A 144,179-nucleotide genomic window follows, 5' to 3' on the forward strand; every position below is an offset into this window, starting at 1 on the left:
TGAATGTTTGTGCATAAAAGTGCAAAAATACTAGCGCATTTATAAGGAGAAACTGAAAATGAACTCAGTTCAAATTGATTTCCTTCTTTGGAATACGGTGGAAGGCATTTCAAGTTTCATTTGGCGATATTTGATTCTTTTGACTGCCAAGGAATAAGGCATAAGACATGTGCAATATTTTCAACCAATATTTGGTCCTTAAAAACATGGATGTGTGAGTATCTGCACAAGTAATTTTGTTGTTTAATTAAGACTACTGATGTTTCTGTCTCCAAGTGTGAAGACGTTCAACAGAAAATTCAACGACTTCTGCCCTACAGAATTGACTTAATAACTACAATGGGACCGCGTTGTGCTAAATGAATCCTGTTATTTCATTTGAAACAATTGAGCTCAACTGGATCGTGTTGTGCTGAATGAATTCTGCAATTCCATTTGAAACAGTTGAGCTCAATGGGATCGTGTTGTACTGAATGAATCCAGTAATTTCATTTGAAACAATTGAACTCAACGGGATCGTGCTGTGCTGAATGAAATCTTTTATTTCGTTTGAACCAATTGAGCTCAACTGAGACTATTCAACGTAAAAAGGATGCATTTCAACTTCCGTGATTTAGTTTTAGCTCTTCTATGCGCTTTTCTTGGAAGTATAAAAGGCCTACTTGTGAACGAAGTAAACTCTTTAGGTGCAATAGAAATTTTTGGATTGCGAAGCATAGGAGCAACTTGTTTTCTGTTACCAATCATAATTTTCTCCGACAGTCAACTGTGGTATGACGCCAAGTGTAACTTAATTCTATTCTTGCGATCAGTTATCGGAAATATTGCTGTTTGTGGTTACTATTACGGATTCGTGTATTTGCCAATCTCCGAAGCATCTCTGCTGTTCTATTCCACCCCCATCTTTACCATAATAATAGGACGACTCTTCCTGAAAGAAAGATGTGGTGTCGCAGAATTGACATCCACAACTCTGTCTGTGCTTGGTTTAGCTCTTGTGTGTGTGCCGAACTTCAGTATGAATTATTCCCAGAGTAGCATCAAAGGTGTGTCTGGCTGTTTGATTGGTGCCTTTGCTCAAGCGATTGCTTTAGCCATTATCAGGAAAATAACTCATGTTCCGCCTGTCGTCGTGAGCTTCTGGTGGGCGGTGATGGGGGTTGTGTTTTCGTCGGTTCTGTGCAGTGTGTTTAACGAAATGTCGCTTTGGAAGTGTGGATGGGAAGCCGTTTGCGTAATCCTCATCTCAGTGGTTGGTTTCATCAGCGAGCTGTGTCTGGTGTCATCTTTGAAGTCAACGGGGGCTGTCATCGTTTCGGTGGCCCTCACTTCTGAAATCATATGGGCTTTCGTGCTGCAAATGTGCGTCCAGCAGCAGTACCCGAGTTTGATGACTTCGCTAGGGGGAGTCGCTATTTTAATATCGGTTTCTGTGCCACCTGTAATGAAATTGACATGTAAGCAAGACTTAAATGAGTAGGTAAGCACGAACAGACAATTCCGATGATAATTCAGTGATAGCATTGAAACATCATGATTCAAAAGAATGACAGTTTTTGCAAAGGAATTTCCTTTCCTTTTTGGTTCAATGGTAATTTTGAGTTTATTTTCCTATTTAATGCTAACAAAGCTTTTCATTGAAACTTGGAACAGGAACAAAAATAATTTTTTCACTCATTTGGTTTTTCATTGAATATTTAATCTTTATATTTTTTGTTGCAACAATTGAGGGTTACGTTTTAAATTGTTTTTAAGTTTGTTTTTCGTGGATGAAGTAACTTTACTGTTGGTGTTTTTTGTTTAACTTCGCTGTGCTGAAATTGCACTAAAAAAGAGTTTGTGTAAATAAATACGAGCGTAATGCACCAGCATGAAAATATGATGGCTAAAATAGAAACGTAAGCTTCGCATGCAATCAAAATCCAAACATTTTGAAACTTTGTGTTACATAGCATTTTCAACAGGAAGTTTAGTCATTGAAAAATAGATTTTTTCAACTTCAATAAATTTTCTTGTAAAAATGAGAAGTGCGTTATATATTAACATAATAATAACGATGGAAAAAATATAAATGCACAATTTTCTTGTTTTTGAAATCACAAACTGCATTCGTAATCAAAATTAATTTTTTTCCAACTATGTATTATGTAAGTTTAACAGGAAAGTTTGTAATACAAAAAAAATTAATATTCTAAACTTGCATAAATGAGGTAAAAATGGGACATAAATTACATAAATGCATAGTCGCGTTATACATGAGCATTAAAATGTAATGAACAGAATATAGATGGTATATTATTCCTGTTCACAAAACTTACGAATTGTGGATGTAATCAAGATCCATTATTTTGCAACTTGGTGTTATATAAATATTTCAACGCGGATGCTTAGAGTCATTAAAATTTAATCCTTTGAACTTTTTGACGAGGATTTTTTTGTCATAAATATTTAATTAAAAAAAATCATCATACTAATGCGACTTACATACTTCATACATGTATGCATATCATTTACTTCACAATAATTACACTTTTTTATTTCTCGTGTGTTTAACACTTTAGTTGTAAAATTGTGTTCAAAAGTAAGAAAAGTTCAACTAGTCTAAGGATTATTGAGTAATTATTTCTTACCTTGCAAGTTTTTCAAACTGTAGACAAATTTAGTTGATTAACCTTCATCTGCCAGATGAAATTTACCGTGTTTGTTAATAAAAAAAAATCTATATCATGTGAAATAAAATATTGATGTTTAAGCAAGATTGTGTTAGAAATTTATTTGAGTTTAGCTATCATTTTTTCTCTGTTAATTAACAAACTGTCGTACATTAGTTTTATTTATTTTTATTAATTGAAGGAAAAAGGCTTCTAATGTAATTTACAAATATAGATTTTCAATTTTTTGAAACGTTTTTTGCTATTTGTTGCTCATTTTCTTTCTGTCACACTATTTGTTAATAATTATTTTGCCCCATTAAATTATATTGCCCCAAAAGGTCAAGAGAAAAAACACAAAATGATTTTTACATGTTGCATAGCAAACTCCATAAGATTTTATACAGTGGGAACAACGCGAGAACTCTACCGCGAATGCTTTTCTATTGATTCATTTTAATTGTAATTTCACACACGAATTACTTGCAATTTTATTAAGATAGTTTTAAAAATATTTATCGTTAGTGCAGTTTTTTTTCTTTCGCTCACTTGTGCAGTTTTTAGTGTTTTACAACATACCAAAGATTTTTCCATCGGGCTTCAGTGATCAGTGTCCACACAATTTGTTCGTGTAGTTAAGTATGCAAATTGATTTAGTGTACACTGTGATTATAACTCATTCTTGAATATCACCGTAAAATAGTTTTAAGTTTAAATTAAAAAAAAAATCCTATTTATGTTCACTGTAAAATAAATGCAAATTCAGCATTTATTATTATTAATTTAAATTCAGTGAATGACATCGTAACCGTATCAATGAAAGTAGTAAAAACTTTTAAAAAGACAAACAATTAAAAACTTTAAGTATTTTCATTGTCATGAAAGTATCAAAATTAATATTTTAGTAATTTTACAAATATGTGTTAAAAAAAAATCTCATTCGTGTCTAATCAACTTAATGTAAATTTCGTACTTTGAACGAAGTTCTACCCATTGTTGAATTTCAAGAATCAACAAACTGCATTAAATCCACAATAACTTTATTAAACAGTCAACAAACAAATGTTATTTTGATTTATCAATAAATATATTTCGTTGTTAAACTTTGAAATTCTTTGTTACATTATTTGAAATTTTTTTGGAAGAGATGCAGGGAAATACAAATAATGAAAACGAACGAATATTTGACGGGAAACGTGTATTTAGAGAAAGCTGAAAGATTGAAATTAATCCTTTCTAATTATAACCCAAAGAAATCATAGATCAAGCGATATCTTTACAAAATATTGAAATCTTTATTGTGGTTCAACTTTTGAAAATCTAAGAAAAATTATATTCTAAGTAATTTTTCTGTGGAAGAAAATAAGGTCTTTAGCATTAACTTTAAGCGCCAATTTACTGTTCTCGGAACCACAGCAACGTCATTTAAAGTTTCAAGTTTTAATCCCTTTGAAGTTACACGAGAACAGACTTGTTTCTGCATGCGAAACGATCTTTGTTTCGGGATACGTTGATTTAAAATTTAACAATTGCTTGTGTCTAAAGCTTTAGTCGGTTCAGTCAAAGGTTTCATGCGTCTCGTTACTCAAAGATTAAAGATTCGGTAAATATTGATCTAAATATAGATATACGAATAAGCTCTCTAATTTCGGTACATGATACTTAAAAGCCCAGAGAAAAATAGTTAAACATTTGTGAACGTTTAATCTTTAAATTTATCATCTGTGTCGGAAAGATTTACGTTATTCTTAGTATTTTTGTCCCAAAATTTGTATTCGTTTTTTAAATACATTTTCAATTGGAAAAAAAAAAACAAAACAAACTTTCAGTGAATATTTGTGTATTTCTTTAATCTATCGCACATCGGCAAGGAAAACGACACAACTTAAAAATGCAGCATTGGAGAAAATCAAGGTTTTACGCAATAGTAGTAGTTTTTAGTGATTTAGGCTCAAATGTTACAATTCGCTCAAAACCCTTATGATGGGGTGATTAGTTTTTGTTGGCAAAATTAATAACACTTACTTAAATTTCGAAATTTTTCTTTTAATTTATGAAATTTTAATGATTGCCACTATTGATTATATCGTTTTTATGCCACAATGTAACGCGAAAGTAAGTTACCTTTGTACGAAATTTGTAACAAGAAAGCTCATTAAATTTGGATTTTAGATTAATAGTTATTTTTCCAAACTTTTGAGCTGTGTCACTTTCTTTTTGCCGGGGTTGCGATATGTATGGCTCATGGACATAGGCCGCTGCTACACCAAAAACGTGGGGGGTCAAAATAAGTGTGTGGGGTTAGAGGGCGTGGCCCCGAAGCTGCTTATTAATTTATTTGTATTGTAAAATTCAGCTGTGTTAAAGGCTTTTAACATCATTGGTTCTATAACTTCTAAAATATGTGAAATATACCTCAAAAATCGGGACGGATAGCCATCTTAGACTTTCCGTCCCTTTCAATTTAAAGTTTTCATTATTATGAAGTAAAATGAAAAAAAGTCTATGTATTTGAAATGTTTAGTTTTTACTTTCGTGAAATAAATCAATTCATCCTATAAGAAAGCATTTTTCAACCGATCATAGATTTGTAACTCTGAAATGTCAGGGGGTAAAGCCCCTTTACTTTTGAAGGTGAGGAGGCAGGTTCCCCCCTCACGCTCCCCCCCATACGACCCACCTATGCTCATGGAAAAAATTAATTATATCCTTGCAAATGGATTTTCCTATGCCTTCTATATAAAGCTTTTTTGCGAATTTTTCCTTATGAAAAAACTTACTAGTGTTCAGTTTGTCATTAGATATTTTTCTGTGGCAAAGTATTTTACATTTAAAGACATAACGATGCTATTTAGCAAATGAATACGCATTTTAAAAAGATGGACATAACCAACTTTTCCAATGAACAGCACATATTTTTTCTTTTCTGCCTCACTTATACATTTTTAGCACATAGCTTTCAAATTCGTTTCATTGAAAGAAATTGTTCAGTAACTAGGGGAGCATCGAACTTAAATTTTTGGGAGGGCGGAAAATCTCAATTTGCCGAATGGAACTCGAAATTCTGCCCAATGGAACTCCAAATGTTGCCGAACAATGATATTTTTCGAAGGTCACAGTAACATCCCAACTGGGCACCCCTGTCAATAACCTGAAACGACACTCGTCGAAACTTGATGTCTTTTCCATTGCAAATTATTATACTTTGAAGCGACGCGTTCCTATTAAAATCCTTTAATGTTTAACATTTTAATGTGTGTATATTTATATAAAACGTTAGTACCATTCCTTTTTACTTTAAAAAACAACTCCATTCGCAGTAAAGGTTTGCGTTATAATGATTTGCAAATGAAATCTCATAGGCTTAAACAAAAAATGCTTCCTTATATGCATTGCACAATTCTGGTTTGAGCAAAGTAAACTTGATCAAAGATAATTAAAATTTTCCGTCTTGATTAAATTCCTACCGTTATGATAGATTGGAATTGCTAAAACGTTCATTAACGTGTTGCAAGCTGCCGCTGCAATAATTTTAAATGGCCCCTAGCAGTAATATTTGAAAGGGCATTTAAGGACTGCCATGTTAGTAAATATCGGGGAATACATTATTGCAAGGTATTTCTCTGTATTTCAGACTAATTAAATTCTTGTACTGGAATGATTACATAATTGAATCGGTTTTCTAGGATTATTTGAACACGTATGTGTAATTTGATGAAAGATTTCAGACCAACTGTAAAACACAGTTGTAATATTGTAGTTTGCGTACAGAAAAAGTCGCTGCTGCTTATCTTATTTATTTTTTTATTGTGTTTTATTGGTAAAATTTTGAATATTTGGTAAAAAAAATCTTTTTTTTTTTTTGCGTTTGAGTGTCTTCATATAATACGTTTTAATAGGAAAATATAGTTTCATTTCCCATAGGTATTGACAGTTTTCGTATTATGCATAATTATTTATTAATGCTGTGTTGGAAAAATCTTGTTTCGATTCTATAATATCGCATGTCTTTGCACTTTGTGTTTTACTTTTGAGTGACAGAGTGACAGTAAAAAAAAAAAAAAAAAAAAATTGAGTTTTCAGATTTTGAGTTTAAATGTATGTGTTGAATGGTAAAGGATTTTTACCGGATGTCTTTACATCCAAAAAGTTCACTATTTTACACTGAGAAAAGGGTTAACTGTAACCCCGAAACACGTAATTTGCTAATTTTGTGCTTTAAAACGCTGTTCATTACCATTTACTTAATAATTTTAGGAATTTGATTTTTACTATTTAGAAATACATTAAAAAACATTTAATTGGACTGCTAAATCAATTCCATATTCTTTGGGAGGGGCATGGCCCTGTGCGCCCCTTACATTTTTCCTTTCAGTTTTGTGTTCTAGTGAGAAAAATTTGGTGCTGAAACACATTGCTTAGGAACTTGGAGGTCGCTGGGCAAAGGGCTTGGCTAAGGGGTCCTTATTATTACATAGGCAAAGCTTCAATCTGCCTATGTACTAATTAGGCTATGAAAAAATCTGGATAATAGAATTATGGAAACTTTGTATTAATACTTACGGTAACAAAATATTTCTCTCATCATTACATAACCTATTTTTTTAAAGCGTAGAGATGGTGTCGCAGTTCCAGTTCCTCACCGAGTCTCTTGCAACCGGGGCTGATGCGAACTGGACGGTGGTTTAGAGTCCCTGCTTTTTATTGACCCCCAAAGAGCTAAAATTGTTTTAGCCAATGTCTAAGCTAAAGTTGTATGTTTCAATTCGGGGAGGGGGGAGGGGGGATGTTTGGCCTCTGGGCCTTCTGATATTTTAATCAGGCCCTGTTAGCAACCATCGAACAAAACTTTATTTATCCTAAACTTTGAATATTTTTTTTTCATATCGTAGAAAAGTGCTGCTGATGGAATCAAAACTAAAATGGGAATTTTCATCTGTTTTATTGGTGTGTATTGTGCATGTGTTTGATGGGGGGGGGGGGGGGGGGCAGGGCTTACTGACCCGCGGGCCGATGCGCCCTCGAACACTCTTTGTGCGCCTTTTTTGCACCCTTAAACCTGTTCTGTTTTTTTTAATAGCCTGTGTGACTACCAGTACGACTTCGTTTTTTATTCTTTCTTTATTTAATTTTTTTTAGCGTCTTTGAACTTGTGTGATTCCGTTTTTTTTTCTGCGCGCCATCTTTTCTTTTATGCCCTCAAACCTACGTGCTCTCAGTTATTTTTGCGTCCTTGATATCCTGAGCGCCTTCGTTCTTTTGCGCCGTCGATCCTGTGCGCTTTTTTTTTTTGTGTCTTCAAATCTATGCGGACTTTCTTTTTTTTTTCATTTTTTTCAATGGATTTTTTTAAAGCCCTCAATCCTGTGCGCCTTTGTTTCTTTTTTGCATCCTCAAGCCCTTGCACTCTCGGTTATTTTTGCGCCCTTGATATAGTGAGCGCCTTCATTTTTTTAATTTTTTTTGCGACTTCAAGCCGGTGAACTTCTAAACTTTGAAAAAACGCGCTTTTTTCTTTTTTTTTTTTCCCTTTTTCTTCTTTTTTTTTTTACATAATAGCGGTGGGAGAAAATAAAATCCAAGTCAACTTCAAATTTTAAATATATGTTTCTCCTACTTAATATTTTCCTTAACAATAACTTATCTTACATCTTGAAGTATACGTTTGATGTTTGAATTGAAAAAAGGTTAACTTGTCTTTTTTTCTTTCTTTTTTTTTTTTTTTTTTTGAAATTTGGGGTCCTCTTATAAACTAGGGAACTGTGCTAACAGATGTGTTTTCCATCGATCCCAAACTCCTCACGTGCTCGACAAGAGTTCTAAGAAGTTGGTGCTGCCATCTGTGATCAATGCTGTGTCTTAACGCTTTTTTGAAGCGAAATAAAGCAAAAATTTCAGTTGTTATTTTTACCAACGTTTACTTTTCACTTTCACGTTTTTTGGAATCGTTTTGACGTTTTCCAGGTTCAATGAACTGAAATACGGAATCATCAAGAACAGCAGTTACTTTATCAAAGTCTTAAAAAATAGGGGGAGGGGAGTGTGATTTTTTTTTAACATGAAATTTTTGGAAGACATTTTTTTTTGGACTTGTCTCACAAGAAATCGATGCAAAATTTATCCTTTTTCCGTACTCCTACCAAAATCACGTAGTCAGGTCTCTTTTTCAATAAAGATACCTCAAAACTAAGACAGGATAGAGTCAGTGTCAGTTGCAAAAATGGTTCAGAGATTTATTTTTAATTAATTGTGAATTTTCTGGAAGTACGGCACAATTCTGTGTAATGAATACGAGTGATAGCGATCAGGGGGGGGGGGGGTGGCAGCTAAAATAAAAGTTTACTTTTTATTTTCTTTTTCTTAATTTATTATTTGAAAAAAGCAACTATGCTCTTGCCTTTCAGAGATTTATTTGTCTCAACGAAATCGTTACTAACTGATTTTGAAGTCTGCCAATCATATATTTTTTAGCCTTCACACATCAATTAATATATTTTCTTTATAAAATAGCTTTTGTTTGTGTATAAATTTTCATTTAACTTTATTTTGCCATCTTATCTTTCACTTTTAAATTGACTTTAGAAGATTTGTATCAAACTTCAATGATGCCGGATTCTGTTAATGGCAGTAGAACAGTCTGTTCTTAAAGCACTTTAATTATTTTTCTTGAATCATTTTTACTTTCTTCTATATAAATATCTGTCTCCGTATCTGTGTGTGTGACCCATTTTTTGTGGCTTTAATTTTTAAAAAATTCCAGAGAACATCCTACATGAAACACCCTCCCCCCCGAAAACCCCCCCTTCCTATTATTAAGAGTCTTTTATAAAACTGCGTTTTGAATGCTACAATTTTGAAAAAGTTACACCCTCTCATTAATAAACACAGTCGAAGATAATCATCTACAATTGTGTTTTTTGAGCTTTAATTTCGAAAAATTGTCGGAGGAGGGCCACTGAACCTCTCCTTCCTCTAAATAACTAAAAAGCTGCAAGTTAGAAAAATTTCAGAAGCTTCTCCCACTTTTCTGATGATCTTAAACTTGGTTTTCAATGCTATAATTTCGGAAAATCTTCGGGGAAGAAGTTCCGAAAATTTCGTTCCCCTAACATTATTGAAGGTAGGTCAGCCAGCCTCTCCTTGCCCATACATTACCAACGGTCGTCGATAACTTCGATTTCAAAACTACTATTTCGAAAAATTTCCGGGGTCCTTCTCGGAGTGAATATTCTACTCAGGACAAGGGTCATATTGCTTAGATCTTGATCTAGTAATGACTCCCTCTTTGACCTGATAATAAATCCACTCTCTCTCTGTTTATTTATTCATACACTTAAGAAATATAAATAAGGTGTCACAAAACTCAGGGGTTTCGTATCTTTTTCACTCAAGGGCCACATTGTAAATTTTGAGGGGCGAAATGGGGTAATAATCCAACAATATTTTTTCAGATAGCTTATTTAGCGCTCCCCCCCCCCCCATGTACCTACGTTTTTTTATGTTTTTTTTTTTCCTGAGTGGTGGTTTTTGAGATTTTTTTGTGTTTACTTTTCTTGAAAAATGCCTAAAAGGAAATAACAAATTTTTATTTTTAGTTTGTTTGCTTCCCGCCGGCCGAAATTTGGATCAGCGGTAGGTGGTTTTATCGCTACACTTCAGCTTACTGCCCTGAGTCAGAAGTTGCTACCCCACGCCACATAGCTCAACTCCCAGGGCCGTTGCGAAATCAAAATTTAGAGGGAGAGGGGGGGGGAGTGTATTAAATTGACGGCCCCCCCCCCCTTTTTTTATATAAAATGCATCTCCAAAACAAAGGTTTTTCCCTATTAAAGTTTTGGAACTTGTCTCAAAAAGTACATTTTTGACGATCGTTGGTAATGTTAAAGGGAGAAGAAGTTCGGTTGCGCTCTCCTGATCATTTTTCGAAATTGCAGCTTTAAAAACTCAATTTTAACGTTCTTAGAAAATGTTAAGGAAAAGAAAGACTCGGGGGCCAAACCCCAGAAAGTTTTCTAATTTATAGTCTTAAAAATGCATTCTATACGATCTATGCAGATGTTCGTGGGAATAGAGATTCAAGGGCTCATCCCCCGACATTTCTCGAAATTGAAATCTTGAAAACGTGATTGTAGAATATCTAGGTAACATTAAGAGGTACCTGCAACTTTTACCAATTGAAGCCCCAAAAACTTAATTTTAGTTGACTTTCAATGTTTTTAGGAGGAGGAATTTTCGGAGAGAGCATTAGATATTTTTAGTTTCTTTTTAAGTCAAATAGACTAAAGAGTATAAAATGTTGCAAAGTTAACCTACCTGATTCAAAGCAACTTCCAAAGGCTCCCGACAGGAGGTCACAGTGACCTCCCAAAAGATTCCTTATTTGGCAAATTTTTCTTTTAAGTTCGAAAAATTTGGAGACAGTGTATTACAATTACAATTCAAACTATATACATGGTCCGATCCAAAATTAATGAGCCTCACGTCATACTGACGCATGCACACCCTGCAGCTCGCTCCGCTTGACAGCGACGCTGGTGGGGGTTGTTGGCTTTACAGCGCAACGCAGCTCAATTGCCTCCCAGCTTTCCGAGCGGTACTATCAGCTTTAACAGTAACCCCTATACGGTGGTGCGTGACACAGCGATATGAAAAGTTCGTCAGAGCAACGCAAAGAGATCAAATTTTGCTTTCGGTTTCCTTCTCAAACGTTCGCAATGCTTCAACTGGCGTTTGGGACTGAGTGTCTTTCTAATTCACAAGTAGAAAAGTCGCACTAAGCCTTTCTTAAGGCCGGTAAGTGGTGACTGACGAACCCCAGTCAGGACGCCCGTCCTCGGTCCGTACTGACGTGAATGTGCAACGAGTGTGTGAATTTTTTAACATGGACGGGTGTTTGAGTCTTTAACAAGTAGCAAACGTCCTCTGGACTTAGCGGAATCAACGGTGCAACGCATTGTTACGGAGAAGTTGCACATGCGGAAAGTCTGCGCGAAACTTGTGCCTGGAGTTCTGACTGAAGAAATTTCCAAGTCAACTCTCCCGTGGTGCCCTAGCCCTTCTACAGTCTTGACTTGTGGCCTCTTAACTTATTCTTGTTTCCAGTACTAAAATCAGCCCTGAAAGGGAAACGTTTCGACTCCATCAAGGAAATCCAAGTACATGTCAAGGCAGCCCTTGCAGATACCTCGAAGCAGGACTTCAGGGATGCCTTTGAGTTATGGAAAAGTCGCCTACAGAAGTACAATGTTGCAGAGAAGGTGCTAATTTTTAAGACTTTTAGGCAGTTGTACTGATCAACTCAATAAATCTGTCTTTTTAAACCAAGACTCATTACTTTTGGATCGTACCATGTATATGTAACAATGTTTTATGTATCTTCTCATTTAGAATACCTCCCAAAAATGTAACTTCGGAGCGCCCCTGGTTATCCTGAATGCGTAATCTCCAGAAAGCGCGACTATAGTTTCCATTTACAATATCACACATACATATTCGACATCAAATCCTTTCTTACTCCGTTATTTGAAACTAGGGATTGACACACAGGTCTTCCGACTTTTTCACATACTGTCTAGTCCGGACAAGAATTTGACTGGGTGTAAATACTAGACTCTCGCATACACCAAATAACAGAAACTGTCTGGAATACGCGAGACAAAATCTGTGATATTTTGGAAAAATAGTTAAAACAAAGATGAAGATGACGAAAAACGATGAGAAAGTGTATTCTCCCCGATATTTCAAAATGTCTGTCGTCAAAAAAATTCGGCTGCGTAACATCAACATAGTCTCCATGTCTGCGTGAAAAACGTTTCATAAATATCTCTTCAACGAAAATCACTCTTTCAAATACAGTTTAAAAAGTTTATTCAAATTTCCAGTTACTAATACTTATTTTTAACTGTACAAAACTTCTTAAGGGGTCTAAGAACCTTTAACCTTCAAAATTTCCGACTTTCTGGAAAAAATACATATTATGCATATTTTAATTCCGAACAATTCGATACCTTATTTATTACCATATACAAAAAACTTTTCAAGCTATCGTAAAAATGCGTAACCTCTCCCCATAGAAATTAATGAAAACAGCAGCTCTTTAAGCCTCTTTTTCTCAGGTGCCGGTTTCTTCGGTTTTCTCGTTTTGCGCGCATTATATGTCAGAAAGTTTCTTATATATTTCCGTAAAACTTTTAATGTATGTTTATTGGGTTTATTGGGGGACCTAAACCTAAATTTAGTTTTTTAAAAAAAATTATTTATTTATTTTTTTGAAATTTTAAAAGTTAATATCAAAAATTTCCAAAATTTTGGGCAAAAAAATTTTTTTTTAATATTAACTTTCATTTTTAGTTAAAACTTAGGTTCAAATTTTAAAAATATACCAGACAAACATGCATGAAAAGTTTTACGGAAATATGTAAGAAACTTTCTGAGAAATCATGCGCGCAAAACGAGAAAACCGAAGAACCGGCACCTGAGAAAAAGAGGTTTATACAGCTGCTGTTAACATAAATCTCTATGGGGAAAGTTTACACATTTTTACGGTAACTGAAAAAGTTTTTGGCGTATGGTAATAAATAAGGTATCAAATTGTTCAGAATTAATATATGCATAACATATATTCTTTCCAGAAAATCGAAAATTTTGAAGGTTAAAGGTCCTTAGATCCCTAGTTCGGTTAGTTATTTTATAGTTACGTATTGTTTAGAGCAGTGATTCCCAAACGCTTCCAATTCACGACACCCTAATTTATCTCTTATATATCACACTCTGGCAAAGGAAGTAACATTTCGTGAAAATTAAGGTTTTACGCAATAGTAGATTTTAGTGATTTTGTCTCAAATATTCGAAAATTTATAAAACATTATGATGCGATGTTGACTGGTTAGTTTTTCTTGCCTAAACTAAAAATGCACACTTAAATGTCGAAAACTTATACGCTAAGTTAAGAAAATTCAATGATATTTTAGTACTGTTAATATCGTTTTTACGCCACAACGCAAGCTAGCTTTCGAATAGTATTAAATTTCGCTTTTAAATCAGTAGCTAGTACGTTTTTCTCAAGTTTTGAGTTGTGTCACTTTCCTTGCCTTCGTGCGATATGTTACCGTGAAAGATCGAAATCGGAAGATGTCGACTTTCTCCGGTGATTCACTGGAAATATTCAGTCCATGTTTTTGACACGTGAAATTATACACAGTCTAATGTCTCACTGGATTATGTTCTCTGCAGCATAGCACCCAGTTTGGAAACCCCTAGTTTTGAGTAAATTACTTAGTTTCTTGTTTATTCTCTGCAAAATTCCGAAAACGTGTTTTCAGAACGTTTTTACTTCCTTTTATCAAAAAGGAAATATTGTATTCGCGAAAAAAATTTCCATTTTGCTCGCCCCCGAATGAATATTGAGTTTTTTTTTCAACCCGACCACACGTGGATATATGCCTAAGAACGGTTAGACACCCGAAGTATCCATTTTGACGATCCCCGAGTTAATTACGACGAGTTTTCTCGTGGCGTCCGTATGTACGTGTGTATGTACGTATGTGTCTCGCATAACTCAAAAACGGTATGTCTTAGAAAGTTGAAATTTAGTACGTAGACTCTTAGTGGGGTCTAGTTGTGCATCTCCCCTTTTGGTTGCATTCGGATATTCCAAAGGTGGTCTTTTACACCTTTTTGGGGTGAAATCATTGTTAATTCCTATGCAAACTCAAGTGGTGGTATAATTTGGCGAACACATGGCAAAATATCGCCAAGCTTTTGCTTGGCGAGTTTTGTTGCCATTTTGCTGACAAATTTGGCCCTTTTTTTCTGATTTTAAAATCTGGTTTCAATTTGGCCATATTTCGAGAGTTAACCATTGAATCACATTAAAGCTGCCAATATTGGGAAAATTTAGGTATCTGAATGAAAATATTTTAAGTGTTTCTTTGCTTATTCCGTGACACTATTATCATTAAATTGGAGTAAAAGGAAGTCATGTGATGCACACATCAGCTCGTTTACGAACATTTTACGAATCGAAATCCCTACCTTTCTGTCTGTATATATTAAGACTAACTCCGCTAAGGATAATTATCCTATACTGACTGTCAAATTCAATTTATATTCGTCTACCTGCTCAATGCATTGGGCCAAATCTTGTAAAATAATTTTCGTGAAACTTAGAAAAAAATGGAAATTACTTCTAATTTGGAAAAGATTTCTGCATTATATGATTCAAAATATTAGCTACACGTAAGGAAACTATTGTTTAAAGGGGTCTAAGGACCTTTAAACTTCAAAATTTTCGATTTTCTGGAAAAAATATATGTTATGCACAGTGTAATTCTGAACAATTTGATACCTTATTTATTACTATACGCCAAAAACTTTTCGAGTTATTGTAAAAATGCCTAAACTTTCCCCATAGAGATTTATGTTAACAGTAGCTGTTTAAGCCTCTTTTTCTCAGGTGTCGGTTTCTTAGGTTTTCTCGTTTTGCGCGCATGATATCTCAGAAAGTTTCTTATATATGTCCGTAAAACTTTTAATGTATGTTTATCTGGTTTATATTTATGACTTGAACCTAAATTTATTTATTTTTTTAAAATTATTTATGCATTTTTTTTGAAATTTGGTAAGTTAATATCGAAAACTTCCAAAATTTTGGGTAAAAAAATATTTATTTTTAAATATTAACTTTAATTTTTTCGTTGAAATTTAGGTTCAGATCGTTAAGATGTATCAGACAAACATGCATGAAAAGTTTTACGGAAATATATAAGAAACTTTTTAAAATAACATGCGCGCAAAACGAGAAAACCGAAGAAATCGGCACCTGAGAAAAAGAGGCTTAAACAGCTGCTGTTAACATAAATCTCTACGGGGAAAGTTTACGCATTTTTACAATAACTCGAAAAGTTTTTGCCGTATGGTAATAAATAAGGTATCAAATTGTTCAGAATAAAATTATGCATAACATATATTTTTTCCAGAAAATCGAAAATTCTGAAGATTAAAGGTCCTTAGACCCCTTGTTTTAAGCCACTTGCGGTTCAGAGTCATAGAGAAAAAGTCAAACAATGAGCATCTTTTTGTACGCATTCCTTATTGATATTTTACCTTATAATTTTTAAAAATTAATTAGACACACCAATAAAGTGTTACACCTTTTGCGTAGTTGGGGGTCAGTGCAAAAAATAAAGATCAAGACATAAGATGCATGAAGTAAAAATATTTAACCCCGTTTTAGTACACAAGACACGTCGAAAATGGGGGGGGGGGGGCGAGTCATTTGACCCACTCGGAATCTTATTGTAAGCCGTAGTGTAGCTCATTAAAAATAGTTCAAGCACCACGCCGTACATTTTGAGTGGTACGTGCGAATACACCGGCAGTAGGAAGTAACACACCGGGAAAGAGTATTTTAGGATAAAAAGATTTTGTACGGCATTTAGTTAATTTTAAAGGTGATCAATTAAGAGGTATTTTTAACTTTTTGCCGTACAAAAAAAAAAAAAAAAAAAAAAAAAAAAAAAAAAAAAAACGTGAGAAAATGCCCAAAAGTTTTGGTTTTCCAGTTATTTTACGGATTTTTTCAGTGATTTTAATATGTACGGCATTAATTTCTTTTCTTTTCTTTTTACATATAATTTCATTTTTTAGCCTACTTTCCCAGTAAAAGTCAGAAAAAGAAGAAAAAAGCATGAAAGAAGGCTTAATGCATCTTAAAAATATCGCGAAAAACAAAAAAAAAAAAAAAAAAAAGTCAAAAATAAATAAAATAATTAAATAAATATCAAAAAATTAAAAATTGGAAAGTAGGGTATTGAGATGGGGAAAAATGTCTGTCGGTCTGTCTGTCTGTCCCCCCTAATAACTTTTGAATGAATAGTCCGATTCGAACAAACTTTTTTTTGTTCGAAAGATCTCGACGAGGGCACCTCATTCCCATATTTCACTTTTTGATTTGAACTATTTTTGTTCAATTTTGAACAGTTCAAAAAAACTTAACATTAGCGCCTACGGGGAAATTGAAGGCAATTCTGAACTATGAGGCGAACTTGCTTCAAACAAACTTTGTAGGAAAAAGCTTTTGATAAAAAACTTGTATATAAATATATATATTTGATTTGAACAATTTTCCGTTCAATTTTGAACAGTTCAAATCCCTCAACATTAGTGCCTCCAGGGAAACTGAAAGTCAATGTAGATTCCGTACTTGAAGGCGGATTTACTTCAAACAAATTTTGTTGGAGATAGCTCATGACGCTAAACTCCAGACTCCGATTCCGAGAATTTAGGGGCACCTGACTCCGACTCCTACTCCTGTGCCGATAATTAATCGGACTCCGACTCCCCGACTTCGACCCTGACTTCGTAGCTTTGGCAAAAATTTATACACGGAGGACAAATGACTGAGTCCGATTCTCGGGTACTCGACTCCGACTCCTTTATCTCAAAATGAGATTGACTCCGACTCCACAGATATGGTTTTAACTGCGAAATAATTATTGTTGATATGACTTTTTTTATTTTCACGCTGAAGTTTTAATTTAGGTATTTAGTTTTCGGGGAATAAACTTGAAGTCATTTATGTTTCTACATAAAGATATGCGCAGACGATTATTATTATTATTATTATTTTTTTTTGACAATGAAAAGTATTTCTTTAAATTGACATTTTACTGTTTTTATTTATTTTGGTAAGTGCATTAATTCATTTAAGAAATTATTTTTTGCAACAGGGGAAAAAGAAACGATTTTTTTTTGATCGATGTATTTATTTTAATAAGCTTATTAATTTTAATTATTATTTTTTTGTTTTGAAAGCTGTTAAAGATTTTTTTTAATGGAAAAAAGTGTATTAGCTGCTTTGTTTAAAAGCTGCTGCTATTTTATTTGTTCGTTTTTTTTAAAATTTAATTTAATTTTTATTTTTTTACGCGTTTATTTTTTTTAGATGAGTGAGGAATATTTTATTCCTAGAAATTAGCTTAAAATATTAAAAAAAATATGTTTGAAACAGTTTGCGACTTTAGCTATTTTTGAGAATATTGATCAGGTACTAGAAAGTAGTATGGGTATACGGGAAAGTAGGCTCGTATAGTTCTAGACAGAACTTCTTGTTTTTCACTGCCGTACTAACTTATTTGTACGATAGTGAAAATATGGGGGTGCCAACCCCTTCTTTCAGACCGAGAGTTGCAGGTCATTTGGTTCATCAAAATTTTTTAAGATTCTATAAATTCTTTAAATAACTATGGTTTGTGATATAATGCCGTACATTTTGGGTGGTACATAGCAGGAAGCGACGCATCGGGAAAGGGTATTTTAGGATAAAAAGATTTTGTACGGCATAAAGTTCATTTCAAAGATAATCAATTAAAAATCGTTTTTTACTTGTTGCCGTAAAAAAAAAAAAAGGTCAGGAAAGGCCCAAAATTTTTGGTTTTCTAATTATTTTACGGACTTTTTAAGTGGTTTTACCATGTATGGCATTAGCATATTTTCTTTTTTTTTAATATTGCATTTTTTTTTCAATGCCGTGCCAATTTATTGGCACGGCATTCAAAAAAACAATTTATTGGTACGGGGATGAAAATATGAGTATCAACCCTTCCATTCAGATCGAGGGTTGCAGGTCATTTGATCTTTCATAATTTTTTAAGATTCTAAAACTTCTTTAAATAATATGACTTAATATAATGCCGTACATTTTTCATGGAACATATGACCAAACAAAAAAAAGTGCTCTCCAGGATGGGGAAATACGGTAAAATATTTTTTTACGGCATATACATACTTTTTTTAGTGATGATAATAAAATTCTGTAAAAACTAAATGTCGCTTGAAAAAAAAGTACCTACTCGAAAATTTTTTTTTCTACCTCATTTATTAACTATATAAATCAATCACTTAATAGATTGCTGCTAGATAAGTTGATACAGTACGGTGTTTGTGAAGTTCAATTCGAATGCTTGCATTATTTAATTTTTTAGTCATGTCGTATATACGAGTATTTACAGGTACAAGAATGCAAACAATACTTTACATCGGTATTTTTATTCAACATTTATTGAAGCATCTGAATCTGCTTTTGAATTAAATTGTCCTAAAAAGCTGCAAGTGTGGGGAGTGGGGTTCTATTCAATGACGTTCCCATCAATTTTTCTGAGGGTATACTCCCAGAAATCCATTATACACAATATGTGTATGCATCATATACATATGTTTAAAAAATGTTTGATAGCATACGGCGTATCTAGAGTTTACCCTCTGATTCTTTTTGTCTGTTAATGTTTTCCAAAATTTTAGTATTTGTGATTCCCCCTCACCCCCTCCCATTTATGAGCCTCAGTCACTTTTGATCTTTGGAAGCGTTTGTTTTGATTATTACTCTTACGTACCAGCTTTTTTGTTATTTTCGTTTTTTTTTTCAAATTTTAAAAACAGTTTTGAAAAAAAAAAAAAATGTGATCCCATTGAGATCACATTTTTTTTTTGAAAATTGTTGAAATTTTCAAGTTGAAATTTTGTACAAATGTAGATAAAATACACAAAATTGTTTGGAAATTAAAAAAAAAATCATTCTATGTTTTCTAAGAAATTTAAATTTTAAATTTAATTTTGAATTTTTAAAAATGAAACTTTTTACAAAATTAGTCATGCTGCATATCATATTAAACAGCAACTAATGTACTTTAAAATGCTTTTTACTAAATCTTTCTATCTATATTTGATACTGAGTTATCGTCCATTTTATGTTCAAGTATTCATGAAAAAAAGAGGGTTTTTCCAAAAATCAAAGTCTGATAAATAAAAAAATAAAAGCGATAAAAATCTAAAAAATTGGACTTTTAATTACTTTGAAGGGTACAATCGATGAGCCAAATTTCAAAGAAATCCAAAAATGTGATGAAAAAAATTTAGATTATTGTGCAATTATTACAATTTCAGTTTTAAACACATTACTTTGATGTTTCTATTCAATTTCCACCTTATCTATAATTGCAATATTTAGAAAAAATTAGAATATATTTTTGTGCCATTAAAACCAAGTTTTACGATAAAGTTGACGAAAAAAGTTAGGGGCACTTGATTCCTTACAAATTGCAAAGTTGAATAAAAAGTCAATTTTTCCATTTCTTTTCTTAAAATGTAGTTTGAAACTTTTAGTATAGCTCAAAAAAGTTTAGAAACAATTTGATCAGTATTAACTAGATCTTCTAAATATTTCAACTACACTGCTTCTCAATGATTTTGGGTTCTTTAATCGCTGGTTTTTTGGTAGGAGTTTTTTTTTACAAAATTTCAACTAAAGTAATAATAGTAACTAAAGTAATAATAGTAACTAAAGTATAACCCTAGAATTTTAAGCGTATTATTTTTAGTGTACAAAATATTTTAGTAGAAAAGTATTGTTTATTGAAAAAAAAGAAGAATTTTTAAATTAAAAAAAAAGAGAAAAAAATCAAGCTTTATTTTTTTTACTTTTGTTTTGTTTCTTCCCTTTAAAATCATGCTTTTTTAATACTTAAATAGTAACTTCGTTAATAATTAAAAGTCTTTTACAATATAAACATAAGTAAAGATCTTTAAATTATAAAAACAGTATCTAAAACCTATTATTAATCCCCCTTAAAGGTATATTTTTCATACTTTAAATAACTCTAGTTTTTATTGATTGGGAAATTTTAAAATCTCTTCAAGTTTTCCCCTAAGGACGCGTCATTGATTTTTTTTTTCAGATCATCATTATGCAGAAAGAAAAGGGAAGAAAAACGAAAGAGAAAGACCACGCAATCACACAAAATAATCACACTTTTACTAATCATTATTTATTTTATTTATATCTCCTTTAACAACTTTTAAGTTGATACACGTGTCAAAACCAGAAAGGTTTTTAGTATTTTTTCTATAAATTTCACACGCAGGACATCATTTTTCCCTTCCAAAGAAGGGCTTCTGTAGTCACGGTGACTTCCTAAGATTCGGTCCCGCATTGTTGTTTGGGCTCGTCTGTAGCAAGCCTTCGACTAACTGAAATGAAATAACGCTTGTCTCCGTCTACACCTGTGCTGGGGATACGCACACATCAACATACCTGGTTCATTGCTAAAAGCTGGTTCGATTTATCTGTGTGTGAATGTGTTATTTATTCATTCCAATCGAGCTATAGTTTTACGAATCTTAATAAAGTTTCTAAAGTAACCTTTTATAATTATTGATGTGAATAACTATCTACTAAGATGACCCATAAAATCGTTCAATATTGTTTAATATTAAAGGGCGATATCAATAAATGTATTTTCAAAGTAACCTTCTGTGCTTATTGATGAGAACTAGTTACTACACTGTTCAGCGATATTGCTCAATCTTGAAAGTTTAATATTGGTTTGATAGCAAAGAAAGGCATCAGTTCAAAGTAACTTTTTATGCTTTTTGAAATGAAGATTTATCTGCTAAAATGCCTTATGATATCGGTAAATCTTGGAAAGTAATATATCGGTTAATATTGGTTCAACTAACGAAGAACGGTAATGATAAACTTAACATGTTAAACAGGAAACAATACAGATCTTCAGTATACATTATTGTGCGTACATAAAATATAAATACATAAATTTTCTTTAAGCATATGAGATTAGGAATGTAAATGTATTTTCATTGTTCCTACAATAAAACTAATTTGAAAGCATAGGATCCGCCAAGAAATACGTGTAGACCACGCAACAAATATATGCTTGCCGCATTTTCTAAAATTAAATAAAGTTTGATAAATATTTAAATGAAGAAAATCATTTGTACTAATCATAATTAGATGACATGATTGAGCTGAGAATATTTTTGATTTTGCTGCTCTGTCTGCGTTAAAGAACTATTTACTGACTAAAACTTCTATGTTTTTCAACCAAATAGGGATATTAAGTCAAAAGGAAAACAAAGATGCAATGCCTATATATAAAAAGTTTTAGCAAAAAAAAACTTTTTTGGGAAAAAAATGCAGTTCGAAGCTTTATTTCACAACAGAGTTGTATACTACCAAGCAGTTTTTTTCAGCTATTACAACAATGAATTTCTTTCATTTTACTCAATACAGTAAAACCTGTGAAGTTGACCACATTTGTAAGTTGACCACCTGTCTAAGTTGACCGTTTTTTTTTCAGGCACGGAATTAGCCTTTATCACGTAAATCAACCTTTGTAAGTTGACCACCTGTTTAAGTTGACCACTAAAGTAGTGCACCGCAAGTGGTCAACTTACACAGGTTTCACTGTAATACAATAAATTTTGCTTTAATTTGATTTCAAAAAGCACAAGTAAAGTTATAACTTTTAGTATAATATGCTGGTAACTCTACCAGCATATTAGTCATCATTACAATTTCTTTATAGTATGCTTTACATCTGTAGATGGAAAAAAAACTGCAAGTTTAGTGCGCACTAATATTCTTGCTCAGTTGAAGGAGCTGCTGTAGCATTTAGTTGTTATTAATTAGTGAACATACATAAGATGAAAATATATACAAAATGAAAAATGTAAATAAATAAAACTATATAATTTTAAAAAAGTATATACATCGTATCATACGTGTATGCTAATAGGAATGTGAATATATACAAGATATATTAGCATCGAAATTAATGTTAGTATAAATATACATTTTGCCTGTGAATAAACCAATAATATATTAATTTTATATAATTTTTTTTGTTAATATATGTATGTTTATATATATATATTTATAAATATATATGATTAATTAGGCATTATATTGAACCATACTTTCAATGAACCAGGTAGCTAAACAATGACGACTGGAAATTTTCTCATCATGAGCAGTTTTTACTCCCGATAAAATAAAACGAAAATTCGTTCTATGTAAATAAAATTATTTCACAAGAGAGTGGGAGTAAAAAAAAACGATGGTAAGGGTTGGGGAACATGAACGAGGGGAATTTCCGACGACTTATCTCGCGACTTCTTTCGAATTTGGAGGCGTTTCGAATTCTTCTTCAGGGCGCACTTCGCGTTTACCGAATCTTATGAAGGTATCGTTAACGTTTTCCCTTTTGACTTTGGGATAGCCACGTAAGCATTCGTTTTCGTTCATCAGAGCCTGGAGCAGTTCCCGGCTGTTGCCGATGCGACATCTGAAGAGGAGACGCGGTGGCTGCATCCTGAGCAGACTCGACAGTTCGGGAGATGGCTTGACCTGCTGATCGGGGATCATCACTTGAGGGAAAGGTGGCTTCTCCAGGGAGCCCTCAGCGGATGAGTCCTGCTTCGCGGAAGAACTCCGGCCGAAGCGAATGAAAGTGGAATCGACAGCCTTCTTTCTCTGACTTTGAGTTCCCCCTAAGAAAAAAGGAGGAAAAAAATCAGTAATTACCTCCTTTTACAAAGTAAAGGAAGTATTGTATTCGCGCAAAAAAAATTTCTCCCGAAAATCGGCCTTAATTTCCATTTTGCTCTGTAAATTTCCGAAAACGTGTTTCCAGAACGATTTTACAAAAAAGGAAGTATTGTATTCGCGAAATAATTTGCACTCAAAAATCGGCCTTAACTTCCATTTTGCTTGCCCCCAAATGAATATTGAGTTTTTTTTTCAACCCGACCACACGTGGATATATGCCTAAGAACGTATAGACACACGAAATATCCATTTTGACATTCGACGAGTTAATTACAACGACTTTTCTCGTGACGTCCGTATGTATGTATGTCGCGTAACTCGAAAAAGGTATGTCCTAGAAAGTTGAAATTTGGTACGTAGACTCCTGGTGGGTTTTAGTTGTGCTCCTCCTCTTTTGGTTGCGTTCTGATGGTCCAAAGCGGGTCTTTTACACCTTTTTTGGGGGGGAAATCATTGTTAATTTCAATGCAAACTCAAGTGGTGTTATAACTTGGCAAACACTTGGCGATATACCGCCATGCTTTTAGTTACCAAGTTTTCCACCAACTTGGCGACAAGTTTGGCGGTTTTTTTAAAAATCTTGTTTCATTTTGGCCACTATTGGCGATATTTAGAGAGTTAATCATTGAATCACATTAAAATATCCAATATTGGGAAAATTAATTTGTATAAAACGTTTCTTAACCATTTTATTTTGCGTTTCCCTGGTTACGCATTTCAAATATATCTTTCTCATTTAAATTTCATAAAAGTATTTTAATGTCTGTCGTCATTGTTTGGAAGGGAAATTTTGCATCATGTTTTTTTTTCTTTTATTTAAGCCTGATTGTTGAATATACGTCACTTGACACAATTTTTATTTTCAAGGTAAACATGGACAACGCAACTAGTATGGTATAAATAGCTTAAAGAAACCAATGTGTTCTTTCAGTTTTAATTGTATCACCAGCTCGTTCTTCACCTTTGATCCACACAAAAGTGTCCCACAGTCTCCTTCGGCCAATCTTCAACATTTATTACATGTTTGGACATTTGTCTTAAAAGTAATTTAAATAAAGGATATGATTTTGGGTGACTCATTTTTGAACGTAGTAAAGAAATAAAACCATAGTTTAAAATTTATATCACATAGAATGCAAAAAAAAAAAAAAAAAATCATATTGGAACAGTCTGTTTAATTTTCGAAATTCCAAAGCACCAATTGTAGTAAATAAATTTAATAACTAATTTTCAGGAAGTAGTGACACATTCACTAGTTACCGAGTTTTTCCCGGAATACTATGTTTTCTTAAAAAATTGTTAATAAGCACCAACTTACTTAAAGAACTTAATGTGTAACCTATATAAAAAGCAGCAGCATTCTGCATCATTTGAAAAACAATAATTTTCAAATAAATAACAAATAAGTACCATCGGTAAAACTACTCGTAGAAACTAAACATCAATAAAACATATATTTATGAATCATATGAATATGGTGACTTAAAAGCTTTAACTTCGAATTTTAAAGTAGTCGCGCTCTTGTAAAATCTTGCTTGATTAATAATTCAGTATTCAAAAGTGTTTCAATAAATAATAGCTAAAAATCATTCATAAAAATAGATTATTAGAATAAAGATTGCAAGCAATAAATTCTCTGTTCAATTTTTAATCATTTTTTTTTTACCAGAAAAGAAATGTCTGTTCCAATTACTTGCATACTTTTAGAACATTCGAATAATTTATTTAAATCTTTATTTAATGAATTTCACTACTTGACAATATACAATTAATCTACAGAAATGAAAAGAACTGGTTTAAATTTAACAAAAGTACTTCGAGATTTTAAAGTTCTCATAATTTATAATGCGTTGCAAAGAAAATCAAGCTATTTGATATTAAAATGTTCCTTTGATGTGAAAAAATAAATAAATAAATAAATGAGTATCATTTTGTTCAAAAAAAAAAAAATATTTTTTCATTTCTTACATTACAGAGGAAACGACATTTGACTTTTAAAGCCATATCCTTTACATAGCTTAGAGCTTTGTTTACATATGAAATTCCTAAATAACTAAAAGGAAAATGGCAGTAATGTCGTTCGAGTATAGTGGTAAATTAAAATTACTTATATATAACATATTATTTATTATTTACATATATTACATATATTTCATGAATGAGAGAAAAAGTTATGTGCACAACTTGTGTCTTATTTACCTGTAGTAAATATTAAATGTTTATGAGAAGGAAATATTTGAAGAGTTATTAAAAATAAATAAGTAGTTAAGAGAGTTAATATTCAGCACCAAATTTAAATTCACACGCTAAACTATTCCAACCTTATACAAACTTATTTAATAGCTAAATAGAAGATCACATTTTTTTTTTCATTTTACAGCTTTTATATGCTTTTGTTTTTCTTTTCTTTTTACCTCCCGACGAAAAAAGGTCTGTGGCATCGCAGCCCCTAAACGAATGAACCGGTATTGATAATGCTTTTTTTTTTGTTTGTTCAAAGGGTGACTTGATGGGAAGTGTGCTTAGCTACATACCAAGTTTAATCTAAAAGCCAAATAAACATTCTTTCGCAGTTTTGTTAGTGAAAACTATCTTGCATGCTTAAAATATTGGTACCAATTAAAAGCAACACTTTATTGAACATGATGAAATTTTTATAGAACTTCTAAGTTGTAAATTTGAAATAAGTTTTAGGTTCTTTTTGCCATTGATACCAATTTGCTTGTTGGCACATAATCGGAGAGAGCACAATGATTTCAAATGCTTATCTGTGGTAATTTTCTATTTGGTAACAAATAAAATACTTGTGATAAATTTTGAGGCAGAGCAAAGCTTTTGAAAAGAATTTTAAGTTTTCCTCTTCATTTTGCTTTTGCGACTAGCTTTGCTATTATCTTTTTCTTTTCGTGAACCTTCGTGGTTTCCTATGTTATCTAAAACAAAAATGGCAAAAGAGATTCTCCTTAATTTGAGATGGGCTCTTAGAGTCGTTTTCCTTTTCTTTTAATTTTTAGTTGAACATTAGATTTTGGTATTAAGATGCACTGATTCCTTTTTTCGAATCTTTCTGGTCAAAAGGCATAGTAATTGATTTAGACGTGTGACTAGACGTTTTGTCCACGCGAAGATGAAGCAAGACACTACGAGTGATCGCCAATTTATGACGATGTTTTCACTTCATTATTTCGTTTCATGCAGAACTTTTACCTTCATATCGACAGAAAAAGTCTAACTTCAGAGAAGAGGTTGGTATTACGTACTACAAAATGTAGGAAATTTTCCAAAAAAATCGTGGAGTGAAAGCTACAAGTTGTAACTACAATTCAATCTTTTTCATACTGTTTCGAAGAAAACTCAATATACTAACGTTTTTCCGAGATTTTTTGGAAATGTGAAGATTTGATTTAAATATTATTGAACTACCAATCCTAAATGTTGTTCAATTAGAAGCCAGGGGCTCCCTGAACTCAAATTTTTGGGAAGGGGGAGTTCTCAATTAGCCAAATAGATCTTCAAATTTTGCCGAATGATGATAATTTTGTCGAGTGGTACTCCAAGTTTCGCCGAATGATGATAATTTTGCTGAATCGTCTGACAAAATTTGCCGAATAATAAAATTTTTGGTTGGTCACAGTGACCTTCCGTGACCTCCTATCGGGGCACCTCTGTTAGAAGCATTTGTCTTTTTTCCAACAAAAATTTTCAACAAAAGTGAAACATTTTATTTTTTACAAATTTGTAGTTGCCTAGTTGTAGTTTTCCGCCGAAGAAACTATTTAAGAAGCATTTAAATTTCTTGTCGAAATATTGCATATTTAAGACAATCAAATATCCATTTATTCCTATATTCTTCTTATTGGTCATTTTTCTATCGATAATCAAAAACTTGATTATTCAATTATCGAATATCTTGCAAAACGAAGAAGACAATGAAAAGGAAAAGCAAACATTTACTTTAACTGGTTATTCTTTTGCTGTAATATTGAAGATTTTTTTCCCTAGATAAATGATATTTGTCATCCCATTTTCACCGTTATCATTTGTGCTCCAGAATGTGGTTATTTAAAGGAAAAATTGTAAAACGTACTTCGAAGGCTTGGAGAAATTTCTCGGAATATTAAAGAATCGGATAATTATGTTCAGATGAGTCTCATGGTATCGTCGGACAACAAAACGTTCTTTTTTTGGAACGTGCTTAAGTGGTTTTAAGAGATGATGTTATCACCCTTCGTCATTAATATTTAAAAGTTGATAAAGTTCGTTGCAATAGTGCGCGATTTTGTGATAGGTGGCATTTACTAACAGTTTGATACGTAAAGAAAATAGTTAAATTAAACAGTAAGACGTAAGAGAGTTTTTAAGCAGTTTCGTTATGTACTAATGTGATTGTTCATGCAGCTGTTTGGTATTGATTTTAAAGAAAATTCGAAACAAGGGGGTTTCTTCCAATTTAGAACATACGCTATTCATGTTGATAAGGAATAGCAAAGTAATAGTTAAGGAGACTGAAACGAGTGCTAAATATTATTTTCGAAAAAAGAATTCTTAGCTACAAATGAGGGATTTTTTAAAAACCTGGCAGCTATTTTAGTTAGAAAATGTTTATCAAGAAGAAAGTTTTCCTCAAAAGTGTCATTTACATGATTGTGTAACATTTATTTGTAAAAGAAGTTTCTGAGTTAACGAACACTTAACAAATACAATAGAAACTACAAAAGTAGTTTTTAAATCATTAGAGTAATCATAAAGGACATACACGTTGTTTGTTGTTGATTTGTGATAAAAGTCAGAGAGTTTACAGCACAAAAGAGATTATCATTATTATTTAATACATAATAATATACTAAATTGACCACGTAATCCTCTCGCACATGAGCTGTATTTTAATACTTAATTTTTTTTGTACCATTATTTGAGATTTTACATGAACTTCCTTTAGGCATTATAGTGTCACTGAAAGATACTAAATGGGCTTTTACAATTCCGTTTAAGTAATATTTGTGAACTTATCCAATGTTTTAGCTTGCGAAGTAAGTTTAACGAGTCTATGGACCGCATTCCCGAAAAAAGCGGTTGCAGTCCGCTTCGATTTAACGTCATAACTCGCTCCACAAACCATCTTCTTTTGCAGAATTTCTGTGCTACGACAATTGAGGGAAGATTTACGAAGTCAATCCGAAGCAGAAGGATTCCATGTGGGTGCCGGAATAAGCCCCTCGATTTGTTAGTCAACTTTGTGTTGGTTGTTGCATTCCAGTTCATGCGGTGTTTAGTTTCTTCTACTATTACAAGATAATGCATTCATAAATAAAAGTTTGTTTTATGTATAAAAATGCATAAAAATATACTTATGAAGTTAAACTAATTAAGTAGTCATGCATATACAAGCATTCTTGCTCCTTTTTAAAAATTATTTTACTTCTTAAAGCGATCAACTGAAAATAATTAATCACATCCAAGTAGTCTGGAGAATAAATTTAAATCTTTTACAAGACCCCACTTAATGATCGTTTGATCCAGAGTTGATTCACTTTTAGAGAAATTTATTCAAATTTCAAACATTTATGCAGACTTAAAAAGTTTTTGTGTAATCTTTATTTTACACAAACTACACCGTCTAAGAAAACGACTCCGCACAAAATAAAGTTTTTATTCAAAAGAGTTTTTATTTCTCGAAATGAACTGTTTACGTATGTGTGTGTGAAATACTAAACTTTCAGCAGCATGCATTTGATTAATTGTGAAAAGCTTATGACATTTCAATTGCACCGTTGAAAATTCAAAACTTTATATATCCTGATTTCAATTTTGTAATTTCTTTAATTATAGGGTTTTGAATTTATCATCACGGCAATGCCTGGTTAGGAAAAGTTAGACAGGGTTCTTCTCTCAGGGACTGGACTGCAGCTAGACAGGGTAAACTTCTTTAATATAATAAAATAAGCTTGCTTCTTTTGTGACTACGTCGCGTCTCAAGCTCAGAACTTTTTCTGCTTTTCTTAAACTCAATTGCAAAAAAATTAAAAACCCAAGGTTTACAATTCTGGGAACAAAACGCATTTATACAAGTAAAAACTCATTTACGCAAATGGATTAAGTACTTTATAAACTAATCAATTTGAGATTTGATGATAGAAAATATCTTTAATGAGAAAATTATACTCATTTCAAGGGTTCATTTTATAAGAAAAACCTTTAAAAATTGTGTGAGTAAGAGAACTCGATATGAAAGGGAAAAACATACACTCTTAGCAAAGAAAACGTTACTTCAAAATTTTATTTCAAATGCAACAAAGGATATTTCTAAAAGGCACGGAAAATCAATTACTTCGTTGTTTGCAGTCTAAATATGTGCCAAATAATTTTATTGAAACTTTTTGTGTACTAAATTCTAAGAGGATCGTTACTTCACGATGTTTCTTGCAAAAATAAATGAGTAATAAACTAAAAAGGTCGAATTTTTTTAAAAAAAATTATTTTAGAATGTTTTGGAAAGAGAAAAAGTCAATAATTTTTACTTTTAACCTGGAAAACTGCTGGAATTATACCACACTTTCGTTTTTACTTTTTTTTCCCTTTAAAGTTAAAAGATAATTGCATTTCATTCCCGAAATTTTAAATTTTGGCGTTTAGTTTTGGTATATTTGATTACAAGAAACCATTCTGCACCATATGTAAAGTAGCACCTTTATATAAAAACAAATTGAACTTAAAATGTTTTTTTTTTTTGAAAGTTGATACTTTACATTATGTTACATTATGATACATACTATTTCCTTATATTCAAACATGTAAGAAATAGAAGCTATAGTTTTTAATTTCTAGAAGGAAATTTTCACTACGCAAAATATCCCACGCGTGAAGTTTATAAGCAAATGCTAATAAATATTGTTGCTAAATTGATTACTTACTGTTATTGATTTGCAGGTTGGCGGGAAAGTAGGTATTAAAAAAATATTAAATGTTGTTTTGAATTACAAGAAATTACTTCATCAGTGAATAGGCAATGTGAAACATATGCTACATGTAAGATATGAGTCAAACATGCAATCGCAAACTGATAAAATTATCGAAAAAAGATTTGCAGACAATTCCGTTTTCCTTTCTTTTTTTTTGTGGAAAATATGATGTATACAAAATAAGTTGTATGTAATAAGTGATGTATAAAATACGTACTTACATCCTTGTCATGTAACAACTCTAATGTTACATAACAAGAATGTAATTGATTTAAAAAGTCCTAGTATCTTATATAATCTTTCACAAGGAAGAAGAAAAAAGCTTTATTCGATAAATATTAAAACATGATAAATTTTAAAAAAGTTTACAAGAGAGACGGCAAAAATGTGTGTAGTTTAATATGTCGGTCTTTTTGTCTTCCTCAATAACTTTTGATCCAAAAATTATACAAATCTTCTTTCGCTTGATAATTCAGCTTTAAAACTTTCCAATGATCTCCAATAATCAGTTTTCTGTTACAATCGAGTTTCATTCTATTTTGAACTGCAAAAGCATTTTAATACCAGGTTCTGCGGAGACATTCAAACCTTCTACAAATCCAGATTTAATCGGTTTCTTTCGACTAACTTTATCAGAAAGGTTAGATTTATAGAACAGGGGTCTCTAACTCTTTTTCCTCAAGGACTACATTGTAAATATTTGGAGGTGAGGTGGACCAACAATTCAACAATATTTCAATTTGGATGGTCCAGTTAACGCTCCCCCTCCCCCTTTTCGCACTTAAGGTTTTTTTTAATTTTTCTTTTTAATTAAGTTTTCAGTGATGGGTTTTGAGGTTCTTTGGGGTTTATTTTCTCAAAAAAATGATTAAAAGGAAATACGTATTAATTAAAAAAAAAAAATTGTAAGCTTTCCATGAGCCGGGCAAATTGTTTTCGTGAGTCGGATGTGGCATGCGGCCCGTAGGTTGGGAACCCTCGGTGTAAAAGTAGAATGAAAGAAGTTCTCCCGTAACTAAAGGAACCTAATTTATCATATGAGAACTCTGACTTCGTAAGATTAGCTGTCTTTCTCTCATTTTCAGTTGGCTTGGGCTCCAAATTACTCGCATTTCAACTATCAAAAATACAGCTTAAAAAAAATCTGAAAACCAAATATGTCTCTTTCATGTATAAAGAAAATTTATTATGAAAACGATATCATGATCATTCTTTCAAACTGTAAGTTGTTAAATTTTAAAGAAAATTCTGTCTCTCCAATGTTTTTTTGATGAAAGCTTTCGAACTGAAGCTGTTTTTCGATACCTATCATTGGGAAAATAAAATATGAAACAACTACATTACGATAAAAATGCCTTTTAATATCAAATTTCAAAATTGAGTAGGTATAATGTACATAAAGTAAGAAATATTTTAATTTAATATTTTACATAGTCACTTAGTTTTAAGCACATATTAAAACTTAAATCGTTTATTCATCAGAAAAGAAATTGGTGTATACTTTTTATCTAAATTGTCTCTTTATTCAATTACTATATAGTGTAATATAAAAGATAATTTTAATGCTCAATTTAAATTTTAATAAATACTTTTAATTAGTCTAATCTGCTTAATTAAAACTTCCCACGCGTCTCAAAATTATCTGTTAAGTTTCATCCGATTTTAAAAAGTGCAAAACCTTAAGTAGCAAAATGGATTCTATGCAAATTTACTTAAGTTTACTTTCATAGTCAAACGTATATGTCTGAAAAAGTTTTCGAGAGATCTTTACCATATGTCTGCAGTTACATAAAATGGGTTTTATCTTTTTACGGATATTAAAAGTGCATAAAATGATTTGAACAAATGGAGATGCAGAATTATTTGTTTTCTTAGAAAACAATACGCTACAAATCCTTCTTTCAGAAAAGAAAAAAAAATGTATTTTAACAAAATACATATTGCTGATCTAAAAACTGAATAAACACTTATTTATGAAATTATGTTTTAGTCAAGAAAGTAGAATTTGTAACAATTAAACCTTATCATTGATTTTTAATTATATTCTCAAGAACCTTTGTTACTAGAGAATTGCTGAACGTTATGAGAGGATTATTGCTTTATGGAGTACCAAAAATAGACATGATTTATACTTTAACTATTTACAATATTCAAATTTTGAAAAATCACGATTTGTCCAAATCTCAGAGCATTAAATTTGAATCGTTACATGGAATAATTGATGTACACTTGAATGTTAAATGATTCATATCGTTTCGAAGCACAGTATCGTCACTTCTAAGAACGTAATAAAACAATTTTTGAGTGGTTGGAATATTAATATTTCTTGCATTTCTTGTTAATTCGTTTGGTTATGTTTTTTGTTCGGAATAAGCAGTGGGCACCAGATGCGATTTTTTTTTTGAAATAAGAAAAAAGGGCCTAGTTTAGCAGGACTGTGGAGTCGGAGTTGTTCGAAAACATGCCGGCTCCTACTCCGACTCCGGGCTTCTTTTTTTTCTTTAATTTTCACTGGCTCTCCTTGCATTAAAAAAAATTGACTACCAATTAGTTTGATTACATGTATAAATGCCTACTAATAAGAAAATACCTGTCATTGTGGCAAGCAGCTGGCTTGATTGTTTATCGAACTTTCTGGAACAGCTACGTGCGCCGTCCCCAAGTTAGCTTGTTTAACTTTATTTAACTGGATAGCAACTGTCAGAAAACAGTTTTGTAGCCTAATATTTTCTAGGTAATCACTTTCAAATAAAAAAAATGTATTTTTTACCTCGATCTCAGTTATAAAATAGTAAAAGGAATGTATGTATCGCTTGAGCAAGTCGGGAAACTTCTGAGGGTACTTTGTAAATTCAAATAAGTGTTGGTACAAAAGCGGGAATCCAAAAAATCCGTTAAAATATAGACGTTTTTTTAAATCTAAAGACTAATCTATAAGATTGGATGTCACTAAAAAGTATAAAATAAAATCAGTATGTAGTTAATTGGTTACTACAACACTCAATAATTGCAGTTAATTTTAAAATCTTCACATTTTAAGATTAATTCTAAAGTTGCCAATAAAACTGAAATTAAAAATTGAGCAAAGAAATGTAGGTATACGCAGTAAAAGCTATTCGTACGAAGCTATATACCGTCACATTTTGCATAAAGTTTGCTCCAGACGTACATGTACCCGACATCTACCCGTAATATAGTGAAATATTTTCGTTGAAATTTTTGAGATGAAATTTAAGATTTATTATTCGGGACATTTTTTAGAATTAAAGTATTTATATTTTTATAAACTCTGAAATTAAGTTGAGGTGTCACCCACCATATGGGTAGTACCCTAGAGGGGATGGGGGAGAACGCCCCCTTTCAAATTTTTTTTTCATCCAAGTTACAGATTTAAAAGAAAATGAAAGCACAGGATTAGATCAACATCTATTTGCTTCACATTACAGGGGAGCAAATTAATCCTTTTTATTTAAAAAAAAAATGGGATTCTTAAGTAATCTCACTTTTCAAAGTGCAACTATTGGATAATTTGAATTTCAAATTGAATTTCTAGCTTGTATGCGTCTTAGGTTTACAGTAAAATACTACGCGAAAATTTCACAAAAAGGAATTAATATTTCAATATTTGTTCAAGGGTTTTCCCCCTTCCCATGAGGGAGGAATTTTAGAGAAAAAAAAACAGAGTTGGAGTTGGAGTCGGAGTCGAAGTCGAACGTTTCAAAATCCAGGAGTCGGAGTCGGAGTAGAACGTTTCAAAATCCAGGCGTCGGAGTCGACCATTTTTCTTCCAACTCCGCAGCCCTGTAGTTTAGTTATAAACTAGGGAGTGTATTCGCTTTTAACTCCTGTCTTTCTCTTATAAGCAACAAGGAATAAATCATAATGTAATAAACTTTGTCCCAGATATTTTAAAAATTATGACATCCCTTGTAAATGCAAGAGTTAAACGTTAGCCTTATTTAGTTATTCGATGAAATAATAACTACTTGACTATTTGTTATTCCTTTTAAAGGATACGTTTCTTATGTTTTTAAACCATTGCACATGCATCATTCGTAAATTCTTTTTCTTATCTTAAATAATAGAAATTAAAAAAAAAAAAAGTTTTGCAACTTTAAAACATTTTTCTTTTTTTTTAATGGTGTTGCCTAGGACTTTTTAGCCTTTTTCAAATCTTGTGCGATCCCCGAATATTACCTCCAGTCATTCATGTGCATACATTAAGGCAAGGATGTCAATGGCAAAGATAGTTTTGACGCCCAGTTTCCACCAGATGAAGGTGAAACCTGGGCTTTCTTTGATGCAAAACTTCAATAGGGATTTAATTTTGCAGAAGGCACTCAAAGCCAAACGAATACCCAAGAGATATTTTACATGCCGCATAATCATACGACATGGGGACCAGTGATTTTGTGCAAAACTCTAAGACAAAGGCTGCGCATTTTAAATCTTTTTATTGACTTATAATGAGCCCATGTATCTGATCAAAAAGCCTGCTTATTGCAGGTATGTACAAGCCACGACAAGAAAAATATGCATAGAGAGAGAAATAAGCGTCTCATTGCAAGCATAATTTCTGACCTACCCCTTACCAGATGGTTTGGAATTCATGTAGTTCAACTGCTGGCTGCAATGTAAACGAATGTTATCAAAACTCCATTAACCCAGAATTGAGCAGATTCATCGCATTCCCTTCGTAACCGCGCCAAATGAATATAATAGAATTCTTAGGCTGCAACCGGAGTTACTTCGTAGCTGCAAGGTCGCGCTCTAGTTCAAAAGGAAATGAACAGAGGTAATAAAAAATTTTGGAGTCAATTTTCATTTAGGAAATCTGCAGGCATTTCAGCATCGAACTCTGTACCAAATAAATGGATGTAACCAACATTATATATCCAAATATGAAAAAAAAATACTTCTAAAATATTTATTTATCCGATTTGAAAATTTAAAGAGGTTTTTTAAGCTGCTGACAAACTTTACTAACTGTAACACAGATCTTTTAATGTGTATTTTGTGGCGGAAAATACTCTTAAATTATCATTATCCGTTCAGTTACCTCTAGTATGGGTCAAGGTTATGTACAGATAGCAAAGAACTTTCACCCGTGTAAAATAAATGTACAGGTCAAGCACTAATATCTTCAAGATAAGTGTGGTAATTTTGTTACATATTTAGAAGATTCTTATCAGCTTGCGATAGGAAACTTTGAAATAACCGATATCTTTTTTTCCCGCAATTTTTAACTTTCTTCCAAAATCAAGTAAACTGCTTGGAAAAAGCAAGATTGAAACTTCTAAAGGTACAATGGTCATAAAAGTAGAAGTTTATTAGAATGTGGCGTAGTTTATTGAAATTATTTGCAATTCATCAAAACTATGAAGTAGTTTTTTTGTGTTGGTGAAAATTGCGAACATTGGCACGAACAGTTAACAATTGTTCAAAAACTAAAGTGTAGATGTAAAATCATGGTGCATTACTGCTGCATTCATGGCTTACGACAACTAGAGATTTGTGTGTTTCGCTTAATATATTTAAGATCAAAATTTGTACTTGCGACACATTTACTCAGCACACAGCACGTCTCATGTACAGAATAAAGGTTTGTATGCGTTCTCAATTTTTAAAATTAGTATAGGTGCTGTCCAAAAATTATGTCTCACTATTTGCAGTAAATTTGAATCCCCTTCCATGTGTGTCACGAATTGCCACACTTCACCTAACCCCCTATCCTCCCGTTGTCATACATCACGCTGTTTTTCTTACGCATATTCTTATTAAAACAATGTATGATGGCACACTTCATGTTACCCCCTCACTTCCCCTTGTCACAAACACACAATTTCAAGAAATCACTTCCCCCTACAAATTTGACATTATTTGTAAACGTTCCCTTACGAGGTCACTGCAACTTGAAACAAAATATTTTTCCGTTTTCAGTTTTCAAAACTAGTATGGAGGCTTTCCACAAATGATGTCACACTTTTTTTTCACCACTTTTGACACCCTTCTCCGCTTTGTGACGAAGTGTCACACTTCACCGTACCTCTCGACCCCTGTCACATTCATGCTATTTGTCATATACATATTCATATTAAAAGAATGCGGGATGTCACACTTCTTGTAACCCCCTTGTCACGATGAATAAACCCACCCTCCTCAATGCGTGACAGCATTTGTGGACGACACCATATGAGGCAGTGAGAAGCAAAAGGATGTAAGTGGACATTTTCAAGTTTAGAGTAAAACGCGTTTAAAGTTGCGGCCCTAGGTAGACTTTCATTGAAAAGTATTTCTAAATCATGCTGTATAGCAACATCTACCAGGGCTACAAGCACTATCTCTTCCCAAAACAGAGGAGAGGTTCTCCTACCACTTGTACTTGTTATATCCAAATTCTTAATGTCTGTACTTACATCTCTCTATTTCTCACTGCCTCATATAACCACGCTGGATTAATGAAAAGAAGCAAAGAAGCTCACCTTTTGGGTTTTCAAAGAGGCCCAGAGACGATAGTATTGATTCTTTGAATGGGTAGAAAGGGTCTTTCTTTGCCAAGCTCATCTTGTCGCTGAACAGGCTGCCGACATCGTCCTGCAATGGATACAAGTACGCTACGTGCATGCATGCCATGCAGCATATCAGCCGAACCAGGAACCCCATGTTGGATGGAAAGATGGCAATGAAGTCTGTGAGCGCGAAAGTAGTCTTGACAGTGGTGAAATTTCGGTAGGACGGCTGATGTACCTTCAACAGATAATCCTGAAACGATAGTAGACGGCATTTAAATCTAGAACATGCTTAGAATGTGAGATTACACAATAATTTTAAAAATATTTTTTTCTCTCTTTAAATCACAGTGTTTCAGAAAATATTCAATTGAATAGAACTGAAGTCATCGGTAAGACTTCGTTTCAAAAATGAAGCCAAGTATGGCGCATCCTTTTAAGATGCAATATCGTTAGTTTTTGCGAGTGCTATTAAATAGTATCTTTTGTGAAAAGTGCTGTAAATATTTCAAAAGCTATTATCTTAATAAAAAGTTTTTCTCACCCTATTTGAGTTTTATTGACAAAAATTCCTTTTCGTTTGTGTGTGTATATGGCCATTGGACACGGTCTGGAGTTATAATGGTATATCTCGACATTTTTCCTGTATTGAAAATGAGGTTCTTAGCAACTCTGAAACACGTATGCAATATCTTTGCCTTTTTCTTCTCGTTGCTTTATTAAGGTTGACTTTATTGTTGTTTTCATGCACGGAACTAAACGTTTTATTTCTGCAGTGTGTAGTTGCGTAGAAAAATAATCAACGCGCAATACAGATGCTGAGGAACTGGGATGAGGGATGTTTTCATTAACTCTAGTAAATTTGTTAAAAAAATTATAATCTGCATTTAGTAATGTATTTAAATTATTTCTTTGTTTGTTAGTGGTTTTCAAAAAGTTCTTTCAGCATTAATTCTGCAACTTTTTTTAGATATTATAGGTCTTATAGCACTCTTCTTTCTTGAATATAGAAAATGGATTGTTTAAACTAACTAACTCATGAAAATAACGATATCATGTTACTGTAAAGAACATCTAAAATTCATTTTTCCATAGAACGAAAAATTTTAAAAGAAAATGCATTACAGTCAAGTAATACGCATTTTAAAAGCCGTACCAATCCTTCTTTCAAGCAAAGTAAATATTAAAATTTATAACCCGAAAACATCATATTTTATTTTTGCGTTTACATCACTCACTGGCTTTAGTGAGCATTTGGAACTCGCCAATTCCCACTGTAAATAAAACGAACTTAAAAGCAAAGTAACGTGAAATTCTCCGACTTCAATTGAATGAATATTTGATCATATCTAAAGAATCTTTCCATCCGTTTGAATGTGTACTTTATCTCGCGATTAAGAATTAGAAATGTTTTAGCTACATTTTAACCTGCCGAAGTCATCACAACTTACTTATTGCCAGTTACTACTTTGAAATATTATTGGATGTTTGAACTGTGTAATTTGTTTGGAAATTAAACTTTAACAAGAGTTTCAATAATTCCGCTCATTTGTTAGAAATTCTCTGGAGCTCCGAATTAAACAGATCGAAAGTTTTGTGAATGTAAAATCATTTCGAACGTGTTGCTGACTTTAGAGTTATGTTTTTAATAAAGAAGCGGGAATATCTGAAATGAAATTTTGTTTATCTAATGACTGTGGGGAATGTGAAAGTATTAATCGACTTAGGATGAAATTTTAATAATGATTCCGCCCTACAAGTTATTTGAAAATAAAAATTGAAGCTCGTGAATTATTTGAGTTAAATAATGAGATCGAGCTTAAAGTTAACCTATCTTTTAAAATACACAAATATGTTTTTCGTTGAACACGATAATATGTTTATGTTTTCGTTAGAAAGCGTGAGTTGCAGGTGAAAATTTTTTCTGAATGATAAGGAATACAGTGAAACCAATGTAAGTTGACCGCCTGCGGTGCACTAATTTAGTGGTCGACTTAAACAGGTGGTCAACTTACAGAGGTTGATTTATATGATAAGGGCTAATTCCGTGCCTGAAAAAAGAGGTCAACTTACAAGAGTGGTCAACTTCACAGGTTTTACTGTACTTAGGCTTTTAAAAATTTTTGCTCATCGATGACGAAATTTCGTGAACAAAATTGCTGACAAGTAAAATCGCCGTGAAGGTCAATCTACGGAAAAGCATACATTTTACCCTACACGTAACAATTCTAGATTTCATTTCACAACAAGTAAGAACATTTTTTTTTTGCTTAAGAAATCAAACTAAAAACGTGATTTCTAAGGCAAGAAAAGCTTTTTATATTTTCAGAATAGTAGGGGAATGTGGGGCAAAGTGAAATGGGGAAGTTTTTACTCAATCTTTAGCCTCACTTATCAGGGAATATTTTAAGCATGTAGTAACACATGTAGTCTATTCCAGTGAGGAAAAATTTATCTCCGAAAATCAAAGCATATAAGGCAAGCAATTTTCAAAAACTAATTCTCATCCTGTAATATTTTGTTGTAAGTAAAAAATAATTTATGTTATTACATAAAGTTCTTGTTATTAGCATTTTAAATATTAGTTGAGACTTACAAATATTTGGTGCAGTTTTTATTCATTTAATAGTAAGCTTATTTTTATTTTATATGTTTTATAGAGTTTGGAATTCCTTCGAAAATACGACCGCTCAAAATTATTAAACGTCAATGGAATAGAATCTAAAAAAATGTTTTACGTATTGGCATATGAAGTCATGCACATGAATTAAAGATTCCAGGGACAAAAACACTTTCTCCTGTGGAAATCAAATTACAGACAAAGCAAACGAAAAACTGAATTGTCGTGGCTTTACCCACGAAGCGTTTGTTTTCTGGCTAATTTCATTGGTACAGATATTGTTTTGAATAGCAAGTAACTATGTATATGCTCTTCTTTTTGTAATGGAAGCAACTATTCAATTTTATGACAACTAAATGAAGTGGTTTTGTTTATTGACATTTCAATTGCTTGGATGATAACATATATGATTGCTTGCGAATGCTGATATATATTTTTCACGAAATGTTGACGAATACTATTGTAATATTTCAAAGTAGCCAGGTATTTTAAAGTTAGAAAATTGTCTTGATTTGAAGTGTCCATCTGAACATTTCCTGAGACACAAAAAAAGGAAAAAAAACTTTTGTTTTATTTTTAATTGTGTCACTTTATTTTAATGTAAGACAATAAAATACTTTCTCCTCAAAACAAGACTCTCAAAAACTTTTAGGACAAGTATGGTACTTCTAATTTTTTGGATTTCGCTTCTTTAAATTTAAATAAGGAAAAATTCATAAAAGAAGCAAACATTTCAATTGTCATGAATTTGCAGTTATAAAAGACTTGTGATTGAAAAAACATTAGCGAAATGTAACACAAATTTCTGTAATAAACAAAAAAATAGCTGAAATCCGATTTTCAGAAGGGAAACACTGAAGTATTTATTTATATGGAGTTTTTTGATCAATCTACATACTTCTAGAGAATCGTAATATGAAAAGGAGTTCAACTTTTAAAAACAAAATCAACAATATTTTTATATTTTTAAAAGTGAAAGAAAAGTTTTTCTTTATACTAGAGAAATCATTCTTAAATCGCACACATTTTACGCTTTAAAAAACGATTTAATACATTTACTTAAACAATCGAATTACGATGCTTAGGTAACTTATTTATTCTGTATTCCTATTAGTTTTACCCAAGCTGGATGTAAAGTGAATGTTTTCATTTTTAATCGTTTTGTTTGAAAACTAAAAGCTGAACCAGCAAAACATGTCAAACAATTCATTCAAAATCGGAAAAGTAAAATTTTCTGCTGAGCTTCCTGTAAATGACTTTTCATTCATTATGTTTCTGTTTAAAAATGCCAATACCACTTGCAATGTTATTAGTTCTTCCGACAACTTAACTTTTGGTTACTGTAATGAGTTCAAAATAGAGAAAAAAAAGTTTTTTGACTACATTCTATGAGTTTTTGAATTTTAAGCGAAAATTAAATTTGTTACTTTTTATAAAATTATACTATAGTGTGTGGGAACAATTTTTTTTAAAACTAAAGCTTGTTAACTATCATGAATAATTACTAACACTCCTAACTGGCTCTTGCAAAAGTGAGCAAATGAATGGAAGAATAACGATGAAGTATTCGTGTCCTACAGAATAACCAACAGCATGTAACGTCAAGCATACTTTGTCATACGATTTGTTTTTCGAAACGTCGAGAACTTTGTTCCTTTTAAAAGATAAGTTGAGCAATTTAAATGAAAACACCTTCTTATTTTTCTTTTCCAATGGGGCTGTATAAGAGACCCACCTCAAGAGGCGCCTGGGTCATAACCAGACCTATAGTGCGCTCCCCAACAATGCATCAGTCTTTCGTGTGTCACCATTAAGGCGCTGATGCATGACACAGTAGTGTTTTTGACGCCCAGTTTCCACCAGTTGAAGATACCTGGGCTCTCATTTGATGAGAAATTTCACCAGGAATTTAATTTAGCCGAGGGATATTCTAAGCCAAACGAATACCCAAGGGATCTTTTACATGCCGCATAATCATACGATATGGGCGCTGAAGATTTTCTGCAACTCGAAAATCCACCGACTGGCCACCCAGGTCAGAACCTGGGTGGCGTAGAAGGCCAGCGCCTAACCATCACGCCACCAGCCGGTTTATGAAAACACCTTTGAAAAGTAAATAAATAGTTTTTAGTATAAAGGTAACGTTTTCAGTTTTTGTTTCCCTTAATAGCCTTACAAAATCAGTCGAAAACTTTGTACTAAAATCTGAACAATAAAATGAATCAACATGAATAAAAATACGAATAAAAGTGATAAAATGACGGTTAAAAATTCGGCAAACAGTCTTTTTGAGGCTGACGGAACGAGTTCTTCATTAGTATTAATGGGGAAGTTCACTATATCCCAAACGAATGTTCATTTGCTCACTTCCCCTATTTTAGGTTATCGTGAACCTTTCCTTTCATGCACATGAAGAAACTCGTTATATCAGCCTCAAAACGACTGTTTTCTAAATTTTTAACTCTCATTTTATAGCTTTTATTCGTATTTTTATTTACGTTGACTCATTTTATTGCTCATATTTTAGTACAAAGTTTTAGACTTTTTAAGAAAATGAAATAATGAAAACATTTGCTTAGACTACGCATTAAAATCTATTTATTTAAGCTAAAAGATTTTCTGTTCAAATCACCCAACTTTACTATAATTTACATTGCCTCATTTTACTATTCACAAAGAGCTTTACATTAAACTTTTTTGTCAAATTTTCAAACAAAGACACCTTGTTAAACAAAACTCACACACATAAAAACATATTTTTATTACTCTAGGTTAGTATGATTCAGATAGCATAACATCTGGCTTGGATGTAGTTTTACAAAGCTCGTATTACGGAGCTCATTTACAAAGCGCCAGTACGGGTTTAAAAGCACTGAGAATATGCCGCTGAAACAAATTTCTTATTAAGTAATATATTACAGAAATATATGTATGTGTTTTCATTGAGTTCCTTTTTGAAGCCCAATTTTGATTTGCCATTCCCTTGCGTGTTATTGATTAATATTTATTAAATGTATTGCCTACTGCAGAGAAAAGCCAATTACAGTGGCGAAAAAAATATAAAAACAGCAATTAAAATAAATTATGCATTTAAAATATTCAAACATCTGGACTAAAAATTGCAAAATGACATGGTTAAACTATCTAAATCTCAACAACAAATGTTGAAATGTTCGTAAAATTTAAAAAGACAAAAATTATTAACGTAGTTAAATCTGGTAAAAATATTTTTAAAACATGAACGACTCCTAAGACTCCTATTTGGGACAGCAAGTTGTATCGAATTAACAATATCAGAGAAGTCAATTAAATTGTTTAGTACCTTATAGAAAAAAAGAAGACACACAAAAGGTCACGGCATGATAGTACTGAACAGCGCGGCATGATCGTAATGAACCAAATCAAGTAACTCTATAAGTTGATTTATAGCTTCCGTATATTTTACATAGAGTGCAAAATTAACAAATTTCTGAACGGTTTTAAGTGCAATAGACGTTCATAAACTTTATATTAAAGTAGCATTTACACTTTACGAGGATAATTCAATGTAATATCCAAGCAACCTCCAGTGCTTATCAACTAAACATGAATATTGCGAAGCTGCAACGATATTTTGTACCAGATTTCTACAGGTTTTAACTAATCCGTATTCCATACTAAAATGTATAAATCTTACATTGAATAGCGTTTTCCAGTTCTTGTACTATTCAAATGCTTCATTATACATAAAATTTTTACATAAACTGGTCATATGCAAGGAGGTCTACAAAGTTGATATTTGAAATAAATTAGCTTTCACAGTGGTTCAAAAAAGGTTACTCTGCATTATATAATTTTGCTTCTTTTTTATTCCTTTTATTTTTTACGTTATACCAAAGAAAGACCTCTTCATAGAAAAATGTTATTTTAAAAATAGCTTAATGGAACGGCCGAAACATCTTACTCCGCTCTTATAGTTTTATTCGCAATGCTGTTTTTACCCCCCAAAAGTGAACTTCTGTACGATAGCTGTAGCAATATCGCATTTTGTTGGATTCTTATTCGTAGCATAATTCTTTAAAAGTGTCAAATATAGGAAACTGGTATTCAATCAATGCTAAGTTGCTTTCGCAAATAAATCATTACCAAAGCAGCCCTAGGTTTACGGAATGATTGATGCTACTTTGAACTATTAAATTTCGGATGACCAACAGAAAAGAGCATACTTTTTCAACCGATGATCATAAATACTGTTTCTGTATTTTCTCTTTATATGTAATCTGGAAATATATTCTTACAACAATCGTTCGTTTCTTGGACTGAATAAGCCACAAAACCTAAATGTTAGGGTGAATTATTGGCGGAGAAGAAAATATTAACAAAGGAATTTTTCTTCCGGCAGAAAAGAAAAAGCTTATTGGGAAAATGAATAGTAAGAGTTTCTATGATGGTAATAAAAAATTGTATTTATTTTTAAACTGAACAAAGTAAAAGTTAAGTAAATAGTTAGGAAGAGTTATCAGTAAATGTACATAAGTTGGGAGGAACTTTGTAAACGTGTAATAGCACTGTATTTATTAGCTTTTGTTAATGAGTGGTTGAGAGGATATACTATAGAAACGTATACTTTTGGGCTTAAAAAAGAAAAAAAAACTAAAAATGCACACATTGAGGTACATAAAGCATTAATTAACTATTAATTTCTCTAAATACACTGTAGAAACAATGCAGAAACGTTCCTTTAAAGTAATGAACAGCTGATGTGTCCAATTTCTGCAAGTAACATATCTTGCAAAAAAACAAAAATGTTTTCCGCTAAAATTCAGTAATCTTCCTGAAATTGTCCTGGATTATTTCTAAAAAAACTCAGTAATATCTCCGGTTAAAGCCAGTCGTACCTCTGGAACCTTCAGAGAAAATTTAAGCAGATTTAATATAATAGCTTGGCAGCTTCCTGATTTACCAAGAAAGCTCCATAAGCATTATTTCTAACGTGGTCAAAGTTAAGAACGAATTACAAGCAAGTACTATGAATCTAACTTGCCTGCAGTTCTTGCAAAGTTTCGGAATCCAGAGACTTATTCGCTCTCATTAGGAGCTTAGTCGATCTGGACGGGCCGTAATCGAGCAGAAGCTTACGGCCCGTCCAGATCGGCTTATTAAGAACGTCCAGAAGCTTATTAAATACGCTCAGTTAATCTTTATACTGATAGCTTAAAAATATTTTTCACAACAGTGAGAAGTCTGCATTTGTGCAACCTGTAACAATTTAGGAAACGTTTTGACATAGATACTTGATTTTCTCCGAAAGTAGATAAAACCTGTAAAATTAAAAAGCGTTCCACGGAAATAATCAGTAACGTTTCGGAATTTTTTTACAGTAAAGTTTTGCATTTATTGACAAACAGCAGCATTAGTTAGCAGCTCAGTTGTGTTCTTCATGCATGAGTGCTACGTCTTTAACCATCAATATCTAATAGCTATGATTTATAAGTTTCTGCATTCATAAAAATCAAAGCAAGTATTAATGATTTTGATTCTAACCAAAACTGACAAAAAAGTGAATACATTATTCTGACATAATTTTTACAATAACGAAAATATTTATTAATATTAGATATTATGGATACAATAAACTCGATTATAACACCCAAAACAGTCACGATTTTAATTAGATTTTTTCTGCCTTGCTAATCTAAGTATGCTTCTGGATTATTTAATTTTTTTCTAGTTTTAGTAGTGTTTCGTCACTTTTAAAATCTAAAATTTTCTATAGCTTACAACTGTTATCAATATATACAACCATTGAAATTAACTATCCTTACATTTTTCACGCTTTTCTCAAAAATGCAAAGTTTTGCACCTCCACATCTCAAATTTAATTGCAATTATTTTAAAATACACAAGTTCCGTGAAAAATTAAACTACAGAATACGATAAAGCATGAAACACTAATTTAAAAGATTCGAAGAGATACAGAAATACAGTTTTTCAAAACGCGTGCGTTAAGTTTCATTAAATTAATTAACTGTCACATGCGAATCTTTTTTTACTGCAGTCTGAATCAGAATAGATCATTTTGGATGTTTAATATCCTCAACGGGGCACTTCCTTTAAATGTAATTCGTTATCTAAAAAAAGATCTAAACTTCTTATTGCATTTGACCCTAAGGTTCGTTAAATGTTATTAGATTTTTAGAAATCACGAACAAAGAAAATCAAAGGAGAAGCTTTAAATTGAAACTGAATTATTTCCTTGTCCGTTGAAACTAAGAGAAGAGCTAAGGACGGACCGAGGCACTTATTGTAAGCTTCTCATTACTAGATATTTTCATTCTAATTATTGATTTTTGAATTTTTGTGTTGGTGAAATTTTGTTGTTCATGTTGTTGGATGCTTTCTGTTTCATCGAAAGAGATTCTCAATTTGCGGAAGTTGCTGCAATACCAGCCACATTTAAATTAAATAAACATCTTTGTGCATAAAAAGTAAAAAATAAGAAATAACAACGTCAAATAGCACAAATTGCAGTTTTCTGCACTTAATTTATTTGAAGTCGTGGTTTCTTGACCTTCTTTTCTGCTTAAAATGTTCAATGAGACTTTCTAGTATAAATAAGAAATTATAATTGTAAAACTTAGAAAGGAGACACAAATTTGAGTAAAAAAAAATCTGTTAATTGCAATGTGTGCTATTTGATGTTCTCATTTCTTATTTTTTACTCAGTCACATTTTTTCCTCGTTGTTGCTTATCATTATCGCTCTCTAAAAGTGTTTTTGTTTTGTCTCTTTTTTCATACATTAAAATTTGAGTCATTAATTTATTTGAAGTCTTGGTTTCTTGACCTCCTTTTCTATTTAAAATGTTCAACAAGACTTCCTGATATAAATAAGAAATTATAGTTGTAGAACTTAGAAAGCAGGTACAGGTTTCTGAAAAATAGTTTTCTGTTCCGAATATAAATCTGCAGTTTACGTCGGATCGTTGCCAAATTTGGCACGTCGGTCCTTTGATGCTCAGGAACTCACATAGGGGTGCTATCGCTAGAAAATCCGTGAAACGATTTGATGATGCCTATTAATAACAACGACTAGATTTATGGAATTAAAAAAATCCAAAATGGTCTAAATTTAAATGTTTAGTCGTAAAATTTCTCTTTTCTACAGGTTGACGGGGAATTTTGCATTATTATTATTTTATTTTACTTAAGCCTGATTGTTAAACTATGCGTCACTTGACGCAACTTTTACTTTCGAGGTAGACCGAGCAACGCAGCTAATAAACAAAAATAGCATTTTGAACTGAAGAAAATATTTTAGTCTTGTCTGTCTGTCTGTCTTACCTTCATCTTTAGATAACTCGTACTTTTTTTTTTGGTTTGGCGGGGCACTATATTGCTCCTTTAAGTACGCTTTATTGTCTATTCGGTGCAATCTGCTGTTTCTTTCAGGTATGGCAACTTTTTCAAAAGCACCGCAACTGCTTTTTAAAATGCCGATGAGGCATTTTAATTATGTTTTTTGTATTATTTTCGCTCCTACAATAATCACGCTTTGATGATTTATTTTTGAAAAATTCTTTTCCTAACAGATTTTCCTTCAATCCAAAATGTGTAGACATGGAAGAAATTAATTTTTGCTGCCAGCGAGCAAAATTAAGTTGCTAAAAGTTACATAGCATGATTTTTTTTCATCAGTTTAGCGCCTTTCTGATGAACATCAAGTTTAGTGCAAAGTTTTATGATGTATATTTAATCGAGTAGGCAAAATCTGGAAAGTGTTTTCCTTTAGATGCCAGTGAAACATTTATGTAGAAGTAGGAACTTTGAATTTAACTTTTGAAATGTTCCGTGCTGAACAATAAAGCTACAACGTTGGAGTTCTTGAATAAAAGTGTGTATACGAGATTTTAAATAATTTGCAGCGAACGTCCAAAAAATAACAATTTAATTTGAGTAGATTATACTAATATTAAAAAGTTTCACTTAGAGTTTTGCATTTTAAAAACAGTTTACGTGAGCATAGCCTTTTTACAACTGTTTTCCAGCTCAGAGAATTCTGCAGTTGAAATCGCATATTTTAAACTTTTCCGGAAAAAAACAAAAAGCAAAGCAAAGCAAAAAAAAAAAAAAAAAAAACATAGGTAGGTAATTGAAAATTGGATAACGAAGAAATTTTTCGACGGCATTAAATAAGAATTAGGGGAAAGTGTTGTACCTTGGGACACTGCTAATTTCTATGAATCTATTTTTAGCAGCCATGTTTTTGTAATCTCTAATAGTAACTTTCACCACTAAATGGTGCCATAGTAAAAATCAGCATCAAAAGAGTTAAAATTGACGAGAGAAAGAAAATTTCATGACTCCAAAGTAAAAACTTTCTTCATTTTTATTTTATTTTCTGTCTTTGTATTTGTAAATTTAATCAAATGTTATTTTATTTTGTTATAAAAGAGAAGTACTTTAAATAATTTGTTTATGAGAAAATAATGATAGTGCATCCAGATTGACCATTATTTTGGTTTTTCTTAAACCACGTGGTGATTGTACCTTGGGACAAGCCAAACCTTTTGTACCTTAGGACACGTTTCAAGACACAATATATGCATGGGTTCTTAATAATTAAGATATGTTTAGGAACGTGGAACAATGTTCTAATCTTATGTAGTCTTTAAACACACTTAATATTAGATATTAATTTATAATTCATTATTAAATATTCATGATTTAATTCACTACCATGAATTTTTTTTGTTTTTGTTTTCTGGTGCAAAATTGGTTTAAGTATATGACTGTTTCCTGAATCGTGAAAACTTTCACATAGTACAACAGGATGTGTCCCCAAGGTACAATAGGATGTAGTACCTTGGGACAGCTTGGAACTTATACTTTAAATGGCTGGCAACATTTTATTTTCAAAATGTCTGAATTTTTAAAAAATATATTGCATAGAAGTATGTTGGGGTATTTTAATATGACTTTGAGATTTTAAATTTGATTCAAATAATTGACGTTAAAAATTAAAATATGAAAAGTATTCCATGGTACAACACTCTCCCCTACTACATTATGGGATAATACAAATTGTGGAACTTCAAAAAATTTCTACATTTTCTAAGCATAAACGTTCTTCCAAGATGAATAATTTTCGAAATAAAATATTTGAAGAGAAAATGAATATGAAACCTAGTAAGAAATTTTAACTAAGAATATATTGTTTTTATTGATAAAAAAAATTGTTTTTCTTGAAGAAAACGAGATTGTTTTTAAAGACCAAAACAAACATTGTTGTAGTGATTAAAAAAAAGTTTTTAGCTGGAATTTTTTTAGTATTTTTGGAAATGCCTCCAAACTGACTCGAATGATTTCGAGAAGCTTTGAATTGAAAATTTTGAAAGCAGAAGTATGATAGAGAAACATGTCGTTTATTGGTTGGTCTCTCTGTCCTCCTTTAATCAATGACTTTAAGCAACATTTTTTACTAAAAAAATCACGACACTTGGGGGAAAAAAGTTACTAAATTCCAATTTTTCGATAAATATAATTAAAATAATGTTGAACCAGAGTAAAGGATTTGTAGTATGTAGCTCCTGAGCAATATAGACAGGCTTTATGTATTAATCTAAAAATTAAGAGCCTTTCAATAGCATCTTATAGAAACGATTTCATTTTACTATTCATTTTACTTATTGAGAAGTGGAATTTTACGCTGGCAGTAATTCTTGTTGAAATTTTGTAATGTGTTTTCTTTCATATTAAAAACCAATCTTGATTTCAAATTATTTCTGTTAATACTGGCAGGAATTCTCGTTGGAATTTAATAATGTGTTTCCTTTCATGTTAAAAAAAAAAAAAATCTTGATTTCACTTTATTTTTATTAACACTGTCAGGAATTCATGTTGAAATTTAGTAATGTGTTTTCTTTCATGTTAAAAAAAAAACCTTGATTTCACATTATTTCTATTAAAAGAATTGATATACAGAATTTATTAGATTATTGCTTACAGATAATCGAGAAGATTTTGATATGATTGACATAACACCAAATTATTTCTTTTTAATTTAGAAGAGGTTTATTTTGTTTCAACATTCAGTGGCAATAGGGTTAAAAAAAACTCTGAAATAGCTGTGAGAGAGAGAGAGAGAGAAGAGTGAGAGAGAGAGAGAGAGAGGAGTAGAGAGAGAGAGAGAGAGAGAGAGATGAGAGAGAGAGAGAGAGAGAGAGAGAGAGGATGAGAGAGAGAGAGAGAGAGAGAGAGAGAGAGGAGAGAGAGAGGAGAGAGAGAGAGAGTAGAGAGGAGAGAGGAGAGAGAGAGAGAGGAGGAGGATGAGAGAGAGAGAGAGAGAGAGAGAGAGGAGAGAGAGAGAGAGAGAGATTTTTTTGAAATCCATTTCTGTATGTTTATCTTGTACTAAAAGTAAAATTTCCGTACCTTGAATATCATCGCAATTTTCACTAAAAGGATTGTCCGGATTCTTACTGAATAACTAACACCATGAATTTGACATTTTCTGAATAGATAGATGTTTTACTTTTTCATGCATGTGCTCTTTTTATTTCAAGTAGTTATTTTTATCTGTGACAAAAAAAAGTAATAATACGCACCCAAACACTTCCAACAACTACGGTTAGCAAACTAAAATGTTAGCATACAAAAATGAACGTTCGTTTCAGTCTGGGCAAGCGTTTTATTTTAATTCAGATTGTTTGTTTAAATTGAAACTTTAAGGCATCTCATCATGTGGAAATCACGAAGTATTCTTACTTGTTAATGTTCAGTCCAAAAATTCTGTAAGGCTCTCTAAAACTACAAATTCTCCAGGTTGTTAAGTGGCATCAAGCCTTATGCCTGTGGAAACCGTTTTATGCTATGCTTATAAATGAAAATCGATTAATTCTCTTGTATTCATGGCTGCAACAAACGAATCCAGTTTCACACTCAAGTACTTTGAACAGTTTTACATTACTATATTTTTCTTCCCATAAAAGGTATAAAAATCAGAACACATAGTGATGAGGTAATTAAAAACTTTTTACGAGATAAATCAAAGGTTTCTAATATTTCAGTCATCGGATGCCACTTAAAAACCATAGAAGTTAGACCAACTAAAAGTAGAAGGATAACAGCAGAAAATTTCAGCGTCTTGCCTTATAAAGAATTAAGACCAGTATACATAAGATTTTCACGGGACATCTGTGAACTCGATTGCACCATGAAAAAAGCCTGAGGTTCATTATACAGTGAACGCCGAGTGATTGAATCAGTGGTTAATTGAGTGCGTCTTTAATGAATCAAATCCCCAAAAACAGAACTAATTCTAACTTTAACATTAAAAAACTACCGGATATATAATAAATCGAACACGCCGCTTAAATGCATCAAGTGGTATGTGACTGATTATTTCCTCAAACACGTGGTGCAAACGTGTTTTTTTTCTTTGCTTTCTTTTGGAAAAATGATCTTTTTTCTTTTGTAAATAGTGAAAAGAGGGGGGCGCAAGGTGTTACAGACTTTTACTATCAATTTTCTTAGGGAAAAAATCAAACAAAACCTGTCAGACTGAGAAAGACATGGTGTCGACGGGACTCCAGGGCTTGTTACGGCAGCGTTAACATTGGAGCATGAAGGTCTGTAGGTAGTTTTATGATTTTGAAAAAAAGATTTTCTAAAATCTGTACCTCAGAGCTAGACTAACGTGAATCCAAAAATGGCAATTATCGGGTTTTTACGGCTTTATATGTAGAACCTTATTCCGCATCGAATCATCTCAACGTAATTCTATTAAAAGAAATTCTTTTATAGTTATTTACCAGCATCACGAAACGAGCGCAAGCCCCATACTTCGCATGCACCAGACGAAATCTCCTGAAAAGTAGTCAATAACATGACTTACGTTAGTCTAGCTCTGAGGCACAGAATTAATTACTACACATTTTTAGCAATCAATAGCAGATACATTTTTCGAAGCAGATAAGTTTAAAGTTTGAATTTTGTAATTGGAAGAAAAAAAAAAAAAAATCAAAGAATGAATGAATTGGGAGTGAACGGCATAACTTTTCAACAATGCCTTATCTGATTTGACTAAAAATTAAACCAAGTTCTCTCAAATTGCTTGTAGAATTCCACATTAAAAAAATAAATAATATATATATATATATATATATATATATATATATATATATATATATATATATATATATATATATATATATATATATATATATATATATATATTATTATTGCATCAGCAGAGTTATTGAATCGAAATGGTTCAAATTAAATATAATTCAAATTAGCGGCGGTCACTGCATTATCAACGTTATCTATTTTGTGACAAAGCATGATGCCGTTCTCAAGTTGCAAGTATAGCCAGGGCTGCGGAGTCGGAAGAAAAATGGCCGACTCCGACTCCTGGATTTTGAAATGTCCGACTCTGATTCCAACTCCGGCTTTTTTATTTATTTATTTTTTCAAATCCCCTCCCCTCATGGGAAGGGGGAAAACCCTTAAAGATAAATTGAAATATTAATTTCTTTTTATGAAATTTTCACGTTGTATTTTACTGTAAACCTAAGATGCAAACAACGTTAGAAGTTCAATTTGAAAATTAAATTATCTACTAGTTGCGATTTCAAAAGTGAGATTATTTAAAAATCACATTTTTAAAATATTGAAAAGGATTAATTTGCTCCTCTTTAATGTTTAACAAATAGATGTTGATCAAATCCTGTGCTTTCAATTTCTCAAAACTGTAACTTGAGAGAAAGAGAGAGAGAGAGAGAGAGAGAGAAACCTTTTTTGCTAAGCTAAAATACTATTCTTGAGAGGGGAGATCCCCCGCCCCCTCCCGGGTGACACTCATCTGGTGACTTAATTTTAGAGTCTATAAAAATTGAAATACTTTAATTCTGAAAAATTTTCCCAATAATAAATATTAAATTTCATCTTAAAAATTTCAACGAAAATATTGCACTATATTGCGGGGAGAGGTCGGGTACATGTACGTTTGGAGCAAATTTTACACAAAATGCGGTGGTATACAGCTTTGTACGAATGGCGTTTACTATACCTACATTTCTTTGCTCAATTTTAATTTTAATTTTATTGGCAGCTTTAGAGTTAACCTTAATATGAAGATTTTAGGATTAACTACAATAATTATTGAGTGTTGTAACCAATGAATCATGTACTGATTTTATTTTGTACTTTTTAGTGATAACCAAGCTTTCTTAGATAAAGTCTTTAGATTTAAAAATCCATTCATATTTTATCGAATCTTTACGATTTGCGCTTTCGTACCAACACTTATTTGAATTTACCAAGCACTGTCAGAAGTTTCCCGACTTGCTCAAGCGATACATTCCTTTTACAATTTTACAACTGACATAGCGTTAGATATATATTATTATTTTCATATGAAAGTGATTACTTAGAAAATGGTATGCAACAAAACTGGTTGCTGACAGTTGCTATCCGTTAAATAAAGTTAAAAGAATATAAGCAAACTGGGAGACTGCGGCGTAGGTAGCTGTTACAGAAAGTTCGATTAACAATCAAGTCAGCTGGTTGCCACAATGACAGTTATTTTCCTTTTAGTAGGCCTTTATACATGTAATCAACCTAATTAGTAGTCAGTTTTTTAAAAATTGCAAGAAGAGGCAGAGAAAATTAAAGAAAAAAGAAACCCGGAGTCGGAGTCGGCCTGTTTTCGAACGACCCCGACTCCGACTTCTTTACTCCAAAATCAGTCCTATTCCGACTCCTACTCCACAGCCCGGAGTATAGCAATCGCTTGATAGAATGACCCATGATATTCCTGATCCTATGCCGAACACATCCACTATTCCTTATTGTCTTAAATAATTATAATATTTGCCGGTCACCTTGTCTAGTGGTCAGAGGAGTCTGACTGCGATAGTGAGGTCCCGGGTTCGAATCCCGGCTCGGGCATTTATGTACTTTCTCTCTCCTGTCCTTGTCATTTCTTTGTGTGGATGTGTTGTCATGCTGCGAATGGTTGCCTACCCTATAAACGGGGCCTTACAGCATGTGTGTACTGTGGAAGTCGAACTTTACACCTCATTACGGTACCGTTGGAAAAGTGGAGCAGCGCACCCCAAATTGCCAGCCTAGCTGGAACAAGACTACAACAACAACAACAAAATAATAGTTGCTCAAAGAATATCCCGTTGTACACTTTAGTGACCACGATTCATAACGATACCCTTTCCTCCTATATTTCATCATGTCTTACATTCCTGGAAATATTACGCGGATTCTTTGTCCGTTCTTAGAAATACTGAGTATGGATTTTTTCATGAAGTTAGCAATCATTGAACACTCCATGGTAACAAGGAACCAATTTCATTTCAAAAGAGAGTTACTATCAATAGCTTTTTGCTACTATGCCTTTTCCCCCATAGATGGTACAAAAGTTGGTAAGTTAACTAAAATTTTTTTTGAATTTTAGTTTAAGGTTTCTAGTATTTTTATTATTCGCAGCGACTTCAAGGCTTCCGATGGCTGTGTATTAAATATTAACAAAAACGAATCATTTCAAAACGTAATTAAACTGCAAGAAAAATACTTAAATACCAGAAATTTCATAAAAGAAAAGCTATACATACATATTTCATCCCTGGTTAGGTGAAAATATACAGCAGCAAAAAGGATGATTGCAATAATTACAAAGTTTTACGAATTTTCGATCATCTACAATGTTTAATTTCAAGTGAGCGTTTATTTTTCAATTCTAATTACAAAAATTTAATTTATTTTCTGGGAGCTCTAACAGTTGTGAAACTTTCAAATAAATTTCTTCGTACGCAGTTTCTTCAGTTCCAAAATGATGTTAACTTGGATAGATTAAACTTCGACGAAAGTACTAACTTTCATAGCTAAAATAATTAAAAAACAAAAGAAACATAGCTAATTATTTCTCTCTGAAGGGGATGGAATTTTGTAGTAAAGGTTTCTCATGGAGTTAATTTGTACAACGTTCAAACAACTGAACAAATACGCATGCTTATAGCATTTATGCTTATAGGTACAAAGACAAAGAAACGAAGAAAACACAAATGACGGAAGAATGAAAATACTGTAACATGCAATTCAATTAATAAGAAGTATGGGGATTTTATACATTTTGTAAACGTTCCACACTCTCTCACACAATACTAAGGTGAGTATAAGATGTGAAATGCTTGACATTTGAGGCAGTGAAAAGCAAAGAGATGTAAGTGGCAAAATCAAAAATTTGGAGATAACCAGTACTAATGGTATTTGAACCTCTTTTATGCCTTGGGGAAAGAAATACTTCTAGTAGCCCTGGTAGGTTCTGTTATGCAGCATGATTTTAAAAAAAAAGTTTTTTAATGAAAGTCTACCTAGGACTTTATCTTTTCTCGCTCTTCACTCAAACTTGAAAATGTCTACTTACATTCCTTTTCTTCTCACTGCTTCATATGTGAATTTTAGCAACGTACTTTTGACGTGTGCGCATGTGTGTAAAGTCAATAAAAAATGCCTATATTTAGGTTAATTATCACACAACACCATTGAGATCTAATTCGAGGTATGTGATGAACGTAGTAAAACTAATCTGTCAAATTAGTTGATTAGAGAACTTTTGCTATATGAGTTTGAGTTACGTCCATAGTGCAGCAGGGGGTAACGCGAAACTTGATGCTCTGCTAAAGGTGAATGTTTGTTGAACCTACATGACTAACACAATGTTTATTATAACATTAATATTAATGATTAAGATTGTTATGTTTATTCTCATCGTAATCATAATAAAGTACTATTACAGCCAAAGTATCAAAAAAAAAAAAAAAAAAAAAAAAAAAAAATGGCTGAAAGATGATAGACTACGACGGATGACCAGTAATTTCGAATGCTGAGTTTCTAGAGTTAACAATGCGTTACTAAAGAAATAAAGCACCTAATTCATTGCAAAATGTTTGACTCGCTTTAGTATTATGTATCATTTATGTGTACTCACATCTTTCAGCCACTCAATTAGTATAGTGCACATCCGCATTAACATCTACACACTCCACCCCCCCCTTATGTACATGTTCTTCAAAATACATACTTTAATGCGTTAAAAAAAGAAAACTTAATAATTGAAGATCGAAAATGGAATTAACTAGCAAATCAAATGAAAATTTTCAGTAAATTAGTTCAGTATTTTTTCAATAGTTAGTTCAATAATATTCTTTTCGTATCTCCATTTTGAGTTAAACATTTGTCTAACGTGCTATATTTGAAATATGATTTGAGTGGAATACATAATTTTACCTTTTGAGGATATGTATCAACAGTTCAACAGCATTAAAAAATAAATAAAATTCAGAAGATTTTTTTTTCAGAAACTTTTAATAAGTTTTGAACCTAGGGCACATATATGAGGCAGTGAGAAGCAAAGGGATGTAAATGAACGTTTTAACGTTTTGAGTAAAACGCGTTTGAAGTTCAGAAGCTAGGTTGGTTTTTATTGAGAAAATGTTATAAATCATACTGAATTGCAACATCTACAGGGAGTGCCATTTGTACTGGTTGCCTCCAAATTTTAAATGTTGCTACTTGCATTCCTTTGCTTTTAATTGTCTCATATGTCCTACGGTTATTACAGGGTCAAATAGTGGTTTTCTTTTTTGCTTGTTAAATCATATGCAGGAGCGCCCCGAGGTGAGGTCACGGAGGTCACTGTGACCTACCAAACTGTCCTTATTCAAAGAGTTTTGTCCTACGATTCGGAAAATTCTGAAATATAACTGGCTATTCTTTACTGTTTTTTCTTTCTTTTTTTTTAAATTCCTAATGTCTCTCGTCTTGTATTTTCCTTTAAAACACTCAAAGCAAAAATAATTAATGGAAAAATTCAATCACTTAAGAAAGGTTAAATGAAACACAAATGGAGATAAGGTAATTAAACCAAGATCTTCCGGAAAAAAAAAATGTTTTTTTTTTTTCCTTTCTCGAAGAGTATTAGTTTATTGGTGAGAATAGCAGGATGATTTTTCAAATGATTTTTAAACCGCGTAATTTGCAGCCTCTAAAAATAAATTGAATTTCTAGTTTAATTCCGAACTATGTTTTGCATATCCAAGCACTGATACACACTCTAAATTATTATTATTATTGTTATTATTATTATTGAATCAGTGAAATCTTAACTCGCTGAAACAGATATTTATACTATTTAAAAAAATTCAATTTCGAAATTTGCCGCCCTTAAAATCTGCGGCCCTAGGCGGCCGTCTAGGTTGCCTACCCCAAGAGCCGGGCCTGGCATACGTGCACAATTTCAAAATATTTTCTCAGAAGAAAATAAGATAAAAAGCTCTTGTACTGTGAAAACTAACTGGAAGTGCTATTTTCTATATAAATATAAATGGTTAAGGGGGGGGGGGTCTCTCTTAAACGCTAATGAACTGAAATCGATGCCTACCTTGCGGGGAAAAGCGAGAGCCTCATAGATCCAAATGAAGAGTGAAGGGCGCTCCGGAATCAACCTGTTTTCGCAGACATCAAAGTATTATAGAAATACGTTTATAAAGGGCGCAAACGCCCCCTTCGCTACTGCGCAGATCGACCAATCAGAAACCGCCAATCCGTGCACGAGATTCTCTCCCACCTTTTGCGGTCCTTTTTACTGCACTTTAATTTCACGGAAAAATTCTTTTGCTGGTGCTCGTCGGAAGGTAGAATTTCGAAATAAGTCAGTCTGTATGGCTATTTCTTTGCCAGAATATTGCCAAAATATTGAACCGTTTGGAAAATTAATCGAGCTTTGCAAAGAAAATAACTGATAAGTGCAACTTAGCTTAATCGCTTAAACTTGATTAATAAAAAAAAATCAATGATTATTGAAATAAACTTCATTTTCATACCTTGAGCATATCAGAAAAAAAAGTAATAAAATAAAATGAAATAAATCAATAAATAAAATAAAAAATATTGAAAAGAAATACTGAAAAACAAGGTCATGAAATAAGAGGAACTTGTTTTTTTCTCATTAACTTTTCAGGGTAACTTTTCAGGGAGTTCAAATAACTTTTCAGGGAGTTGTTCTATTAGGATCTCTCCTCCCTCATTTCTTTTTATTCGGAAGATCTTGGTTCAATCACTTTATCCCCATTCGTGTTTTCTTTTACTTTTCCTGTGGGATTGATTTTCCCGCTAAATTATTTTTACTTTGACTGTTTTAAGAAAAAAAATTGAAAATCTAAATTATTTTAGCATTAGCACCAAAGAGATAAAGTGAAATGCTTTTACTTTAAAACTACTGTCCAAAAAGTTAATATTTAGCAACAAAAACTCGAGAGGATTGCAGATATGAAATGTATGATTTTTGGTTTTTATTAAGAGAATTATAAAAGAGATTATTATTAAAAATAAAATTACTTTTCTCTGTGCACTTAATATTGACGAAGAAGGAGATTGATTCAGTTACGCAAAACTTTAATATTCATACAAAAGAAATATCTGCTAAAGATTCTATTTTTATTGCTAAATACATTTTTAATAAAGAATTTTTGAAATCTTAAATTTTTAAAGTATTTCGTTACATGCTACTTATTGTTTAACAGTCTTTATTTCGTTGAAGTCAACAACTTAAAACTGTAGTTTTATGAAAAAGTAATGAACAAGTTATGAAAAAGTACATAAAATCAAACCTCGCCTAAAACATACAAAACAAACAATTCAATTTTTCATACTTAAATGTTTCAGCCATAATGGATATAGTCTTAAAGATAAGTAATCTGATACAACGTATACTTAAAAATACAAATAAAATGATAAAAAGAGATTAAAAATAATTACGACGATTTTTAGAAATAAATAGACTTTGTAATTTGTTGGAGCTAAAAACTAAAATCATCTGTTTTTTTCCTTTATTAAAATGTATTAAACTCTGTAGAAAAATGTTAAAATTTCTCTTCCTTTTTCTGAAGAAGTAATTACTATTTTATCAATTTTCTCCAACATGCTTTAAGAGTGCTATAAGCTAAAAAGAAGAAAGTCATTATTTTTTAACAAACTTAATTTTTAATTTTCATTAGAAGGTAATTGTATATTACATTAGTTTTTATTTACATTGTGTGAGTCTTTAATGAGAACTGAATTTATTTCTTTTACAGGAAAGATTTTGGGGGAAAAGTTTAGTGTTCATCGAACAACTTTCACTTTACTATCGCACTTAAAAAATAATTCCGATTTTCTTAACAACCCTCTCAATTCTCATAATTTCACAGTTTAATTATATTTAGGAACAATTATAGATATTCTCATCAGTGCAGTTCTGTTTTTATGAGTTTTAGGTCAACTAATGAAGTAACAAAATATTGAGTTGCTCAAATAAAAATTGTACTTTAATTTTTCATTAAGACAACGAAGTATAGTGCACTTTAACCATTGCGACTCTACTTCATTTTTTAGGGATTCAATTTTGATTCTTACACACACCTTTTTCGCTACTTTGTAAATAAGGAATTGCTTTAAGTTCAATTATTTTAAATTAAAATACTTTTAATTTAGAAGTATTTTCTTAATTAAACAAATGCCCCATTAAAATTAACTCACTTTTATTTTTTTAAAGTTATTATTAGCTAAAAAATAACCTTAAAAAGTCCTTCTATTCGCCCCAACTTTATAGCAATTTTAATTTTCGCCTTTAATACTTTGAAAGTATCGAAAATTATTTTGTTAAATAAAGTTTTAACGATAAACGGTATTAAATTTTTTTTATCAAAATAAAACGAAAAATGAGCTTTAAACTAATCTGAACACCAACAGCGGTTCACAGCAGTATTAGTCACTCCAAGTTGTTCAAGTCAGCCGATCCGCTTTGAACCAGTGGGGACTAGTTTCCGTTTTTAGAATATTTTTCTTTCTCTTTTTTTTTCACGCGATCTCGATTCAGTCTCGCGATATTTTTGCGCCTCAGACAACACTGCAGATTCTATTTGGATTTTTCTGGATTACTTTTTTCACACACCCAGAAGATGATTCATATCCTTCGAAATTTCCCAATTACAGTATGCATATCAAAGGTGAGTACAAAACATCTTATTCTCCTTTTCGTGTGCTCTAAAATACTAGGTATAAGCAAAACAGACGAGATTTTTCCCTCTTGAAATAAAAATCATGTTAATTTGAATCGATCATTTATGGAGTTGAGAAGTAAGATAATGCAAGTTATTAAAGTACAAAATGGATTGACTTCCTGTTTATGGTGATACTTGAACTTTCCAGATAAGTGACCCTTTTGGAATTGAATCTGCAAACGATTCCATTTTTATTACGAAGTAAAATATATATATATATATATATATATATATATATATATATATATATATATATATATATATATATTATTTGAAGGATTTTTGATTTTAGTAATAATTTTTTTCTAATTTTAATTTTTAATTCCTATTTTCATTCAAGTTTGTTAACGTTATTACTTTTGTTGCGCTTCCTTCCATTTGGTGTCATTTGCTTAAATGGATTTCATGAAATTCAGATGGTGCTTTCGTCATTTATATTTAAAATAATTCTCATAACGATTTCGTGTAATCTGTAATATATATGTAGTTCATGTCTTCATTTTAGTTTCTGCAAAAAAAAAAAAAAAAAAAAAAAAAAAAAAAAAAATAATAATAATAATAATAAATCAATCAGAGCTCGTTGTAAGAACTACCAGTGGCAATCTTCAATTAATTGTCTAAAGTTAATCCTAGGATGTACGAGAGCCTAGTCTTCAGAAATTAAATTAATGCATAAGTACCATGGATTCCAAATGTGCAAAAAGAAATATAGGAACAGAACTCCCGTGAGCTACCATGCAAATTAAGTCTTGATTACGTCGAGGATAAGATAACTATGACCAGTGCTGAAAAAAATATTTGGGTTAACACATTTTTTTTTTCTTTTGGTTAAATGGCATTAGATGTCTTAGTTGACGGATTTTGTTAGGCAAAAAAAGTCAGTTCCGATTACTTATGCCTGCTTTAATTTAAGTCTTCTGAAAACAATTTACATTAAATTTGCATTATTTTTCTCACAAATCAAGCATTTTGGGAAGACATTTAAGTCTTAAGAAACGCCCTCCAACGTCCCCCACGCCCTCCCCCCAACTCAAATTCAATGCTAATTTTGACCATTTAGCCATTTAAAATAGCAAAATACTTACTTTTCTAACAAATATTCACACTATCGCCGCTCATAGTAATATAATATGGATATAATTATGTAAAATTATGTAAAAATCTCGGTAAGTAAGTACATAATATGCATAGAGATTTGAATATCAAATAAGTCTCATAATTCACAACGAACTTCAACAAGATTAATAAAACTCATGAACTAGAGGAAAATTTTGAATTTTAGAAACACGCTTATACAATCGTTACATAATAATAACATAAGATGTTGAAGAAAAGTCATATCTGTACAAATGATATCCCACCTTAGAAAATTTAAATTCGTATTGACTGCTCTGCAAAATCATTTTTATTGCCAAATTATAAGATGAAATATTGTTATAATTGATTTCTAAGTGCAAATGAACCAACAAAATTATTCACGTATTCTACTCTGATGAAATAAAGCGCTTTATTTAAGCTAATATCGTATTAATTGAATGTCAGTTCTGCATTGATGAAAATTGTATTTATGTGACAAGTTGTAGATACGCGCGTAAGCCATATATGGGCATACTATGGCTCACCATCAATACTTGCATGGTTTTCCCTCATTTACTCGAAAGAAATGTATCCTACCTTTTTTACATTAAAAATGACACAGTAATAAATGAAATATTTATGCCAAAATTCTATATTAGTTTTGTTTTCTCACGTTTTCTTTAAAAAATATATAAAATGTGTTCTACATTTTTCACATTCGCAAGAAAAATAATAATAAATTAGTTGATCAAAGGCCTTTTTTAAATGAAAAAAAAAAAAGAAGTAGAAAATTAATCTGAAAGCTGTTACCTGGCTTAATATTGCTCACTATCAATCTATACTAGCATCGTTTTCGCTCATTTGCTTGAAAAAAAAAAAAAAAAAAAAAAAAAAAAAAAAAAAAAAAAAAACGAGAGAGATGGCCTACATTTATTTACATTAAAACAATAGATTATTAGCTAAAAAAGACATGAAATTAAAATAATAACAATATAGATAAGAAAAGAAAAGAAGAAAAAAAAACTGCTTCATTTGAACTCATTTAACTTGGAATATTTTTTTATTGTTGTATTACACCTTTGCTTGTTAAATTGAAAAGAAAAACCTTAACGATGTCAGTAAATCTGCTAATAATTTGTTTAGATACAATTTATTTGAGTGCGAGAACTTATATTTTCAACCAGAGAAAATCCTTTGATATTTATTTAATATTTTTAGCCTTTGCATTTTTAATAATTTTTTTTTAAATATATTAACAATTTGTTACTACTCGCATATTATTTTACAGCATTAAATTTCTATTATTATACTGAAATAAAACTAAAGCATGAAACTAATTCAAGTACCGTCTTAATGGTTTATTCTTATTTCTGAATTTTTAAGAATTCTTCGCAATAAATGTAGCACGATAACACTTAGCGCTACATGCACTAAAATCTTTCGTTTTCTTTGTAGTGTATTTCAAAGTCTCATAAGGAAATGCACAATTAGCTTTTTCTTCGATTATAGCGTTTAAACTGAAGATATTATTTTCTTTTTTGGAACTTGCTCTGGAGAAAACTCGATGCATTGCGATTTCAATTAATGCTCTTTTATTTATGATTGAAAAATTTTAATTCGGAATTTATTTCTTAAACTCTCTATATTATTATATTAATTAGTATGCAATCATAATGCGGGTATTTTTTAAATAGAAGTTAACAATTTTCAAGAGCGAAACAAAATTAGAAGGCTCAAGAGAATAAAATCTAGATTGAAACGTAAGGCTATTTTATCACGGGATCTAAAGAAAAGCTACTGAATAAATATTTCAAAACGGTAATTTATCACGGTAAAGCTTGATAACTGAAGCGTAACTTAGGTGCAGCGCTTGCTATAATTTAATTATTTCTTGTCTTCTTAAAAATTTGAGCAGAAATGAATTTTAATAAAATATTCAAAACTGTATTTCATTGCATTAAAATGCGGCAAATTTAATGGTTTTGATTGCAAATTATTTCTTCAGATTTTAATTATATCAATAATATGTTCATCTAAAAACTTTACCATAGAAGTATCAGGAATAAAAAAAAAAAAAAAATACTGCTCTTTCCAACTAAATGGCTAATTGCAGTTAAACGAAAAGCTTTGTATAAAGCCTTTTTATTAATGAATAAAAAATATATAAAACAGTTATCTTTGGATTCCAGATAATTTTCATCAGCTTAAATTCTGTAAAAAAAATGATGCCATTGAAAAAATTCTTTTAATTTCAAGAAGGAGTCTTTGGAATTTTCAAATTTTCTTTTACGCGCTGCTCTGTGTAGCACTGAAATTCTGTTTAAAAATTAACTTGAAATATAGCCTTTTATAAAAAATTTCTATAATGCTAAAGGTAAAATTATTGTTCCCTCTTAAATATTTAAAGATATTATAATGATTGCTGTTTAATCATATAGCGACATGAGTAGATATTCTGTTCACTTTTCCTGAGCTTTTTGCTTTGAGAAGAGACTTTACATAGCATCTCAATTATGCCATTAACTCAGCTGCTACGTTATAACCGGTTCTGAATGTCTCTCACTTATAAAAGTGCGAAAGTATAGCGGTATTTACTCGTTATAACCAAGTGCTCGTAAAAAAAGGAATTGTGAAAAAAAATTGGAAAATTTTTTCATGCTTGATTTGACATTTATATATTTCTGTACAGTACCAAAGAAGTTTGTTATTTGCTTTGAACTGTATTACTGTATTTTTCTTGATATTGTTTTTGAGGAACATGTAACCCGAAAAACATTGCCATTTGCATCCTTGACTTCAAAATAGCAAGAACGGATACAAGGGAGAGGTGAGGGGAGCGATTTCCCCTCCCTTGAGGGACTCTCCACAGGCAACTTTTCCAAATTGAAGTTCTAAAACGCAAGTGTAGGCCATCTTTGACGACGTTAAGGAAAGGGGTGGGGTACGAATCTTCCTTCCCGAAACTTTTCGGAGTTGAAGTTTCAAAAAGGCAATTTTAGACGATCTTTGGAGATCTTAGAAGAAGGAGTTTGGAGACCTTCCCCTAAGCGTTTTGCAAAATTTAAGTCTTAATGATGCGATTGTAGACAGCTCAGGTAGTGTTATTAGGAGCAGGAATAGGTTCAGTGACATTCCTCAGGTAATTTCCCAAAACTGAAATTCAAAAAAAAAAAAAAAAAAAAGCGCAATTTTAGACCATTTTCAATTATGGTAGGAGCAGGCGGTTTCGGAACATTCCCCGGAATTACTACAAAATTAAAAATCTAGTACGCAATTTTAGAACACCTTTCTCAAAGGAAAAGAGAAAAATTAGGCCGGAGGACCTCTTGTATAAATATCTGTATTTTAGTTGCATAAAAATATAGCATGGGTAAATCAGATACGTAGTAAGAGGTAGGTTGAAAAATCGACCACCCCCTCCTTGAACAATTTCTGGATCCGTCCTTGCAAAATAGTTAGAAGTTTTTCTGCACTTAAGGGGGTCCAGGACACATTTTGAATTTTTTTTTATTATACACTTTAGAGTTTTTAAATTTTTTGCACTGATTCACCATTTATTTAATAAGCAAAATCATGACATAAATGTGAAAAAAATTTTTTTTATTTAAATTTAATTAGTTTTTTTTTTAAAGAATGGGGTTGCTTTAAATTGCTATAACTCAAAATATTCTTGATCAATTTTCAATTTTTTTAAAATAAATTACGCACAAATATCTAAGCTTTAATTTTTATTCGGCGATTTTAAAAATAATGATTCAAATAAAAAATAAAAAGTATTTGAAGAAAAATTTCGAAAAATTCGAAGATACTTTTTTTAAAAAAAATCACAATTTTTGCAGTAAACGTTTTTTTTCAAATTCGCCGAATAAAATTTAAAGTAAATTGTTTGAAAAAGACATGCTCCAAGTTTCATTACTTTATCTTTATTGGTTCCTGACTTATAAGAGTTTGAATGCAAGAAATCGGGAAAAATTGCATCATGGAGAAAAACGCGTTTAAAGTTTTAAAGTTAAGTACACATTAGCTATGTGCATGAAACAAAAATAATTATATCTTTCGTTCTATTTAAGATAGAAACAAGATTCAAACGTCCTCTTAAGCAGAAAAACCCGGAGTAATTTTTCACATGATAAAAAAAAAAAATTGCAAAATTTGTCGATTTTTGTATCCCGGACCCCCTTAAGAAGTAAAGTAGTGTCGAGGGTATATAAACTTCAAATTCTTCACTTTTGTCGTTATCAAGGTCGCATTGATTATTTTTTCATTTTTATTAGCTTGACTTTGAGCTGCAATATCATCGGATGTATCTCTCGCTGATAACATTCGCATCAATAAATATATAATTTTTAAATGCTCCTTTACTCCACGAGTTTCATAAAAAGGGCCGTGTCATCTGTTGTGCTGAGGAATTAAGTCTTATCTCTCACTTTCGGTTGAATTCAAAAGGTTAATGGAATTTTTCCAAAAAATAGAATAATCTTTTCTGAGGAGGAAATCAACAGAAATTTTATAAATTACAAAAATATTGCTCGCTTGAGGCGGGGTTTGCTAGTTAAAAGGGAGTTATGTTCCTATAGACTGAACATTGCACCAACCAAATCTTTTTAATTTTCTCGTTAAATGCGAGTTCTCGTTATAACAGGGATCGTTGTAAGCGAGTTTAATTGTACTACATCTTGGGTAAGTTATACTGAAAAAGAAGTCGAAAAATATTCTATAAATATTGAAAAGTTGCCTGAAAACAATTAAAAGGCAACCACTACACCTCAAATGTTTAAAACTAAACTTTTAAAAGGCAAATATAACTCGACGACTATACTTTCAATTTTTGGTTTTATCCGCCTTAAACGAAGAACTTTCCTAACAACCCAAGAAAAATTTCTGCAGTGTTTAGAATTCTCAGGAAAAAAAAAAATAAAAACCTGCTCTCATTACAAGCACTTTGAAAACATTTTACTGCTGATTTTTCAAAAAACAACTATGACAATATTCCAGCAAACTGTTCCCTTTAAATGTCATGTACAAAACTAATTTAAGGAAAAATAAAAATCCCGGCTTCTGCGAAAATGAAATTTATCCGAATAAGATAAACTGATTGTAGAAAAAGAAAAACCAGGCTGTCTTTTGTCATAAAGAGCAATTTAAGTTTTCTTTCTTGCTAAGTCATTTCAAATTAGTAATTAGATCTCCATTACACCATTTAATTAAATTGCTTTTCATCACCTGCTCAGGTTCAGGAGTTAAGATGAATTTCTCGACAATAAAACCGCTTTCGTGCGGAGAAAACTTTGATTGGCTAATAATACTTCTTTAGTTCACCAGTTTCGTAACCTCAGAATAATTAAACGAAACTTTTTAAAATAATAAATTTATTTTTATAAGAATTTTTTGCCGAAAAAACTGCATTCTTTAAATGTTAGAAATGTTAGAATGGTTAGATTCTGAGCGATTTTTCTGTCAAATCTTTTTATTAGTCAAATTTTCTAAGAAAATTTTCCTATTGCACAATCGCTATATAGTTTTCCTTCTTCTCATCCATTAATTGATTTTATTTTTTGTTCTTAGTTAAATTCAGCTTTTGAAGTATAAAGTGCTTATATACTGGTACTTTTTTGGATCATTCATTTTAAAAGAAAAAAAGAAAAAAAAGGGAAAAGAAAAAGTGTGCTAAATTTCTATATCAAAAGAAAAATTAATAAATAATCAAAGGTATTGATCAAAGTCATACAATGAATTAACCACAATCAAAGATATAAAATAATATATTCAGGGTTGAAGAAATGAAGGTTCGTGTGTGCATACGTGGACATAAAAGCCTCTAAGCATTTGCTTAGCTATGTTTTCAGAGCAAACGGAAATATAAATTGACATACCAAAACTCCTTTTTAGGTGATCTTTTCCTAGGAGACTCACAAAAGAGGAAGGGAGTCATGGCGCAGACGACGACATTGAAGTTAGTTTTTGGGAGGAATTTTTTTTTCAGGGATTTTTTATTTTCTGAGTGTGGGCTCTCTTTCTGGAGGGGGGGGGGGTGGATATATGGAATTTGGAGGGGGTTGCCATTGCTCGTGGGGGACGGGAATTATTTTATCTCTTTAATGGACTTATACGATTTGTTTTTTAATTGGCGCATTGGGACACTATTTTTAAATAAATTTTAAATACTAGAGCTACACGCACGGCTTTGCCCGTAGTAGAAAATTAAAAGGTCATTTGGTTCGCCTGTATATTTACTAATGGAAGATGAATTTCTCTTCAATTTGTAGTGTTAATTTGCTCGCCCATGTTATGATAATTTGCTCTGTAAAATGTTCTTAAAATTAGAATAGAAAAAGAACAAAATCGAATTTTCAAAAAATCGCTTCAAGGTGCACACCTCCATGCTACAAACTAAGTCTGCGCCAAATTTCATGAAAATCGGCCGAAATGTCTAGGCGCTATGCGCGTCACAGAGATCCAGACATAGAGAGATCACGAAATCCAGACAGAGAGACTTTCAGCTTTATTATTAGTAAAGATTTACTCTAGGTTGCATAATAACGGCGTAGTTGGTATTGTCATTCTCCACTTTCTTGTTTTCGTGCCTTTTTTTTTCTTCTTTACCTCCGTTTAATTTTTGCATTTGAGCTGTTAAGCAGCCTAACAGGTAATATGATAGAAAAACACAGTGCGCACATTTACAAAAAGTTGCAGATAGGTGTTTTGGGGCTTTAAGAATCTTGGATTTTTAAAAGCAGAAAGTTGTGTCATTTGACGATAGGAGCTCTTTGAAACCCCGTTTAATGTTCTTTTTTCGTTTTTGCAAGTTCGTGCTTTCAACCCTTTTTTCTTTACTTTTACTTTATAGTAAAAATGTATTCATTTATTTCTTAGCTAAATAGAAGAATTTAAAAAAAGTAACCCACATTACGAAAATTAAACGAAAGAAGTGTAAAATTAAAAGTTCCATTAAAATGTAAAATTGAAGCATGGTTTCCCATACAATACAGCAGAAATGAAGAAAACTTAAGTAGCGTCCTGCATGCGCCAATCAAATGAAACAAGCCATTATACAAAATTAAAAGTTTTATTAAAATGTAAAAAATATTCTCCGAATCACACACACACACACACACACACACTCACACACACAAAGTGAATAACTTACACCATTAAAGACTATTAAACGCTCTATTGTAGTGCAAAAAAATAGGCAATAAAAAATAAATTAATCCATTAAAAATCATTAACAGTTCCATTACAACGTAAAAGAATGCGGTAACTCTATAAACAAAGCAATTAAATGATTTCAAAAAATCCTTTAAAATATTAGAAATCTACCAACTAAATTCAACGATATTAAAAGCTCCATAAAAACGTAAAGCAATCCGCCAAATAACGCATCAACTCGTTTAAACATATAAAACGCTATGTTAGAACACAAAGTTAAAGCATAAAGAGTAAACCTGGTGGCAACCTGAACGATATTTTGCTGTTTACAGAAAGTACATAGGTCACCAAGCATCAATTTACCCCTATTCTACTCTCTTACTCTTCTTTAGTTAAGTCCCCCAATCTTTGGTGTCAAACAATTGCTTTCCGATCACTTGTCTATGGGGCCATTTGCGGCTGAAATTTATTGATATGCTATTACCATTCGAGATTTGAATACGAGACGCAATACAACCACGAGTGGGCCGCGTATGTTTTGACAATACTTGAATTCAATTTAGCGACGACGGAGAGTTGCCGTATTATGAGAATGCGGTTCTAAGACGGAAGTTTAATATTCATATAGAGGAGGACTTAACTGGAACGTCAATGGGCCTCATCCTATGATAAATTGTTTCTCCTCACAACTGGAACGCTCAGAGCTAGGTGATCCTAGACTTAATTCGGCATTGCATGCAAATTGAACGAATCGCGATGATTCTAAACACCGAGTGCGATATGTGGATGCCTCAATTGCGAAATCGATTAACTCCACTTTAAAAAAAATTCTCATTTCTGCTTTAATAGTGCTTAATCAATACTTAGAATGTAAATTTGTATTAAACTTTTGGTTCAGTACATTTCTGATCCTACGATGGCAGAAAATAGGGACACGATGGCTAGGATGGAACACGAGGGCCCATTCATTTCTATCGATAACACTATCTTCTTCATCACTTTTCTCGACTTTTTGTTTTATGGAGTTAATCGATTTGGCAAGTGAAGCATCCATGTATCAATAAAATAAATATTTTTACTGGTGTAAGTAAAATTTGAGGCGATACTGTCTCTTTTAAGCACTCAGCTAGGTAGAAAAAGTCTTGTAAGCAGATGAATTACATGTTGGTCTTCTTTGTTCAAACGTTTTAGACTACTTTTATGTTGATGATATAGTAAGAAAAACAATTGATACAGTAGTAACCTCATAAAACGAATATTTTCTCTGGACGCATACTCTTTGAATAGGGGTCTCAATGTTTTTTGCCCGGTGAATGGGACATTTCATTTAAGGCACAATCATAGATAAAAATTTACCAAAGCTAATAATTAAAAAGATGTGAAATGTTAAATTTTTTTGATTTCGAAGCGTCTTTTTTTATCTAAAAATTAACTGGCAAAAGATATTCTTAATGCAAAATACATAGTTATTTACATAAAAAATGAGTAGTTTTAGAATCGGTTTGCTGGAAGCTATGCAGTGTTTGACAAAACGGTACAAAGCTTTCAGGAAAAAAATAATGTTAAACAAGGATCAATATGTTGAAACAATCTAATATTATACTGAGTAATTATTCAGTTCATGCTTTCTATGTCGTATCTTTTTGTGTGAGTATCTTATAGCCGGTGGCTTTTGTCTAGGAAAAAAACCAACTCATTTCTAGGATTCTGGTGACTGTGCAATTAGTGGTTCTCTAACTACAATTTGTTACATCTATAAATTCTTTTCCAATTCATGGGGTTCCTTTTTAGTATCCCGAGGCTGTCCCGCAAACACAGGAATTGAAATTCTGTTGCTCTTCTCATGTACACAACGGTATAAATGTCAACAGCAGACACAGACTACTATTGGATTAGGATTAGATGACCCGTAAAGAACAAAAGAAGTTAAAGAAAGTTTTAAGCGAAGCTACCGGAAAAGAAAAACTACATCTTGTAAAGAAATTGTAGGGACGGTTATTGAGCAACAAATCATGTCTAGATATTTATTTTCAACATTTTGTCTGTCTCGTGTTCAATTTTTCTCATATTTTTCAATTTTATGTTTTAGAAAAATGGTAAAAATTTATGTGTAGTGTATATTTTTCGTCGTTTACTTGGTCTAGGTAATTAATTTTATGAGAGAAAAGTTATGAATATTCAGGACTCTCAGCACGGAGACCAATTTTTACGAACATACTGAGTAGCTGTCAAACAAAAACTACGTGATACACCTTTAAAGAAAATAGGGATTATTCACAACGAGTTTAAAAAGACCATGAAAGTCAGTTTTAAATAACGTAGAATATCCCTCGAAATGAAAATAAGACGATCTTTTAAAAGGACGTTATGTAATCATTAGTCTGGATTAGTGAATAATCGAGCTGGAGGCAGATTTCCTCTCATTGTAGCTGAGATCATACACTCACGTGTAAAGAGCAAAAAGTATCTTCGTGAAAATAGGGTAGCTTAAAACGAGCATTACTTTTCTGTTAGAATTCTTCTTTATTGTAGTCGGGAAAACCTAGTAATAACAGAGCAAACGTATGACAATTGAAAATAGTAAAGGAATACACGAAAATCTCAAAACGCGGGACTCTGATGAATATAAAAGCCAATTTATAATGAAGATTAATTACTGCGGACACAGAAACAACTTGTGAAGAAGAACAAGTCATTGTGAACGTAGAAAATACTTGTAACAGAAAAATTATTATTAAAAAACTTATAGAGTGAATCGTTAGGATTATATACAATGCACCGACAGCCTGGTCATGACATACAAAGACTGATGCAGTTCCTTGTTGTGGAGTCATCCGTCTGGACTAGTCAGTAACCGAGCTGGAGGCAAATGTCTTCTCTCTGTAGCTGAGATTACCTTCAAACTGGTAACTTACTGCTTATTAATCCTTACGATTTCTTTGCGTTTACGCTTCGAGTGGACAAAATCATAGGTTCCGTATGGTTCCGTTCATAGGTTCCGTTCATATGCCGTGGACCGAGTTCGGGTCGTCTGGGTGAAATACATCGATTCTCATCATTTGATTTTACAAAACTGATATGCAATATCTAGTAACTGAACAGGGGACACTTGAAGTATGTCCATATTTTAACGTTTCTTATTTTAAGATAAGTTCATTGCTTTTCCCTGATAATTGACTATTGTTTTGAAGAAAAAAAGCAGAATGTCAAGCACTGCTTTTTTTGCTAGTTTCACTCCGGTCACAAAACAGAAAAATTTATTGTTTCAGTCGCCATCCATGACAAATTGTTGTTGGGATTTGCGATAAACTGGTAATGGAAATGCTACGTTTAATAAATTTACAGTCGATAAGAGACACGATTGCGTTCTAACAAACTTAAATAAAACCAGTGCCGGAGAGAAGCGTTAAGAGAGAAAAAGTGAAAAGATGAGCTATGCAGATCTTAAGTAAATGCTTGATTCATTATTTATTTGTTGTTTATTTATGGTATTCCAATAATTCGTATTCCTTTTCTCTAAATAACCGCCAACTAGTTTAAAAAGATTGTTTTAACAGGTATTATTAAAATGCTTACGAGTTTTCCAAATCTGAAGCAATGTTTAAAATAAATTTGTACACAAAATCAATTTTTTGTGTTAACAAAAATGAAAATAAAAATTAAAAAAGATAAAATTAATTTGAATTTTGTCATCTGAAATTCAAATTAGGTTTTTCGCAATCACGAGTGTGTGTGTGTATGTAGGCGTGTGTGTTTGAGTGTGTGTGGGGGGGGGGAGTATGTGTGTTTGTGTGTAGGGGTATGTGTGTGTGTAGGCATGTGTGTTTGTGTCTGTGTGCAGGCATGAGTGTTGGTAGTTTTGTGTATGAGTGTTTATGTGCGTGGGGGCGGGGTATGTGTATGTGTGTGTGGGCATATGTGTTTGTGTCTGTGTGCGGGCATGAATGTGTGGGTAGTTGTGTGTATGTGTGTGTGTACTGTGTATGTGTTTGTGTGTGTGTATGTGTAGGTGTCTGTATGTATGAATGCGTGTGTATGTGGTGGTGGTGTGTGTGTATGTGTGTGTAGGTGTATGTGTAAGTGTGTGTGTAGGTGTATGTGTAAGTGTGTGTGTAGTTGTGTATGTATGCGCGTGTGTGTAGGATATGGATGCAACGTGGAGGCGGTTTTCGCTATCGGAGCAGCATCATGAGGAGTCGATCGACGGTGATGCTGCAGAGGGTGCTGGCGGGAAAATAAAATGATAGCACACCAAAACAGTCAAATGAAAGCAATAAGCAATCGTGATTGCTCAATAAAAATAGAAAAATAAATAAAAATAGAAAAAGCTGTGCATTGCTACAACTGTTGGAAGGTTCATCACTTTCAGAGAAATTTATTCTTATAAGAAAATGATAACATAGCAAAATATTTCTAAAAATAAACTTATTCACGCCCAGTGCAGAATTTTGGAAATAAATATCATATCGAGGAAAAATTGGAGAGAATTTGACTTTAAGAGACACATCTGTCAATTTAAGTGAAGCTAGATATATGTGCCTTCGAACGATAGGCTTAACATCGGGCTCTTCATACATAACACACAGACCGAGATTGAATCTTAAATCTTAATTTAACGTGCGAAGGCATGGATATTCAATATATCTTCTGTTTTGACGAAACCATTTTACTCTGGCTCAAAATTTAGGAATTTTGATCTCGACAACTTAGAATAGAATCATAAAGGATCTGCCATGAAATATTTCATTTTGTTACAACATTGTTTTAGATATTGCTAAACAGATATTGTTATCTGTTAAAATGACGTTCCAGCTAATAAAGTTTGTGCAAAAATATTCTCGTATGTGAAGTTTATAGGGATGGTTATGAATAAAACTGTTAAAACGAGTTTCTTTTTAAACAACTCCTACTTCCTTAATTCTTTTAAAACGCTATTCGTTATATTTTAGTTTCAAATGCTATGAAGCGAGTCTACTGTAATTAGTTTTTATACAATTTGCAGCAAATAAAACTTTTAAACTAAATTTAAAATCACATTTTAAAAGTTATATGTTTTTTCGAGTTCATAGATAGATCTGCTCTATTTTTTTCAAAAACTGATGTACACACACACACACACACACACACACACACACACACACACACACATACATACATATATATATATATATATATATATATATATATATATATATATATATATATATATATATATATATATATATATATATTTATATATGGGAGAGAGAGAGAGAGAGTATTTTCTACTTTTAATATGTACATACTGTCGCGTAAATGAAGAATGTTTGTTTGGAAGTTTAGATGTTTTGCAAAAACCTGGTTTAGTTTTGATATAAATTGTCATTAGATAGTAAAAAACAAACTGTTACAGAAAAAAATATGAAGAGAAAAAGAAATGGTATGATTATGAAGCTTTCACCCAAACCTTGAATAGAATATGAAAGATTTTAAACTTGTATACATTACTTAAATTTTATCCCAGTTCAGATTAAAAAATTTATTTTGGTTGCAGTTGTCTGTGAAACAAGTTATGATGGTTTGACAATGACAGAAAAGTTTAACTTGTTTTCATTTTTGTCTTCATCCTAGTTAAAGTTAATTTATTTCTTAGAAATGTTAGGCATAGGGGTTGGCAATAAAAATGACTTATCATGGCAAAACATTAGTTTTCTAGTATACTTGAAGAAATAACACTGATTATAATAGTGAATAAATTAATTTGATTAAACATATAATTTGTATTGCAAAGTTCTCCATTTTATACATGGAATAAACTTCAAAAGAAAGAATAAAATAGAGAATGTTGAAAAAATAAACTGTAAATTATTCCTGTTACAAGAATACCAACAAGTTGATTTATTGTGTTTGCTTCATTTAAAAGAAATGGGAATATCGTTTGTGAATGATGCATGTTGTTATAATTAGGAAGTCTATTTTAAAAACATATTAACATGTTAAGTACGTGATTTTGATTTTTTTCATGTTTTTATATATTTTATTAAATCACTCTTAAGTAAAAATTCCGTGATATGTAAAAAAAAAAAAAAATTCTAAGGCTGTTTAAAGAAGTTTTCCTCTGTTTGATTTTTTTTAAATCTTAACTTCTAATTTCCTGACGAAAAATCTGATAGTTATTTGCAATCATAATGTGAGTTTTAGTCAAGTGCATGCGAATCTACATTAATCGTTTTGCTGTTCGCAATTCTAGAGTTCGAACATGATACCTTGGGATATTTCAAGAAACTGCGGAAGAGGTGAAACATTTCGTTCCACATTTTCATGTCTCTTTTTAGCAAGCCGAGAATCTCTACAAGGGTTTCATTTCAAATGAATAAAAAGGTAATCTTCAAAAACACGAAGAACAATTACTGTTACTCACTAAGCTTAAAAGCAGGTTATACGTTACGACAGGGGTTCTGAAATCGGGTGCTGCGGTACCCAGGGGTGCCATAGGAAGAGGCAAGGAGTGCCGTGAAGCGTTCAGGGTATCAATGTGTAAAGTTGGTGAGCCAAATAAGACCATGTTCCTAACAAAGACAAATCGTCTTTTCTTTTCTTTTTTTTTTTTTTTGTTAATACTGCTGAAAAACAAATTTGAAGTCTTCTTATCTTTTATGAGTCATCTGATGAATATGCAAAAGCTGTATCGAGTTCAGCCTTAAATCAGCGAGGGATTAGATTATTAACCTTTAAGTGGCTTTGTTTGGTGCGTTTTTTCTATCCAATAGAGAAGGACTAGGGTGCCCTAGAAGATTTTAATTCTTCATTGTTTGTTTTCCCTCTTACAGCCGCCATTAAACAAAGACTGCAGCATCTCCTATAGTTTATTAGAAATGCGAATAATATATATATATATATTGATTACATCGCATGTTCGAAAGGTTAATCATATCTTAAAATTAAGTTAAAAGAATTTTCTTATTCGCATGATCAAAAAAAGTGAAAATTATTGTACCTTAACTTAATTTAATACTAATGACGTATATTGCAATTTTAATGTCAGGAACAATGAAATATGTCACGAATGAGGTTTATTTCTAGCTAGTTCAAATGACTCCGAGTTTAGTTTAACTCATAGAAATGGCAACAGGCTCGTATCCTTACCGGAAAATTTATTAAACTGCCTCGATTGCATTTTAGGAGCATTAAGAGTTCAATCTATTTTCAAAGAATGTATAGTATTTAATGTTCAATGGTATGGAGGCATAATCCAATTTGAGAACAAGCATTCCAACAACTTAATATGTTTGTGTTATCAATTAACTCGTTGCTCCTTCCGGTTCAGTCAGGAATGTTATTCTTTTCGATAAGGCTTAGGTACTGGAGCCATTCTTTCCCTTCCCTCGCAATCAGACATCGCATAGATCATTTATGTGGAAAATATTAGATTTATATTTTTATTTATTATTAGATTTATCTTTTTTTATTCAATATTAGATTTATCTTTAACTTAGATTCTACCTTTTTTTGAGAAATAAAATAATTGCTCTCTTTCATTTTTAATAGCAGTTATCGTATTCTTTACATGTTAAAACTCTAAAGCATTTATTGAGGAAACAATACTATATTTCTTTCTCTCTTTAACGAAATATAAACAGAAAGTCGACTTCCGCTACAACGCGATCTGAGTTACGCGAAATGGCTATAACGCGATTTTTTTTTAGGAGCAACGAATTTTAGAGCTAAAGCGAATTTCTCACTCTCAACACTAAAATGTTTGGAAAAGAATCGTAATTCTAATTCTATTCGGCTTTGTTATTGACTACTAAACGTTGACTTCGTAAATGTACTTTCATTCTTTTAGTATCACCGACTGTGCAAGTTCCCACACACCGTACTATAAACATAGCTTTGTTAATGTGTATCGTATATGTATCACTCCACTTCTCATTTTTCATTTATTTATTCTAAATATGAAAGGTGATGAAACATTGTGGCACCTAGGCACGTTGCTCTGTTTCATCTTAATTTTAAAGATGGAAACAAAAAGAGAAAGTTTGTGATAATTTAAGAAAGGGTAAATATTCTTGATACGATTGAACAGCTAGAAAGTGTTTCAATGGTAGCACGATAAGTAGGTATGAGTGAATCTTTCATACGTATAATTAAAAGTCAAGAGAAAACAATCCGTATAAGCCCAGATCTTAGTTTTGAAGTTCGCAGAGTAGTGTTAAAGCAAAATGTAAACAATATGAAATTGGAATCTGCTCTTGTTTCGTAGATTATAGAGACAGTGAAAGAGCGGAGTTACCATGGATGTAAATGTTATAATAACGGTCAGACTGCGCAGCATAAATCATCATCTTCAATTTTTAAGTGAATGTAACTTATTGTCTCTTCTGTATCTTACAGTGCCGTGTTTCATTATTACTACATGCTGTACATACCGTAGTGTTTTATTTTTATGTCGCTCGTTCCCATTGATCATTGATTTTGTGCTTCGTAACAGTATTTTATGTTGAATAATGCTGATTTTTTAAAAATACGGTAAAAATTCAACTCTTTGCGTAAGAAACGGTAAGATGGTTAAAAATGGTCTAAAACAGTTTAAAAGGTGTTTAAAAACGTCTAAAATGATTGGGTAGGTTGATAAAAAAATCACACACAACACTTTTCCTCAACGCGAAATTTCGACTTACGCGAGGAGTCTTGAAACGCATACCTCGTAAGACGGGATCCGACTGTATTACCTATCTAAATTAAAGATAATTAAGAATATAATGTTGTTCTTAGCCTATTTCATTGGAATATACCATTTGGTTTTTGATAATAATAAACTCCGATTTATATGAACTTGTTGGTTACCTGCGATTCTTTCCAGAGATTTGAGAAACAAATGTAAATAGAGAGACCTTACTAACTTTCATCTTAACTTAACAATGCAACATATATAACAGCATGCCAAAGAGTCCAAAAGAAATTGTTATATATTCTTTTGCCTGTAAAGTCCATTTTCTTAATCCTTACTTTTTCGGTGATTAAACGCTTTTGAATATTTTTCATTTTAAGGAAGTAATCAACATTATTAAAAGTCAACAAAGTTATGTAATTGCACAAAAATTCTTCGTTTTCTCTTAAAAGTGTTTTTTAGAAGAATAAAATTTAAAATCTGGATTTCAGTAAAAGATAAGAATAGAACTTAAGAAGAAAAAAACAAAGAGTAAAGGGCTTTCAGAAAGCCATTTTCAATAGAAGAAATAATTCTACTGATTCTGTAAGCCGACTTTGAAATTTAAAGATTTTTAATCTAGTGCTTTTATGCCCAAACTGTTACATAAAAATCCATATTTTTAATTTTCAATCAAGAAAAAAATACATACATAATGCACCATCCATATATATATATATGCATTATCTGGATTTTGATAATGTATATGTAAACTATGTATAATCACATTTTAATTGATTAAAAACCGACTTTTATAGCTCTTTACAATTTTTGATTTTGAGTCTCAAATGGGGAAATTAATTTCTTTCACGGTAGAAACATTATAAAAGATGTTTGACATTTTAAAAATCTGAATTTTGTAACCTCTTCCGTTTATTTACTAGCAGACCCTAGGCAGACTTTTTTTTCTGCTATACACGATGCAGAAAACGTAAAAGGCAGTGACGAAATTATTTTCTGAATAAGTCATACATAAATTAGAAATTTATTTAGCAACAAAATTTTGTACATTGAGCGATTCTCGAAAAAATGTCCGGAGCGTAACGCTAAGTTTTTTATTTAATTCAAGTAACTATTAATTAAATATGGGATTAACTGTTATGCTTTGGTAGTATATTAAAACATGTATTATTTTCCCAACAGAATTATTTTTTGAAGGCTTTGGTTAGCTAGGGGAAAAAAAAAACCTTAGCGTTACACACGGGACATTTTCTTGAGAATCGCCCCCTTGCACTTTTAAATTATCATCTTTACAAATAATAAAGTCTGGGCTCTGGAAACCTGTCCGGATCTCTGTCGGGATGTCTCTGTGATGCACATAGCGCCTAAACCGTTCGGACGATTCTCACAAAATTTGGCACACAACTAGTTTGTAGCATGAGGTAGAGATCCTAAATACGGAGAGATTGGACAACTTCGGAACGGCGGCCATATTATGTCCAAAGATGCTCACTCCCCGTAGACCATAATGCATTTTTTGCCCCAAATATCACTGTACATTGTATCGAAAAAAGTAGAAGTTTGTTGTTATGTTATGAAAGGAAATGTGTAGATCACAAATATCTATTTATTTTCTATCTTTATGAACAAATTTTTGAGAAATTTTTTTTTCTTTGTAAGCGCTATGACGATACGAAACGATTGGCGCCGGATTGGCAGACTTGGCGATCACTCATTTTAATGAAAATACGATGAAAAGAAAAAAATCAGTCTGTTCTTTGAAGATTTCATGTCCTATATTCCGCTGGAAAGCTAGAAATTCACACAGCGCAGCATTTTGAGCGGACAACACTTGGACTAAACATGGCGGAGAGCGGCACGCCGTTGTCCAATCTCTCCATATGTAGGATCACTAGCATGAGGGTGTGGACCTCAAAGCGATTTTTTGAAAATTCGATTTTATTCCTTTTCTATTTCAATTTTAAGAACATTTTACCGAGAAAAATTACCATAACGTGGACGAGTAAATTGCCAAATTAGTATAACGTAGAACCGTAACATGGGCGAGCAAATGAACATAGTAAATTGGCGAGAAATTTATAATCTATTGTTTGTAAATATACAGGCGAACCAAATGACCTTTTAGTTTCTGCTACGGACAAAGCCGTGCGGGTACAACTAGTACTTAATAAAATGTATGAAGCGTCACATGCTGGACAAAATTACCGTTTCTCGTAGAACGACCCTATATCTTCGCATATATATTACTAAACAACTTCCGTTTAACTACTACCAGACGCGTGGCAAAACTTTTGTGAACAGTACACGAGGCAGAAAACGTATTACGTCTCACTGCCAAAACATGGTGCGAGGTTGCACGTGAACGATATTTATTTAACATTTAACCCGCTCAACTTTTTAGTTTATTTAATCGTAAAATAACACTTTAAACATGGCTCAACAACCTTAACCCCTTGTCACCGCGTTTTTAAAAATCATCTGTCACTTCGTTTATCTGACACTTTTTTCAGTACTTCTACCGCCGATTTCTGCTAAATGTTTTCCACTAGTATTTCGCAAGAAAACGGAACAGAATTTAACTCGCGTGGAAAACATTGCTTTGATGAAATATGTTTTGATACACACGGAAATTCCTTTGTAGGCGTAAAGTTGATTTTATCGCTATTTATGGTTCACATATACTTATCATTGATTATGAATAACTAAAAAAGAGTGCATTATGTATTTATTTTCTAATGTTTGTTGTATAAATTTTGATGTTGTTTGTATTTTATTTTAGCTAAGACAGATGTTTCATAAGCATATCTTCTAAAAACAGGGGGGGGGGGGGGGTGGATTGCAATTTTTATTTTGTTCAACTCTTTATCTATAGCGTAAGAACGGTGTGTGCTAGTTATTTTACTGAGAATTGTAGGTTAAAGTTGTTTGAAAGAAGATTTACTTGTTGTTTTTTAGTAATTACTTTCAAAATTCCAAGATAGATTCAACCGCATTTTGATGTTAATATAATGCCACTAAAGTAACTACAACTTTTAGAATCAATGAAAGCAGTTGTGCCCATTTCTTAGATTCGACATCACATGCCATTTCTAAGAATTCTGTATACATAGGAAATGAGTTCAACATTTTTCAAATCTTTTTAAGAGCATTTTGTTTTAAATATATCGCCTTGTTAAAACTTGATGAATCAAAAGAGTTGAATGACGTTTTATCGGAGCATTTCCATTTTGTTTCCGAAGAAAGATTTCCTGCGATGTTTTCATATGGCCTGACCGTGTAGCTGCATAATTTAAACTTATCATTTAATGAATCCAAATCGCTACATTCCTTTTCTATATTACTTCAAAACGAGTAATGTTCATCAAGCTTAATGCTCTGGGAAATATTGAAAGTGATTCTACGTAATAAAAGCAACATAATATCAGTGAGTGGATAAGAACACTTATATTGCAGCAAAAATATATTTTTTCATGGTTTCATTTTGATGATAAATTTCATTTTGTACATGAGAAAAATAACGTATCGTAAATTAATAATGCAGTACATTTTTACTAAGTTTTAATAGCTAAGAAAAGTTATTTGTAAATAGAAAAGGTCATTTAAAAAGTTTCCTCCCCGAAAGAAAGGATTTGAACATAAATTAAATTTAAAACTAACTTTATAGATGAGCAAATTTGCTAAAAGGTTGCAAACACGTGTTTCGGGGCTACAAGGGACACCCTTTTTAGTAAAACATAAAATGAGCTTACGGAATTTAAGACACTCGAAAAAAGCAAATCTTTTATCGTTTACGAATGCAACTCTAGTATGTTTATAGTGAAGGATTACAGTCGAGTTATTGGAAAATTTGTGATAAGAATATTCCTCTTAATCTAATAAATTTTCATCACATCAAACCTAGAGTATTTTTTCATTGAGTATTGGCTAGTAAATTAAGCGGGCTCGACTGTAATATAAAAATTTGACATTGAATTGTTTTCCTTAAATTGCTGATTGAAGTAAAATAACAAAATGACGAGTGAACGTTTTCAGCAAATATTTAAAATTCAAGTTATTGTGTCTGTTCATTCCCTGGAAACTGGTCATTTTGTCCCACACGTGACGCCTCATATATTTCATTAAAAATAATACTTTAAAAAACATGTGAACAAATTTTTCCTTCTTAACAAATTACAAACTTACAGTGCTGGCCAAATTTTTAGACTAAAGAGTTTTTTTTTTTTGTTTTTTGTACATTATTTTTACTAAAATACTATTTATTTTACTGTTAAAGTACAGTACATACTGTACACTGATTATTACGTTATTTTAGCATAATTTAATGTTTGCAGGTGGCAGCACTGTCTACTTTGTTTATGTTCTTTGTTTATCTACCTACCAGGAACATAACCTCAATCAGCTTAAACAGTTCACTAGCTCTTATTATTAGTGTGTTCTGTTATATTTAAAGTTAGTTTTAGGTAATTAATGAGTATGTGTATGTGAGTATATATAATAGTGAGTATAAACAATTTTTTACCTCCTTTTTTAAAAAGTTAAGGAACGGTGTAAATCTTGTGAAAAGTATGCCAAAAAGACTTAAAATACTCATCAAGAACAAGAGAATGCATACTAAATATTAGATAATTATTTTACTGTTCGTTAATATGTATATAGTTATGTAATCAATAAAGAATTTGCTTTTAAAACAGTTTTAGTCTAATAATTTGGCCAGCACTGTATGTGCGATTTCTTAAGCTAAAAATTTCGTCATTACCTTTTGAAATTATTATTTTTTAATGAAATATTTTAACCGTCACGTGTGGAGCAAAGGGTTGACTTTTCCGTGCAATAGCTTTTTACATCACGGCACGTTCATAGTCTTAAAAGTCAATGGAGTTTTTTGAAATATAAAGCAGTTTAATTAGACTTTTTTAAAGAATACGTTTTATTTTCTCTCTTAATAGCTTTTAAAAGTTACGATGAATTCTAAAAAAAATATTTGTCCACATCTCTTTCTGCAGCACATTTTTCATATATATTTTTCCAAGATATATTCTGAACTATGCCCTCATAATGACTAAGTTCAGAAAACTTCGAGGATATATTTTAAAGATTTATATTTGATGTATTGAATGAATTTATATTAAAAACTACTTTTTGAAACCTAAGTATCCAAAATATTTTGTAATTAATTTTTAAAATTGCCGTTTTAATAGTTCAAATTAGTCTACATATTTAAATCTGTAACATTAAACCAGAAATCTATCTTTTTTAAAAAAAAACATAAACTAAGGAGGACATAAATGAGTTGCAAGGTCTTCGCATGGTCCTCAGGGAAAGCAACCCTTTCTATGAGTATCCATGGATAACTGAAAAGAAATTATTTTTCGCCAATATTTTTCTTCGTGTTTCAAAATTATTTGAAACTATCCCGACTATCTTGCATTGACATTAGACCTCTGAAAGATGCACCGAAGCAGTTTTTTTTTTCAAAAGTCAGAGTCCGTCCAAGCTTCCTGGAAATTTTCAAGGCCAATTTTTTCCAAGATTGCACCATTTTTTTCTCTAAATGTACATATGTATTCAGACAGCAACAAGATAAAAAAAGACTTTTCGCTTGTTTATCTATTTCTAGAACAAAAAACCGGATACCAACATATTGGTGCGAACATCTAGACGGTTATCTGCGATTACAGTAGACGATGATACTAAGGTTTTCAACCTTCTCAACTTTGTAAGCAAATTTTTTTTCCAGAAATATGGCGATCAAAGTTCTTCATATGAAAGTCCATGTTAACCTATATTGCTTACATGGGTATAGACATTAGCACTGATTACTATTGGATAATTTTTACATCTGATGGGAAAATTTTTAAAGGTTTAAAGGTCATCAGTGAATCTTCTAGAAATAATGAGACTGAGTGTATAGGGGAAATTGATATGATATAAACTGTTGTTGAGATTTTCAAACCTTTTACATTTGCTCCTTTTTTTAATCATCACGGTTATTTTTGAAGGTTAAAAGAGCTAGGAAACCAAATTATTAATAGAATGAAAAACGTGTGTTAAAAATGCACTTAATCCAGAGCATGTAATCAAAGTTTAACAGAAATGTATCACAGCATTCTAAACATTTTTATTTGAAAATGGTAATTAAAGGCTCATAGAGCTTCTGTTTCCCTTTTCAAAAGTCAATCTTATGATAATCATAAATTTATTTCACGTGTTTTTGTTTCATTTCCTAACAGAAGTTATGGAAATTAAAATAATCTCCAAATAATCTGTAACTATAACGCTGAATTTTTTTTTCGAAATAAATGAGCTAATTGAAAATATATTAAAAAATCTGATTTTTTTTTAAAAAGTAGGTTTATGAGATGGGGGAACATGGGTACTTGAAAGTCTATTTCTCTGTTCTTCTAATTCTGTCTTTTAGTCAATCATCCGCCTCGAGGTTCACTTTAAGGGAGGGAGAGGGTTTTGCACTTTCAATTTGCTTTTTCATTTTTTCTTTTTCATCTTTTTTTGTTGTTGAACATTTCAAAAATATGCTCCCAAAACTTCAAGTCGATCTAAGTAAAATTCTGAAAATTATTGAGTATTTAGTTTCTGCTCCTTCATGCTGTAGCTCCGACAGCTGTAAACTTCTGCTGCTGTTCCGACAGTTTCGGACGCTAGGAACCTCAGTGCCTTGGAACTAGTTAAATATAATTAAATAAATATCAAAAGAAAAAAAAGGGTCTGAGGACATAGAAGCTGCTACAGAGACTGTACTCTAAGGAACTGGAATTGATGGTTTTTAGCATCTAAAACTCAAAGCACATTTTCTCAAACCCACTTTTTAAAAGTCTGTGTTCACTCCCATTTTAAAACTAAAAGTCCGATTCATTTCAAAATAAATACACACATTCTGCATACAAAAAAAAAAAAGTTTTCGAATTTTATTTTCTTTAAATGGGTTTTTTACATACAAAATAGCGAAATTTTTAGTGGAAAAAAACCCTTTTACTCAAAATAGTCGCCAAAAATTTTAAATTTGGCGAAAAAATATGAGACCGTACGGGGGAGGATTTATTAATACTTTGACTAAATTCAGATAATTTTTTATTTCAGATAATTGTCAGTTGAGATACAGTGAACACAGCAAGTCGTCTTTTTTCAAAGGCGCTCTGGGAAGAGCTCTGTCATCGGCTTGTCTGTGGTTATTTTTTGACAAAAACTTTACAGAATATTCTTAAAACTATATATAACAATGCATAAAAGGTTTTAATAAATTTAATCAAACCATTTTTCTAAAACAAATTCGCAGAAAAAGTGTATTTTTTGACTTGAAAACCTTACCCCTCTCCCTTGAAAGATTTCCACTAGGACGCATCACTCGTATGTTATCGTTTTTTATCACTAAATATAAATCATTATTTCTTAAATGAAACAATGAAAAGCAAAGGGTTCTAAGTGCCAAAATTTAAAATTTTGGGATAGCCTGTTCAAATGGTAGGAGAAAATCTCCTCTGTCTCGGACAAGAGATAGAACTAGTATCCCTGGTAGGTACTTCTATGCAGCAGGATTCAGAAAAAATAAAATGTAATAAAAGTCTGCCTGGGATCTGAACTTGAAATGCGTTTTCCTCAAAACTTTAAAAGGTTCACTTACATCCTTTGCTTCTTACTGCCACAAACGTATTTTTTAAAACTCTTTTCTAAATCTGTACAACGAGCTAAATGTATGGGATGGTCCTTTCAAACTAAAAAAAGAAGAAATTTGATACTTTTTTTATCGTCCGAGAAATGAAATTGCAACAACAATCACTAAACGTTGTGTGTGAAACAAATAAACAATATTGTCGTACTGCGCACTGCAAGAGAGCGCCCGGCTGGCCGAATGGTTAGAGCACTGGACTGATAGCCCAAAGCTTGTGAGTTCGGGCCCCAGAGTGTCGCTTTACTTTCCTTCCTCTTTTACTTTCTTTCCTTTCTACAAGTTGTAGAAATATGTAAATTAGAAGATCACACCTTTGAATTGAAAAAGGGGTTCCTTGAAACCCCGAAACACGTGAGTTCTGTAATCTGTTTATTTGTTCTAAACAACGTTGAATATTTCCTGTTATATATGTAAATAATCTTGGTTCTTCTCGAATGTTCCTAAGTTCTGTATAAAAACCCTCTCTCGAGCTGAGAGTGGGGTTGTTGTGGCTTGGCAGCCAAATAGCTGGTTTGGTTGGTATAAAACCTGCTTTCATCTGTAGTGGATGCTTAAAACAACGTGACAATATAATAGTACCTTCGAGTGAGCAGAAAATCATTTTAAGTACCTTTACTCCACAACTTTGTTGCTAACCGACGCAGAAGACTTTACAGTCTTCCACATTTTTACACAGTTTTTATATTACAAATATTTACAATATCAGCTTTCGTTATACAGGAATTTCATTAAATATCGCCAAATCGAGAAGAGAATAGGCAACTTATTTCTTTTGTTTTCAACTAGGCAACATATCGTCAAGGTGGCGACAAATAACTGGAGGTGAAACGTGTCTATTAATGGTCAAATGGCGGCCAAGTTATGCCGTTTCTTTAGTTTGCATTGAAACTAGCCCTGATTTGTCACTAAATAAATAATTTTAAAAAGGAGTAAATAGCCTTTTAGAACATCCGTTCGTAACCAAAAACGGAGATGCGCAATTATATCCTTTACGAACCTTGTTCACAAAACTTGACGGCATGCCGTTTTTGTATTATGCCTTATACGCACAAAAACTCGTAGATTAGGGAACTACTTCGTTTATAGAAAAAATCCCGAAGAGACCTCAAAGTATTTAATATATTAACTCAGCTTATACCATGTGAACTTAATGAATTATTTAAATTACAAAAAAAAAAAAAAAGCATAAAAATGAACGTCGTACTTGAAGGGCCACTAAGCGAAGTCAATATTAACACAAGAAACCCTTTCATCGGAAAAGGAGAAAATTAAATAATTGCATCTATATCATGCCAACTTTGAATATAACGCGAAAAAACTATATCTGGCATAGAGAAAAAGATATCAAAGAATAAATAAAGGACGCTTGAGATTGGCAAAAAATAATTCAAAGAGAAGGATTGGAAAGGACAACAAAACTAGAGCTCGGGTAAATTTAATAGGGAGCTGATGAAAGCGGAGTCATGAAATTATTTTGCAGGATCTTAAAAACAGCGGTTTAAGTAAAGCAAATACTACACAAAAGTTTACTTTTAATTTTCTATTTATCAATATTTCTAATTTTAAATCAAAAATACATTTTTGTTGTTGAATGACACCAACTACAAGTACTTTTACAATAATTAGGAATATATTTCTGGCTCCATAATGGTTTAAAGTACATTAATAGAAATATTTCTTTTCAAAGAGCAGCTCTAAGAAATCTTTGAAATACGTTTTTTAAGGAAAATAGGAGCCAACTCTAAATGTGCTTTAGTATATTTTCAATTGTAGCTGAGATGCAGCAAGGATAAACCTGCTTTGAGGGATAAACCTCCCAGAACCTTTATTTTTTATACCTCATTGCTAATCCTTGCAAGTAATACAGGGTGTCCTGAAAAAGACTGACTGTTTTCAAAGATTTATAAAAGGAAAACGGTAAATGATAAAATAATAATTATTGAAGAAAATTCATGTGGTGGGCCGTAAATTTTTTTCCCCTTGAGTTCCAAATTTTAGTTGAAAAATTTTCCAATAGATGGCGCTGCAGATAGTAAGCAGTAAATCAAAAAAAAAAAAAAAAAAAGATAGAAAATTACATCATAATTTTTCGAAAATAATGAATAAAAGAACAAATCAATATTTTTAAACAATCGTCGGCAGTAATCCCATGTCGTAATCGGAAGAAAAATCGGTGAATTTCAATTATTCTTTTTTGGCTTACCAGCTTACTATGTGCCGCCCCATCTACTGAAAAATTTTTGAACTAAAATTTAGAACTCTGAGGGAAAAAATTTAGCGGCCATCAGATGAATTTTCTGCAAGAACTAGTTTTTTTTATCATTAACAGTTCTCCTGTTATAAATTTTTGAAAACAATTAGTTTTTTTCAGGACACCCTATATCTATAAAAGGCAAGGTCTCTTATGATCAGGTCCACTGTTTGCCTTGCTTTTCCCAACTTTGCCTTGCTATGATCAATGAACTAATAATTAAGTAAAAAGTAAGCGAAAAACTAGTTGTCCGGAAAGAGAAAAAGCACTGTGGTTTCTTAGGAAGGAGTTTCCCAGTAGGAGTTGCAGGTATTTACAAACCGCGATAAGAAAAATCCCCGTGCAGGGAGAAAAACATCATTGCGGGTAGAACTTTCAAAATGCACCTTACCAAGAAAAAAATGGGATAGTTCAGAGGTAGTATTACTTAAATGCAGGATGCAGCTCAGGTGAGTGGTATCAGAAATTCCTATTCCCGACTCTAAGCCGGCTGATTGCAATTCCTTTGAAAACGCACTATTAGAGAACATTGTTTTGGAATTAATGGGGAGAAGAAGGCCAAGTTGTGCCCGATATTTTGGAGAATAGTTAGAGAATAGGAAGAGTGATAAAAGAAGAAAATATTAAGTTATTTTAAAAAATCAGTTATATGATTGCGTCTTAACCGTAGAATATCAGTTCACACTTTACATGGTAGGAAATATTTGCTATTAATTGTAAAGGATTTAATTTTTCAATTAACTAGTATGTTGTGGCCATCACGAAACTTTCTTCTATATCTTTCTTGTGAATTCTGATCAATCCCTATGCTTGAAAAGAATGCAATATTCCCAGCAAAAAAAAAAAAAAAAACTTGACGACCGTCCGAATTCCTGAATTCCCGCAAAAGCAAAGCAAAGAACGACTTGAAAGTTATTTTAAAAGCCTTGCTTGAATTAATTAGATGTTTTATTTGTTAACAAACATAAAATGGCAACAGTTATTAATTTTAAATCATTGCGATAACATTTCCGATTATCTCCCGAAAATTAAAATCACGTGAAATAAGCAGACGAGAGTATTGTAATTTATCTTTCTTATTGTTGCATTTATAAAGCTATTTTTATTAACACAAAAAAAAAATCAGACCCCCATGGAGCGATTGGCGCCAAAATTGAAACAACGCCTATTTAGAAATAGATTCACATTTATTTCAAATTTCATCCAGAACGTAGCATTACTTCTTGAGAAATGGCACTCACAATGAAAAAAAAGAACATTCGATTGCGCCACCCCCTTTTCAGCTTTTGACACCAAAATAAAATCAGCTCTTATACCCACTAAGGTCTACTTGCCGATAAATTTTTCTTTCATTCCGTTCATTATTTCTTGAGATACAGCAGTCACAATGGACGACAAAAAACGTTCTATAGCTCAACCCCCGTTTGAGTTATTGCCACCAAAATTGAATCAGCACCTGTTCCTGTTAATGGCAACATATGGTCCAAATTTTGTTTGATTCCGCCCGTTACTTCCTGAGGAATAGCAAGCACGCGTAACTCAAAAAACGTCCCATTGCTCCACCCCCCTTGGAGGAATTCGCGCCAAAAACCAATGGGCACAAGTTCACATAGGGGCACATATGTGTACCAAATTTCGTTCGATTTCGTGCGGTAGTTTTTGCTGTAGAGCGGCCACAAAAAACTGGTCACACACAGACGTGACACACACACACACACATACATACATACACACACACATACATACACACACACAGACAGACAGACATTTTCCAAAAATAGTCGAAATGGACTCAGAACACCTCAAAACGTTCGAATCCGTCAAAATTCGAAATTCGAAAATTTGCACGAATCCAATACTTTCTTCTATATATTAGATATAGAAGAAAGTAAAAAAGAGGGAAAGTATGCATTGTTCCTGAAAATGCTATTTTTACTTGCTATTCTTCAATTTTTTTTTTCGCTAAATTTGTGAGTGATTTTTAAACAGGAATGTTTGAAGACCTTTAATAGTTCAGTAAATTCAAGTTCGTTTAATCGATTTCAGTGAAAAAAATGTTGGCAGAACTGAATTTCAAACAGAGTTTTATTTTATTTCAATGTCGTTATTTTTTTCCTCAAGATCTGAAAGTTCAACTTAAAACAAGGGCATTCTTTATTTTTCGAGACTTTTTTTTTGAAATCGTCTTGAAAATTTACTTTATGTAAGTTTGGAAAGTTCAACATTGTACAGTATAAAAGAAAATTTGTGCAAAACTATGTGTTTAAAATTTTAAAGATATTATAATTTATTGCTGTTAACAATGATAATTTCAAACCTTTGATGGGTAAAATTTTAAAAGATAAAATTTATTGAATGAAAGTTCATACGCTGACAGAATATGTTATTACTTTTTTGAGACCTTTTCGTTATTTTTCAAATATATTTCATGATTTTATTTGAAAAATTGTATATACAATACGAAGTTAGCTAGCAAGCCCCCAAGTTTGCTCTTCTCATCGTTCATTCTCTTCCTTGCCACGTTGATGATAACAACGTTACAATGTCTCTTTGTATTGCGCCTAATCGTTTTCAAGATACTTTTCAAACTGATTCGGAAATCCATTCCTAATAGATTTGATACAATATTTTTCGACACATACAGATAATTTCATATTCATTGCTGATTAAATCCGAAAGGAAAGTGCGGATTAGAGAAAATTTTAAAGCATGCCCGTTATCGTTACATATTAGATTATTACCTTTTGTCTGTAATATAATAGTGTAGACCGACCAGTGAATGAGCACTCTTAAGCGCAATTTCATATTCAAAAATTCATGACATCGTTAAAAGCTGTAGTATTTGGAACACGATCGCAAACACATTTTAAATTATACCATGCAATTTTTTTCCTTTAAATTTGAAAAATTTTCTGCAAGTTCTACATCAGGTGTTTTGGAAGGTTAAAATGAAAAAACGTGCCCCTACCCAGTAAATGAGTAACATTTAAGGTGAATCCCAGGAAAAAGGCAGCATAACACTTGAATTTTAAAACTTACTATTCTGTCACTTGCCATATACCATTCTCTTCAGAATTAAATGAACTTCTTGAATCTTAACCTGTTTTTTCCAAATAGTTTGATGACTTCCAGAAAAATCTCTTTGAATTTTTACAGAGCAAAAAACTTCTTTTTTGTTACGTAATGTAATTTCAATAAACTTGTTATCAGCATATAATAGTTAGGTTTACTTTTATCTTTTGAATGTCAAGTTAAACCTTTTGGTAAGTAATTTAAAATTTCTTATTTTTCAACCATGAAATAGGTCCATTACTAAGGTGACAATTTGATGTCCTTCCGTTACCAAAATACTGCATCTCAGTTAGTTCACCAAGAACCTATTGGGTATAAAAACTAATGTTTTTTTTTAATCCAAAGCAGAACCTCGTCAAAGAGGCATAGTTATAATTTTAATGGAGATTTAATTTATACGGTTTTTAATGGTAACGGAAGGACAAAAAATACGATAACGGAAGAACATTTAACTATAAGCAGATGCAGGGTAAAATTTTAGAATGCTAGTATAAAACAAACTATTGTTTAAAGTAATAGTCACATTTTAAACATATATAAGTAATATTTGAACAAAAGTTATGTGTGCTTTTATTTAAAAAATAAACTTTCATTTATTTTTTAAGAGAAATGTTTCGTGATTTTATTTCTTCTATTATATGTGATGAAACTCATGAAAATTACACTTAAAAACTCCTAAGCGTGTGAAAATTATTTTGGTATGACATGTTTGTGATATGACAAGCCTATTCAAGCAGAAAGATACGCTTAAAAAATGGAAATTTATATTGGAACAATTCAATATTGAAACTGCTCTCAGATTTGTTGCCACATGTCACAAGAAAGGACTGTTGAGAGCATTGATTTAACGGTTAAACGCACTGCGAAGAGTAAATTCATAGATCAACTTTCAAAAAGATGGAGAAAAAAGAATACAAAAAGATCCATTCTCATCCTGACACACAAAATATGCACTATTGTGGGCATTGTATTTGAATCCTGTAACAAGTAATATTATTGAATATAGTAAGTGCTTCAACAAATCGAACGAGATTTCACTTCAAAGTCAACAAACTCTCAGTTATAAATAATGTTAAAAATGAAGATACTGCTGAATCAAAAACACCAAATGGGAAGAATATGCCAAAGAATATGCCAAAGGGTTCATTAACGTTTGTACAAGTTTTATTAGTTGGACGGAAGGGAAAGAAATTAACAAAGAGCAATGTTGGACAGACACTTCATATAAAAGATGAAGGAATAAAAATAACTTGTCTGAGAATGCATAATAATGTGGGAATGATCTTCGTGTTTGCTGAGAAAGAAGATAAATGTTCTATGGACTATGCTAAAATTATTGAGTATTTAAAGAATTCACAATTGTAACAGATGGCTCAGGCATCATATATGATTGTTTCAGACTGCTGTATTAGCTCATTAAATGTTTGTAAGTTGAAATTTTCCAAGTTTAATTGCTTTGAACTTCTTGTCCTTCCGTTACTGTCCTTCTGATACCCTAAACAAATACATAATTTATATGCTTAAAATAATTATTTTTTAAACCTGGGAATGGAATTGTAATGAGTGAACACTCCTGTATGTGCTTTAATTTTTACATAATTTTTCCTTTTATAGTTTAGCTGAACTTTTGGGAAGAACATGATAGTGTGAAAATCATGTCGCAAAAATGTCCTTCCGTTACTGTTTTTTAAATTTGATTTAAAAAAAAGTTACTAACAAAAAATTCTCAGCTTCAGATTTTCAGCAACTTACTAGGTTGTGTATAAAAGTCTATGCATCAGTTTTTCAAAAATTATGTATTTTGATACTCTCACAGACAAAAATAAATCGATTTTTTTTGTAAAACTGTCCTTCCGTTACTGCTAGAATTCATCTTAACCAGTGAGGACAAGCACAGCATTTTCTAGTCAGTTTCCTTTTGTAAATGTATAGAAGGAAGCGACTAAATACAATGTTGTTGTTGTCTTGTGCCAATTTGGCTGGTCCTTTGGGGAGCACTGCATCATTTTTATAACTGTACCGTAATTTGGCGTGAAGTCCAACTTCCACAGTACGCACATGCCATAGGGACCCGTTTATAGGGAAGGCTACCATTCACAGCACAACACATTCATACAGAAAAGGACAAACACAGGAGGGAGAAAGTACATCCCTGCCAGAGCCGGGAATCGAACCCATGACCTACCCATCCGCAGTCAGATTTCTCTAATCACTAGACAAGGCGGTCGACGCTACATCAATACTTCTAATAAAAACTTTTGAAACATATTTTTCAATAAAACTTACAAACTGTTCATTCATTATTGGGCGTTATTCGCTGATAGGTTTGCTCTAATAAAGAGGGATTTTTTAAAAATGCTATTTTGAAAAATAAAACCTAATTAAGAAAATATCTGAAGACTAAACAAATGTAATATTACGATAGCTAACAGTTTCATTAACCCCTGATGATTTTAATACAACCAGTGCGCACGTTTCATAAACGGGTCAGTTTTATTAATCATGCACAAAACAAATGTGATATCTAGCAGTGAGTTATTACATAATTCGTATATGAAGTATAAAATCCGGGAAAATATATTTTATTTGTCGTAAATAATTTATTCGCACGATACCTTGAAAACAAATTTTGAAGATTAATGGATAAAAAAGTCGATGTTTTCCGTTTGCTGAGATTGATGGAAGCAAAAATATTTACTTGCTCCCTCAAAATATAAAACAAGCTCTAAACCACAAACAAGACTGAAACGGAAAGATGTGTTGATGCTAGAGAATACATGGATTTTGTATATGTGAAAATAGTGCTGAAACCAGCAAAGGATCAGGAATGGGAAAAGTAAAATCGTTTTGCTACGCGAAAGCTTGTAGTTTTATTCAGAAAAGTGTACAGTAGGGAAAAATGAATTCTAAATGTGTTCTGTTGCTTTTGTTTAAATAATCGGTGAGCATTTTGATGAGCAGTTAATTAAAATAGGAATAGTTTTTAATATGAAGTTTATTTACATAACGGGTATACAGGGGCGCGCACAGAAATTTTGGGGCCCGTCACAAGTGACTTTTACGGGCTCCCCTCCATATTGTTTACCCCTAGGTCTCTACATGTATCTCACCCCTTGTTTTAAAAATCTCCGGCCCCTTCAGAATCGGGCACGGGCCAACAGGTGTCCTCCCCTCCCTGTGCCCTCCCCTGCGGGTTTATATTAGGGTGGTTCGAAAAAATCGATTTATTCATTTCGGAATCGCGTTACCTCTCAAAACTTGTAGTTTGATGTCCTCAATTGAAGAAAAATAATAAAAAAAAATTCTAAGTTGACATCTTCAGTTCGCGCATGAGGCTGAAAGTTAGAAAAAAATGTGAAAAATTGAAATTTTCAGAAAATAATTTAAAAAAACATTTTTTGTATTTTTTCATAATTCAACAGCCATAAGTTGTCAGTATATAGCGTAATTTGAACCTAAAAAATGTTTATAGCTTTTGCATAAGATCTTTAGTTTGCGCATACGCCTTAGATTGAGTTGGAGATTTAAGCGTAGATCTTAGGCGTATGCGCAAACGAAAGATCTTATGTAAAAGCTATAAAATAGTTTTTTAGGTTCAAACTAGGCTATATACTGATAATTTATGGCTGTTGCGGAATAAAAATATATATAAAAAAATCAATTTTCATGTATTTTATAAATTCAATTTTTAGCATATTTTTTTCAAACTTTCAGCCCAATGCGCCAACTAAAGATGTCAATTCAGTTTTTTTTTATTATTTTTCCCCAATTAAGGACACCGAACTAAAACTTTTGAGACATAACGCGATTCCGAAATGAGGAAATCGATTTTTTTGAGCCAACCTAGTATACAATATGTGACTAAAAGTATTGGGACTGTTTCAAAAATTCACATTTTTAAGGATTTCTCGAGAAAATAAAGACCAATTGCTTCGTAACTTTTGTTGAATAAAACATATGCTAGTTGTCATTTTGCATTAAAAGTTATATCACCCATGCATTTAGGGGACCAGCAACAAATTGAGGAAAACAAAAATGCTTTTTGATCATTGTTCATCGTAAATAGGTGAGAATAAGCTGTAAATTTCAGAACTTAGATACCTTACTACGCACAATTATTTTACGTACTTTCGAGAAAATATTGCTGATATTCATGAAAATATAAGCATTTCTTTCAGAACTACGAATTTTATTTGAAGGTTTTTTGATCCGGGTTCGAACCCGACTCAGGCATGGATGTGCTTTTTCTCTCCTGTCCTTGTCTTTTCTTCGTGTGAATGTGTTGTTATGCTGTGAATGGTTGCCCACCCTATAAACGTGTACTTGTGGCATGTGTGTACTGTGGAAACCGGACTTCACACCAATTTACGGAACAGTTGGAAAAGTGAAGCAGCGCACCCCAAATTGTCAGCCTGGCTGGCACACGACAACAACAATGAAAACAACATTAGATAATGTGTTTTTATATTCTAGAGGAAATACCCAAAAGTGGCCATAGTGGCAGACTTTCTGGCAAACTGTTTGTTTACTTTCGGTCTATCTATTCTGAAATTAGGGTATAGAAACTGTGTGTTAGCAAAAAATTAATATTTTATAAACAGTCAGAATTAGAGTAGTTAACTGATAACAAAATCGAAAGGTCGTGCTAAGTTAAACAGAACCAAATATATCTTGCTTTGAATCGAGTGCGATTTGGGAATAAGTTATCGCCACAGTGGTTTTCCCTTTGCAACGGAGAATTTATGTTTGTCGACATAGTGATTCTCTGTTTCAATTTTTATTTAGAAAAACTTGTTTTCGTTGTATTGCTCCCGTTCTACAACGTACAAACATCAAACCGCAGCTAGTTTTGACTCAATTGTCGCGTTTTTTCCCCTGTGCATTTCAGTAAATAAAAATAATGATAAAAATAATAAATAAAATAAAATAAGAAACGTGATACGTACTCGAAGTAATGCTTTAGTAAAGCTAATACACTTTTACCCAAGACTTTAATGCATTACTGCTTTCATTTAAAAAATAGTTTCAAGGACTCCGATATAGTTAAAATTATTTTCATTTTATCATTACAAAGTAAATAAATAAACAAGTATATAAATCAAAGTAGATAGAATATGAATCAGTTAACAAAAGAAAATTAGTATCTGAATAGAAAATAAATAGTGAGTAAATAAATATCAATAATATCAGAGATTAACAAAAATATTAAAACTTGTAGTTCATTCTTAATTTGTAAAAATAAATAAATTATTTAAATTAAAAAAATTTCTAAAGTATCTTCAAAGCATGCTAAAAAAATGCAAAACTTATCAGTTGAATGAACGATTTTTCTCACAAAAATTTGAATTTAACTATTGAGCAATGAATAAGATTTCTTATTTGTAATTACTCCGGTCATCAGTTTTTCTTTTAATAGGGCCTCAGCGAAATTGAATAACAAATATTTTTTCCCCTTAGCGATTTGCATTATTCCATTCAAAGTTGTTGGCGACTGCAAAGCCAAAGGACAGAAAGAAACTCGGATCACAAAAGTAAAAAACAGCAAAACTGGTCCGTATGTGTCCAGGAAAAACCATTTTACCCACAGAGGGTTTAAAGGTTCTACTATTAATAACACATTTAGTTAAGATGCTTATTTCACAAAAGCGGTTTCATGGCAAAAAAAAAAAAGAAAGAAAGAATAGAATATTAAAATTAATAAACAAATCATTACTGACGAAGTTAAACTTCGAAGTAAAAGAAAACAATATATTGGTAGTAAAAAGTAAAAGCACTAAAATGAGTTTTAAATAGCTAAAAGGAAGAAAAAGATAAGCAGATTAGGAAAATACTTTGTTGGGGGAAAAAAATATTTTTTTTCCTTACGGTTCAATTTTTGATGCTAAAGGTTACAAAGCTACAAAGGAAAAACCTGCTTTAACCAGCTTTGCTAATCAAAATAGTTCGAAAGGTAGGAAAAAGAATAAATAAGTGCTTTCACAATATTTTTGACTTCTAATGGATCTTAATACTTTATTAAATTCGACAGGATAACGAATTTTAATAAATAGAGACTCGAATATTGAAATCCGAAGTATTCTCATTCATCTTGAGTTATGCCTCAAATACAGTATGTATATTTCGATATCACGTTATTATGTCACATTCAATCTATGTATTCATAAAAGAAAACATTAAGAGGTTTAATAGACTGAGAAAGATATGACGAGTCACTAGCGTTGCGAGAAGTTACTTTCTGACAGAGCAGGGAATCGCTCATAATAGACCTTACAAGTTAGAAAACTTTTGCTCTAGGATTCAGATTATGTGCCGAAATCAAGGGTTTTGAAGTGGGAGGGGGAGGGGGGAGGACTTCCACAGAATAGGGTAGTATGTATACAATATGGTAGACTGGGACACATTTATGCGGATTTTTTTCAATGAGTTTTCTAACTTTTATATTTTAACTTAGGAAATTTTAGACAATGCGGCTTTATAAAGCAGTTAATGGAGTTAAAATTGGTACATTCAGTTTTTGCTCAGTTTGTGTTTTTAACCGTTAAAAAATTTTTTTTTGAGTCCAAGTCAGTTGCGTAAACTTGCCCCGGACACGGGCCACGTTCACGCAGATTTATTTTGACACCTAACGTGGTTCTGTTAGTGTTTTGAACATTATGTCTTACCCGTTAAAATAAAGCAAATTTATTAAAGACTGAATAGTGTATAAAGTAAAAGCTGAGCGGGCATGAAGACAGCACTACATGATTGTAAGCTGTAAGATGCGAATTCGTAACTCAATTGAAAATTAAATGGTGATTTTCAAAACTAAATAGCCTAAAAATACTAAAAAATTTTCAGGCAGTTCGGAGTGAAAAAAAAAAGTCAGGTCACGTTTAAAGTAATACGCAGTAAGAACGTGCGCAAAGGTGCTCAGACGTCAACGCGCAAACTTGCCCCGTCGCCAAGTATGAATTTATTTTAACCGTGCAAAAAAAAAAAAAAAAAAAAAAAAAAAAAAAAAAAAAAAATTAGTTTATAGAAATAAAATTCTCAAAAAAGGATAAATTCTGTTAATTTTCATATATTTGTTCTGTCTTAACAAAGTGTTATTCTTTCACAGTATGCTTCAGAACGTTCAACTCAAAATTTACTCGACTTGATAGAAAATATATTATTCTTACTGCAAGCTAGACCGAAGCTCGACTGATGTTAAAAAACTTGTGAGGATATTTGCTAGGAAGCAGCATCAATCTGTTACGATTGTTGGCTCTCCAATTATAATTCGTTTTGAAAAAAGGGCACTGCGTAAATGTGCCCCGGTCTACCCTTCAGCAAAAGAATTGACAGTTAATTTCATGGCATTAATATTTTTTACATTTTATGCTAGGTATTTATTTTTTCAATCTATCGAGCAAATTTTCCCCAATGAAGGTCCAGAACTATTAATCTTTTTTTTCCCCGAGGAATCACGAACTGCTTATTTTCCTCACTTGACCAAAGTTGACGCTGGTCTGATTTTTCAGATTACCATGACGACGAGAATGTTTTTAACTCGATGTTTTTAATATTTATTTAGAGAGATTAATTTTCATCGTCATGCTTACAAACCGCCTACGTTCATTCGAGGCTTAACTCAAGCAGATTTTATATTAGAAAAAGGGTTTTTTGAGCAAAGTCAAGTTTTTTTCAGGAAAAAAAACATAGTATACAGATAAACTTAATAGCAAAAACTTCATCTAAATGCAAAATTTCCAGATTACTAATTTCCACCATTGAAGGTTGATAAGAAATTAAAATACCATAACGGTATACGCTGTAAATATAATTGTTATGATAAGTGTACGGGTTTAAACTGGTCATAATTAACCGTGACATCTTTATTACTGCGTTTTAATCACCATTTCTTTTTAAATGGATCTACCTCGAATTACCTAATCTAGAAAACTACCAGTTATAATGTGACGGGTGCAAATTTTTTCTCTATTTCCTTTTCATTAAATTTGTTGAAACAAGAGACACAACTATTAGGGTCCTATTGCAATTCGTTCCTGCGAAAAACATAATTTGAATTCAAGATGTCAAAATTCAATTTTTTTTTATATAGATTTTAACTCTAAATAATAAGTTTTGTTACCATAAACGTTTCCTCTGATACGAAATGATTTTGATTAGTTCAAAATAATTTTCATTAATCAGTAATTGTAACTGTTCTAAGACACATTTAGTTGGGCAGTAATTCTAACGACTGATAGGAGATGTTAATTTGGGAGTTCTCAAAAGAATTTAGAATTTAAATATTCTAGTATGAGATTGTGACTGTGGAAATTGTCAAGTACCATTGTATTTGCCTTGTCTTCTTTGTTTGCAAAATTGATTATTCCTTTGCACCATCTGTAGTGGGTGGTGCGAGAGAGAGAGAAAGAGAGAGCTGAAGTTGGAATTAATTGAGCGTCAAGAGATAAAATAAATTCATTGTGTCAAGTTGCGTCATGTCCGCTTAAAAATGTGACATATAAATAGTTACTCCAAAGGTATTCAGGTTGATTGTAAATGAGATTGTGTGTCTTGTTGATTCCAATGTTCATTTCCGTGGAATTCAGACAAATATGAATAGCCTTTCTAATATACGTGTAGATTATAATCGATAATTTATGTTTAAGTAAAAAAAGGAACTTCCGTTAATGTATTTTGCTTATAGGTTTAATTGAAAATTTTGGCTTAAACGTTAAGCTTAATTAAAACAAAATAGTGTTACACAGCTTTTATTTTACTCAATTTTGTCACAATTGTTTGCTAATAGTCATGTCTCATTTTAGCTTTATGTGCCCCATGTACAATACTCGTAAAATATTAAAATGTTAGATTGTCGCCTTTCCACGTTTTAGCAGCGTATTAATGAGAAAGTATTACATAAAATGCTACCAGCTAGCACTAACCATAACCGATTTGATGTTGACCATTTTAAAATTTATAAAAGGTATTTTCTCCTAAAGTGGGACGGAAAAGAAAATTACCGGCGTCATGGCTTTCTGATGGCTGTCAGTGGTCATAATTTGAGTAGAAGTAATCACATTTACATATGCTACATAGAAGTGAAAGGGAAAAGTTACAAGCGTAAAAAAAGAAACAAAAGAGAAAATGTAAAAACAATATTTGGAAGAAGGAAAGCGCGAAACTGCAAGAAAAAAAAGAAAAGAAAAAACTGAAATGAATGACGGAGCTGACTTGGAATGAATGTAACTTAATGGAAGAAAATGCTGCAGATCGTTTACAAGATGATGCTAGCTAACGAAAAATTGAAACGAGTTGTTTCAAAAAGTGACATGATTGACTTAAAAGGTCCCCAGATGATGTAATGCTTCAAACATAAATATAAGACTACCGTTTCAAAATAACTGACTAGTGTTTTCCATACCTTGAAAATAAAAAATCATGTTTTTTTTTTAAAAATTCAGTTGCTTTTCAACTATTACTTATTATACTGCTTTAAATTTTTATTTAGGAATTAAAATGTAACTATAATTAATCAATTAATTAATAGCTGTTTCATTTATACGCTAATGTTAATTTTTTTCACTTACTATTTGATGTATAGTTTATCTTATTGTTTAATGTTAAGTCTATACTAATATTATAAAGAGAGAGAGCGGATTTTTGTGTGTTTATTATATGTTCGAGGTAATATCTGGAACCACAGCAACTATTTGAAAATCATTTCACTACATAAAAGGTGCATTCTTACTGAGTGACATAGGCTATAATTTATGCATGTATGCATTCATACTATCTTTTAAAACCAATAGTTTGTCTGGGCTACCAGTTTTTGTTTCGTACTGTTTTGTTCTTATGTACGTAAAAACAAATCTCGATTGCTTCGCATCCGTAATAACAGAATAGTTAACGGTTCTCTTTGAACTGAATGCTGAGGGTATTGGAACACGTGAAAGCAGTAAATATCACGATGCCAGCATGAGAACCGCCAAAACCTTTACATGTATTTGATGCTGCAGAGGATAAGGTCAACTGACGAACTACAACCAGATATTTTCATCTACTACTACGTTTTTAGGTAGTTTACTTCTCACAATGGAGATTTTTTTAAATAGAAAAACTCGGTTATTTGAGTCTGTTTCTCATACAAAATACCCTTAAATAGTCCTTAAATTTTAAATGAGAACTTTGTCTTTAGATTTCATCTTTTTTTTTGAACTTCTAGCTCTGGAATTACTATAAGGAAAGTGACTGATAGAATGGGAAATTTTTTTAATAAGAATATCTAAAGTTTCAAAGAATGAAAGATTAGGAATATGAATAATGAAGGTACAATTTCTTAAACCTTAAATGCATCATGCTGCTATTTGGCAACACACCAAATTTAATTTCTTAAAATACTAGGAGAATAAATTTAAGCTTTTTTTGTTGTTGCTAATAGCAATGAAAATACTCATTGAAGATCAAACTTGTAAACTCTCATAACCAAACTTGTAAATACAGAACATATGAGGTGGGAATGAAAATAGTTTTATTTTTTCGGCATTCGTAAATGTAGGACGTTTCCTTTAGAGAATGCTTTCTTCTTGTTATTCTTTGAGGAATCAAGTATTACTACTACATAAATAGCTGGGAATTTTTACCGTTTTTGTCGATATTTTATAATGTTTGATTGTGAAAAATTTGTTGTTTTCTCAGTTAAAGTCCAATGTTGCCAAGTGGGTCTGTCACCATAAACCATATCTAAGTTAAACTAAGATTTATTAACGTATTTTTCCCATAATTTGAACAACAAGCAAAAGCCAAAGAGCATATTTAAAAGTTCTTTAAGAAATCATGCATTTTACGGTTAAAGTCTTAAAAGTACGAATTGCATTGTCTAACGATGAAGAGTGTTGGTATAGTTGACGCACTTAAATTTACGTGATACTAGTAATAGATATTCATTAGGTTATAAAGACGCATTCGAAAAGCTTGAAAGTAACTGGAAATCCCACTCTGAACGTAAACCACCATCCTTGATAGTGGATCAGGACTGGACTGGACTGGACACACAACTTTGACAACAGAGTAGCTATATGAAAACTACAACTTTGAACTAATGCAAGGGCAGAAAGACTTTCAGAAAGTTCTGTTAAGAGTTTCTTAAATATGTATTATAATATTTTAAATGAGTACAACCTTGGAATCAATTAAACCGTATGTTTAATTTACATTAAGTCGGACTTTTTGTTTTATTACCTCTTTTCACAACAATGATGTGGTAGAAATATAAAAAGAACATATCATCAAGCTTACAATGCAATCAAATCTTCACGAGTCACTGATCCCGTATCTTTAATTACAACGAAAACGATTATAACTCTGGACGTAATAGAAACTTCCAGTTGCATTTGAAAGACCTTCAAAAGTTATGCGATAAACTTTTTTTTTTTTAAATTTGCTTCAGCCACAATTGATTAAAGATGAGAAGTTCGTTCAGAACTAAACCAGACTACTTTCTTCAATGCAGATCTTCGATTTTTGAATTTTCCCTACCGCAGTTCTTTGATTCGATGGTACCCCTTCGAATCTCCCCCTCTCTCTCTCTTTTTCTGGCTGTCAAAACAATAATTTCTATATATTGATCTATGAAAAATAAACTATTAAGAACTGCAAACATGAAGTCAATTACTGTCTATCCCTTTTTAATTAACTATCAGTAAAATCTTTCTAGCAAGATTTTTCAACTAAAAATTTATAGTATTCAAGCTCAGTGTTTTGGTACGTATAAACGTAAACGCAAGAAAATGCAATATAATAATTGAATTATGAAAAAAAACCCTCACATTTAATTATAAATTTGACGAACACCAATCCACAAAACGTTACTTCAACACAACACTTTTCAGTAGCACTTACAGCAGTAGGCAAAAAGTTTATGGTTTAGAAGCAGTAGATATCAAAATTCAAGAAGCAGTTATTTATTTAATTGGTAACATGTGACTTTATTTTGTAATTGTTGCGAGATAAACAAAATAAAATAACAAAATTAAAAACTAGGAATAAAGTAGGAGATTTAAATGAAATTTCTGAAAGTTCCGAAGTAGTTTTATTAATTGAATCCTTCAATTTGACAGATACGGGGTTTTTTTTTGGATCACATCTATCTTTCTGTTTCAAGGAGCAGAAAAAAAGAAGAGGACGAACATAGTGAGAAAAATAAGTAAACTTTTCAGTTTTTCGTATTTTTGAGGCAAAAATTTTATTTCTGGATCTAGAAGTTCTGCAATGCAAATAGCTTTGTGTTGGAGCCACACTGGAAACGGGTGCTGATTAAGTTTAGGCGTAAGTTGCTCTAAACGAAATTTTTGACAAAATGTTAGAATTATAGTATGAAACTAGATAATAACTGAATTTTTTTTTAGTGGGTTCCAATAAGTACAAAGGAAATGTAACTCGCTAACACAGATACTTTTCTGTTTAAGGCAGCGAATCGGTTTTTTACAAAACTGTATCGCACAGAGAATTTGTTAAGGAAACTTTTATTCTCTGTTTTTGCTCTTAAATAATATTAATTTAAAATCTTACATCAATTAGAGCTAAGTCATATGAAGTTGGTCAATTGAGTTAAGGAAAAAAGCAGATTTATGTACTTGGAAAATTTGCTGAATGTGATTACAGAAGTAGAAAACTGAAAATAGAGTTGTGGGTTTTTTTTCTTCCTTTTCACAACTAATTCTGTCGGAAATTTGTAGAAATATATTTAAGTATTTTAATTGTCATTTAATGTCCTTCATATTTTTAGGAAACTTGTGAGGAAACTAACGTAAAATAGTTGGTAGCAAACTTAGTAGAAATTTAAAAATCTAAGTTATAAACATGAAAAAATGTTCAATACAGTTGCACAAATTTTAGTTGTTTTAACGATGAAAAATAAATCCATCTGCTTTACAAAAGTATGAATGCACATACAGTAAACAAAAAAAAATATATTTCTGTTTTAAAAACTTATTTGTATTTTTATTGATTTTCGATGCATGAAATAAAGAAGTTGGTCATATTTTGTTTTAGGAAATATCTATAAGAAATTCTACTCGGAAATCTTCGTTTATGTAGAAAATAATACATTATGAAAAATAGTATGTTATATTAAGGATAATGTTTTATTTCACGTAGAATATGTTCGAATACCTCTCTAAAAATAGATCGATGTTCATAGAGATCATTTAGAATCTTTCGCATGGACTGGAATGTTTGGTTCGAAAACGTTTTCTGTGTAAGAAGGAAAAGTAAGGAATTTTCTCTCATAGATAACTGAATATTGGATTTATGAATACATCTAAAGTAAATTGTGTAGCAGTGTCACTATGTAGCAGCATTTTACCACAGTGTAGCAATAATAGATATATTGATAGCATGTATATTTAATAGAAAACATTTTTTTCTCCTTTTTAAAAATGTTTATGAACAGGAGACATATTTATTTCTTTATTTTTTATTTAAATATATTAAAAACTCACCAGAATTTTCAAATTTCTTTCGACCGGTGATTTCTTGACGACGAAATAATATATTTTTTCCACAGAAAATCTTTTAATCTTAACTCAGAGTCGATCACAACAATTCTTTAGCATAAATTTACACCGGCTAATTTTTTGATCTTTATATATGCACCAGTACACATGTAAGCGTGTTAATTCAGCTAAATATCAACACTTTTCTTCACTTTTTGCGCAAGCGCGAAACGGAAAAAAAAAAGTACTGTTCTACCTAACACCTGCGCACAGTTTGTAACTAATAGAAAGCGCGTAGCGCAAGCGCAGTTTAAAGGGGGAGGGCACAGGAGTAGCTGTAAGTGACGTCATGAATGGAACAGGCAGAGGAAGAGGAGGAGAAGGGAGAAGGTGTTGCGAGAAGTTGTCGGCCAAGCACACCCGAGATATTTGTTTGGATAAACACTTAAAACAGTGGGTGGCCATAAGACTGTTGACTTTGAGCGACTTTTGCTTAGATTTGACGCAAACATTGCTACTCATGGGAAATCACATTGGAGTACACTTAATTATGTGTCAGCAGATAACAATCGCTGCGTTCCAAATTGATTCATTTGGGGAAGCAGAATTTCTTCCTCTGAGAATTATTGTTCCGTTCCATAGTTTCGTGGTTTATTGAGGAATAATAAAACTTATTTTCAATCGTTCGTGCAGATTCGAACAGAGATTGTCGATATATCGTTCTTTCATATTTAATTTGAATGACATAGATTTGTCGTGTACACATTTTTTTTTCTGGCGCATTTTGTCATTGATTTTGCTTTGATTTTCACATTGATTTATTGTAAAACTAAATGTGGTCTTATTATAGATAACTTAATAAGACATACAAATTAATTATTTTTATCAAAGGAATGATGAAACCATTTGATGAAATAAATAATATAATTAGGATTTGAAAAAAAAAAAAGTTTACCTATTTTGACTGCACTGTAGTTAAAAATATATTTTGTTGCACTTCAAAGTAAAAGTTAATTTTTTTCATGTATTTTTTTTTTTTTTTTTTTTTTTTTTGTAAACGTTAAAAAAATAAACAAAACATGGAAAGTCATAAAAAAAAAGAAAGAGAGAGAGAGAGAGAACTCTTGATGCTATTTTGTCGTACAAAGGCAAAGAGAATTAAGTTCCGGTGGGGACAGCTCCAATTTACGTGGAGTGCATCAATACTAGAGGACGACTTATCTCTGTTCTAACTGATGTTTTAGGAAGTCCTTGGATATTGAATCGTTTCTAGGTTCTGATCAAAATTTACTCCACATCTGGTTTTATGGGAATAAAAGTATTATTGTGCAATTTTTTTTTATGCTATGACATCATACATAATCTACAGATTTCAAAAAGCCAACAGTTGCCGGAAGTAATAACTTACTTAGTAGCCACAATTTTTTAAAGACTAATTTAGTGAAATGGTATTTAAAAATACTGAAGTTACTAATCCAAAGTAAATTAATTAATGTAAGTAAGTTAATTTTAAGAAATGAATTCCTACAGGCTGCATTTTGATCCTGGTTGAAAAGATTTTACCAAGTACTTAGTGCCTTTTATGCTTTAAAGTTATGCATTTATTTTTTGAGGTGGCAACCAGGTGGCGACAGACGGATGATATTTTAATTGCCATTTTTACATTTTGTGGCCTGTTGCAACCGCTAATTTAGTTCATTGGTTAGTGCATCGTCTCAAAGATGCGAATGTTGCTTGAAAAAGTACTTAATTCAGTAAATTACCGCCCATTAACCAGGGCTAAAGCAGAAATACATGAAATACACCAACAGCTCAGTCATTTCCAGCAGAGGACTGCAGTTTCGGGCTTATTAGCACTCATCAGCCCGGCATAGGAAAGTGACTGAGCTTTATATGGAAAACCTCTTAAAGAAGCCAAGAGTGCCAAACAAACTGGTAGCTAATATAGAATTAGCAGACCGGCTGGAAATGACTGAGCTGGGTGTATTTCATGTAAAGTACTTAATGTTGAATTTTAAAAAAGGGACAAAATGCTAGTCAATGTAATTGAAATGTTTTGAAGCATTTTATAGTCCCAATTTATCGCATTCGTCCAAAATATCGTGTTTATTGAAAAGAGACGGCGGAACTTTAGACGGAGCTTTATAATAGGGATGCACCGATTATAGACGGAGCTTTATAATAGGGATGCACCGATTAATTGGCAGTAACGATTAATCGACCTTAACCGACCACTTTGCCGATTATTTACAATCGACCAAAATTTGCCGATTAATCGGCGAAATTTTTTTTTTTTTCAAAATATGTTTTTAATGAAATATTAAAGAATAATTCTCACATCTGAAATTCACATGACACTACAAAGAATAATTAAATTCCAGGACTTTTAAAATGGAATGCGAAAAATATTTACATCCCCCCCGCCCACTTTTCACATCACTTGCCTTGCAGCTAATTTTTATTTTTGTCATTAATGTTATTTTTATTCATCTTTTAAAGGACAGAAATGCAACAGAAATAAGCAAATGTGCATATAATCCTATCATAACCTCCCCTTAACTCCCTCCAACGAAAAAAAAATCCAAATGCTCTTGTTTTATTTCTTAAAGAAAACAAGGATTATTTCCAAAAGTTTACGATGATACTCTAACCCCAGCTTTTGGTGGCACAGCTTGATTATTTTTTTCATTTATTTTGTTCCTCGTTATTATGCAATATCACTACATCATATAATTTACTATTTAAATGATTAATTTTTGGTTCAACAAAAAATAAATAAATAAATAAATAAATATTATTTGATGTATAAAAAATATTTGTACATACTTTACTATTATTATTTTTTTACTGAACTGATGGATGGTTGAAATAATATTATTTTTTTTTAAATTTAATTCTTTTATTTTGAGTAAAGATGCACATATATACAATGTTGCATCATGTTGCATGAGTCGATAATTTTCCCCTTTAGAGTAATGCTTTTAGATAACCTTATATATATTTATAAATGAACAAAAAATTAGATTAAATGGCTGCTAATAATTAAAAATAAATTTAAATTAAAAAATGCTCCTAAATTTGCCTGCTGACCACAGGCTGCCCCTAATATTTTTAATTTTTTATATCTAGTTAACGTTATGTGATTTTATTAATATGAATATGAAAATTGGCTGGAAGAAACTGCATACAATTTTGAAATTATTATTGAAATATGAGGAAAGACGAGAAAAATCGTCCCTCGGAAATAAACTGTTAAGAAAAGAAAAGAAAAAAAGTGACTGAGGAATTGGTAGCATTAAAAATAATCATTATGATCATTAATCGACCGATTATCAACAGCTGATTAATTTGTAATCGGTAATCGTCCAATTTGCTTATCGGTGCATCCCTACTTTATAAACAAACAAACAAAAAAAAAACTTGGCTCCTAGAATTGAATTAAAAACATTTATGCATTTTGCATTTAGTTCATGAACCTTCGAATTTGTTTGTACAAATACATTAAATGTCTTTTTTTTTTCGAGAACTTTAAAAATATGTGTTTCTCCAAAGAAGTTAAGGTAGCTTCGTTTCCTCCATTTTTTAAGTGAAGGTAGCTTCATTTCCTCCATTTTTTAAGTGAAAGTAGCTTCATATCCTAATTTTGTAAGTGAAGGCAGCTTCATTTCCTCCATTTTAAAAGTGAATGTAGCTTCATTTTCTTTATTCTGTTCCCTTTCAGTTTTTCACGCTTGTCGGGAGACAAAGAAAAGCGCAATGTATCTGAAAACACCAAGTAGCTGATGTCATTAAAATAAACGATTCATCTTATCTACAAATTAATCATTTGTGCAGATACAAAAAGACAAAGTTAATACTTTACATTAAGATTACTTTCTTAATAAAAGTAGTAAAAAATAACAAGCTTACTAAAGTTTAAGCTAAAAATTAATTTAAAATGCTTTTGGTGAAATAAGAATCCAAAGCTGAAATTTAAATTGCTGATGAGTCAGCTGTATAGGAAGCATTTCTACTTGGCCCTTTGACTGAAACAAGAAAAACGATACTTTTCTCGAAAAATGCAAAATTTTAATCCGTAATTTGCACTGAATTTGAGGTTTACGGCTCTTCGTCATGAGGTATAAACCTTCAACTTCTTAAGAGCCAACACGATATAACGAAGAGTTGCTGTATTCCTTTGTGAGATAATTTTTACATGAGTCTTACTTTTTATTAACTTGTAACACCATTTCTGCAAGAATATGTGCAAGTTCCCAAGATTCAAAATGAGCATCAAAGTGAATAAGCGAAATGCTTCGCGAGCTATGTTAAAACTATAGACGATTAGTTAGTTCTTAGGGAATGGTAATCTTGTCTAATAAAAGCATCATGTGAAAGCAGGAAACTAATTTTCATGATAAATACGTATAAGTCTCAATTTAAAGATTTAAACAAAGTTTTAACTTTTACGTGCCAGATTAATTTTTAAGAATTTGTAGTTGAAATAACGACAGAGTATATGTCAGAAATTCAATACATTTATTTTCAGCACAGCTGTTAAAAATTGCTAAACAAGGCGCAAGAGTTAGTTCGATTTCGAAAAATGTGCTCTTTTGTAAGCAAGATTAGCTACATATATTTTAAAGTATCATTAATGATTGTGGAAAGTTTAGAGTACTAATTCAGGCTTTATGCTTCTATAATTTAAGCCCGAGTAGAGGATTAGACAAACGAAGAAAATGAGAAGACTGACAAGATTCAAGAAAGCAATTGTACTTCTCCTTTCATTTTGAAATAAAGACTTGACAAATGATAGACCAATTATTTCTTAACTTTCACTTGCATTTCTTCAAACAAACTACACTAGATTCCAATTTTTAAAAAAAGCCAAGAAGACTTCAGAAAAAAGGGGCAAAAAAAAAAAAAAAAAACAGTTGGCTCATCTGTGTAAGAGCTACAATGACACATTACACACGTTGAACTTATAACACTTCTCATATTTGTATCATCAGATTAAGCAATAAAACTGGAGGCATGCGTATCAAGGTTACAGATTATTTCTGCCATGGGCTGAGGTATAGAACATTAACTGCAAATTTTTCATTTTTTGCATTTTTTTCATCTATTGTACGTTAGTTTTATTGTACAAGCTGTTAGTTTATACGGTTTCTGCTAAAAGAAAAGCGCAAAAACAATGTTTATTCCAAATATTTCTCTACTCCACCTCCCCCCCTCCCCTATTGAATCCAAAACGTATTTCTTCAAATATCTCGAAAACTTATTTCTGAAGATACTACAGTTTATCTGCTCACAGCAGATTTCTGATTCAATGAAAAAATACCTCTAAGCACTATTTTTTTTTCTATAGCTCCATTTTTATACAGTATTTTTCTACAAAAATTGGTTTTATCCCGGTAAAGTAGCCTCAGTCACAAGCCAACTCCAGTACAAAATATTATCATATATAATAGCTATTTCAGCAGTATTTATCTGTATTTAAAGTGAAATTAGAATTGAAAAAGAACATTTAAAAGGGAAAACAGTTCATCATCTTTCGAGTCTGACATGAGTAATTTGCTAATAATATTTTATAAAATTTGTTTATTGCATCATCACAACGTAACTCTTCAGTCAATCTTAGAAGCTGCAAGCGTATTTCAATTAACTGAGATGAATTTTAAATACTATTAGGGAGTAAATTACGTCACTTCTGAAATGTATGTTAGAAATTTCGAGAACTTTCAAATACCCATGATTCATTTTCTTATGACTGCATTTGATGTAAGGAACAGTTTCTTAATTTTCTCAGAGAGAAATTTTTATGACTGAAGATTTAAGACTAATATTGTTGCGATTCATAGAAACGTTGTTGAGGAAATAAAACAACAAGAAGTTCGTCAGAAACAGAATGGGCTTACTTTCCCTTATTCCAATATCGATTTCATAATGCAAGCTACATTCCAAATTAGCTTCAGTACTAATCTTTTTCATCGCCTATAAATGTTGTTTCAAAACAAAACATGTATCTTTAAAATTAAATGAAAACTCGTCCTTATTATAAGGGCAAAGACAAAATTTACTCTCATAATAGGGTTGTTTTAATTAGTTAAAACAATTAAGGGTTTATAATTCTAGAATTTAGAGTTCAGTTTTCAATTTGTGAACATACAAACGTAAAACTTGGTTACAAGAAAATGCTCCCAATTATAAACTTTGAAAATGAATGGGTAAAAATAACTAAGTAAAAAAAAGTATGAATGATACTTATTGACTACTTCTTGTGCAGTACAATTGAGTGTTTAAATATTTTTATGTATAACAAAAAAAAAAAAAAAAAAATTGCATTACTTTTCAATCAGAAAGGAAAAAAAATAAAAGTCAAAGAAGTCATGTAAGCTCTGCGCAGAAAAATATCTCCCAAACATACTACAGTACAGTTTCAAAAGATGAGCACTCGTAACACGGTCGAATCCAGAAAACTCAGATTTTGGTAGGACGAAAAAAACCGTGCTCAAAAAGTTGTGAGCGCATTCTCGATAACCCGGTATTTTCTCAAAGTCGGCCACTTTTCGGTCGGCATTACACCGAGTTTGCGAGATTTCAGCGCATAAGGAATGGGATTTAGAGGCGTACTAGTGTTCATTGCAACCATCCGTCAAAGCTTCGGTGTTTTGAGAGTCTATGGAGAAATTTCGTTTTCGTGGTTTATTGAGCAATCACAATTGCTTATTGTTCTCATTTGACTGTTTTGATGTCCTTTGATTTTATTTTCCCACCGCCACCCTCCGCACCATCACCGTCGACGGGCTCCTCACGATGCTGCTCCTATAGCGAAATACGTCTCCAGGTTGCATCCATGTCCTACACACACGCGCATACATACACACATACACATACACACACACAAACACATACACACACCTACACACATACACCTACACACACAAACACATACACACACCTACACACATACACCTACACACACATACACAAACACATACGCACATACAAACACATACACACACAAAAACATGCACACACACATACACACAACTACCCACACACTTATGCCAGCACACAGACACAAACACAACATGCCTACACGCACATACACATACCCCTACACACAAACACATGCCCCCACACACAAACACACATACACACAACTACCCACACACACATTCATACACACAACTACCCACACACTTATGCCAGCACACAGACACAAACACACATGCCTACACACACATACACATAACCCCTACACACAAACACATACCCCCACACACAAACACACGCGCCTACATACACACATTCGTGATTGCGAAAAACATATAATTTGAATTCAAGATGTCAAAATTCAAATTAATTTTTTTTACAACTCTTTTCCTTTCTTAGGAAAGGACAAAACTTAAAAAAAAAGACATTTGAAATCATACAGGTTATTTCCTATAATTTTTTTTTACTGTTAAACCTTATTCTGGGACTGATTTATGTATACCTTGTGTTTCTAGCTATCTAACGTGGATATATATATATATATATATATATATATATATATATATATATATATATACATATATGAGCCATAAAATCATACTTTTTCATACTACGCTCACGGAGATGTCTTGCTACTCACGGCTGCTAGAAAGATGCGAAACGCCATGCTATATGCTGAACTATACTTAGAAAATTATAAATAATCTTACATTGAATGTGCCTGTCAAAATTCCATGGTTATTTTGCTACTGTTTAAAGTAATTTTCAGCAACTGTTTTCCAATTTTATTTTGTATTAGGTCTGATCTGCAAGTTTGTTTCACTGTGACTAGGGTACTGTAAACAAAAAACATAACTTACAGGGAGATGATGCCTGCACCCTGAAGGACGATTGAGAACTTTTCGGTGAACGCTGCAAAAGTGCAATGCAGAGTGATGGACAAACAGCAATAATACATAACTTTGACTTTTCAGAGCATTTAAATCATATATTCAGCCATTTGAGATTCCTATAAGTACGATTACCCATTTAATGTTCAATTTTATAAATAAGATCAAATAAGCATAAGTTTGATGGGTAGTATGTACAGAAAGAGTTGAGCAAATACCTTTGTGTTTGAAAAGTGAAATAAGAAACAACAAAGCTAAATTGCACAGATTGCAGATTACTGCAGATACATGCTTCGACGTTACAACGCCTTTTTCAATGCAAGACGCCTTTTCAATGAAGAGCCTTTTTCAATGCAAGACGCCTTTTCAATGCAGAGCCCTTTTCAATGCAGAGTTAGCTCTCTCGGATGCCTCCATTTCCATAAGCTCACTTCTTTTGCTTTGAAATAAGCATTTCTTGAAACGCCGAAACACGTCTCTGCAATAATCTGCAATGTTAGCGTTGTTGTTTCTTATTTTAGTATTTACAGTAATTTTTTAATGTGTCTCTTTAAAAACAGTATGGAAATTACATTGAAAAATCGCCTTCAATTTCTACTCAAATGACCTTTTTTCCAACTACAAAATTTAATTCGGACTTTTACAACAAAAAAGTTCCATACTCCTGTTGTTTTTCACTGTCCGTGGCGAAACTGCGTTTTACTCGTATTTAATTGTATTACCGAGATGAAAAAACCCAGTTACTGTAAAAAAAACCCCTTGAGAGCGGGGGGGGGGGGGAGCGTTGTATTTTGCACAGAATAAAAGGTTGTATAAATAGTTCTAATGCCATAGTTTCAGCTGTTGAAAGCAAAAATTGGGTAAAGCAATTTTTTGTATCACTTGTATTTACACCATCAGAAATTACTTTTATTCTTATTACTTCGTGCGAAAGTGGTTAAAGAGATTTAATCAGAGACTATATTTAACCAATTGCCGATAGACAGTAATCGTAAAACGGAACAGCAAAAGTGCTTTTTGCAAAAGTGACTACTAAACCATTCAACTACTCAAAATCTTGTTACAGTCAAGCCCGCGTATTAGAATATCGCTTAAAAGAATATCCCGCTTAATTTAATACATTTTCAATGTACCAAACCGTTCATGTCTATCATTTTAGTCCCGTAAAATGGAATATCCTTGTTATTAGAATAATTTTTCGTGGAAAATTAGCTATTTCATTAAGCGGGCTCGACAGTATATTGACATACACCACGTTTGCTCTAAACGGCTCGTTAACTTGGAAAACACGCAACAGATTATCTTTTGTACAAACTGAAAGTCAACAAGAACTGCAATTACTTTTGAAAACGAGGTGTACCAAGAGATCTCGTTAGAGGTTTTTAAAGGATTAATTTTTAAAGTAAGCCTTTTAAATTTAATCATATCCCCGGGGGGGGGGGGTAAATTAATCCCCCTCCGGTAAATTATTAAGATTTCTTTTTGAAATTCAGTATGAATTTTTTTCCTCCGGAAGTCGGGAGTGTCGCAAGAAGAAAAAATGCACGAGATTGTTGTTAATCTACTTAAGATAGTTAAGAAGTATAGGGTAAAATATAAATTAGTTATCGTATAAAGGTTATCATAAAAAAAATACGGTGGTACTTGTTGAATGTTTCTGCGATTTTTGAATTTCATGGAAAAGAAAAATCTGCTAAGAGTAAAGTATTGATCTTTAAATTTCAGTTAGTTGAAATCTTATTAGTTTACATCACAAATAAAAAACTTAATTGAAGTAAATAATTAATGATAGATAATGCTTAGAGATTGGAATTTTTCCATTTCTGAAAGATCATTATTTATGTCGGATAAAACCTTTATTTTGAACTAAAAAAAAACATTGTCAGGCACTTCTAAGATACGGCATCGTTATTTTCAACATATCCTTCATTTAACAAGAAATAATTTTGTTTAAATTTTATACTGAGCGTACCTTATGCACGAGTATTTATCTTTATTATTATTATTATTATTATTTGAATTTTAGTCTCCGATCGAACATTCTTTAGAATTTTAAGAAAAAAACCCTGCTTTTCACCGATACGGGAAAAATGTTTTCTAATTTTTGCAGAATCAAAAATATTTTTAGCACATAAATTTTGCGAAGGTGAGATAATTCTAACGAAATAGAAAAGAGTTTAAAATAAATTCAAAGGCTTTGCACTATGATCTATCTTGCAGACGATTTCAAAATTGAAGGGGGGAAAATAATAATTCAATGAGCCGTAAGGAAATAAAATTTAGTAAAATGTTTCCTCAAATTTAACTAAAATTGTTTATTCATTCAGATAGTGCATTATCTGAGGGAAAAAAAGATTTCATACTGCGGATATTTCTGCTAATATATGAAAACTTTTCTTCGCAACGGTATTTATTTTTTCGTACATTGCATCAATGAGAGCAGCAAAAGTAGGGAATATTTTTCCGCTTTTTCTAAATTCGTGTTAACTCCCATAAATTAAGCAAACAGGATCACCTTATTTATATTCATATCATGAAAAATACGATAGTTCATCGCGTATTGAAGATAAATGTTTTAATGTGTAGTAGATTTACTTTAGAATAGTGTTTGCATCTCTTACTGATTGTTCATTACTGAAATAAATTAATGCGTATTTTAGAATATGAATTAATACTGAACATTGGCAAATATATTTTATCCCCATGTCATTCAGTTCTTCTCAAACTAAACTTTTGAAATGGTTTTATAATAAAATATGCTGACAAGTTTTGTGATATAGTCTTATTTTCAGCAAGGTCACTCGTCTGGTCAGTGCTAATTCTGCATTAGATACCAGTTTGTTTGGCACTCTTGGTTTCCTTAAGAGGTTTTCCACCTACAGCTCAGGCACTTCCTATTTCAGGCTGATGAGTGCTAATAAGCACGAAACTGCAGTCCTCGGATGGAATGACTGAGCTAGCGGTGCATTTCATAGTCTTATTATTTTGAAGCAGTTATATGAAGTTTTCAGTTACAAAGCAATCATGTCTCAAACTTTGAAAAATGCGCAACTCTTAACGTTTCAAGATTTTACTGATCTCGTTTATTTTCCCAGGAGGTCCGAGTTTCTTTAAACATAATTTCTTTGAGAGAATCCTTGAAATAGGAGGCTGGCAGTTTCCTGCTTCCTGGCAATGCATATATAAAAATTAAAATTTAATTAAACAAGGAGACTTTAATCAGGAAAAATCTTCATTTATTTTTTTTAAGTAAAAAATAAATAAAATAGAAGAAGAAAACTTGTTTTCATTCAAGTAAAAATAGATTTTCCTTACACATTTTCTCAGCAGAATTAAGAAATTTTCACGGATCCAAAAAAAAAAAAAAATTCTGTACATTAAATATAGAATAAAGTAAAAATACCTCTATTTTTTAACTAATACTTTCCATTTGGGTTGGTTGGGGTAAGTGGAACCCCTTTTGAGAACAGTTCGTTTTTTAAACCTGATACAAAAGTGTTGAAGCAAAAAAATAAGAACTTATTGTCTTATTTTATCGTGGACATTATTAATAAACAAAAGTTCATCATTATTTTCTAAAATAATGCTTTAAATTTTCTTAACGATTATCTTTTTTAAAAAATCAGATGGTTTTATTTAAATTTAAATCAATCCTATCTTAAAAAGGGGTAAGGGGGTCTTAGTTGATAAAGTAAGTGAACTTTTAGTATGAAATATTTTTTTTGAATGCATCTTTATGTGTGAGATATCTACTGTCATTTAAATCTGTATGACAGAAAATTATAAAGCAAAAAACAAAGCAAATAGATCTGTAAAATTTATCGAAGTCTATAGATATGTACTTTACTTTTGCACATAAAGGGATGTTGAATAATCGTAATACAGTTAATTAAGATCAATTTCGGTAGAATTTGCCAAAACTATAAGTTAAAAAGGAATTTCAAACACTAAATGGAAAATGGCTTTTCTATTTAAAGTTGGATAAGACAGAACTACTATCACTCATCACTCCTTTCTCAATAATAATTCCAACATCATCTGCACCAGGTCAGTAAAAAATGTCCCTATTTGTATTCGCTGTAGTATTTTTTAAAATTTGTATAATCAACTTCCTACACATAAAACTTTATTTTCTTTAATGTTTCACAATATATAATCATCAGCTTAAGCAGTTTTTGTAGCTGAACTATCAATTCCTACTAAGTCATCATAGTCGTCTTGTATTTCACAAATACAAATATTTCATCAGAATTGCTTTTGATTTTAAAATCCTTGCTGTTACCGGGAGACCCACTGACCTTATAGTGAGGGGGCCCACTTAACCCGTATAGCGAAAATTTACGTGGTAAGTGGGGCCTCTCCACTAAAACACTTATTAATAATAGAGTATTTTGATCAAATGAATGAGTAAATAAAAGAATGAAAAAAAATGAGTAGATAATAATATAATAAGCGAATTTATAGAAAAATAAATGAATTGTTTCATAAGAAAAAAATAAATAATTGAATAAAAATGTGAGGGAATAAGAAAATAAGTGAATGAAGAAATAAATAATTAATTATCAAATAAAGGAATCAATAAGTGAACACGAAAGTAAATTATTAAATGATTAAATAAAAAAGCTTAAGTAGCTACTTCACTTTAACCCATCCACTTGCCTCGTATGCACTTCACCAACTGTACAAAACATTTAAAATGAAAGTAAGGTTAACATTAAATAAATAAATACTGCATTGAATATTAGTAGGCCTCAATTAACGTTCAAAATGTTAATAACAGGAACTTTCTCCTTTTATAATAAAAAAAAACAATTTTTGACTAACAACAAAATGTTACAATGTGAGAATCAATTCCTTTTGTTATCATATGCTAGGAATTTCAGAGATAAATTTTCCAAACTGGAATAAATGGAGTTACTACGTAGTTAAACTATTAGCAAAAACAGAGTAAATACTTCATCATTTCACTTTGCTCCGCTATTTTACTTTGCCCCACATTCCCTAATAAAAAAAAAAGACAAAGAGTTTTCGTTAATGTTTTATTTTTTTTCTGGGGAAATCTGACGATAAATATTCAGACTCTAATTTCGATTGCATGTCTGTTTACATGTTAAAATGCCATTGATCTTTATAAAGCTGAAGCTTGCGTGAACTACTATCAGTTTAAATTTTACAGAACTATTCTAAACTTTTTTGAAATAATATTTCCCAGCACAAGTTCACATCAAAAGAAATTCCATTTACCAACGAATTTTGGAAATATATCTTGATACTGAACTCATTTTAGGAAGAGAAGAAAGTCGTACAATATACATTTTATTTAAAAGCGTTCACTTATTCAAGAATTAAAAAAACAAAAAAGAAACTCCTCAGCCCCACAATCTTCTTGTTCCGTAATCTGGCAAAAATTATTCCAGAAATGCTAACGAAGTGTTATTTAGAAAAAAAACAAATCACGTTATCTTTTGAGTTTAAAATGCAAGAATTGAACTTTATCCTTTAATAAATGCATAATCTAGAACTGATAACTATATTTATTGATTGATAATTATATCTTTTAAATATGCTAAAAAGAAATAAACCCTGATCATAAATAGAAATATAATCTAAAAATAAGGCAATAGATAACTAACGGTCATTTTGTATTTAACTTTAATGAATTTTGTTCTTAATTCATGCAGAACAACGTTGATCAGTAAGAATTTTGGGACTGAATCATGATAGCACACTGTAAAAAATTGTTTAAGGTTACCAGGATTAATGGGTGTAACGTTACATGAATTGTGTAACGGAGTGTGATGTTTCATTTTTTAAGAAACTCAAATTGTTGAAAGAGCCTTGCACTATGGTAGAATGGTTTGGGCAAAGTCAAACCTGCAGGCAGTAGAATTCAAAGCGAATGCCTAAAAATGAGTATCGGCGCAGAGTTAGTAAACTCTTATTAGCGAAACGAAGACTGGCTCTGGTGGCCGAGCGGTAAAGCACTCTTGCTTTGCGACCTGTCTGTGAGACTTGCGGTGTGGGTCTGGTCTCACTCAGGTGTTATTTCCTCTCTTAGTGCTATAAAAATGTCTTGTTTATGCATCAAAGTAAATTTTGAATAGGCGTATATTGGATGTGAAAAAATATGATCTTGATAAATATTGAACAAACGAATGATTAAAATCAAAAGTTGTAAAAAAGACAAAAAACAAGAAGTATCTAGCATTATTATTATTACTATTATTATTTTTATACTGTTATAACGAAATTTCAAGTATTGTAATCTACAAATTTATTTTTATACTTTCAATTTAAAACGTTTAGAAAGAAGTTTTTTACTGAATCATTAATATCGCTGGATGATTTAACCATCGAATAGTTAACTTGAAGTATGAGACAACCTATACACACTTAAATATGAGTTCTTATTTAAGAAAGTCAAATGAAATCTTAATTTTTGCTAATAAGTAACCTTTCAAACAATTTCTCTGGAAGCAAACAGAAAATTATGGTTAACCTTGTGCAGTTAGTGAGACGTTACGCTACGGCTTAACCTTCCACAAGAGATGGATAAGTTTATGCCAATTATATCAGTTAAGTTACTCCAGGGCAGTGGAGGAAGCTATGCTGCCACCGATTTTATGGAGTAAGGTTACACAACATTTGGAACAGTGGGAGGAGCAGGGATTAGCTAACCTTTTTATATCCATTGCCCAATTTTGCATCTATGTTAGTAGAAGAATTTTCTAGCCATTCACCGCTCCCATTGCAATGGTGAGTAATAAAATTGGAAAGTAACTTTACTTTGCAAAAGTCAATTATAATAGATTTAAGCATCTTATATTATTAAAAACTGAGCGTATGTACTTATGTAACTATGTATGTATGTTTAAGTTACTTCTCGCGAACGCCAATGAACTGACCATCGAACCAGAGGTATCAATGGATTCGTAATCTTCTCGTCTTTATGTTTGGCCATTTAGCATAATCCCTCGATAATAATTAGCGAAGATATCAATTAAAAACTATTAATTATGTTACTTAAGATTTCCACATAAAATCCCCATTTTTCCTGAGCTTTCCTCCATTCAAATTATTATTCAGTGCTTCATCTCAACTTTCCGTAGCAATGCTTTTATTAAAATTTGTAGCGTGAAGAAAATCATTATTTAAGAAAGATTTGTTGCCATTTTTTTCTCGAATATGAAAAAATAAAATTTGGCTTTTGTTTTAAAGACATTTCCTGAAATTGGGGGATTTAAAATGTTTACTTTTTGGTTATTTTTCCGCAATCTGCAGCAAAATTTTGCTGTTTCTTTTTTTTTATTTCAAATCTGATAGTTGAACACGTGTCACTTAACATAACTTTTATTTTCGAGGTAGACCGTGCAAAGACGGGCGACGCAGCTAGTAAGTATATAGAAAAAGTTATTAGAATTTTCACATCTTCAATTAAAATAATGTTTTTCGCAATAGACTGGGATGGAAATGGCCTAGAAATTTGCACCCGTCATATTATGAATGGTGATTCTATAGAATGGGTAATATAAAGCATATCCATAAAAAAAGAGGAATGAAATGTGATTGAAGTTGTATTTAATTAATCAAATGATTAGTGTGATTCTTGTGGCCGATGCAGCGCAAGTAAATGTTGCATAGACTAAATTTAACGAACAGACGAAGATCTCTTTCGAAAATACTTAGACGGTTTCGTTATTTAGTAATGATAAGATTGACAGCACAAAAGCCCAGTTTTACCGACAGGAAGGTGATATTTATAAACTGTAGATCATTTTTGAAAATTTTTATATAAGATAGGATTTTTTTATATTTTGTCCTAGATATACGTATCCACTACGATCGAATTTAGGTCCGCACCTTCGTCATATTTAATTTCTAACGCTTGGCAAGTCTTCAGTATTTGAGGTTAAAGGACCTTTCCTCCTGCCATACACCTTCCAACTAATTTTTTCCTGTCCAATTTACATTTATTGAACCGGTTATTAATTGAGGTGGCAGTTTCCACTGTTCGATGCAAATCTTTACTAATAAAAAAGCTTAAAGTTTGTCTGGATCTCTGTCGGAATATCTGACTGCTGAGATTGAAAACAATAATTCTTTGCCCTTTTTGGACGTTTTAATCTCGAAGAACAATAATAAGTTTTCTACTACCGTTTACCGAAAACCATTTGCTGTCTGTTTTCCCCCACACTCTCGGTCATGCCACCCGAAAAAGCAAAAAATGTCTGCTTTTTATACTTTTGTCAACCGAGCCATCTCCATATGTTCTGATCAGACCCTTCTCAATAATGAACTCAATTTTTTGTAAGCCGTGGCTCTGAACAGGGGTTATCCTCTTCAGGTCATCGACATGGCTTTTTACAAACTTTCGGCCTGGAATAAAACCTCCAACATACGTAGTTTTTCTTCTACAGATTTTGTGGTTTTACCGTTTTATCCACACATTTCTTTTCGTATTTCTAGAATTCTCAGTAAATTTGACTTTCGCGTAATTTACAGAACCATAAATAAATTTTCTTTTTCCAAACTGAAGGACCCAATCCAACCACTTAATCAGTGGGGCATATACCGCATTCCTTGTTAATGTAATATCGGTTACGTGGGACAGACAAGGCGTTCACTTAAATTTCGTTTGAAAGAACATGAAAACCGCGTTAAAAAACAGGAACTGAACAAATCTTCAATTGCTAAACATTGTTGGGACATAGGGCACAATTTTCTGTTTTCGGAAGCCAAGATCATTTGCAGACCTACTACAGTAGGTGAATTAGATTTTCTGGAATCCTTTTACATTCATAAAAACTTAAATAATCTTTGCAATGAGTCTTTTGCTGTTCCGCATTTTTCTCCAATCTTATTCAATCTTACATGTTAGAATACGTCATATTTTGCCTCAGCACTCGCTGATAGCTGATTGGTCTATGTTTTTCCGGTTACGCATTTAAACTCTCCCTTGACCTTGATTCATCCATTTGTTCATTTCGCACTGAGGAAGGAGGCTATTGCCTCCGAAACATGTCTGCGTTTTTAAAAACTTTTTATCCTTTTTGTGCTTTTAAACGTTGTTCCATTTTTATCTAATTTACCTTGCACAAAGCTATCGCTTTTTAAATTACCAAATTATCTTACCGTGGAATCGTAACATGGGCGAGCAAATTAATGGCGAGAAATTTATCATCTATTATTTTTAACTAGCGGTACTAGCACGGCTTTGCCCGTAGTAGAAAATTAAAGGTTCATTTGGTTCGCTTGTATATTTACAAATAATGCATGATGAATTTCTCGTCAAATTTGCTATGTTCATTTGCTTGCCATGTTACAGTTCCGGGTAAATGGGGAGGGTTTTACGATGGTGTAGCATCCACGTATGTAAAACGACCACTCTTTACTTGCGTTTGAGCAGATTTGTATCTGCCCAATGGCTATCGAGTGGAACAGTGAGTAGGCAATGGGCACCACCGGAGTCAGGTCCGTACCTGGGTCCACGGTGTCTAGAGTCGTAAGTGGTTTAGTTCTCGTTCCCTTACGGGTAAAGGGGCCCCGGCCGAAAGGTCCGTTCTCTGGAAGCCCGAGATGGCGTAGCAGAGCGGGGTTCCCTGTTTCGTACCCCCTTGCTACAATCTAATTTTGTACCATATTTCATGAAAATCGGAGAAGTGGTGTAGGCGCTATGCGCGTCACAGAGATCCAGACAGATATCCAGACAGAAATCCAGACAAACTTTGAGCTTTATTATTAGTAATAAAGAATATACAGGCAAACCCCAAATGACCTTTTTAATTTTCTACTACGGGCAAAGCCGTGCGGGTACTATACTAGTTTCTTCAATAAAACAAAAAAGAAGTTCGAAATAGTTCAATAAAACGACTATACTTTGGTAACCTAACGAATCTTTTTTTCCAACGAACACTGACTCCATCCCGTCTTTGAGGCTGTCTTTCTTGAAAAAGACTCACGGCTACTAAATTTCGGAAGGTGTTCGTCTAAAAGTATAATCTTTTTTCCTATGTCTTGTTGGATTAGTTAGATTAATCAGTTTTTTCTCCCATAAAACATGTTGGGGGGGGGGGGAAACACATGCAGGGAAAAAGAATCCCCCCTTCCCCTGTTTGAGTAATTAGGGCAAGTTGTGAAACAAAAGCAAAGAAATTATTGAATCTCTAAACAGTGACCGCCACTTATAAAATCATTGGATTACAAAATCAGGCCCTATTAAAGTCAAGTCTAAACGAATAGAATCATTACAGTCTCAAAACATTTGAGGCAGTGAGAAATGAAGGGATGTAAGTGGACATTTTCAAGCTTTGAGTAAAACGCGTTTAAAGATAAGGTCTTAGGTAGGCTTTTATTGAATTTTTTCTAAATCGTGCTGTATAACAGCACCTACCAGGGCTACTAAGTACTATCTCCTGCCCCAAGGCAGAGGAGAGGTTCGCCTACCATTTGTGCTGGTTATCTTCAAATTTTTAATTTTGCTACTTACATCACTTTGCTTCTCACTGCCTCATATTAAAACGATCATCCTTTAGTAAAATCATGCTGGTTATTTTATGAAATCAAGTTTTTAAATAGCATATGTTAAAAGTTGAAAAATGCAGTTATAATATTTTAAGCATCGCAACAGGCAAAATAAATTCCAAAGTTATGTCGCACCATATATTGGAGGAATAGGTCTCGGAAGATGAGGAAATCGCAGTACGAAATTTGACTTTTTTAATAAATGTGAGAAATGCGCTTCGTGTCATATGATGCACTTTAGAGCAAAGAGGGGGTAATGTTGAATGTTGCAAAAACTTTTATAAACTACCACGCGATGTCTAATCTTGACTTTCGAATTCTATTAATCAAACATTAGGGGGTCAATATTTTATGACCGTTGTGTAAATAAAAAAAATTACCTAATGTTTTGTAAAAATATCAATTACATTTTGAAATACTTAAAACAATATAAATGTAGTAATTAATTTTTTTAGAGTATCTTCAATACCTCTTTTTTTTAAGCGCATGTATGCCGGTCTATAAGATCAGCCGCTTTGTAAAATGAAATGTCCTCAGAATGAATGATTTTAATAAGGGGCAGTCACTGTACTGAGAAATAACTCTGAAAGCTATTTAAGATGGTAACATTGGCAAAGAAAAGACAGTTACTTTCTTTTTGTACATTTTGAATTCGGATCCTAGTTTGAAAAATCTGTATTTCCATGCTGAAATTAATTTAGTATATAATAAAAATAATTGTCTGTTTTCCTTTTTGACAAATTAAAGCTTTGCAATGAAGAACTTCAGCCGAGCGATATTACTCCATTTTTATAAAATTTATCATTTTGCTTAAATTTGAGACTATCTTTTTAGCGGGGAAATTCGATGATCTTTTCAGGTTTTTTCACCATACTAACTCGATATCGTAGAAAAGAAACTCTAATGAATCGTAATATTCTAAATAAAATAATTCAATAAATTTTTGAGGATAAAATGCAACAGATTAGTATGACAGTATGTATTTCAGAATTTGAATTTTAATAATGTTAAACGATTTCTGAACATCTGAGCCTGCATGGTTTCTTAAAGGTCAGAAATTGCGAGTGGGGGCGGGCGGGGGGTAGGGAACACAATGAATAAAAAGACAAAACAAAATACAGTTGAGAAATAAAAGTAACATATAGATGTAATACTTTGCAGCAATTGATAGCATTGGGGTAATTGGTACAGACAATTACAGCATATAGAGATTTACTTCCTTTTATGATAACATCGAAAACTAATATTCTAAGAAGAAAAAAAAGCAAGTTCATAGATTAATATTTTAATGATAAACGCGAGCACCATACCATCGCTGCAATAAAAAATCATTTCATCTTACAGTATTGTGCATTCAACGCTAAGTATGTTTTAACTGGTGAATAATTATTTTAATCGTTAGTTAAGAGTGTTTACTTTTAAAATCGAAAGCAAACATTTGTAAATGCATTCTTTTTTATCTTTCGCATTTTTCTCAATCCCTTAAATTGTGCGAAAAGGATCAATATGTGAGTTTAAGAATTCATTACATGGTGAAGACTAATAGCGTTAAAAATAATTTTAGTTTAGAAACATTGTTTCTTAAAAAGCATGTTAATGGCGTGCATGGCCTTTTCTGCGTATTTATTGGCTATATATTTCAAAGTAAACAATGAATTAATATTTATTTACTTATCGATATATCAGTAAAATAACAAAATAAATGCTTTAGCTATATTCTACAAGCTTTGTTTTATTTAACGGAGATAAAAACATCATTTTGCTTGAAAAATTATATTGTAAGCTATTAAAAGCTTAAAACCAAGATAGTGTTTTAAGTCTCCCTAAACACTAGGTTACATATATATATATATATATATATATATATATATATATATATATATATATATATATATATATATATATATATATATATATATATATATTGCAAAAGTTTTCGGACACATTCAATGATCAACTTTTAACATTTTCAGATTTCTAGAGAAATATCTGACGAATTGTTCTGTAAGTTCTGATATTTAAAGGATATATATTCGAGTTCCCCTTTTCCAGTAAACATTCAATCACGCGTGTATTTAAGTGATCACCAAATATTTAAAACAAAAACTAATTCCTTTCGGCATTTGCAACGTAAAAAGAAGCAAAAAATAAATAAATAAATAAATAATATATATATCTATATATATAAAAGTCTCGTGTCACGATGTTTGTTCGGGGTAAACTCCGAAACTACTGAACCGATTTTTATCAAATTTCACACCTATGTGTCATTTGGTCCAACTTAAAAGATAGAATAGTTTTTATAATTTTTTATTGCAAATTAGATATTCATTATATAATAATAGTATAAATTAATTGTTTAGTTCTAAAAATTCGTAATAGATGGCGGTGTAAGTTAATTAATCGATACAACGTTATCATCGTTTGACATCTACACTGTCAAAAAATCAACTGTAAACACGTTACTGATCATTTCCAAAGTATGTTTCGGGATTTTACAGGTTTTTATCCACTTCCTGAGAAAATCAAGTATATTCGTCAAAAATTTCCTGAATTGCTACAAATTTACAAATGCAGACTTCTCATTGTTGTTAAAAATATTTTTCGCCACCAGTATAAAGATTAGCTGGGCGAATTTAATAAGTGTATTGGCTTCATCGCGATCATTAGCCATCCATACTGGCTAAACTCTCAATGCGGGCCGTTGGGTTCCGTTGTTTTGCCAGGATTGGCGGCGAGTTAGATTCATTGTATTTCCTTGCTGTTGTGACTTAGATGTGGAAAAGTGTTAATGCTTTTAGAAGTTTTCTTGGCATAGCAGGTAGGTGCTAAGCAGTTATTGTAGACCCGCTTAAGTTTTCTGTGAAAGGGCTAGAGACACGACTGGCATTAAGCGGGAATATAATTGAAAAATTCAGAAATATTCCAGGATAATTTCTAGAAGATTACTAAATTTAAGCGGAAAGGATTTCGTTTAATTATTTTTTTTTTATTTTATTTACTTATTTATTTATTTATTTATTTATTTATTATTTATTATTTATTTATTTTTTTATTTATTTTTTTTTTTGCTATATGCTTTTTACATTATTAAGTATCATGTATGTTAAATCATCCTCAAAAAGTTTTACTCTTGAGTTGATTAAAATTCACAAATTATACTATGTTACGGATATCGATGGTTATCCATTGTATCGCCGTAGAAACGATGATAATAGAGGCCTACATTTGTCAATGTAAATGTCACATTCTACAAATCAAGTTAAAATTGATAAGCGGAGGGTAGTTCCATATTCACCACTGCTTTTGAAAATGTATGAGGCTCATATTAATGTCGAAATTTGCAATTATCTGAAATAAAATACGTTTTTCAAATACGTTATCAAAGTTCCTTATTAGGTCGCATTTGAAGTGTGAAAAATAGGCTAAAATCACGAAATAATAAGACAATATATATAAGCAGCAACGAGAAACTACCGGGCATAATTTAGTTTCCCTATCCACGAAAGAGACCCATCTGTCCAGCATCTTGCAGTACATCGCGAAAACGGTCAACGAGTTTATTTTTCCAAATAAATTTTCTACACCGAGCACTTAAGCCACCAAAAACGACACTGATCTTTTTACATAGTGTCAAAAATCTTATGTGGTCAGCCGATTCGCAAAAATAAAGTTATATACCAATGGTTCCATGATATTTTAAATGCATTGTAAAAAAATACGAAATATCACTGATTATTTCCGCGAAACATGTCGGTAGTCATAGGTTGTCAACAATTTCCTGCGAAAATCGAGTATCTGTGTCAAAACGTTTACTGAATTGCTACAAGTGTCATGAATGCAGACTTTTCACTTTTGTGAAAAATAGTTTAATTTCCAGTTTAAAGATTTGCTGAGCGTATTTATTAAGTGTATCGACTTCGGTATGTGTACGTTTCGTCTGAATGGGATAAGCTCTCAGTGCCAGTGAATGAGCTCGGGTTTTTGTATCTTTGCAGGTGGGTTAAGTCCATGGTATTTGCTCAAAATTCTGTCTTAGCTTTTGCCATGGTTCAGAAATGCTTTTGAATCTTTCTTGCGAAAGTAGGCAGGTGCTAAGGTGTTACATTAAACTTACATAAATTTTCTCTGAAGGTCCAGAGACACGACTGGCTATAACCGGAGGGATTACTGAATTCTTAAAAAAGATTCCAAGATAAGTTCAGGAAGGTTAATGAATTTTAATCATGAATTAAATTCACTAACGTTGTCGGGACCCGTCCAGAATGACTTAACTCCCAATAGGAGCAAGTGACTTTCTGTATTTCGTAACTTCCCAAGAGTAAGAAGCAAGTAGAATTCTTTGTGCTTGCTTGCAAGCCCGTCTTAGCTGTGGCTATGGTCGCGATAAAGCTTTTGGTTCTTTCTTGATCAGTCAAGAAATGTGCCAAGGTATTTCTTTTAAACTTACTTAGGTTCTCTGTGAAGGTTTCAGTGAAAAAGTTGCCTCTAATAGGAGAGGTTTCTGAATTCTTCAGAGAGACTTCAATATAGTTTTAGGAAGGTTTCTGACTTTTAGTGGAAAACGTTGCTAATTTTTGCAAGACATGTTATTGGCAGAGATTGGGCGTATTACCTGCCCTCAATTTTTCCTTATGATTCTTAATTGTTTTTACAGTGTTGAGTAAAATCAGGAATTCTGGAAGCCACAAAGACAAAGAACACAACATTCATCAATACCAGGTATAATTAGGGCCAAGACATTGAGACCAAAACCGTATCCAAAACAAAACTGTGCATCTGGAAAAGAAGTAAATATATATATATTTTTTTGCATCTATTTTCGGTAAACATTCCCAGATAGTCAGGAATAATTGTGGACCGTTAATTTTCGAGTGTCTATTACATATCACGATGCATGTCGTGAATTATAATTATTGGTGGCACACAATCATTGGGAGTAGACATTTTCTAAAGCAGCTTTGACATAACGACAAACAGTATTCGTCAACTGTTTCAAGTAATTTTGACGACATAATATTCAACACAATCATCATTTCTGTGGGGAAACTATATAAATTTTATGTATAAAGACGTACTCCGTAGAGTTAAACGAACACAACGATGTCCAAATCTAGATTTTACACCAGAAATGTATAATGAAGTTTAGTGCTGATTGAAGACTTGCGCATTTCAATTTCAAATTTGTTATTAAGTCATTATGGTGTGCTATCACCTGATCGATTAGCGACTGACTTAGTTAACACTTATTTGCAACGAGAAAAGTGCAATGACGCTGTCTTAACTACAATCATTGCCAAAAATGAGCCAACTGACAGCTGAATGAAAAAGTTTTCATAATCAGATTATGCTGTCCGTTGATACTGAACAAGGCAATACAGTTGTTGATGAAAGCAAAGTGGTATGCATTCCATTGGAATTTTTTTAATTCACTGGATATACCAAGAATGCCAATATATGAATTCTGGTTAAAAATTGGTTCACCAATTATTCTTTTTCACAATTTAAACCCACCTTGAGTATGCAACGGTGCACGTTTATTCATCAAAAGTTAACAATTTTGACGGGAAAGTTTTCAAGAGAATTTTTGTGTTGCCACGTACTTCCATTAATAGCGTCATAATTTTGAAGCATATTTAGAAGGCTTCAGCTTTCAAAGCGTTTAGCTTTCACCCTATAAATATCTTAAGACAAAACAATGTCTATTTGCGGTTTGTACTTGAAATATACATATTTATCTCCTGGGAAAACTATCTATCGCCTACTCACGAGTGGGAAAGTTATCATACCTATTCGTGTTAGCAAAAGACAGGTTAAGCAAGAATATTGTGCACAACTTAGTGCTTAGATTGTTTTCAGTTTTCAAGTAATAGAAAAAACAATTCGAACTAAATGTTATCTACCTCATTTTTAAAATTAAATTTTTGTATGTTTTTAATTTACTTATTGTATTTTGTAAAGAAGCCATTGATTGCAAACTATAGATAAAGCTGAAATGAATAAAATGTAGAACACGTTCTAAAACTGTATGTTGGTTTATGCTAAATTTCTACGTTCCGACATTTTACAATCAGTTTCGATATTCAGTATTAATTTCAAGTAATTGTGTATGTTTGGTCGAAGTTGTAGTTACAAAATTTACTAAGTGTAAGTTTAATAAGTAATTTAATAAGTACTTCCTTCAGCCTAACACGCCCATTATCAACCTCATATGTTTTAAGATCGGCTAAACAATTTTGAACTTTATTAAAAATATTAATTTGATTGTATCAAAATAACGAGTAAAAGATTCTTTTAATCCAACTACTGCGCCACAGCAACGCGTGGCTGGGTCAGCTGGTACATATATATATATATAAATTTTACAAAGGTACGTACAAATATTTTAATATACTTTTGAAAAAGGCTCAGTTATGTTGAAAGAAAACATTATTTCTTTCACGAATGCTAATTAGGGTTGAGTGGAGGAATTGAAAATTGGGGAAATTGTGTGTGTGTGTGTGTGTGTGTGTGTGTGTGTGTGTGTGTGTGAACGACGTCTATAATTTTAATATATGCAGCAATATTTTGAAAAAAAAAATGACTAACAGGAAAATTTTTCTTCCTTCTTAATATGCTATTAAATCTTGGAAACAATCATCCAACTCTTGGTACATAAATTTCATTACTAAAAAAAAACATAGTTTCTTTTCTAGTACCTCGGATTGACAACGCATCAGATAAATTTAAATTTGTTTTGTGTGTGTTTTAATTTTATAGTAATAAATGTATAAACCTACTTCTTTTGAAGTGGCCGACTTGCTCAGATATTTATATATTTCTCCAGTTATTGTTTTTTTTTTAGCATTTTATTATAAATACACAATTACCCCTTCATTTTGAAAATCTGGGGTGAATGTGAATTTAAAAAAGGGGTAATTGTGAATGGTGTTCACAATTAGAAGTATGTCTGCAAAATAAATAATGTTGATGAAGAGGATGGCGAAATCATTGCACATTGAACAGGGACTCGTTGGGTCAATAACACAAAAACTGAGTTTGTATGCCAAGAACTCGATGCATTTTCAGTCCCTATTTCTGACACGATGTTCTACCATTTCCTGCGGAAGTGTATTGGAGTTGAAGAATAACTTATATTTTTCATTGATTATAGGATGTAAATGAACAATAGAGCTATGTTCTTAAGTCTTATTAACAAATGAAATATTTCATTTGGGTTATTAATAAACAAAGTGGTATTTTTTTTAAACTTTTTATATCTTTAAGAAAAAACTTGTTATTTTTATATTTATACAAAGAAACAAAGTCTGAACTTACAATTTAAGTTTGCATTTTCTTTAAATCTATATAATATATCATTTTTAGTTTGAATTAGACATCTATTACAATTTTTCCTACTATTTGCCACTTGCTATATTTAATAAATTTGAGAAATTTGTGACCAGTATTATACAAGAGGAGTTGTGAGCACTAAAAAGGAAGGCATCATTTTCAAAGTAGGGTAACTGAACATCTTGAACAGAGCTTCATTCGCATCTACCACAATTCTATTATAATAGATTCTAAATAGCATTTCTGGTGCCATTCACAATTACCCCAGAAACCATGCGATTTACAAATCTGTTCCGGGTTATTGTGAAAGCCTCAAAAATTTTTTATTCTTGCAAAGAATTCGTTAAAAATTTGTGTTTTACGTCCTGATTAATGTAAAAGTTTGATTATAAATTCTGAAATGTGATATTTTCAAACACTTTTTATTAAATTGATTTTTCTTGAAATCATAAAAAACCATTCACAATTACCCCGGTCAACTCTAATTTTCTAGTTTTCTAGGGCGGAAACTGGAAGTCAAAATTCTGTGATAATGGCTACCCGTTGATACAGGTGCCACATAAACGAATGAATGGCAGCTCTCAATGGCTATCGCTGATACAGGTGCCAAATGAACAAATGAATGACAGCTCTCAATGGCTAACTGTTGATACATCACTTTCCGAGGGCCCCTTGTTTCTGTCACCGAAGTAACTTGCCCATGTATAGGGTAACTGTTGATACAGGTGCCAAATGAACGAATGAATGGTAGCTCTCAATGGCTATCCGTTGACACAGGTGCCACATGAGCGAATGAATGACAGTTCTCAATGGCTATCCGTTGATACAAATGCCACATAAACGAAAGAATGACAGCTCTCAATGGCTATCCTTTGATACAGGTGCCACATAAACGAATGAATGACAGCTCTCAATGGTTAACTGTTGATACAGGTACCACATAAACGAAAGAATGACAGCTCTCAATGGCTATCCCTTGATACAGGTGCCACATGAACGAATGAATGACAGCTCTCGGGAAATGTGTTAGGTCAGCAATTAGGGAGAAATTAATCTCGCAGTGTACTATCGTTAAACAAACAAACAATCTCTCTTTAGTTTCAGCTCATTTCTTCATTTTTGAAGTAAAACTTTTTATGTGAGGGCTTTGAAATTGTTATTCACTGCATTTTTGTTTGACAAAAGTGACGTAGTTTTTTTAATTGTTGCTTAAAACAATGAAATATAATAGTAATTATAAAATTAGTTTTGTTAATAAATTTAACTAATTAACTTCAAGGCGAAACTTAAGCAAGTATATATTTGTGAATTTTGAGCATTTAATTATTTCAAATAGTGCAAGTTTTTGAAGATTTTTTTAATTTAACTTAAGTTATCAGTTTAAAAGCGTAATCCACATTGCTTAAGTTCAGCTTTGAATTTAATTTGATAACTTATTAACAAAATGAACTTTGTTATTACTATTATCTTTCAATGTTTTTGGCAACTAAAAAACGGATTTTGATTATTGTTTGATTTCCTCGTTGGTTTATAATCCATTCTATTCATTAAAATATACAATTTTCTTGTGAGTATGCCTAGGTCAGTCGCACAAAGAACAAAGTTGAAAGATGTGAATGAACGGTCAAAACCTTTTTTTTTTTTTTGTACGAATAACATTTCCTAAAATGTTCAAACGAAGTCTGGTCTCACTGGTTATCTTATCATCTTCAACTGCAGATTTGAGTTCAAAAGAAATAACGTAAAACTGGTTTAAAATATTTACTAGTTTATCATTACGAGTTTATAAATTTGCTTGAAAACAACCAATGGAGCAGTAAAAACTGCGAATACTTTTCACATTTGCTTAGTTTATTACCAAATAGAGGCTACCAATTTTTATCTCGTTAGTTATCTAAGCATTCTTAACGATTTATTTACTTAACATATGCATAATCATACAGCGAATAATCATTTCTAGGCCAAGGTCTACTTAATAAAAACATTTCTTCAAAATGGTTATCCTCTTGGCATACGGAACTACTTTCAGTTATAATGGGTAGTTTAATAATCTATACTAATATTATAAAGAGAGAGGACGAATTTTTGTGTGTTTATATGTTCGAGGTAATTTCCGGAACTATTGCAACTATTTGAAAAATTCTTCCACTGTATGAAAGGTGCCTTCTTACTAAGTAACATAGGCTATAATTCGAAAAAAAATCCGATAAATAGTTCTTTTTTTATTCCAACTTAGGCCCAAATTTCACGTAAATTGTCTATTATTGGCTATTAAAGGGGTGAAAAATTACTTGCTTATCTTAATGCCTTATATCATTGAAAAGGGTAGAATTTTCCGCGTTCTAAGCAATTTGTTTCAATGCTCTAACTTTATTACGACAAGAGCAATTTGCGTTTTTATCTCGAACTTTTTTAGGCTTAGCTGAAATTTCGGCAATACTTTCTTCATTAAATCTATCAATAAATAGTGAAGGAATTGTTCCCCAGTTTTCTTTTTCACACCGTTGGAAAAAGCGACATTTTTTACTCCAGAAATATCTCGACTTATGGTCGGAAAAATAACCTTCTATCTCCAAAGGAAAAAAAGTTACAAGCCGTTAAAAATAAAGTCCGAATAAAGCTAATCTCCATTAAAATTACTGATGTTTTGTTTCGCATTGCATGGTTACGTCTTTTAGTTTCGCTTCATTTTAATTTCTTAAAGGTCCACAAACTTGGCGTCACGAAATTATAAGCAATGGAGAAATATTTTCGCCAATTCTGCATATTTTACGATCTACGTTATGATAATTCCCCCAGACAATGTAGAAATTGAGGGAAGAGTTTGAAAAGTAGGAGTCTTTGTTAACAATTTTTCCAATTATTGCCAAATTTGTGGACGCCAAAGACCAAGGGCTAATATGCTTCGGCCATGGCCTTGCTGATAGTGACAAAAGCAAACAATTATAGCCCATAATTGACGATAGCGCCAAACCTACAGTTATCGAAATATCTTCGAAATTACTAATGAAAAGAAACCAGTGCATCGTAAAAGTAGGGGGATGGAAGTTGTATTTGTACGCGTCTTTACATTTAATTCTAAAGAAGAACATTACTATGATTTAGCTTTCAAAACTTAATGATATCCAAACAAAATATCAATGTGAAAAGTAACCAAGTTCGATCGAAATGAGGTTCTGGGTAGACGGTGTCACCGACAAGATTCTGACCTCAACGGATAACAAGTTCCATAGCAGTTCCTCATGGACATTGGACTGCCCCGTGTTCTTCAACTCATTTTGAAAACAATTTTTTACTTTCTTTGATCTCGGATTAATGGAAAGTTACTGTATAATTGGAGCAGTCAAATGTTTTGGAAATTGTTTATTGACTACCAAAACTTGCTGCAAGTTTAAAATCCGGAATCAAAGAAAATAAAAAAATTGTTTTCTGAATGAATTGAAAAACATGAGACAGTCCAACTTCTATGAGGAACAGCTATGAAACTTGGTACCCGTTCAGATCTGAACTATTTTATCGGTGACACCGTCTACCCAGGGCCTCATTTTGATCGAACTTGGCTCCTTTTTACATTTATGTTTTGTTGGGATTTTATTTCACAGCGATCCACAGCGTTCGGTAATGTCCACAGTCATGCTGTTTTAATTATAATAGAGAAAATAATGCCTTTTAGTTCAGAGCAATTCCATGTGTAACAGAAAGGTAGTTTTGTTTTGTTTTTTTAAAGGTTTAAGCGATTACAGTGAAATTATTTTCATTTCAGCTGACTTTTTTTTTCTTTGCACTTCATTGTTAAAATATGAAAAACAAGACGGAGAAAAAAAATATATATTCCTTTTTCCTCAATGTTTGTGCTATTTTCTGCTAAGTGATGAAATGACACTTTTCTGAACCAAGTTTTTGGACATCTTAGAACAAAACGATATTTTCGTGAAATTGTGTAACAATTCAATGTTTTAACTGACGAATACTTTCGTGATAGAGAAGTAACAATAAGAAACTGTTAATTTAAATAATTTTTCATGCACTAGGTTGACAAATTCAAGTTTATGTGTTTTGACGGAATGACTGCGGTGGAGTGGCTTTTAAAGTCGATTCATTACTATAAAAATGACCATTTTTAATTAAGTTGAAAATTGTTGCCTTTAACTTATATGACACTACTGTTGTTGTTTACGTGTCATGGAAGGATTGAGGGCCATTGCCTCGAGATTTTGGACTTTTTTTTATTTATTCACACATAAGACATTATGAGAAAGATTTTCAGCGTAAAGAAAGGAAATACACCACTCAGAGCATCCGAGGTTATCGAACCCACGTTTACCGGCATTTAAAGCGAAATTTCTACCACAAAGCCACGAAGACCCCCAGCGTATAATGAATGAGTCATAATGAGAGATACAGTTTACATTTTTCTTTGCCACAAAGAAAAGACAGCCGCTTCCTTGCAAAAGGGCTGGGTTCCGGTAAAGTGGTTGCTTGGTGCGTTAGGCGCTGAGCAGTTCAGTCTAGGATTATTGCTTTAAAGCAACCGTAAATGTAGTTCATTGTTTTGGCGATTTGTTTTGGAAGAAAAGAAACTTTTGATTTGTTTTTGTCCGAGTGAAATGTACGGCATTTTCTTCTTTTTTTCTGACAATGATTTTTAAATGATCCATTACATGTTTTTTTTTTTGAGCAATCACGATTGCTTATTGCTTTCATTTGACTGTTTTGATGTGCTATCATTTTATTTTCCCGCCAGCACCCTCTGCAGCATCACCGTCGACCGACTACTCACGATGCTGCTCCTATAGCGAAAACTCTCCAGGTTGCGTTCATATTCTACACACACGCGCATACATACAGACACACACACACCACCACATACACACACATACACCTACACATACAAACAGAAACACATACACACACATACACACAACTACCCACATATTCATGCATGCATACAGACACAAACACATATGCCTACACACACATACACATACCCCGCCCCCACGCATACAAACACTCATACACACAACTACCCACACACTCATGCCTGCACACAGACACAAACACACATGCCTACACACACATACACATACCCTCTACACACAAACACACATACCCCTACACACAAACACCCCCCCCCACACACAAGCACACACGCCTACATACACACACACTCGTGATTGCGAAAAACATAATTTGAATTCAAGATGTCAAAATTCAAATTAATTTTTTTTTTCGTTAGACGGATGGATTATGAGAGCGTGATTGCTGGCGAGTTTGGCGATAAACAATAGAGTTGCGGAACTATTTTTACACTTGAAAGATATTATTTGATGTCTTTTTTTGTTTATTTGGTGAAATATTTTAAATTGAAGTAAAAACCTCTTCACTCGCTAAATAGAGTTTTAAAGCAACTGTAAATCTAATTTAATGATTTGACGAAGAGTTTTAAATTCCAAAGAAACTTTAATAGGGTTTCTTTCTCTTTGAAAAGGTGTGTACGCATTTTATGCGAAGAAAAATGATCATTAGATCACTTTACATCAGAGGGGGAGGGGACGTCAATTTTTTTTTATTCAACAGACTTTCATTAAATTTTTAGCACGGGCATCGCTGTGCGGGTACTGCTAGTAAGAGATAAGGAAATAAAAAATCAACAATTTTTACACACACATTTTCATTTGGTCAATATGCCCCTAACATATTTGAGCTTAAGCCTTTTGAGAAAATTTCCTCAAATCCTTTTTTCCTTTTACTTTTATGCGCAATCTATTTTTTACTCTAGGCTCAAACAATACCTTTACAATGATATGCTAGTAAAATTCCATTTATTAGTTACTTTGTATCAAATAAAGGTTTTACATTGAACAGAAATGGAATAAGAGACTATGTCTTAATAACATGCTGTTTTTAATGACTCTCGATTCATTTTGGGTACCTGCCTGTAACAAAAAATATTTTTCGTTGAAGCTAAATTTAACTCATCTTTGAGCTGTATCATTAACCATTTGTACCGACTTTGCATTTTCTCTTTGTTTAAAATAGCTTCCTTCATTTTGTGAAGAAAAGACTCAAGTTGGAAAAAAACGTTGATATCTGATATAACTCAAATTGCGTTGTTGACGTTCAATTAATTCCCTTAAGAGAAAAAAAAAAACTTATAAAGTGCTCCAAATCATCACTTTTCTTCGATATTTTTAATTAGACTCATCTTTCTTATCAATTAGTAAGGATTTTGAGGCCAGCCTCTATGTAAATTTTATTCATGTGTGGTACTAGATAGGTAAAACATTCAAGTACAGATAAGATACTATTTATACTAGTTCATGATCTAAGTACCGTAAATGGTATAAAAAATTTGCTATCACTGATTTTGCTACTAGTTTAGCATCAGTTTTGTGTGCTAATCATTTTGTTGTTCATTGTCATACGATTATTGATAGGAGCTTTAATTTTCAGTGGTTGAAAACCATGGTTGGATATAACATTTAACTACAAAAAAGCAATTAAGCTAGGGATCATTTTTTATTGTTCTCTAAATGAATAAATTTCCAATCAATCAATTCCTTTAGTCATCAACCTAAGTAGTAAACTGTAGGTTGCAGAAAACGTATTCCCCTAGAAGGAACTTCTGCAAGAAATATCATTACTAGTTCTAAGAATTCTCTGTAATCTTCAAAGATCTTCCATTTTGCTTCTAACGTATAATGAAATATTATCAACGAAGTGTTTTAAAATATCTTCGTTATGTCTACTTGATTGACAAGTTAAGGGTCAGTGACTTTCTAGACATCTTTTTTCTTTAGGCAAAATATTCTTATCTTTCGCAATTTTTCATTGTTTCTAAATATTTTTATGTGCAATATTGAGAACGACATTCATTTATCATTCAAGTTTCTGCTTTTCCAACCTATACAAATCTTTTTTCTGAGATTTATGCTTATCTAAATTACACCGCAATACATAAATAATTTTTATTTTTTACATCATCTTTAGCAAGTTTGAGTAGGTATTTAAGTTTTATTCGAGAAGAAAAGTTATATCTATTACTAGGAGATCACTATATTATAAGCACAAATTAACTTGACGCATTTCGTAGAACAATACTCATAAAACAAAATATCTTTGTTTCTGAAACTTTATTCGTCATTGAACCAATGAGGGTAATTGATTTCTGTGGTATAATTGCAAGAAAATAACGTCATATTGAATTTAAATTAATCTACGGTTAGAGAACTGCTTTATCTTATTGATGAATTACCATCTATTAAGTGTTTACTACATGTCTGAGCAAAGCCGCTGCTGTACAGGCTCTAGCATTCCATAGAATGAAATTGGGAGAGCTTTTGGATAGCCAGGAGGAAAGGGGGGATAGCGCCATAGATTAAAATTCAATTAGAACACATAAAAATCAGATTTTATCATACAGTGAGAAATTCCAGTGTTTTATTTATTCATGTATTTATTTAAGGTTCTGGACTAAAAGTGTTTTTTAAAACAAATTTATAATAAGTTATTATTTTTAATCAATGATGTAAAAACTTTCTCTATCAACATTTTGTACCAACAAGTGAGCAAATTTTCAATACCGGATTGATAAAATCAGTGGATTTTGGAGCAGACTATTTGAAGGTGGCATTTTGGATACAAGTTAAATTTTCGAGTATTTTGTCTTATATTAGGTTTTGTATACAATCAGCAACGTATGCTCAAATTTTATGAAATTTTTGCTATATTTGTCGATGCTCCTTTTTGAAGAATTATCCGAATAATCCTTTGATTAAACTGAAGAAAATGCTGTCAGACATGAGTGAGCATGATCCAGCGAGAACAGAGTCGTTGCAAAACATACAATTTGTCATACGATTGAAACACTCACAAATGGGAGCATTCTGTTTCTGTGAGTCGATCAAAATAAAGGAAATTCACATGGTGTAATCTGGGGTGCAGAACTGTGTCCAAGGGGAGGGTTTTAGGGGTTAAACCCCTTCCATTGGAAAAAAAAAGCAATGAATTGTTAAATGATTTTCCAACATGTATTTTGAGTTTTAACTAATTTTAGAGAGATGTATTTTAAGTTTTAATTAATTTAAGAGGATGAACACTGATACAGTGTTCATCCTCTTTAACATTTCCCTATCTTTGACAATGAACATTTTCCTGAGTTGTAGGATTCCCAAGCACCTTCACTGCTAAATATTTGAGAAAAATTAACTGTGAAGGAATGGCTGAAGAGTCTGGCAATGCTGAGCATGTAAGAGAAAATTATTTAAAGAGATTATTAGACAATTAGGTAGCCAAAAAAAAAAAAAAAATCAGAAGGACAAAGAAAATTGTTACTTTGCTTACTATTAGGTTTTTTTATGATCAAAAAAGGAAAACTTATTGCTTTTCGGGAAAGGATATATATGTTCAAATCCGTTCCCTTGGATGCGCCTTTGGAGTTGAATGAATTTGTCGTTTCACCTATCAGAAGGATGTTTCTATGCAAAATAGCAATTGTTTGGTGTAAAATTTCTATTTTCATTTTATTCCTGTTTAATATTATTTGATGAAAAAGAAAAGAAAAAAAAAAAGAAAGAAACTAGCATTAGGCGGAATAAAAGGAATATGTGTGACCTTTTCCCCACGTTTTCAAAATGTTGAACAGTTAAAAAAAAAAAAAAATGTAAAAAATGAAAAAAAAAATTCTGCTTATCGAACTAAAATGAGTTATTGAACATGCTTAGTTGGTTTTCCTTCGACAACGTAAGTTATAAAAGAAAACAAGTTTGAACCTCTCCCTTTTTGAAATCCTCGACATGGGCCTGGGGGTAAGTATATTCCAGCGATTGTTTATAGAAAAGGCGTGATTCTGAAACATGATTATACATTAACACATTGCTCAAACAAATCCTTAAAAGAATAACGAGCTCTGGTAGGTCACCAGACCCACCATAATCACCTGATATTGATTGCAGCAACTGGTTTCCCCTTATTTCGATCGCTACGAAACGAAACACTTTAAAATTTGTACCTGTGTAAAAACTTTCAGAAACTTGAAAGAAAACCATTGCTAAAACTGCTTTTGTCGCAGTTTCATAAGAGTATGTATAAAACAATTTATCATTATACAATAATTTAACTTTCTATCTGTCCAGTGAAGCCAAACTGTACAAAATTCGCTGGTAATTAAAAAAAATTATCGAGACAAGCAACGTTAAAAATCATTTTTTCAGTGGACATGAAAAACCCAGTCAACTTTCAAACTGACCACCTATGCATAATTTTCGACTAAGAATTCTTTAAAATATATTTTAACCTATATTCATTGCATACTTGATTGACACATTTTTTTTCGAAAAAACCTTTGACACGAGGGCTATTGTGCAGCTTCACATGAAATTAACCTTAGATGAAACTAAACAGTAGTGTACAACGGCTTAAAAAATTATTAAAGGATCCTTTTTAGGGTTAACTCAAAAGTTTAACTAACAACTAACAAAATTATTAGACAATTTTCGTGAAAAAATAAATTCATTTCAATTTTTCTCAAGTTCTTTCTAAAAAAAAACTGTAGTTAAGGTCTATCTCTGCACAAGTAGTTTTTCAAACGAAACGGTCCTTATAGAACTGTTTGTCATTATTAAAACATTGCCCAAGTAAAAAAAAAAGAAAAGAAACAAATCAGAGTCGGGGAAATTTTGTGGACTTTAGCCACGCCTCGTTAAATGGAAGTGATGAATGAGATGTTGGCGGCAAATAAGAATGTTATCACTTCTAAAAATGGTATACATTGATAATACTTTACACAGCATTACAAATAATAATAAACAGTTGACAAGATATCTACTGGCGTGTTGCACCGCATACACTCAGATTAGTTAAACTGATTCTCCCAACTTCATGATAAGGCTAGTATTAGTAATTGTTGATAAAATAGAGGACAGACAACTGTAGCGGTATGATGTACGAGGATATGTTAGTATCTAATCATTTCATCTTGTTCTAGAAGATTTTTTTTTTTGCAACGATGAAAATTAGGTACGAAGAATATGGTAGAAGTACTAGCAAATAATGAAAAAACTGCCAAATCGGGATCAGATCAAATATTCCGATTATCATTGGGGCTAAAAACAGAAAGATGCTGCAATGCATTCAATAAAGAAATTAGCAAAATTAATTGATTTCACAAAAAAATGTAGTTCGAAAATGAACATAAGGCGAAAAGTAAAAATTTTTTCCACCCGCAAAATTGGCACCTCTCTTCTCTATCATGAAAAACAGTTTACCGGAAATTTACTTAGTGATTGATCGATTGGTACACTATATCACCAGAAGTATTAGAACCCTTTCCAAAATTCACATTTTTACGGATTTCTCAAGAAATAAGAGATTAGCTGTTCTGTAACTTTTGTCACGTAAAAAGTTGGCTTCAGCTGTTATTTCCCAATAAAAATTATATCACTCATGCATTTAAAAGGCCGGCAACAAGTTGAGACAACGAAAAAAGGTTTTGATCATCTTTCATCGTGAATAGCTTACTTAGAATGAGCTATAAATTTCAGAAATAAGTAAACTTTTTATGTAGAATATATTTTAATATTTTCGTGAGAGTAACACTTATATTCACGAAGATATAAGCATTCCTTTCGAAATATAATTTTCATTTAAAGGGTTTTGGCTCATAACAAACAGAGTTTTCCGCCACCCCTTACCAATCTATTGGAATGTTTGACAGCATACAAGAGAAACCTCAAGTTTGAAGTTAAAATATTGAAAATTTTATGAAATATGAACGATTAAAGCAAATTATTTTTCACTTCTCATCCGCGAAAGATAGCAATTTATAATCTTCATAACTTAAAACCCAAGTAGATCCCACTACTCAAAATAAAGTTCCAGTTCAATATCTATGATGATTTTAGATCTCTCTAAAAATGTAGAACGATATCAATAATCTAATAATTAGAATTTCAATAATTCATGGATAGGCGGTGAATTGTAAGGGTTAGTTCGCAAATTTGCAACACTTGCCAGCAATCGTTCAGTGGGATTCAGTGTAAAAACAGGTTATTTACAAGAATTATTGAAATTTGACCGCTGATATCTTTCTAATTTTTTAAGATTTTGACCTGGAATTTCATTATGAGTCGAGGGATATACTTAGGTTTTAAATTATGAAGGTTATAAATTGCTATCTTTCACGCATGCGCAGTGAAACATTAATTGCTTTAAACGGGCATAGTACATGAAATTTTCACTATTTTAATTTCAAATTTTAGCATTACACTTCTCTTATATCGTCGACTCAGAGCAACAATAATGCATCTAATTCGAGAATAACTGTAAACTATCCCACTATTGCTTTGAGGCGACGATATGCTGTCAAGTTTTCTGAAAGTTGAACAAAGTTCATAAACCTTTGGAGGTTTGATGGAAAACTCTGCGTGTTAGGAACCAAAAAGACTGCGAGCGAAATTGTTATATTTTTTGAAAAAATACTTATATCTTTGTGAGTATAAGTGATACTTTCACGAAAATATAAAAATGAATTGTACATAGTTCGTAAACTAATTTCTGAAATTTACAGTTTATTCCCAGCAGTTTACAGTGAAGGATGATCAAAATATCGTTTGTAGTTTCCTCAATTTGTTGCTAACCCCCTAACTTTTTATTGGAAAAGGACAGCTGGAGCATACTTTTTATGCGACAGAAGCTACAGAACAATTGGTCTCTTATTTCTTGAGAAATCCGTAAAAATGTGAATTTTTGAATGCGTCCCAATACTTTTGGTGGACCTTGACACTTGACGGTACGCCATATTGAATCTTGTCAGTAAATAAAATGTACTTCATTAAATAAAAAATTGTACAAGAATTTGGCAACTGTCTTACGAAACAATAATATTTGTTAATTCTTAGTGTGGATATTGTTTTATTTCTTACGGTTGGAACGAGGTATAAAAAAACTATAAGAACTATCAGTTGGTATGTTGATTGACTGCACTTGAACAAATCTAACTTTATTAGCATTTTTCCCACGTTTAACCATTTCCTCTTATACTGAAGAAGAGACTCTTAAAACTTTGGCAACTCTGCGTAACAGTTACACATAAAATTGTGGTCCATAATGTTGGATTTGTTTGAGTGTTAAGCTCCACAAAACACATTTGAAAATAATACGAAAGTATGACCAAAATCATCATGCCTAATATTTTAAAACGCACCTAATTTTGAGCAGTAAGTTACCGCCCCGAAGCCAGGGCTAACACAGAAATACATACAATACACCGACGCTCCGGTTATTTCATCCAGAGACTGCAGTTCTGTCCTTATTTGAACTCAACAGTCTGGAATAAGGAATAACCGAGCTAAAGGGAAAAAGTCAACTCATTGAAGCTAAGAGTGCCAACATACTAAGAGATAAATTAAATTTATCTGTGGTCTATCGCTGGTGAGAAAAACTTTTTTTATCTACCAGTTTATTGGCACTCTTTGCTTCAATGAGATGACATCTGCCTCCAGCTCGGTTATTCACTAATCCAGACTGATGAGTCCAAACAAGAATAGAACTGCAGTCTCTGGATGGGATAACCGGGTTGTCGGTGTAATTGCACACAACTATATTTTGCAGTAAAAGGAAAAGCTCAATTGTTCGTTTAAATGAATATAGAACGTTGCTCAAGTGAAACTATTGCCATTCCCTAAGTAAATTATTCACAATGATTGACATAAAAAAGTATTTCGTGTTGTAACACAAAAGTAATTTTCCTAGTTCATACATAGAAATACTGATAACTTATCGAATCGCTTAAAGTTAAAGTTACGAAGGAATGTTCACACTCTGCTATGAATTTTTGTTACTTTCATTTGTAAGTAGTTGTGAAAGTATGACCTTTGTCACGTTGTGACCTATACCCAATGTTTTAGTATGCCTCTGTTTTCTACCCTATCTCTCATTTTCTGTATTTTTTATGAATATTTTTTCAAAATGAAATCTTAGAATTCGTATTCCGAATGAAAATACATATTAAGCATCATTTAAATCATAAATCTAATTAATGTAGACTTTGATAATGTCTTTATTGTGAATTGTTAAGTCCAGCATTGTTTGATTTTCCACTTTATTATTCCTTTTAATCATAAAAATTAATAACACTATAATTTAAAAGGATTGCTTAAATGAACAAGCCTTGAACGAAAAAGCATTGCGACAAGTATACTACAAAAAGAGGTGGAAGAATAAAGTTCATCAAAATAGTTCCCGTCATGCACTTTTGATCAATGAAAAGTTTTAAAAAATAAAAAAACAAAAGCATCGACCCAATGATCTTCAAACACGTCCACAGATTCTCCCGCTATCTCGATGGCTGATTTTGCGTCTTATCTGAATTTCAACTTCCATACATTTCTTTATCCAGCCGCAGTGTAGGAATGTTCAGTTTCGCAATCAATGTCGTATTCTCCGTTCGAAGAAATTGACCCGATCTTGGTCAAACTGCAGTTCATTGACTGATCTGAATGAACAGACAAAACTCTAATGAATGAAAATGTGCTAACATTGTGTTGCTTATTACATCCAGAGCTTAAAACTATCTCCACAATTTTCATCCAACAGAAGCATTCTTCTTTTCTTTTCTTTTTTTTTTCAGTCCAAGAAAAATGTCTGAGCAAGTGACGTACTGATCACGTGAAGTAAAGAAAAGAATTTTAAACAAGATTAATATGCAAACAATAAATTGCAACATATTAGTCTATTTTGCAAAGAAATAGAGATCAAATGTTTGGAAACATTTTGATACGCATATACTCTGAGGAGTTATAAGAAGTAATTCATCAGCATGTGTAATTCTTTAACTGGAATTCTTTAATCTGACTGGCCTATTCGACACCGTTTCCTCGACACAGTTTTTATCACGCGGATCCTTTGACGCCATTTTGTTTTCGACGTCTCAGTTTTCGATTTCATTTCTTCCATCATTTCTCATTTTGCGATTTCTTATTTAATTTATTTTTTTAAACAAATGTGAGTTATTACTTTATTTCAATACTAGTGGTACCTGCACGGCTTTGCCCGTTGTAGAAAACTAAAAGGTCTTTTGTATGTATACAAATAATGTATGGTGAATTTCTCGCCAGCTGGCTTGCCCATGTTACGGTTCTACGTTATGATAACTTGATAATTTACTCGTCCATCTTATGATAATTTTGCTCGGGAAAATGTTCTTAAAATTGGAATAGAAAAATGAACAAAATCGAATTTTCGAAAAATCGCTTCGAAGTGCACACCCCCATGCTACAAACTAACTTCGTGCCAAATTTCATGAAAATCGGCCGAACGGTCTAGGCGCTATGCACGTCACAGAGATCCAGACATCCAGACAGACAGACAGAGATCCAGACAGACTTTCAGCTTTATTATTAGTAAAGATTTCAGTAATGCTATTGAAAGGCTTCTTATGACAGTACAATGGTATGTTCGTCCAAAGTTATTTTATTAATGTTTTCTTCATTATTATAATGTTACGTTATAGCAAGAAAAAGTAACGACTTATCCAATTCTGTCCGTTTCCATTTATTCATATTCTAAAACGAATTCACGCTAAATTGCAGAAGAGTTAACAAACACAGCACACTATTTGCTCTTTAAAGCAGAATTTGGGCCCTCCAAAACAAGGGGGGCTTCGAATAAGTGCCTGACTTGCCCTCACTGAAGCCAGGACGATTCAAACTATTCAATTGCAACAATAAGTTCTGAATACTGTAAGGCTCCCATAAATTTTACTTAGAAATTATATCCAGGCTATAAAATGATCAATCAAGAGAAACCAAAATTGGCTTACAGTCTATAGCAGTTTCACTGTCTATTTCCTACTTCTTTTCCAGGGGTGCCCATTCCCCCACTAAGAGCAAGGGCGGGGGCGCATCCTCAAAATACCACAAAGACCCTCCCTAAGAGCCCCCAAAAAGAGAAAAATGCCCGTCAAAACAACCCGCCTTAAAAACTTTTAATGGCAACCGTTTATAACTGCTTTTGATAAATTTTTCGAAAAGGTATTGATTTTGTCTAAACTGTTCATTCCAGAAATTCAGGAAGTTTGAAATTCATCGTTGAAAACGCATTTGGTAAAGTATATGTACAATTTCGTTATTCTATTCAAAAGCATAATGAGAAATACTACGAGCCATCAAAACTTCAATAAGGATTTGCAGATTTAAATTTTGTTTACAAGAAAAGAACAGAGAATTTTATCTTCGTTCCTTAGGTCATAGAGTGTTTGGTAGCATTATAAAGTATTTTTTCTTTCATTGGGTATACTTATCATCCGTAACAGGATTGAAAAGCTTTAATTCTGATTTTCAACATTTATCTGTTATTTCTTACTACTCTACTATGCTATTTAGTTAAACCTTTGTTATTAAGAAGTTAGTTCAGAAATAAATGAGCCTACTTTCGCGTTTGTTGAACCCCTAATTGTTTTTCAAGTATCGAGCCGTGTTTCTCTCTCTCTCTCTCTCTCTGTGGATAATCTCAGGTTCCAAACTAATTCGAATGTGTTTTCCTTTCATGAACTAAAATATTTAAAAATACTAGGTGGTCAACGAAAAAAAAAGAACCTTCCCCTGTATATGAAAGCCTGGCGGCCCATCTGTTGTACCAATCGAACCAAACGGGGGAACGTAGAGAACGTGATGATTTTAAACAACGTGGAGTTCATAGATAGTTACAGTGAAAAATGGCAGGAGTTTCGAATGGCAACACCATTTTTTTCCTTGCGCAAATTGATCATCATATTAAAACACCGCAAATGGCGTTAGAGTGATTGGCGTGTGACTGAAGTTCCCGGCATCTCTCTGTTGGCACAATCGAACACCTTACGGAAGAAAACTCTTTCCAA

General features: G+C 32.0%; 2 protein-coding genes across 3 annotated transcripts; one reads left to right on the forward strand and one right to left on the reverse strand.

The window, feature by feature from the left end:
• The first annotated feature begins 592 nt into the window (after positions 1 to 592).
• LOC129224839 (solute carrier family 35 member G1-like) lies at positions 593 to 1,645 on the forward strand. Its single transcript, XM_054859389.1, has one exon. The coding sequence runs from the start codon at positions 593 to 595 to the stop codon at positions 1,478 to 1,480; it is 888 nt and encodes a 295-aa protein (XP_054715364.1). The 3' UTR covers positions 1,481 to 1,645.
• Positions 1,646 to 22,375: 20,730 nt separating this feature from the next.
• LOC129234162 (uncharacterized) lies at positions 22,376 to 102,683 on the reverse strand. 2 transcript variants are annotated; one of them, XM_054868077.1, is made up of 3 exons: positions 102,591 to 102,683; positions 36,494 to 36,773; positions 22,376 to 22,994 (listed from the first exon to the last, which is right to left on the reverse strand). In XM_054868077.1, the coding sequence occupies exons 2-3, from the start codon at positions 36,672 to 36,674 to the stop codon at positions 22,606 to 22,608; spliced, it is 570 nt and encodes a 189-aa protein (XP_054724052.1). In that variant the 5' UTR covers positions 36,675 to 36,773; positions 102,591 to 102,683; the 3' UTR covers positions 22,376 to 22,605. The 2 variants fall into 2 exon arrangements, with proteins under 2 accessions (XP_054724052.1, XP_054724051.1); XM_054868076.1 differs by lacking the exon at positions 102,591 to 102,683 and adding an exon at positions 56,577 to 56,643.
• Between the last annotated feature and the right edge of the window lie 41,496 nt (positions 102,684 to 144,179).

This window comes from Uloborus diversus, chromosome 1 (genome assembly GCF_026930045.1).
Source record: "Uloborus diversus isolate 005 chromosome 1, Udiv.v.3.1, whole genome shotgun sequence".
Lineage (NCBI taxonomy): Eukaryota > Metazoa > Arthropoda > Arachnida > Araneae > Uloboridae > Uloborus > Uloborus diversus.

Bases quoted from the DNA above. Each gene is read 5' to 3' on its own strand.
- LOC129224839 (XM_054859389.1), top strand. From the start codon at position 593: ATGCATTTCAACTTCCGTGATTTAGTTTTAGCTCTTCTATGCGCTTTT.
- LOC129234162 (XM_054868077.1), bottom strand. From the start codon at position 36,674: ATGGGGTTCCTGGTTCGGCTGATATGCTGCATGGCATGCATGCACGTA. The intron at 22,995-36,493 runs GTGAGCTTCTTT...CTTTTTTCTTAG, and splicing joins CCTCTTTGAAAACCCAAAAG to GGGGAACTCAAAGTCAGAGA.